This window comes from Paramormyrops kingsleyae, chromosome 19 (genome assembly GCF_048594095.1).
Source record: "Paramormyrops kingsleyae isolate MSU_618 chromosome 19, PKINGS_0.4, whole genome shotgun sequence".
Lineage (NCBI taxonomy): Eukaryota > Metazoa > Chordata > Actinopteri > Osteoglossiformes > Mormyridae > Paramormyrops > Paramormyrops kingsleyae.
Genome location: NC_132815.1, coordinates 12,376,503 through 12,518,850, shown reverse-complemented (window position 1 = coordinate 12,518,850; position 142,348 = coordinate 12,376,503). Strand labels below are relative to the sequence as shown.

At 41.9% G+C, this 142,348-nt stretch overlaps 9 protein-coding genes and 1 long non-coding RNA gene across 18 annotated transcripts; 5 read left to right on the top strand and 5 right to left on the bottom strand.

Moving 5' to 3' along the window:
- The first annotated feature begins 28,322 nt into the window (after window positions 1-28,322).
- Window positions 28,323-38,897, top strand: LOC111841343 (nuclear receptor-binding protein-like). Its single transcript, XM_023807030.2, has 18 exons — window positions 28,323-28,908; window positions 29,852-30,122; window positions 30,470-30,592; window positions 32,733-32,834; window positions 32,927-33,016; window positions 33,393-33,433; window positions 33,806-33,900; window positions 34,018-34,101; window positions 34,194-34,252; window positions 34,503-34,601; window positions 34,947-35,079; window positions 35,197-35,287; window positions 35,529-35,579; window positions 35,686-35,821; window positions 36,023-36,076; window positions 36,259-36,322; window positions 37,151-37,206; window positions 37,864-38,897. Exons 2-18 carry the CDS (start codon window positions 29,910-29,912, stop codon window positions 37,957-37,959), a joined length of 1,587 nt encoding a protein of 528 aa, XP_023662798.1. The 5' UTR covers window positions 28,323-28,908; window positions 29,852-29,909; the 3' UTR covers window positions 37,960-38,897.
- Window positions 38,898-40,005: 1,108 nt separating this feature from the next.
- Window positions 40,006-53,783, bottom strand: fbxo16 (F-box protein 16). Of its 3 annotated transcripts, XM_072703059.1 has the most exons (11): window positions 53,703-53,783; window positions 48,784-48,836; window positions 48,348-48,476; window positions 44,632-44,734; window positions 44,392-44,427; window positions 44,004-44,210; window positions 42,394-42,558; window positions 41,659-41,885; window positions 41,404-41,509; window positions 40,945-41,170; window positions 40,006-40,351 (listed from the first exon to the last, which is right to left on the bottom strand). In XM_072703059.1, the coding sequence occupies exons 4-11, from the start codon at window positions 44,725-44,727 to the stop codon at window positions 40,323-40,325; spliced, it is 1,092 nt and encodes a 363-aa protein (XP_072559160.1). In that variant the 5' UTR covers window positions 44,728-44,734; window positions 48,348-48,476; window positions 48,784-48,836; window positions 53,703-53,783; the 3' UTR covers window positions 40,006-40,322. The 3 variants fall into 3 exon arrangements, with proteins under 3 accessions (XP_072559160.1, XP_023662796.2, XP_072559159.1); XM_023807028.2 differs by lacking the exons at window positions 48,348-48,476; window positions 48,784-48,836; window positions 53,703-53,783 and adding an exon at window positions 45,097-45,208; XM_072703058.1 differs by lacking the exons at window positions 48,348-48,476; window positions 48,784-48,836; window positions 53,703-53,783 and adding an exon at window positions 44,936-45,028.
- A 3,461-nt stretch (window positions 53,784-57,244) lies between these two features.
- LOC111841354 (R-spondin-3-like) lies at window positions 57,245-63,323 on the top strand. Of its 2 annotated transcripts, XM_023807048.2 has the most exons (6): window positions 57,245-57,921; window positions 59,707-59,910; window positions 60,219-60,368; window positions 60,920-61,105; window positions 61,199-61,332; window positions 62,600-62,803. In XM_023807048.2, exons 1-6 carry the CDS (start codon window positions 57,828-57,830, stop codon window positions 62,663-62,665), a joined length of 834 nt encoding a protein of 277 aa, XP_023662816.2. In that variant the 5' UTR covers window positions 57,245-57,827; the 3' UTR covers window positions 62,666-62,803. The 2 variants fall into 2 exon arrangements, with proteins under 2 accessions (XP_023662816.2, XP_023662815.2); XM_023807047.2 differs by lacking the exon at window positions 61,199-61,332 and having other exon boundaries at window positions 57,246-57,921; window positions 62,600-63,323.
- Window positions 63,324-63,621: 298 nt separating this feature from the next.
- On the top strand, window positions 63,622-68,768 carry LOC111841353 (E3 ubiquitin-protein ligase rnf146-like). 2 transcript variants are annotated; one of them, XM_023807046.2, is made up of 2 exons: window positions 63,622-63,812; window positions 66,944-68,768. In XM_023807046.2, exon 2 carries the CDS (start codon window positions 66,945-66,947, stop codon window positions 67,989-67,991), a length of 1,047 nt encoding a protein of 348 aa, XP_023662814.1. In that variant the 5' UTR covers window positions 63,622-63,812; window position 66,944; the 3' UTR covers window positions 67,992-68,768. The 2 variants fall into 2 exon arrangements, with proteins under 2 accessions (XP_023662814.1, XP_023662813.2); XM_023807045.2 differs by lacking the exon at window positions 63,622-63,812 and adding an exon at window positions 63,832-64,001.
- Window positions 68,769-69,686: 918 nt separating this feature from the next.
- Window positions 69,687-75,594, bottom strand: LOC111841260 (uncharacterized). Its single transcript, XM_023806870.2, has 6 exons — window positions 74,576-75,594; window positions 73,258-73,484; window positions 72,150-72,695; window positions 71,991-72,070; window positions 70,803-71,664; window positions 69,687-70,382 (listed from the first exon to the last, which is right to left on the bottom strand). The coding sequence occupies exons 2-6, from the start codon at window positions 73,390-73,392 to the stop codon at window positions 70,191-70,193; spliced, it is 1,815 nt and encodes a 604-aa protein (XP_023662638.2). The 5' UTR covers window positions 73,393-73,484; window positions 74,576-75,594; the 3' UTR covers window positions 69,687-70,190.
- Window positions 75,595-77,177: 1,583 nt separating this feature from the next.
- LOC111841276 (uncharacterized) lies at window positions 77,178-77,992 on the bottom strand. Its single transcript, XR_002837634.2, has 2 exons — window positions 77,798-77,992; window positions 77,178-77,422 (listed from the first exon to the last, which is right to left on the bottom strand). It is a non-coding gene; the product is annotated as an uncharacterized lncRNA (long non-coding RNA).
- Window positions 77,993-81,892: 3,900 nt separating this feature from the next.
- LOC111841275 (uncharacterized) lies at window positions 81,893-84,342 on the top strand. Its single transcript, XM_023806893.2, has 2 exons — window positions 81,893-81,983; window positions 82,531-84,342. Exon 2 carries the CDS (start codon window positions 82,541-82,543, stop codon window positions 83,552-83,554), a length of 1,014 nt encoding a protein of 337 aa, XP_023662661.1. The 5' UTR covers window positions 81,893-81,983; window positions 82,531-82,540; the 3' UTR covers window positions 83,555-84,342.
- A 10,290-nt stretch (window positions 84,343-94,632) lies between these two features.
- Window positions 94,633-97,574, bottom strand: LOC111841303 (voltage-gated potassium channel regulatory subunit KCNF1-like). Of its 5 annotated transcripts, none has more exons than XM_072703007.1 (2): window positions 96,988-97,574; window positions 94,633-96,658 (listed from the first exon to the last, which is right to left on the bottom strand). In XM_072703007.1, exon 2 carries the CDS (start codon window positions 96,477-96,479, stop codon window positions 95,289-95,291), a length of 1,191 nt encoding a protein of 396 aa, XP_072559108.1. In that variant the 5' UTR covers window positions 96,480-96,658; window positions 96,988-97,574; the 3' UTR covers window positions 94,633-95,288. The 5 variants fall into 5 exon arrangements, with proteins under 5 accessions (XP_072559108.1, XP_072559110.1, XP_072559109.1 ...); XM_072703009.1 differs by having other exon boundaries at window positions 94,633-96,610; XM_072703008.1 differs by having other exon boundaries at window positions 96,992-97,574.
- A 3,681-nt stretch (window positions 97,575-101,255) lies between these two features.
- On the bottom strand, window positions 101,256-110,304 carry LOC111841304 (hippocalcin-like protein 1). The gene is made up of 4 exons (XM_023806950.2): window positions 110,062-110,304; window positions 108,178-108,680; window positions 106,426-106,531; window positions 101,256-104,281 (listed from the first exon to the last, which is right to left on the bottom strand). Exons 1-4 carry the CDS (start codon window positions 110,243-110,245, stop codon window positions 104,184-104,186), a joined length of 891 nt encoding a protein of 296 aa, XP_023662718.1. The 5' UTR covers window positions 110,246-110,304; the 3' UTR covers window positions 101,256-104,183.
- A 9,942-nt stretch (window positions 110,305-120,246) lies between these two features.
- On the top strand, window positions 120,247-139,597 carry LOC111841297 (apolipoprotein B-100-like). The gene is made up of 29 exons (XM_072702699.1): window positions 120,247-120,337; window positions 120,751-120,786; window positions 121,694-121,806; window positions 121,885-122,030; window positions 122,435-122,582; window positions 122,695-122,847; window positions 123,003-123,127; window positions 123,262-123,347; window positions 124,383-124,824; window positions 125,005-125,122; window positions 125,244-125,390; window positions 125,657-125,868; window positions 125,965-126,160; window positions 126,297-126,473; window positions 126,625-126,828; window positions 126,963-127,130; window positions 127,220-127,425; window positions 127,533-127,715; window positions 127,817-127,947; window positions 128,029-128,239; window positions 128,330-128,502; window positions 129,728-129,891; window positions 130,289-130,392; window positions 130,568-130,932; window positions 131,061-136,427; window positions 136,533-136,644; window positions 137,803-137,832; window positions 137,925-138,111; window positions 138,333-139,597. The coding sequence occupies exons 1-29, from the start codon at window positions 120,283-120,285 to the stop codon at window positions 139,314-139,316; spliced, it is 10,743 nt and encodes a 3,580-aa protein (XP_072558800.1). The 5' UTR covers window positions 120,247-120,282; the 3' UTR covers window positions 139,317-139,597.
- The last annotated feature ends 2,751 nt before the right edge of the window (window positions 139,598-142,348 follow it).

The following is a 142,348-nucleotide window of genomic DNA, read 5'->3' as shown; positions in this document are numbered from 1 at the left end:
GTAAACATGAGTGCCAGCTTCCTCTCCTTGAGACGCAGCCAGTTTCTTTGATCAATCATTCCCTAAATGTCCCATGCTTTGAGTTGCTCCCTCTTTATTTGTGGAAAATGCTGTATCATTTGTGTTTTGACCAACGGAAGTGCAGGCATGCCGTTATTGGTCAGCCATTGGACAATGCAATCAGTCTCCATCCCACAATAATGAGAGATATTAAGGCTTCCTTAACACCTAAGACGCCTAAGAGAACATTTCAAACTGGATTTAAGGAAGCACTTCTTTACACAGCGTGTAGTCAGAGTATGGAATAGTCTTCCTGATAACGTAGTGCAAGCTGAATCCTTGGGTTCCTTTAAATCAGAGCTAGATAAGATATTAACAACTCTGAGCTATTAGTTAAGTTCTCGCCAAGCGAGCTCGATGGGCCGAATGGCCCCCTCTCGTTTGTATAGTTCTTATGTTCTTATGTAATTGGGACATTATTGGCACATAACTTAGGAATTATGAAGTGTGATTTTGGTGGTTGTTCATTAAGTATAAATTGATATTTAAAGAGGTTTCTATACTGGGGGGCAAGTCTGTAGCCAAAGAGTAAAAAAGGTTGAACCCCTCCATGTTGCTCCCAACCAGGCATGTAGCCAGGTAGAAAAATAACAAGTTTGAATCCCCTTGAAATTTGGTGGCTACGGGCCTTTGGGGGTGGGGGTGTATATGTTCCATGCTACAGGGTATGATCGAGCTCCGCCCTTCCGCCTTCGTGGGTGGGGTTTCTATAGGCTTTCCTCCAACAGACCAAAAATCATGTGATTCGATGAACTGGTATCTCTAAATTGCTTATAGTGGGTATGTGTGTGTGTCCTGTGATGGCCAGCATGTCCCCTGTCTCATGCCATGTGTCCATGGGACAAGTCCAAGACTGTCCCTGTGCAAATAAACATAATGGAAAACGGATGGTTTGCATTTTGAACGCTATGGCTAATGTATTACAACTTCTGAATGACATTGACTTTCGAGTTTCATCGTCAACCCCGGTGAACATGCATTTTAATAGTCTGAAGTTTCAACTGCGCACATTTCGTTGCGGATGAATGCATGCACAGACTTTGGCGCATTCCTTACCCTTTGGCGCTTGAAGTCCCTGGCGGGATCATACCAGCTCTTTCAGCATCAACCCCCCCATCCCATGGGACAACAAAACAGAGGGGGGGAGGGATTGCTCGAGCAGTAGTGCACAGCTAACCGCCGAAGAGTGAGCGACATACCCTGCTTATTGCAGGTTATTGCACGGAATTTTAAAACACCCCATTGTTTTTCACTCCAGGGATTTTTTTCATAGTAAACCCTAATAAATATCACCGTCAACAGATATACAAAACGTTGGTGTCCTCTACACATAACCAATAAAACTTCAGTATCGTATACATCATCCGTACTGCAAGATGTTCTCTCTCTGTATAAATGTAACTTAATTTCTTTATTGAAATTCATAGCTAAAAATTATTATTCAAATTTCTTTGGAATGATAAGAAAAGCAATCACTTGAACGTAACAATATCGTTGATGAAATGGAAACTGGAATCGGCATGAGGAATCTTTGTAAGACAACACTGAATGAACTCACTTGCATGTACTGCAACACTGGAAGCTGGTAATGCACTAAGAGGCTCTCTGGCTGGGCATGAGGGTGGGCTGATTTGCCCCCTTTTACAGCCCCCCAACTTTGAATGGCAGTAATTCACCAGCATGTCTGCATGTCTGTTTAATGGCAGCTTTGCACAGTTCCACTCACACCCTGGGCCTGTGTCTCCCTGACTCCCCTCTTCAGTAAAACTTGTAGGATTTTGCTATAATGACAGACAGCGTCTGTTGCCAAAATAATAAACACACAAGATATCGCATCAGAAAAATGACAACTGTGGGGGGAGGGGGAATTCCGGACAATCCGGTTATTGAGGAATTCCGGTTAATCGTCCCCAGTGATGTCCTTTTAGTCCTGGTGTTTTTGGTTTGTCACTCTCCATCATTATTTTTTTTCCTTCTTGATGCACCCCATTCCCCCCCCCCCCACACTCACTGTCTAGAGTTTATGGGTTCGGGTTGCCTTGTTCATCCTTTCTCCCGTCCAGCAGGTCGTAAATTTCCCGACACAATGAGAGAAGTGTCATCTCACCAGTGGGAGGGTGGGAGAGGGTTATGGCTTTGTGAGCGACGTTGTCTGCATGCCCGTCGCAATCCTCACTTTATTTCTTTTTTTTCCCAGGAATAGCGATTGATCACGAATGCCGATTAACCACTCGCTTCCCATCGGATACCCAGGCCCCGGAACACGAGATATGAAGAGTGGGGGCCCTATGCAGCATTTATGTTGTTACGGCCCGTCACCGCCCCCCCCCCCCCCCTCCCCCCTGCAAGGCAAAAGCTGTGGAAGATCTCAGCTCCAATGCCCGTGGTGAGAGCTGACGATCCATCAAGGGGGTTGCTGTCTCCCTCCAGTCGGGTTCGGAGCCTCACAGTGACAAATCAATCGATGGTTGACAGTGCCGGCCCCGGAACTTGGGTGGCGGCGTACCAAAGAGGAGCAGAGGAGGCCCGGCGCTACAAACGGACTCTGACAGGCAGTAAGGCACCAGCTGGAGGGCTGGACGCATTACGCTCCGGGTCTGGCTGAATCCACACTCCGCTGAAACCGACTCAAAGCGCCGCATCCAGGAAACGACAGATTCTCTTAATTACTTTTATGTAACGGAAGCACCAAGAGCAACTGCAATTTATATTTTTTGTCGTCTCCTCGAACTATCAGGTAAGAAAGTTACTGTCGCACTCCAAAATGCTGACCCCTTCTAATTAGTTTTAACTGGAAGATTCACCGGATCATGCCAGGGTCGCTACGGCTTGCAGAATTCCCAAACTTTGGAGGACTTTGGAGGACAGGAGAACTTTGAACTGTGATCAAACCACAGCAGGAATTCTTGTGGGATGACCCCCCCCCCCCCCCCCCCCCCCCCAATATCATAGCTATGTGTATAAAAGTCTAGCATAAACACAAGCATGAGTGACATGAAAAAAACTAACAATCGGCACGTATAGCTAAGCTTTCAGCTAGCCTCTCCCTACACATCATACACCAAGATACCACGTGTGTGAGCGTGCATGGATTACAGGGCAACTAGCTACCATCATGATCCAGTTTAAAGGATCGTCACATTATTATAATGTTCCTATTGACATTTCGCTGAATCCTTTGTGCCATCAAAGAAATTGTTCAAAGATAGATAGATAGATAGATAGATAGATAGATAGATAGATAGATAGATAGATAGATAGATAGATTTGCTACACACATACAGTGTATATACATATTTTAAATGGCAATGTGAAAAGACCTCAGGCTGCAGCTACAATTGCCGCTCCACAAACGTAGTCAGAGCCTGGCTGATGTTTCATTGGCGGTAAGTGTTGATTTTCCCCACGTCCAGGATCCAGGGCTGTTAGCTGTGAATATTTCACGGTTCATTAAGTCGGAATGCCTTTTCCGCTACAGGTTTAAAGGTACAATTGCCACTGATTAATCAGATCTGAAAGGGTCTTCCTTTCCCAGCCTGCTGAGCCGTTATTTCCAATGAGCGAGCCTCCTTCTCTAAACTCTGAATTCAGTGATTTGTTGCTAATAATAAAAGTTAAAGCGCTCCCCCCCCCCCCCCCCCCCCCATCTGAAGGCCCCCGTTTATAGGACAGGCTGCCGTGAGCGGCGGCGCCACGTCCAAAACGGCTCTGTGTCTTTGGTCCACGTCCTACTGAAGGAGACAGCAATGTGGGAAGCGGAATAATTCCGCTTTTTTTTTCCATTTCTAAAGACAATCAACCTGCTCTGAATACATTTTGCCCTCATAAATGTTAAAGAGCCGATCAGCCTCCAGTTGCTGCGAATTAGGGAGCACGTCGGTAATGAGGGTATTAACGGGGCGCGGACGCGAGGCTGAGGCGACGCCTGCTGGAAATGCACCGTGGCAGGTTGTCAGGCGGATAACAGCACTGCCATGTGCGGTTAGCGGGCACTGCTGCGGCCACCCGTCTGGTAGCTGGGGTCCTAGTTAGCTGAGTGTGCTACGCTAGTTGTTGAAGGCACATGTGAACCAGCCACCATGGATAAGAAACTATGCCTGTACTGGCCATAGGAAGTAGCTTTGTGGTTTGTGGTCCATGAGGTTTATTGTTTATTGTGTATGATGCTTTTATTATGTAAATCTCCTTCATTTTTGTGACATCAGTCCATCATCCTTAGCCTCTTATCCAAGGAAGTGTTGTAGCAAGCCTGGAACAAGGGCCGTACAGTATGCGTGATCTGGTATTTGCCTCACTTATACTGTACATCGCTTTTTGACAAACACGTCGGCTGAATAATTTAATGTATGGCAGGAAACACAGGGCACAAGGCAGGGGAACACGTTGGATGGGACGCCAGGCCATCACAGGGAACACATTCGCCCATTAAGAGGAACTGAAATGAATCACGAGAATCATAATATGCAGGAAAAACCCACATAGACAACAGGAGAAAACGGAAACCCCAAGTGCACAGAGCTGGGGGCAGAGATGAAACTCGCAGGTGTAACTGCTTTATATGTTTGTATTAAAAGCAGATAAGCAGACCGTAAGGCATATTACCAACTGATGGACTGTTTTGTGGGTCTTCTGCCGGCTGTTTAGAATTGAGTAAACATTCTGGTATTGTAATAATTTCCCATTTTTTCTCGTTAGTCATCCAGGGGTGTTTTTAACGTTGCAATAATGGGCCCATTATCTCTTAATGAGACTGTATGTCAGTAACAGTGGGGGCTTCCCATCGCGTTTCCTCCCCACCGCCACTACGTCACACGTAAGGGATGGAGAACCTGAAGATGGTGGAGTGAGAGCTGAGGGAGGCTGAAGTTTGACACATCCTGTAAAGAGGGGGGGCACATGGACTAGTTGTTCGGCGAGTCGAACCGTGAGCCAATAAACAACAAAATCAGCTGGTCATTGCAGACTTATTTTTTGCAAGCCGTAATCCTACAGGGGGCTGAGCTAAGCTCACGCAGGGGTATAAGGGATCTATGACGGTGAATCAATTAACAAAATCTGGCATGTTAGGAATTGTAAGCTTGTAATACCTCCATGCTGACTGACCCACACTAGCTCCTCATTTGTTCCCAGATACTTTCCAAACGTATCTCACTGTGACTGCCCCGTATTGGACCCTCTGGGCCACCTAACATCCTTCTACCCATTCCATAATTTCAAAATCGCACTATATTTTTGCAAACTGAGCATCCATATCAGATAATGGCCGTCATGAATGTTAAAAGCCCTTCTGAGCGAAATTCTGGTCCATTGTGTGCAGGTTTCCAAGACCATAGCGCCAAAAGGTTGCGCTGCAGGGCAGAAATGCATTCTGGGAAAGCAGCTTACATAAATTCCATTGGGAAATTTAAATATACGCTTTTGTGTTCACATTATGATGAAACATTATTGCTAAATGGTTATGTAGTGGTGGACAAACCGACCCAACATTCGGAGCAATCTAAATAAGAAAGTGGAGTTTCACACAGAAGCCCACCCCCCCTTAATATTAAAGTGGTATTACAATGGGGAAGGTGAATTATTAGGAAGGCACAACAGATGGTAAGAACAGTATCCACACAGACCGTGGGGTGCAGTGAATAAGGGCAAATGGAGTGAGGTCACAAAACAGGTGCAGGAAGATACTGCTTAGCTCTGAGAGCCTGAACTGCACACTCTATCATCTGCACATTGGAGAGGAAGGTGAGCAGATGTGTAGGTATGAATGTGTGTGTGTGTGTGTGTGTGTAGTTATGAATGTGTGTGTGTGTGTGTGTGCGTGAATGAGCAGTCCCCATAAAGATATGTTTATCCGACGTGTGTGTGTGTGTGTGTGTGAATGAGCGGTCCCCATAAAGATATGTTTACCCGACATGTGCATGCGCGTGTGTGTGTGTGTGTGTGTCTGTACGTCTGTGCGTCATCCGGGAGTTGACGCGCTGTTCCTCTTCTAGCACGCAGTCAGGGTCCCTCTTCCTCACCAGCTGAAAACATTAGCCAGCATATCTCTCCTCAATCAGGCCCATTACCCGCTGTCAGCCGTGACGGGTTAATGCCAAGGACCCACGGCAGATGTTTATAGTCAGCAAATCTCAGATTCCTCACTCCACCCAAGGATGTGAGCCAGGTGGGATCTGACCCCACGCAGAATGACACGCTGGCGTGAAAATGGGCAGCAGGTGGCAGAGTGGAGGAACAAACTGGTGCTGTGGCCAGGAGGGTTAGGGGTTCTACTGCCCAGAATGCACTTGGTTAGGTTACTCGACACAGCTTAAGAAAAACTGGGTGCTTTCGCCAAACTTGATATCAGGTGTGAAAGTTCTGTGTGGTTTGATTTAACAATATCACAGTCCTCAGAAAGTGTGCTTTTATGCATATTAAATCATAATATCCCGCAAAAATCTCTGCCACAACCAGCTTGTTGGGAGCCATACCCCCCGTCCCCACCCACTGAGTAATAATAATTCAGCTTCTCGTCCTGAATACTTGGAAATACTTGTTAGGACGTGGGCAGTTTGTTACATGGATAGTGATGGTGTAATCCAGGGGTGCCCAACCTTTTTAACTCAAGATCTACTTTTCAAGTGACCAGTGTGCCGAGATCTACCAGTTCAAACAGGGAGCCATAGCTATTATTCTGTTACTCTATTATTACTCTAGCTATTGCCTTTCTACAATGTTAACATGCACACAGCAAATCCAAACAAATCCAGGTAATTCTCCAAATTGAAAAAGTGTAAATACATGTATTTCTCTACCTTAGTGGGACCGCTGGCACTGAGAAGATGCAGCTGGGTAAAAACTGACTGCTGTGCTGCTGACTGACTGTTCAGTTCTCGCACTTTTCGGCTGCGTATGGCTGTTTTAGCGGGGAACTTGGTCTCATAGCTTTTGTGCATCGTTTTGAAATGCCGCTCCAAATTCGGTAAAGTCACGCTCGCATTGCATACAAGACATAAGGACTTTGAATTTGAGTAAACAAAAAAATACTCCTCTTCCCACTCTGAATGAAAATGATACGTTTTTGATCTTTTGGCTTCTGACATGTTTGTGTGCTAAATGTTTACAAGAACACGATTAGTTGCAGACTGAAAAATGGGCACGCAAATGCACGGACGCTTGCGTCGCACTTCGCGATTGATTGAGAATTACTCCGCGATCGACTGTTTGGGCACCCCTGGTGTAAATCCATTGATCTTCAATCCATTGATCATCTTTCTCACAAGTATAGGTCAGGTTCTTTCAAAAACAACGCACCGTGCCATTAACCCTTCGTGAAGAAGTTCTAACAGCATTACATGCCATTTTATTCATTTGCATTGTGTTTATGGTCAGGGGTCCCGTAAAGGGGGGGTGGGGGGGCGTCGCTAAAAAATTTGGAACATTATCCGATTGATCTGGGTTGGGGGGCCAATATAATATGCTTTCATGGGGCCCTCAATCTTTAGCGGTATTACTGCTTATGGTACATAATTCTTAAATTTGTTCAGCATAAGCATCCGTTCAGTCACTTTTCAGTACATGGTTACAATCAGACTGGAGTCCATCCCAAGTGGCGCGGGACAGAAGGTAGGGAAGACCCTGCACCCAATGGCAGAGCATCACTGCGCTCAGTACCCAATGGCAGAGCACCACTGCGCTCAGCACCCAATGGCAGAGCATCACTGCGCTCAGCACCCAATGGCACAGCATCACTGCGCTCAGCACCCAATGGCAGAGCATCACTGCGCTCAGCACCCAATGGCAGAGCATCACTGCGCTCGCCACAAATATAACAAATAAAAAGATGAGTGGATATATATATTACTTGTTAGAGTGTTTTTTTTTTTAATATTTCTTCTTCACACTTTTATTAAAATAGCTCTTTTTATGGTGTCCCGTGGTGGCTTTTTAGTCAATGACTTGTTTCAGCTTAAGCGAAAATTATTTCTGTCTTACTAATGCATAAATTTGCTAGAACACGCCATGGGGAAAACCTATATTTTGTTAATGTATGGAGGTGTTTAAAGGAGCACATCCGAAGTCAGAATCACATGGATTATAATTCATATTTTTTTTCTACATATGTTATATATGTACTCCATATTTCTCACTGTACATTTTCCCTGCAAAACGTTCACCTGAAAAAAACGCAATGTTATACATCGATTGCATCACCGTTAGACCCACATGAATAAAATGCATAATTAAATGTGCCTATTAAACTGTCATAGTGAATCGCATTGGGTTTCTGTGTGGAAAACAGACCACAAGTCCCAGTTAAGTCTTCCCCTGCAAGACCAGATCGATGCCTGGCTCTAAAAATATTCATTATTTAGTAACAAATTAATAATTTTTGTGGTTTTCTTGTTCTTCCATGAGATAATGCAGTTAGCACAGTATTCATCTGGCTGTCCTTTACATTTTTGACCTCCTGACATATATATACTGTGGAGATCAGGTTGCTGGTGTTAATCACCTGATAATGAATTATCTTCAGACCGTCACCCTTCTGTATTCTGACCCTGCATGGGAAGCAACTATGGCTGATTAATTGCTCACGCTCCTGTGATTTTCTTGGACCTATTTTCCCTTTCTGAAATCCTATCCTCGGTTCTGAAACGGTGCCATCGGATCTCGATTACACGTATGAGTCAGGAATCCGAAACCTTACGTGCAGACCTGCCAGACGGAAATCTATTTTGACTGTTTTGACAAACATACTCAAATGGATAAGTGTCATCAAAGTATCCATTGGGCTGCCTGAGAAGCTATTTAAATTCTTTGCACCTGCAAGGGTAATAATACTGATGGCTACATTGTATCCCTGGTCAGCATTCACAGTTTTTAGGGAAACTCAAATTTGTTGTTATTTTGCTTTTTGCTTCTAACTGGTGAAACAATCTTTTTTATTATTAGGCCTGCTTACCAATAGCTGTCTGTCCTTTTGCAATATTGATATTTCTCCCTGGCAGTTTTGATTATTATTAATTCATTCATATTCATTCTGGGTATAAAACGAGGCCGCCATTCCTTAAACTTTTAGTCCAGGGGGGTAAGAACCAGGGTGGAGAAAATTAAGGGACCACAGCAGTATTTTCTGTTTCACTCATTTCTCAATTTGTGTGTGTCTGTGAATAGGGGTGGCATGGTGGTGCAGTGATTAGCACTGTTGCCTCACACCTCTGGGACCTGGGTTTGAGTCTCTGCCTGTGTTACATGTGTGTGGAGTTTGCATGTTCTCCCCATGTTGTTGTGTAGTTTCCTCCGGGTACTCCGGTTTCCCCCCACAGTCCAAAGACATGCTGAGGCTAATTGGGGTTGCTAAGTTGCCCATAGGTGTGCATGAATGGTGTGTGAGTGTGCCCTGTGATGGGCTGGCCCCCCATCCTGGGTTGTGCCCATATCTTTCAGGATAGGCTCTGGTCCTCCTGCAACCCAGAAGGATAAGCGGTTGGGAAAATGCATGGATGTCTGTGAATAATGTTTTTTTTTTTGCAAACTGCAGCCTGGCTCTTCCCTGTTTCTCATTGATGAAGGGCTTCTTCCTTGCTTTATGGGTCTTCAGACCTGCTTCTAGAAGCCTGATATGAACTGTCCTAGCAGTGCACTTCACACCTGCACTTACTGTTTCCCATCAAGGTCTTTTGATTTCATCTTACGATTCCTGAGAACGTGTCGGATAAATTGATGATCATCTCTGGCATTAGAAAGTCGCTTCCACCCGCTGCTTTCCAGTCGGCAACATTAAACCAGGATTTTAAAATGCTGATTTGTTTGAAAATTTAGAGTGGTCTCTTAGTTTTTTCCAGAGCTCTATATTTACACGTGAGCAAAACAAACACACAGATACAAAGCAAGGTTAACTTAATGAGAATATTCAGGCGCTAACTAGTCAGGCTAAAATACCGACTAAAGGCTAAACCCCCAAAATGCTGTAAACACTGCTCTCACCTGTCTCCTGCTGGCCCCTGTCCTTGACATCTAGATGGATGTTTGGGCTTTTTAATAATATTTCAGCTCTGGTCACAGACGGAATTGTGCCACTCTGGCCAGGCCAAGTGGAAATTGGAGGGTGGGTTTGAGAGGCACACTACATTTAAAATCCATTAATTCAGTTATATCTCTCTGGATAGTTGCTTTGTGCTCCATCCGCGGGCCAGCTGGCTTGTCAATACTTGGCCTGTAGTATTTCTGACTATTGATTTTGCTGTAGCCAACTGTTGAACCCCTAAAGGTGGACATTTTCTCACGGCGGACATCCGTTCCAGCTGAGGGGAAAAAAATAACCATTCGAGCTGCGGTTTAAGGACTAATTCACCCAGGAGAATTGTGCTTTAATAACATATGGCCAGCATCGGCAATATAATTGCACATGAACGGGAAAAGAGATGGAGAAGGAGGATTCCGTGTCAATGAGCAGTGAAGTTCGTGGCTGTTCCCTTTAATCGGACCAAAAGCGTGAGAAATACAGAGGTTAATTTACTGACGCGGAGAAGAGTTGGGTCAGCGCTGACAGCAGCGAAGATCTGAAGTACATTCAGTAATTTAAACCTCTCCATAAATGCAATTTAAACTGTTTTTTTTTTTTTACATATATATTAATTGTTGAAGCTTCTGTTAAAACATATCATGCAATCTTATAGAGCATTTCTTTGTAATCTTTTGCAATAGGTTGAACAGTGTAAGTATATTTTTATATCCCTCGTTGTACATTTTGCACAATTTTTAAGCAATCTATTGAATTTCTGCAGCAGTCAGCATGTGGATCCCTGTCTGGTCCGTGGGTCAGACCACCACGTGAGGGCTGTCATTTCCAATTTAAAGCAGAAGGTTGAACTTTCATGGTGGAAACGTCTTCTGGGGTTTAAAAACCACAGTGCGGCTGAACAAAGCGCAGCGCAGTGACAGTGGTGAGGTAACAGCCCGATGTCCCATATCTGCTGGTGGCCTTTTAGGGGCCTATGGAGAGGTGTTTGGTGCCCCCCCCCCCGCCCCGCCCCCCCTTGATTCTGAGGGCTGTTGTTTCCCAGGTCGGGCCGATGACTGACCTGCCCATCAGCAAGCCACCCACATTCAGCGTGCCCCTCATTACCACGCACATCCTGGGTTGCTTGATAAATCGACCCATCCCATTTTGGGGGGGGGGGGGGGGGGTGCTTCACCGGGGCTTGCCTCCCCCCCTCCTGAACGTTCCAGATGTTGCACCGCGGCCTTGCGGATCTTCAGCGATAGGGGACTTATAAATACCTCCTATCGATCGGACCCAGGGCCCCTGACAGTCATTCGCACGGCCGCCATCTGGCCCCCACGCCACCACCTTCCGCTATAACGGGACGCGACACCTCACTCATCGCATCTCCGCCCCATCTGTAGACGATTCGCTTTTCCCCCAGATCTTCGGCTCTGCTGGAGCACCGTAAATACAGGGTGACTTGAAGGGTGCAAAAAATTAGGGTTATTATACAAATTGTGCCATATGGTCCAGATATTTCCCCATTGAAATTTACTAGGCAGTGAAAACTGTTCCTGCCTTCCTAATGGTCTAAATAGCAGTTTAAACACAGCTCTAATGGTATCCTTCTGCCTCCTGCAACCGGTCTAACATGAAGGACACCGCTTGAAAAATACCCACGAAAACAAGGGAAACGCCATCAGTATGTTTCAATATGTTACGCTCCCATTATGAAAACAGTTAAGACACCATAAACATAATGGGAGATTGCTGGCCCATGTCTCACTCTAGGCGTCGAATGCAGGTTCGGACGGTAAGCATGCGGAGCGTTTCTTCTGGAGTAGCAAATCTAGCAAGTAAAGCAATCAGCACTAGCAGCCCGATCGCTGAAAGGGCAAACAGACCAGAAACGCTCACCTGAACTTTACCTGAAGCTGGCCTGTTTTTCCACTGCGGTCTCATACCACTGGTTTCTCCTCCTTTGGAGAACGCGGAGGAAAATGTTGAGTTTGTGTTAATCGGAAGGAAATCAGTGATGGCTTAAAGTCCAGCAGGTGAAGTAATTTACCTGCATGTGTCTGTAAACTGTATGAACTGTATTGTTTACCGTGGAGATACTATGGGTGGTGCAGCAGGTAGTACGGTTCCCGTGCGCCGCTAGAGATGGGGTTTGAATCCTGCTTCTTCTCCACATGGGTGAAGTTTGCACGTTCTCCCCTGTGATGCAGGTTTTTTACTACAGTCCAAAGCTGTGTCGGCTAATTGGCGTCTCTAAAAGTGCCTGTCTTGTGTGATAACTGAGACTAGCATCCAATGCGGGGTGTGCCCCATGCACTAATGTCTCACCCATTTGTATCAAAACACAAGATGCATGCATGTATAAGATGGACCAACCAATAAAAATGTAATTCCCCAAGATCACCGGGCATGATTCTTTTACTCAAATACCCGGCCTTGAAGCTTTGCTTTTATTAATGAAAGATCATTTGGCATTTGGACTGATTTTGTGCCCTTTGGATCAGCACTGTAACAAGGGTCTCCACATGCATCCACTGTCATCTTTTTAAGGAGACCAGATCTCATATTTCATGGATGGCACTTGTTCCTCATCTGCCCTTGAGAACGTGCTGAGGCTCTTTGCACAATGCTTACTATAACATTCCACTGGGTGGATTTCCAGTAGCCTATAGCTGTGCTCACGCCAAAGACATTTCAAAGGTGCCACAAAATGAGTATGTCAACACGTAAAGCTTTCACACCAGCCTCTCTCTACATATTTAATTGTCAGAAATCTCATAAATGCAAAGTTTGTCAAATTACTAAAGGGCCTGCTTTTGTTGCTCTGGAGATATTGAAGACAGTAATATTTAAAATCATTTAAGCCTAATACATCTATATGTATTGTTTACACAAACCTGTCTTTTTCTTGTGTAAGCTTTTAGCAAATGAATAAATACAGAATCTTAAAAATAAATATGACTAATCAACACAATTCGAGTTAGGGCTTATGTGACGTTTTAATTTTTGCCTTTCAAGCGACCTTTTGATAACACACCCGGCTGAATGCTATAAACATGAAGTGCTGTTTATTCGGAAATCTACTATGCAGTCGGCTGGTGAGGGTTCTGGCTGCAGCAACGGTTTGCTAGCATTGCCATCTAGAGGCAGGGCAGCAAAGCCTGAAACAGATTTCAGTAAACAGCTGTTTCTGTTGACAAAGTCCATATGTTTCCTCCCTCGTAGCCCAAATGTTTCCCACACGTCTCAGCAGAAAAAAAAAACTCTCCCAAAAGAGATAGAAATGGTAAATAATGGTGTTTTTGCATTCAGGCCCATGGTGTTGAATTTGGCTCTGGAGAAGGTGGGCATATTAGAAAAGAAAATACCAGATTTTTTTTTTTATTATTTAGTTTGATTTTCATAACATGAGAGGAATAAATATACAGTAAAACTTTTATCGGGCCTATTATGCTAATTCAATTGGCAGTAATCAGCCTTTGTGCATCATGTTGTACTCAAATCAACATCCTGTACCAAACTCTGCATCCTGCCTTGGGTGGTAGAAGCTCCATGTAGTTTGAGCCAGATTGAATCTGGAGAACTGACAAGTTATTTCAACTAATAATGGAAAAACACATTGTTAAATATGAAACGTGTGTTGCTTTTGGCAAGAAGGATGAAATAAGCATTTTTTAGCATAACCAGTTAAATTTTAGGTATTATTATTATTATTATTATTATTATTATTATCAGTGTCTGAGTATATTTTGTTTACTTGTACCTCTACTTTGCAAATAACTTGTGGTGTCAGTCTGGCTCTTTAATTATTTAAGGCTCTTAAAGAAAATGTGAGCTGAATTTGAAATGGGAGCTGAATTTGAAATGGGAGCTGTAGATTTGCAAATTGCAGTGTGGGTTTTGTCTGTTTGCACTTGTCCAGACAGCCAGCTCAGTGATGACCTCCGGTGACCCCCGGCAGTGGACAGAGTGTATTTCCTGCTTGTGCTGGAAAGACACACGGGCCATGCATGCTACAAAGCGAAAGTGTACATGTACCATACACACCTTCATGTGAAATGAGGTTAGCATTAGCTATCAAGCTAGCAGCTTTTGAAGTGTCAACTCTTCTTGGTTAAGATCATGGGTTGACTCTACATTACAGACTCCCCATAATTACAGTCTCTTGAGCTAGATTATGGTTTGACTCTGCATTACAGACTAGCCATAATTACAGTCTCTTGAGCTAGATTATGGTTTGACTCTGCATTACAGACTAGCCATAATTACAGTACAGTCTCTTGAGATAGATTATGGTTTGACTCTGCATTACAGACTCCCCGTAATTACAGTCTCTTAAAATAGATTATGGTTTGACTCTGATTTACAGACTTCCCATAATTACAGTCTCTTGAGCTAGATTATGGTTTGACTCTACATTACAGACAAGCCATAATTGCAGTCTCTTGAGCTAGATTATGGTTTGACTCTGCATTACAGACTCCCCATAATTACAGTCTCTTGAGCTAGATTATGGTTTGACTCTACATTACAGACAAGCCATAATTACAGTCTCTTGAGCTAGATTATGTTTTGACTCTGCATTACAGACTCCCCATAATTACAGTCTCTTTTGCTAGATTATGGTTTGACTCTGCATTACAGACTAGCCATAATTACAGTCTCTTTTGCTAGATTATGGTTTGACTCTACATTACAGACTAGCCATAATTACAGTCTCTTGAACTAGATCATGGTTTGACTCTGCATTACAGACTCCCCATAATTACAGTCTCTTTTGCTAGATTATGGTTTGACTCTGCATTACAGACTAGCCATAATTATAATCCATTTATCTGGATTATGGTTTGGGTCTGTAGTTACAGACTCTATGAAATACAGCCTGTTTAGTTCTATGATAATGTTTCCTATATCCACTGCATTCCCTCTGTGTTTTATCCTTATCTCTCTCCCTGTCTGTTCTTCTGTCTCCACCCATCTGCGGCACCTCCTCTTGGTGTCTGTCTGTCTGTCTGTCTGTCTGTCTGTCTGCTTTCCTTATCGTGACCTCTGGCCTTGTCTGTCTCCTTACTCCATTTGTCCCTCCACTGCCCCCCTCCATGGCATCTCCTCACACTCACCCATATCCCCAGAGGAGGAGAAGAGGCAGAATTACCCACCAATCTCCAATGTAACAAAGTTGATTAAAACCGCCTTTGTTACGCTAATTGCCCTGCTTGTACGTTGTCATGTGTATTCTGGGTGTACAGCACACTCACCTCCCCTAATGCTTAATTCATTTGCTTAATGCACAGTTTCCCTCACCAGCACCCCGGAGGCGTTCTACGCAGTCTGCATGCGTAGTGGGGCTGTGCGCTACACGCTTTTCTGCCACGGGGAAAATGTCAGCTGCACCTCCGGATAACAGGGAGCCAGATAACAAAGACAGAGATATCACTTCATGTTAGAAAAGACTGCTAATACAATCCATTTAGTGCCTTTGAAATGTATGTAAAACACAATAAGCTGCAAAACAATCCGCATCTGTGCTTTTTTAGTTATTACTTTTAATAACCATTGACAGCATAATTATTGTTATGACAAAGCAAGACGGATAGTTTAGCATGGAACTGGGAAGAAGCAAAACTTTGGACTGTCTGGGGGGTCCCTGAGGACTGGGTTGAGATACACTGCTCCAGGCGACCCCCCTCCCCCCCACATAACCAATCCCTGGAACCAATTCATGTGTGTCTCAAAAACCACCCCATTCCCACCTGCAGATGCCAGAACTTTCTCAGCACCTTTCCCTTAAAGGTCCATACCTCCCTGGCGCCCTCTGCTGGCAATTCTTCTTCTACAACCACAACCTATTTGAGAACCATAATGAGAATGAAGTTTACTGGCTATGTATGTTCTCACCAGGATTTTGTCTTGGCATGGTGCTTGCGGTGTCATAAATCAACCATCGAACAGAGTACAGGTAAGAAAACAGAGAACACAATCGACTCACAACCAACACAAAACAGTAAATAATGAAAAGCTGTTTTTGTCTCTTGAAGTCCTGGTTTTTACTGATGGGAATCTGAGCCCAGAAGAGAGAGTCTTAAAGAGGCAGTAGTCTGGGTGAGAGGGTTCAACAATGCTTGCTCATTTCTTGGCCCTGTAATTGTATAGGTCCTGGAAGGAAGACGTGTCACAGTTTTGCTCAACCTGAACTGGACCCATGCATCGTGCACGGAATTAGCAGAGTTAGTAGAAAAACAGCAACAGGTTTTGTTGTAGAACATTTCTTTATGTTTTCTGTGAGACTTAGCAGAGAACATTCCTTCCCGAAAGACTGTAACAGCACAATGTGTGCTGAGTCACGCAGGACGGTCACCCAACTGAGCCTTCAGCCAGTTCACACACCGCAGTTTTGATTAACCGATTGAACCCGATGCCGCCACTTAGCCGTATTGGTTAGCACCTTTCATGCTTTCTGTCTCTCCGCAGGACGTTTCCTGACCCTGTGTCATCAGTGTAATAATACACTGAACAATTAGTTTAGCGTCCATCACCCTAGATGCATGTAATATGACCTGAAGGATGAGAATTAATCCTTTGGCGACTACATACAGGCACGGGAGCAGGAACCGGGAGGGTGGGGGGACATGCACCCCCCAGTATTTCATTTGAAATCATTCATTCACTCCCCCAATAAACATACCTTTGTATTTCACTGACTAAGTTGTGGCCCTCTAATATCAAACTCTCTCCTACTCTGTTGCACACAAATACCCACTGAGAGCAAAGAAAATATCAGTAACCTTGGATTTTTGGGGACAGGAATGTTACTGAAGTGGGGTCTAATAGATAGGTAATTAAATGTTTAATTCATTTATTTTAATAAGGAATCCCACATGGCTAAACAATGGCACAAATGAAGACTATGTCTAACTGTATTGGAGTTTAACAGTTTAATCAAACCCAATTAATTAAGCTGTAGACCAGAAGCAAAGCCAGCTTAGTTACCCGCCTCCCAAGGTCTGGTTGGAAACTGTGTATCAAACAGAAGGAGTGTGTGGCTATCAGAAAGTGACGCATTTCAAATATGGGTCCCACTGTTTGCTCAGCACCAGTTACTGCTTAATTATTTATTCTGAAAGTAGTGGAATTCAAACCAGGACAATCCTTCCTGGGTCTAATATCATTGGATCTTCTCTAGTGTGTTATTCAGCAAAGCGCCTCCCTTTCTGATGGGATGGTTGCCCTGCTTCAGAGGTAAACCAATCCCTCTGATGACGTGGTTGCCATAGCTGCAAGAGCAGTGAAGCTGCAGGTATCCCATTCGGAGCAAGCTTCACCCGCTTCGCCCCGCAACGCTGAATTCCCTATCACTCACCTTAGGCATCTGACTCAACTGGGACTGCTAACCCCCCCCCCCACCCACCCAACCCCCCTCACCCAGAGGGAGGACCGCTGAGTCAGCCGTCACCGTTCTCCAGCCAGCGAGGTGCAGCAGATCCCCCTGAAACACCGGAGTCGTGTAAAATATTGATGGAGTGAGAGGAGCTGGTCCGCCGTCCCTCCGTGTCCCGAACCAGCAGCTTCAGGAGTGCCAGGAGTGCCAGCACTCCCAACACCGAGGACAACACGGCCACTGGCACCGGTGAGGAACAGCCACCGCCCTCCTTAATCTGTCCCCCTGCCTTTGGCCCGCGCTTCCTGCTTCCTCACCCTCGCTCTGGGCTCTGCCGTCCCTTCATGGCAGCTGGGCTCCAGAATTTTCTTTCTCAGTTGCACATTCGTAGGAATGAGCTTGATTTCTGGGTTTTGCTTTGGAAAATGGACAGATGTGCCCGGCGAGGTGTCGCAGGGAAGAGGCTGCTTAAGGAGATGCTAGGAGAGAAAAGCGGCCCGTGTGATTGAGATAAGCCTCAAATTACTCATTCGGCTGCTGGCATTGCAACTACCTTGCTGGGGAAAAGTGCGTGTCAATTTTATCAAACGACACTACAGCTTTCAGATGGATAAGTCATGGGCATTGTGCTTAATTTCAGTAAATATCAAATGCAATCAAAAATATTTTAATCGGCCATGAGACATGAGTCAAACCAGGCAAAGAATCTTATATTGCAATGACAACAAATCCATGATAGATAAAATACAACTGGGAAAATGGAAACTTCTCAACCTTGATCAGAATAAGTGGGTAGATCCTGGCTGGCTGGCTGGCTGGATGGACGGACGGATGGATGGATGGAAAAACAGTAACTGGAGAATAAAGAATCAGTTGCATCAGTATCAGTACTTAAGTATACATAATAGTGTACTTTATAGTTAACAGTTTTCTTCTATGCGTTTAATAATGAACTAGTCAAACAATACTGCACTTTCACAGTAAAGCATGCAGATTCCTATTTAGACTTGAACTAATTTCTGATATGGTGTGTTGCATTTTCATCCCTTTTGCAACCACTTATTCTAGTCGGGGTTAGGGGTATATTGCATATCCCATGCCTTTAAATATTTAAATTGCTGGAATGCATAGAAATATTTCCTTCACTCCTCATCCTCGTCTCGCTCTCACTCGGTAACGCGATCCTGTTGCTATTGGCTGCAGCCACGCTCCACAGAGACCTAGCAGTGACACAGACCAATGACCCAGGGCAGGAAGTCAAGAAGACCAGTGCATTGTTTTTGAGCCGGCTAATTGAACCAGGTTAAATTTTGGGCATAACATAGATGGGCTGGTGTGCAAATGGTCTTATTTACACTTTACTGCCAAGACATATAATAACAGAATGGCAAAAAAACACATCTGTCATTGCTTTTGCCAACCAATAGACAACCAGCCAACAACCAAAATAAGCAGTGCTGAGGAATTCCCAGTGATGTTGTATATTACTGAGATATTTGCTGTTTGACTTCATAAGAGCAGCATCTGTGTAGTTGGTAGTAATAATTATCATCCCATCCAATGTTATGACATGTTCTTCTTGAGACCAGGGGGTGATGATAGCTCAGCAGGCTAGGTTTCAAAAACGTTGGGACAGAGGCAACAGAAGACTGGAAAAGTTGTGTAACGCTGAAACAAATCACCTGGTTGAATATCTCACAGCTAATTAGGCTAATCGACATCAGGTCAGTGAGATAACTGGATATAAAAAGAGCATCTCAGACAGTCTGTGTGCAGTGAAGATGGGAAAGGTTCAATACTCAATGAAAGACTACGGGGGCAAATAGTGCAGCAGTTGAAGAACAACGTTCCTCAATGTAATATTGCAAAAAAATGGGAATTACATAATCTATGGTACATAACATCATTAAAAGATTCAAAGAATCTGGAGAAATTTCTGTATGGAAGGGGCAAGACCAAAAACCAATATTGGATAGCCCTGATTGTCGGGTCCTCGGGAAGCACTGCATTAAAAACAGATACGATTCTATAGTGGAAATCACTGCATGGGCTCAGGAACACTTCCAAAAACCACTGTCTGTGAACATAGTTCGTTGCTGCATCCACAAATGCAAGATGAAACTCTAACCAAATCTAAACATGATCCAGAAACACTGTCAACTTCTCTAGGCCTGAGCTCATTTAAGATGCACTGGGGCAAAATGGAAAACTGTCCTGTGGTCTGACAAATCAAAATTTCAAATTCTTTTTGGAAATCATGGACGCCGCGTCCTCCGGGCTGGAGCAGAGGGACCATCCAGCTGGTTATCAGTGGACAGCTCAAAAGCAGCATCCATGATGGTATGGTTTAGGGGCAACATATGCTGCTATCTAGGCAACCTTTTTTTTCAGAGAAGGCCTGAATATTTCAGCAAGGCAATGCCAAACCATATTCTGCGTGTATTACAGCAGTATGGCTCCATAGTAGAAGAGTCCAGGTGCTGGACTGGCCAGCCTGCAGTCCAGACTTGTCACCCACTGAAAACATTTTGTGTATCATGAAACGAATAATATGAGCCAGAACTGTTGAGCAGTGGAAGTCCTATATCAGGCAAGAATGGGACAAAAAACTCCAGCACCTGGTCTCATCAATTCCCAAACCTTTACAGTGTTGTTAACAGCAGAGGTGATGCAGCACAGTGGTAAACGTGCCCCTGTCCCAACATTTTCGAAACGTGTTGCTGGCAATTCAAATTGCACATATATTGTCATAAAACAGTAACATTTCTCAGTTTCAACATTTGATATGTTGTCCTTGTTGTATTTTGAATTAAATTTGGGTTTATCCAATTTGCAAATGATTGCATTCTGTTCTTATTTACATTTTATCCAGCGTTCCAACTTTTTGGAAATGGGGTTGTAAGTAATTGGTCGTTGAAGATGGATGGTGTCCTGATTTTTACAGTACAGCTTGCAGTGTTTAATATTTCAGTTGATGTTTTTCATCTGTATCTCTCTCTGACTCCTAGTACACCTGCAGAGGAGAGGCAGTGGCTGCATTTCCACGCTTCAGCTGACATTTTGGATCCGTTTTAAGAGCACGTGCCTCCCGAATGTGTAATGAGGCCACTTTCCCACTAGGGGGCAATAACCCCACCCGTTGTCTATGCAGATCCCACGGAGCCCACGCCTGGGGGAACAGCGGCCATGCAGGAGTCTGGGTCACGGTTCTACACTGAGCTGTGGTTTATCGTCCTGATGGCGGGCGTGGGTCTGATCCTGCTGGCCATCTTCCTGGGCCTGTTCCTGCACAAGGCTCTGAACAAGCTGCCTTTCACTCGAGAGCGCCCCCCACTGGTGCCACTGCCTCTGCAGAAGAGGAATGCTATAGGGGTCTACCCTCCCGGCAACTATTTGGTAAGAAAGTGATCTATATTGGCTTTTTATACATTACTAAATGCATAAAAAATAGTCAAGATATATATATATTGGCCGTTTATTTTATTATATTCTTATATTCTTTTATTGTTATTATATTCTAATAAATAATACAAAGAAGTACAAAATAGACTCTGACTGTACAGGTCTGATAAAGTCCCATAAGAGTCTTTCTGAGTTCTTAACGATCCAAAAGTCCAATTTCTGATTGTTCTAACCCACTTACCGGGGAGAATTAGTAGTAAAGTCAAGTTGAATGTAGTTATTATTAAATCATAAAGTGTCTTGGTGGGAGAACATTAGCAAGATTCAATTCCGTTCACAAAATCAAACCGACGGTATGGAGTCTCCCAAGAGTTTGAAGATGACAGAAAGCTGGGCGAGGGCAGAGATATGACTTAAATATTTTACTGTAAAGGAATTATAGCCCTTAGGATATAGGGAGGGGGGAAATCTAAGTGAACACAGGCAGCAAATTACACAGTGCATGACACACTGAATGTACTGTATGTATTTACATGTATATTTATTTATTCAGAAAACACCATTTCTAGAGAAACAAACATATGTCACCAAAAAATGTCACAAAGGCCTAGCTGTAGTCCATAAAAAGGCACTACTAATGTAGTTGTGCTGGTGTGTTCGAGCGTTGGTTCGTCGGTATTGGTCGGCGCTCATCACTTCCGGCAGCTCCGTGTGTACCCTACTTAACATTTTCAAACCAACGATTCAAGCAATTAGACAATGGATAGACACTGAACTAACCCAATGGTCTCCTAATATTAATGAGTTCATAACATTTTTTTAAATTATCCTCATTTCAGGATGTGAACCGTATACAGTGTTCTTTTTATTTCCAAAGGTCACCACAAGGTGGCAGTGACGGATTGTTTTAATGACAGTATAGATAGATTAGATAGATAGATAGATAGATAGATAGATAGATAGATAGATAGATAGATAGATAGATAGATAGATAGATAGATAGATACTGATTGACCTCTAGTATTATAAATCCTGTTTCATTTCTGTTCATCATACAAATGTATTTTGTCTGATTGTAGAATTTAATCTTGAATCGGAAAAGTCTCTCAGTCTAGCCTCTTTTACAAAGCCACTATAACCAGTGTTTGTGTTATTCCCTCAAGCCCTTAACTTCCATGATAGCCAAAATGAGGCAGTTTTAATTTTCCCTCTCAGTGGGAGTCTGAAAACCTTTCGGTGACTTTTTTTTCTGCTTGTTCAGTTCGACACGGTCCCAGACGCCACCAGCTCTTCAAGCAGCGTTACTCTGAAAGGCTTTACAATGCACCTGGAGGTATGTGTGCATGGGAAGCCATAATCACTTACTCTCAGCTCGTACCACACACTCTGCTTCAGTCTCATTTTCTGCTTTTCCTCGTTTTGCATGGAGTTTATGATTTTATATCACAATTTATCTTATCAAGTGTTAAATATTACCCACTAATTACCTTTAAAAAGTGATTTCTATGTATTGTATGTAAACTCAAACTTCCTATTAGGGACAGATTAGAAATGGATCTTACAGGCAATTAATGGTCTGTATAGATAAGCAATGTGGAAATGAGGAAGTAAACGTCAAACAGCATTTAGAGACATCTTGTCTATTCATTGAATTTTAGAATGCAATTTCAATTCTCAAAAACTCAAGAAGTTTGTTATAATGTTGCTCCACTCTCTTCTGATTCTTATTCTACTATGTTGGGGTGAGAGTACAATCACTTTTTCCATTATGATTGAGTTTTGTTGAGCTTCTTGTTCCACTGTCTTGGAATGAGAATTCCATCTTTTGCTCCAATATAATTGCATGTGTGTTCTAGTTATTGTTTCACTATATTAGGGGTGAGGGTTCCATGTCTTGTTCCATTGTGGTGAGTGTGTGTTCCTTTTTTGTTCCACTGTGTTGGGGTGATGGTTCCATCTCTTGTTCCATTGTGGTGAGTGTGTGTTCCTGTTTTGTTCCACTGTGTTGGGGTGATGGTTCCATCTCTTGTTCCATTGTGGTGAGTGTGTGTTCCATTCTTGCGGTCCCCTTGTTCCATCTTCCATTTTAGGGGGTGATAGACAGCAAAGTTGTGGATAGCAGCATCCCTGGTGACGAGGATCTCCCCGCACAGGGCATCTCTGTGCTCCACATATCCAGCCAGAGCCAGGTGGCTCATGGCCCTTCCCAGAATTCCCTGCACCGGAGCATCAGTCAGCTCCTTGACACTCATGACAAGAAGTCACTGATGGATGATGGGCTGTGGGACACAATGGTGCACGGCTATGACAGCGGCATGGTGAGACACTGTTATGTTAGAGGGTAACAAGCTGGCCTCTAACAGTTAAACTTCATGACTTGGTGCATAATAATGAATTAGGGTGAGTAGTTTTTCCAGGCCCAACACAGTGTGAGTCTCCATCCTTGCTCTATATAAGTAGACCTTGCATGTTCTCCCTGTACCATTGGGGAGTTTGCTCCAGGTTCTCATGTTTGTCCCACCCCAGTCCAATAATATGCTAAGGTGAACTGAAGTTGCCAAATTGCCCATAGGTGTGAATGTGCATGTGAATGGTGTGAGTGCCCCGCCTTGTGCCCATCCTGGGTTGTTCCCTGCCTTGTGCCCATAGCTTCTGGGATCGGATCCAGACCCCCGTGACCTTGCATAAAACAAGTGGGTATAGAAAATGAATGTACAGGTGGATCATTTTACCACAGCATAATGTTGATCATCTTTTCAATGGTGTTTCAGTTTATGGAAGACGAGGTGTTTGTGGAAACTATCAAAGGCTTCAGTACAGTGAGGAAGGAGCACACCATGTTTACAGACACAAACTTGTAGCAGAACTCCATGCGAATGTGAAATTAGACTCAAGTGGTCACTCCACCTCCCCAAAAGAACATCACATACTGGTGCTGTCAAGTCCAGCTTCAGAGGCTGGCACTGTGTACCCTTGGAAACGACTTTCCCGGCCTCTGATTCGCCAAGCACCTGGAGGTGTACAAAGAAACTCTCAAGGACGTATCATGGAACTGGGGGTGATTTACCAGATAACTGAGACAGCAAGAGACCTTTATTCATATGCAAAGTAGTGCCTTTTAGAGGGAACAATTGGACAATTGCTTGAGGTCCTTCATGATGGTTTGTTTATTGCAGAAAAGCCAATTTTTTTCAATATATCTGAATTTCATTTTTGTATCAAGTGGCAGTATTAACTGTATTTTAGGTAAGTTTAATCATCACAGGCTTTTTGTTATTTCTTGTTTTATTTTAATGACTTTTATTGATGACAGATTTGTACTGATCCACGCCACAGGGAGAATCGCTGATTTGGTATATAATTTGTGAAGAAGAAATAATAAGGTGGCATTTTTTTCTTGACAATTTTCTTCCTCATCCTTTTATGAAGAATTGCAGTTGGAGAGTGAGCAAAACATGTGAATTGACTTTCCTCTTTTCCTGTTACGAGGACTTCAAATATATCTACAAAACAGTCGGACAACTGGACTGCAGCGTCTAGCTTTGAGGAAATACTGTGACGAGGACATATCCTGCAAAAGCATGCTGTTAGTCATGCCGTAGGGATAGCTGTCTATGAGACGGCGCTTTGTGATTAACAGTACATGGATAGGTAATAAGTATATGCTCCCTAAAATAGTTCTGGAATAGTTCATATTCACGTACAATTTAAACGTGTGGCTTGGCCAAATGTATACATATCATTCATGTGTGTGTGAATTCTTATTTTCATGGACATTTTGCAATGTAACTTAAATGCAAATACAAATTCAAAAAGAATAAGAGCAAATGCGAAAGGAAACATCACTCTTTATGAGTTATTTGTTTGCAAACCAACAATTGTGTGAAGTTATAATCTTTCGTGTTTGAAATTCCAGCATTTTGGACTCCAAAATATCAGCCGGGTCATTTTCTAATCATATCGGTCTGGTTTCAGTGGGTCTCTTTCTAAACATTCCTGAAAGATATTTAGCAGAGTCTATTGGGTGTATCTCTATATAAATCTAAAGAATTGATGAACAACATGTATGTCATGCAGAAAACAGAGGCGATGGATTCAAATAATTGCCCATATATTAATATTTCCCATGCTTGTCAGTTTTACAGCTGTACCTAAAAACGGCATGTTGATTCACTGCAGTGTCCTAATGGCGTGGTACAGAAAGATGCATAAAATACCTTTGCACGTTTATGCGCAATTAATGTCCATTACTATTCCGTCTATAGTAGAATTCCGTCGATAGTAAAATTTGTTGTATTTAGTTATTATTTACAGGAATGGTTTTGTCTGTTCAATTCCCTACAGTCGTGTTAACATTTAAAGCCATCAAAGCTATGATGTAAGTAGGGCTCTGAGATTTTAAATATGTTTCAACACTAAAATATGTCATAACTGTAAAATCTGGCAAGCGTCGTCGTTTTTATTGAATGTTCACAGCAGGGTTGGCCCCTGCTGAAACACGTTTATCAGGCTGGTAAGAATTACGGAGGTGCTCTCTGCCAAAGGCCTCACATCACTTTTGTGATTTATGATCACGGGGGTTTTCCTTGCATTTTTCATACATTACGAGCATGTAAAACATAGTGCATTTATACACCCTGTTGCGTGTTGTGGCCTCACGCGACCTGCGTTGCAGCTAAAGATTGCCCTCGCTGCACACATTCTGTCTATCTGCAGCCAAAACGATCTCAGATAATCATGACATCTGGCTCTCCTGGGGCAGAAGAAGCATGACTGGAAATAATTTACATTGGTGGTGGATTCCCCTGCCTGTGCTCTCGTGCATTTTGGCTTTTTTTTCTGGGACAGAAAAAGGAAAGTGCCGCAATTCTGGTGTTCAGGTGCAAACTCTCAGCTGTCCTGCGTTATGGGAGTGCTAATATTAACATACCACCATATTCGCATTTCTCTAGGAAATACAGAGGAAAGTGAGGAAAATACACACATTGCCACTCAATCCTAAAAACACGCTTGCTAATCGAACCCCTCAGATTTAAGGGTACAAATTGCCTAGCAGTTTTGTTGAGTGCAATGGACACAAATACCAAAGAACACACCCAGAAAAATAAATACAAGTGGAGATAAAATCTCAATCTTGACATGCATTCTGCACACAGACCAAACGATTTTTCAAAACCAGATTCCTTGAATGAGCATTTATTGCTTCTGTAGCTGGTGTTTATGTCTCATTATATTTTCAAAATTTACTTTTGAATGGAGCAAAACTATTTATACTTGACAAAAGAGGTTAGTGATTACAGATTACGGTGGTCAGCTCTCATCCAGCTGTCTAATAAATCAATTAAATATTGATTCAAGTCCTCTTGTCTCCTGGTCATTCTAAATATTTTTAAATTATGATTGTAAGAAAAGGAAAATACAATACTTCAAATGTATGAATGGTTGTTTTCCATTTCCCTAACATTTTATTACAGTGGTTCCCAATCCAGTCCTCAGGGACCTACAGTCAGTCCATGTTTTTGCTCCCCCCGAGCTCCTTGTAGAGAGCAATAACATGGACTGTCTGTGGATCCCCGAGGACCAGATTGGGAAACACTATTCTATTGTATTAATCTTTACAGTGTGTAACACAGAGAGTGTATCAATGGTGGTTTCAGTAGCTACTAAAGTTACAGTTGGTAGTGACATCATTGCCCCTAAGGTACATTTTCCCCAGAAGTCAGTACAAATGATGAAATCTTTTGGAATACAGTCAGAAGGTCTGCTTGACTCCAACGTCTTCTGCAGTTAAAGCCGGAAAATAATACTAATGACAAAACTCATTATGTCTTTTTTTGAGCTAGTGGGTAAAACGAAGTAGGCACGTGATTCTGCATTGATCATTTTTAAGAACAGCTCTTCTTGATATGCCTCAAGGAGCATGACTCATAGGGCAGGAATCCAAGTCATAAGGCAGAACATACCCAGCATCCAGAGGGGTGTTCCACAAAGCAGGGTTTCTCAGTTAGCTGGGTTAACTTAAAGTTTACCTGGGACTTGACTTGGCATCGGGGCTAAAATACTCGAGGCTATAGCCTGAGTGATCGGACCTAATGGCGCCCATGGCCCTCTACCTACCGGCCTATGATCAAAAGGTTGTACGTTTGAGTCTGGCTTCAGCAGTATGCTCACGTCTGTGGGCCCTTGAGCAACACCCTTAACCCCCAGCTCCATGGACGTTGCTGCAGGAGGCTGCCCTTCACTGCCAAGCTTGCTCTCACCTACATACACTGTTGCTAACTCTCACGCATCTGGCGTGACACTAACATTTTCAGACTTTCAAGCTCACACAAGAAATCTTATGCCAAATCTATATTATTCCATTATAAACCTAAAATTACCTGCATCAAAACCGCTGAGGTAGTTTGCAAACCCCTACAGACTGTTTCCAAGGTATTAAAACTGTTGCATACATGTAAATTCGAGTGCATGTGTGTGCAGACTTGTCTCGAATTGAAAATCTCACATCAGTCAGCTGACCTACGTTGGCAACACTGTACCAGTGTGTCATGAGGAACAAGATGGGGTAAGTGAAAAGATCATTTCAAAGCAACAAAGTGTCATTATTATTAAACTTTTATTTGACAACCATTACTTCCATCTTAAGTTAACCCAGCCAACTGAAAAATCCTGCTTAATTACAACATTTACTCGTGGACAGAAACATACATTCTGACAGCTACACATAAATTTTTACATTTTAATTATCAGGTATTAGAAACTGACACTGGATCAGTATAATCATCATCACAGTTGTACGGAAGAGGATTAGGGCCACCATGAAAATATTATTTGAATTCTGACTTTAATCTCAGAATTCTGACTTTAATTTCAGAATTCTGACTTTTTTCTCAGAATTCTGACTTTAATCTCAGAATTCTGACTTTTTTCTCAGAATTCTGACTTTAATCTCAGAATTCTGACTTTAATCTCAGTAAAGTAAAGTAAGAATTCTGAGATTAAAGTCAGAATTCTGAGATTAAAGTCAGAATTCTGAGAAAAAAGTCAGAATTCTGACTTTAATCTCAGAATTCTGACTTTAATGTCAGAATTCTGACTTTTTTTTCTAAACTCAGAATTCTGAGATTAAAGTCAGAATTCTGAGAAAAAAAAGTCAGAATTCTGAGATTAAAGTCAGAATTCTGAGATTAAAGTCAGAATTCTGAGAAAAAAGTCAGAATTCTGAGATTAAAGTCAGAATTCTGAGATTAAAGTCAGAATTCTGAGATTAAAGTCAGAATTCAAATAATATTTTCATGGTGGCCCTAATCCTCTTCCGTACAGTTGTGTGTTTCACTGATAATGAATCAGTTTTTTGGAGCAGGAAGTGACCAGTGCAGCTGCTTCTGCCGGTTTGTAGTTTCTTTAAGTTTTTGGACCAATGAAATTGGTCTTACGCCAATCACAACTTCGGAGTGCAAGAAATCTGGAATTTGATTGGTCAAATTAAAAACTAGCGAAGTTACTGAATGGCGCTGCTGTGTTCATTTAGCGGTCGCCATTGTAAGGCTCTGTGTAAAACGTGTTCTGTCGGCATATAATCGGTTGTAAGAAGGGCTTTAGCGCGTTCGTCCGCGCTGAAATTCTGCTGTGATCACGTACAGGTTTAAACTAGTGATAAGTTTATTACAAGTGGTCCTCACGGACGACTAGAACGGCAGTCTTGCTTGCTAGCTAACGGTCAGCCTGAATTTAAATACGGAGCGTCGCCCGGACAACCGTGATGATTGACAGGGCTAGTTGGCGAGCGGAGAGTTTAATTTCGTAAACTTTTTTTTTAATCTGTGCGCGAGCACGGTCAGGTGACCTGGACATAGCCAACGAGGGAAAGGCAGCCTCCGTCAAACTTCCTGGAAGTGCGTTTTAACTCAATTTAGCTGCTTGCTTGCCTGGTTGGCCGTCAGCTCGTCCATCGGGCCATACGCTCGGTTTGACTGACAGTCACACTTCTCCGTGGGAAACCTGGATCCGGCCGGCGTCAGGACCGAAGAAGATACAAAAATAATAGACCCCGGACCTCGTTGAAGGTTTTCCCTGTAAGGTAATGATTTGCTCCGTGTGGCTTCAGTCGAGTCCTACGGCAGAAAAGACCACTTCAGCTGCGGACAAGGGCTGCCCAGCCCAGGCCCCCCACATCTATCGGTGTAATGCGATGGGGCTGGTTTATAATAGGATGAAGTAAAATCTGTAGGGAGTGTCGGAGTTGCTCCGCGCCGAGGTGTTGATAGCGGTACCCACCGTAAGTAACAAGTTGCTTATGGTGAGCTACGGTGCCGATGCTAATGCGTTAGCTAAGCTAGCCGAGTGAGTGTGATGACGGGGGGTAGACCGACTGCAGGTTGGCGGCGCCGAGTGGCCGGTCGCGCTAAACTGTGAACGCAACTCTGTACGGAAAACTGTGTCCATTGTAATAACTGAAGGTAACAAAGTTGTGTTCATAATATAGGTCACATCAAACGAGTTGGTAGACAGACTTGGCTGCGTAACTTAAAAGGAAAAGTTAAGTTTTGACGCTGGAGCTCTATGTCCAAGGCGTTTAACATTTTTCACCCATTTGTTCACATGTATGCTGGATCACTTCAGAAGGACTTTGCTTAAGGTTACTGCGACTGCGGCAAGATCCCTTCCGACTGCTAGAAAAAGGATTTATAATGGTACCCGACAGTGGGTCGACAAAGGGCAGGAAATTGTTGCAGTAATCTTGTATTACATTTTGTAGCAGTAGTCGTCCCAGCAAAGAGCTGTAAAAAGCTGTGGTTAAAAGTAAATGTATCCATTTTGGGGTGCGTTATTTAAGCTGAAAATAAGTGAAATGAAACATACAGATGAGATTGCTTAAGTTGTGTGTCTGGTTTATTTGTAAACTCATAATCCCCCCCCACCCCCCTTCACACGCACACATGCAGGCGCAGTGATATACATGTAGAATTCGGTTCGTTAAATGGATGCATGGTGCTTTCCTTTCCCATTTTTGCTGGCTCCAGGTCTCCAGTACGGACGGCTTTTCGTGTGACTCTGGGAGGATAGTCCAGACCGGGAGAGATGTCGCAGGGAGACGGGAAGCCGACTCCGGGCCTGGACGGCAAGCCTGACTCCACAGCATCCGCTCAGGGAGTCTCTGTGTCTCCTCCCGTCTCTGCCGTGGCTTCTGGGCCCCCTGCTGCTGCGACTGAGGATGAGGAAGAGGAGAGTGAAGACGAGTCTGAGATCCTGGAGGAGAGCCCATGCGGCCGCTGGCAGAAACGCAGAGAGGAGGTGCTATTTCATTGTTCTTCCTGGTTAATTTGATCTAGGTTATTTAGTAAGGGTCAGTAGAGCTGTGCTAAACTTCTTACTTAGTGCTGCAGCTGACTAGTATGAGGAACCAGTTAGTTGTTAGGGGTCTTGTGTTGCTAAGTGGGTTAAGTAGCGGTGCTTGTCATTGGAAGGTTGCTGGTTAGAATCCCAGAGTTCTCCCTAAATTTGCAATTGTGGCACATTGTTCATAGCCTCAGTTTTGTATTGGTTCCACAGAATTATGCTCAACAAGTAAGTGTCGTTTCCGCTGCTGGTAAAATGCAGTCTACACAGCTTTTGGTTCACTGAAGCGTGTCCACCTCCAGGTGCACCAGCGCAACGTGCCTGGGATCGACAATGCCTACCTGGCCATGGACACGGAGGAGGGCGTGGAGGTGGTGTGGAATGAGGTCATGTTCTCTGAGAGGAAGAACTTCAAACTGCAGGAGGTGGGGCATACAGCACGCACATGGGCCTGTCACTGCTCACTGTGGCGTTTAGAGGCAGTCTAGCACTCTCACAAAGCTCTCTGCCTTCTAAACTTGTACCGAGGGCATTCGGTTTGTTTACTTATTGTCAAGACAAGGCCTCTGCGGTCTGAATGGCATGCTCTAAAAATAAAACTGTCTTCTGCTTCATCTAAATTTGCTTGGAATGCTCGAACAAGGGACAGTCTTAGTTTGGTGTGGCGCTTAGTGCAGTCTTTCTCAAACCAATCCTCGGGGGCGACCCGACAGTCTACACTTTTGGTCTGTTCCAGTTCTCTGAGTTTTGGGGGAGAGCAAAAACGTGCACCGTTTCGGGGTCCCCAAGGACTGGTTTGAGGAAAAACTGCCTTAGAGGACATCAGGAGCCTTGTGTTGGTTTATCAAGGCAGACAGACGACTTTTGTCAGGTTTTGTATAATAAACAGTCTTTGGTCTGTACAGGTAGAATGGTGTAATTCAGGGAGGGGCAGGGGGTGGAACAGTGCCACAGTCTTAGGGATTCGTTTACACAGCAGGAAGAAGGAAGTCCAGTTTGAAGATAACAAAGAATTAAAAACAACAGTTTAGTCAGGAGTCTGCTTTGGCGTGGCTGTCGACTTGTGTAGAAGGTTCTGGGTTTTGTTAAGGACTCCATATCTCTGAGCTGTAAGTAGCAGAACCTGGGTGTCTCCACATAGTGTTTTTCCCTCACGGAAACGCTCCCCACAAAGTGCTAAGCATCTGATGCTTCTAAGCCCAGCCTCAACTCTACATGGTACCCCAGTTAACAACATTTACAAGCAGGTTGATGCTTTCCTGAAGGGATGCCTTTACCTTCTGTGAATTTTGTGAACAGAGCTTTAAACTGCCATGCTGCTTTAGGGAGCTATTTAAACCAGGGTCAGTTGCTTGAAGCAAGTTATAAACGGCATTGCTGTTGTATTTTTAATGTGGTGACATTAAGGTCCTAAGCATACTTTCTTTTTTTTCTTACGGCAATGAATGTGTGTAAACTCCCAAAATTTTAGCCGGTCTGGTTTGGTGGTGTGTGTGTGTGTGAGAGGAGGGGGGGTTGAAAATGCACCTTGCTTCGAGGTGTTTTTGCAGTATAGCACTCTGACCGGTTTCAGTAGGTTACCCTCTGGGTTCCAGTGTTGGACAATATAATTTCTGCGAGTCATAGTTAGTGTTTAACTCCTGTCACTCAAACTTCAAAGGTGTTTTTCCCCAGTAATTCCTGAGCTTTAGTTCAAACCTGATGATTCGAGCTTGTCTCAAAATGCCATTTCAAGCAAAAATGGAGCTACTCAAGAAGTTGTTCTGCCGTATGTGTAGTTGGCATGTCGCAGCACCATCTGCTCAGCACAAGTTAAGGCTAAGTCGGTCTTTGTCCCAAAAGGCAGTTAGCGACCTGCAAGGCTGTTCATGAGCACGTGCTGCGACGTTGCCAGCAGTGAACCTTACCCCGAGTCGTCTGTGGCACAGGCGTGCTTCCTGTGACCTGCATGAAGAGCTTACTTTCAGAATTTGCTGGTGAACTCGCTGTTGGCCTCATTTAATGGGGAAGCACCTTCTGGCAGATTAGTTTAGGAAACAAAATGGCTCATTCTTTTCATGGAGACTAAGACTTCTGTAATTAGTGCGAAGAGGGGGGGACGCCGATTATGCTTAAGCAGGAAGTGAAGGCTATTAGCACAAGCCTGGAGGATGATGCAGGTTTTACAAAATGCTGAGGCGTTTTAAAAAGCCCAGCGGATGCATGCTGTGTACAGTACCTGTAGTGATGCTGACTGCCTTCAAGTTTGCTTTTGCTGCATGCAATTTTAGCATAAATTATTAAATACCCAGTAACACAAGAACCATTCAGTCAGCCAACAAACTGTCATACAGCTAATGGAGACTTTCTGCAAATATGGTCATGTATGGCAAGTGCTATCAAGGTTTAGCATCAGTCAAGATTTTAATCTCTGAAATCTGAAATGTTGAATGCCTTTATCTTATGCTGATACTTTAAAAAGAGAAGATGTTTCATTGTTTACTTTTTGTGCACAATGCAATAAGATAATGTTTGGGGAAAAAGATGAACTAAATGCACATGGTAAGCTTCACTTTCTCTGAACAGGAAAAGGTTAAAGCGGTGTTTGACAACCTTATCCAGCTGGAGCATCTTAATATAGTGAAGTTTCATAAATACTGGGCAGACACAAAGGAGAACAGGGCTCGGGTAAGTAGTCAATGAGAGTAATTTTATTTTAAGCAGTTGGTCTTTTTTTTTTAAGAAAACAATATTTTATGTCTATACATTTCCCTGCTTAGGTGATTTTCATCACAGAATACATGTCTTCCGGAAGCTTGAAGCAGTTTCTCAAGAAGACTAAGAAAAACCACAAAACCATGAATGAAAAGGTATTCTGACTGTGGCTTAAGTGTCTTCCTGTAGTCTTGAATGACGGGGTGGTGTGTAATTCAGGGTTGGGGCTGTATGACCATATCTGAAAGGTCATGGCTTCATGTTCCTTGGCCGTCAACAATGTGTCACCATTGGGCTCTTGAGCAAGACCCTTTGTCCCAATTACTTCGGCAATTGGCTGACCCTGCTTGCTGATTGTCAGCTCTGTTGCTTTGGACAGAAGACCCTGACATATAAATACGCGTATTATCAATTAGGACATAGATCTCCACCCTTCTGCTTTACAGCATTTCTTTTGAGGCTTCACATTTTGTCTAGTAATGGCATCTTGCACAGAGCTTTCACTGCGTTTCTGCACTGTGCTCTTTTCAGGCCTGGAAGCGATGGTGCACTCAGATCCTGTCTGCTCTCAGGTCAGTCCTGCTCACTGCAGACACACTGGCGTCAGTGTCGTCCGTCTGAGGACCTTTTAATGTCAACAGAGTGAAGCGAGGGGAACATGACTTGCATGGTGGTTACTCCTCCCCCTCCTGCCCTGGCATTCTGTTTATTAAAGAGTATAAAGATCCAGGTGACCGCAGCTGGGGGTTAATTTTAGATTTACTCTGTACAATGTGTGCTATTGTCACATTCAGATATAGACCTTGTTTTGCCCTGCTTGATGTGGAATGGTTTGGCGTAAATAAATAGTTTCTGTTCATCATTAAAGCTGCCCTGGCGTGCCAAGAATATTAATGTTTATCAAGATGATGATGATGACCCAGACCTTTATCTTTTGGTCTTAGTTACCTCCACTCATGTGACCCACCGATCATACACGGTAACCTTACCTGTGACACCATCTTCATCCAACACAACGGGCTGATCAAGATCGGATCAGGTGAGTTTTCCTGCAAGCCGGACGTGGGATGAGAGTAGCAGATCGGAGTCCTCACTGCACGCCAACAGCGGCTCCTCTCTGCCACTGGCTTTTCATCTTCTGCGCACCCCTTTGCAGTGGCACCAGACACAATCAACAATCATGTGAAAACCTGCCGCGAAGAGCAGAAGAACTTGCACTTTTTTGCACCTGAATATGGAGGTACACTTAATTTTGAAAAAAATTCAAGATAAACTGAATGTCAAAATACATTGAAATTTGTCCTTCAGCTCAGATTATTTCCCCCTCTCTAGCTGTAGCTGATGTGACTACAGCAGTTGATATTTATTCCTTTGGAATGTGCGCGTTAGAGGTGAGAAGTGATACCATTTAACACTAATCTACGTTGGGTAATATCTGGTCAGTTGTAGTTTAATAGAAATAATGTAATCTGTGATCACAATGGAAAATTTCTCTAAGCTAACATTAAGTATCAATAGATCTGTTGTTCTTTATAAAGGGATTGGTGTTAAAAATGGAAAAACCCTGGTGGAGCTATCAAGCAGATGTGTGCTAGCAGGACAGATGGAGTTCTGAGTCTGACATTGGGTCTTGTTGTGCAGATGGCTGTGCTTGAGATCCAGAGCAATGGAGACTCATCTTATGTATCACAAGAAGCTATTAATAGTGCTATTCAGTCCCTGGAGGACCCTTTGCAACGGGTGAGCTTTGCTTTCTCTGCTAAAATCAAGGTGGTAAAGGGACAGCTAATCAGTGCTGGGCATTTCAGGTCCGGATGCTATAAATCCAGACCAAGATCTTGTTTCTACCAGCCAGATGAACACTCTGTGGCTCTTTGTGCTCAACTGGTTCGTAATGTACCTTGTCCGGTAATTTTGTGTGATTTTATTTCTGGCAGGGTGTTCAAAGAAGTGTTTGTTTACTTCTATTTTAAATGCCAGGTTCATTACTTTTTGAGGTACTTGTGGGTTTGACTTGTCAAGGTATGACTGTTTCGGTAGTGCTCTTGGGGGTGTGCGTGTGATGCCTTTGTGTTCGTGTTGCAGGAGTTTATTCAGAAGTGTTTAGAAGCAGACCCCCTGAAAAGGCCCACAGCCAAGGATCTGCTGTTCCACCAGGCCCTCTTTGAGGTGCCCCAGCTGAAGCTGCTGGCCGCCCATTGCATCGTCAGTCACCAACGTGAGTGAGCTGGTAGCCCAGATACCAATACAGTCATGCTGACTCAACCTATATTCCCACAATATCTGGCCACGTCTCCCATTAAATGTCTTCTGCCCTTTGCCGTCTCTGTTGTAGATATGATCCCTGAAAATGCTTTGGAGGAGATTACCAAGAACATGGACCCGAACCAGGTCATAGTTGAGTGCAAGGAGGGGGTGCAGCTGAAGTAAGCATCGCACTCATTTCTACAAATCGGGTTTCTAAATGTTTTTAGAGTACTTTGGATTGCTGTAATTTTTGTAATGGACTCTGTTGTTTTTAGAGAATCTTTAATTAGAGGCGTGTGTTTTGTCCCATGCTGGATATCCAAAGATTATCTACAGAGCTTAAACTTGCATAGCCTGGTTCTTATCAGTGCCCCATTGCTTTTGAATGTGCTTGTTTATGCATTGATCTGCTGTCCTCAGGCTTTCACAGTTTCCTGCTCTAGAGCTGGATAAGTTCTTAGAAGATGTGAGGTGAGTACTCAGTGTATTCGGCGTCCAGTAAGCTTTGTGGTATAGCCACTAGATGGCAGCAGACAATCGACTCCTGAATCGCCACATTCTCATCTATTTCCTACAGAAATGGGATCTACCCCCTGACGGCATTTGGGATGCCCTGCTCTCAGCAGCCTCAGCAGGAAGCCGTAAAGTCTCCCATCATACCCCCCTCGGTGAAGACCCCCACCCCAGAGCCTGCAGAGCTAGAGACCAGGAAGGTGAGAGCTAAGGGGATCAAGTCTAAACTGAACATGCGAATGGGGATAATTAACTGTCTGCCCTGTAGTCAGCATTTGGTCTTTGTCAGTGTTTCTAGAGCTCTCTGATAAATGGCAATTGACTTTAACATAGGGTTAGCAACATTTTGCGAGGTATCTAAACTTAAATTGGAATGTGTAACTGTACAAACTCTTTCATAGGTACTTCAAATGCAGTGCAATATTGAAACAGTAGAGGAAGGAGCCAAGCATCATGTAAGTTTCTACATGTAGTTCTATACCAGTTGATCCAGATCATGATCTGCTGTCAGATGGCTTCTGTTACACTAGATCTGAAGCTTATTTTTTTATTGTTCATTACTGACTCCTTCCTGCATGGAAAGTCTCCTTCATTTGGGAAATTCTGGTCTTGACTTTGCCCTGCTTGCCTTTTGCAGCTTACATTATTACTGAAACTGGAGGACAAGTTGAATAGACACCTCAGCTGTGATTTATTACCAAGTAGGTACATTTTTATATTTTCAAATTGTGAAAACCACTAAAGAAAAGGCCAAAGGTTTGTACACCAAAATCTTTTTATTTGAGGAACATAGGGGAATAGTTCCTTAAACATTACAAACCTGTCGCTTTGAAAGCACAAAAAACACTGAAGAGAATAGTTGAAAATATAAATGGACAAGTCTGAAATCCACATGCCGTGTTTCAGAAGGACTTTGTTAGCTATGTGCCAAAACATAAAATAGTTTGTGAATTTTTTGGCATGAAGAAAATGCGCACATGCATGCTCTGCCTGAAGGGTTGGCACCAGCCCATCCTGACCACGTCTTCTTAAATAGTTACGTAGGTTTATAACTTAACACCATAATCCTCGTGCACATGGTATGTTCAGGAAAAGCTGTTGCATACCTCTATGTAATTCAAGCCACAAATAACCGTAATGGTGCAAACTTCTATACCTCTAGAACAATTTCTAAACAAAAAATAAACAAGAACAAAAATAATTAACATTATAAAAATATAAAACTTTACATCCATTTAAAATAATTTTCCTATCAAAATAACATACAAATAAAATTATATAATGTTCCATAATGGCCTGCAGGCAAAATATGCCTCCTATGAAAAAATACATATTAGCCTACAAGACTGATCCGTAAATTTTACAGTTCAATATGGAATTGGCCAAATTATTGAAATGATCAGTTGGGGGGGGGGGGGGGGAAACATTATTTTTGCACACCTCTAATGCATGCGTATTGCCCTGCACATCTGTTTGTACTCTCTAAGCTTTGAGTTTGCTCGGGTAACAGTGTGATATCTCCCGTTTAGATGAGAACGTTCAGGAGCTGGCGGTGGAACTAGTTCAGCTGGGATTCATCAGTGAGGTAAGGACTCCTGGGTGACATTTGTGGTCCAAACAAGTCGGCACCACTGAGTTTAAAGTCAGGATGCCAGTGTTTGTTGCTGTCAATGTTGCTTTTCCTTTTGATGTATGTTCGTCACCTTGTTTGACAGGCATGATCATAAATAGCTTGGGTAGATTGTCATGTGATAGTTAACTTGGCTTTGATAATCCCAAATTGAGTATTTGAGTAGCACTTAAAATTTATATTTGTTTTTCAAATTTCTAAACACAATCCTTAAGGCTGCTTCAGAACTGTATTTTTTTCAATGCCCTACATCAGTGATTCTCAAGTCAGTCCTCGTGGATCTCCAGACGGTCCACGGTTCTGCTCCCTCCCAATTCCCTGGGAGCTGGTCTGTTTGGGGTCCCCGCGGACTGGTTTGAGAAACACTGTCCCACATTTCCTTGTGTCCTTTAAGATAAAACACATCCTGGAAACTTTGGAAAAAACTATCCATCCAGATGCTGTTACCTTGATTGTGATTGGACAGTATTACAGTTTCATGTTTAGCAGGGGAAGCTAATGCACAAACTGACCCAGTAACTGGTTGCCTGACGCTGTACTTCGAGATGATTGCCCTGCCTACAGGCATACTCCTGATATCATAGTAACTCTCATTTGTTCCACCAACTCTAGGGTGATCAGATGAAACTAGCCTCTGTTATGGAGGAAGCTTTCAACAAGTTCTACAACCGCAACGGTTGCCTGAACCCGGTCACTGTGTCGTCGTAGTGGAGCCACGCCGGATTGACCTGCCTGGCAACCGGACCCTCTGTATTCTGCCCCCGCGGCAGCAGTATCGGACCCCGTGTAGAGGATGATTGGACACTGTAGCATTGACCGCACTGGTGGATGGTGGGGGAGTGGCCGGTCCCAGCAGCTGCTGCAGTGTCAAGCATTCAGGATCACTTTCTACCCCCCCCCCACCCCCAGTGTAGATCACAGCTTTTGTTATAAGAAAGCCCAGCACTATTCTAAGTCAGTATTATCAGCCGTTTGCAAACGTTTTTGCCCTCCTGTGTGATGGTTCGCTGGCTGTAATTTGTGGAGTCGCCTGTGAGTCTCCAGGAGAGGAGAGGACCTCGCAGCCCTCAGACTGCAGTGTGTGAGCAGACCAGCTCCCAAGCTTACGTTCTTTCAGTTTACAGTGAGGTTTTCATCTTTGAGCATTGTGGAGTTTTTTTTTTTTTTTCTTTTCTTTGAATGGGTGAATAAATGAACAAAGGTTTACCAGGGTTCAGCTGTGTGCCTTATGATGCTGAGCCAAGATTGTGAAAGCAAGATGAGCACAGGCAGACTACAGAGGATCTTGGTGTTTTCCGGACTGTCTATTGCACATGGAATCCCCTGACGATGGAAGGGATAGCTCGGCAGGTGGGATAATTCTTGTGAATGTATGCTTCCAGTTGCTGAGTAACTAGCTTTGTATGTGGCAGTTTCTGGGGGGTGGGCCAAGGCCACTTGACTCCCCTCTCGCCTTGACATTTTGAAACAGTATACAGCAGAATGTGTGTCGGTTCTGTGATCTGTGTTATCAATTTGGCCATTGGTCTGCTTTTTGTCTATGTTCTTTATGGGACTGCATTTTAAACGGATTTATAGAACATTTGCAGTTTGGTATTGCATAAACACTTTGGTGCATTAAAAATAAACCTTACGATTTCGCCAAACCCTTATGTAGTTCTAATTTCTATAGATGGGGGATTTTTTTTTTTTTTACAGCTGTGTTCCCCTCTTTGTCGGTAAATCGCCACAGACCACAAGAACCAAAAGTGCTGAGACAGCTGGTAATATGGGATGTGGGTAAATGTAGGCCTGTAATACAAGCAGCATTTGTCAGTTCTGCTCCTGAAACTTCATCCAGATACCTACATGTCCTCTGTGCTCTTAAAGGGGAAGTTTCCCTTTTAATGGTTCTGTGCAGATTCATTAAAAACTGCCCTGAATGCCTTGGTTTGAAGGGAAGCCCTGTGCCGAGATGGAGCTTTAAGGTACCTCAACACTTCACCTTCCCATGTTGTTTACATTATGAACTGAACAGTGTATCAAAACCATTAGCACACATACTTTAACATTTTGACTTAGATTGGATTATGTTTGAGAATCCGTTTTAGTTTCTCACACCAAACAAACAGTTGATACCGCTTTGTATTCACTCTGGTTTCCTTTAGGTGAATTCTGCAGGAATAAGCCTGTGTTTTAGTAAAAAACACACAGGTGACCTGATTAGCTGGTAAGGTGTCTGTTTTGGGAAGTCTGCCACACAGCGAGTGTGCGGTCGCTTAGGAGCCGTATTCTGTGTTCTTAAACCAGACATCCTGTGGCTTCTGCCTGCCACCTACAGCCTGGAGGAAGCACTACATCTGAAACTGCTCTCGAACCCTCTCCGTACAGGTGTAACCACAGGCTAGTGGATTATATTATCAGTTTTCTAAAGCACAACAGTGTACACAACTTGCCTTTTTTTCTTTTCTTTTTCTTAAATGCTTTTATGTTTTTGAAGTACCCACAAAGCACTGACTTAACACAGCAATAAGTCATTCGGCAGTTCCAGTAAGTCCACCAAAACTCGGGAGATGCTGGCTCACCTGTCTCAGCAGGCCGTATTCAGATCGTGCCATAATGCTACTAGAATTAGGAGTGGTCTCTTTTGAGGGCTCTGCTTTTTAATTTGCTGTTTAACAGCTGGCAGCAAGTCTATTTCAAAGTGCTTGATGATGAAATAAGATCAAGGCAGGTTTTTTTTTATTTTTTATTATATAATAATTTAATGTCACTTTAAAAAACACTTGGGAATTGGCAGACGTGTATGATGGCCCTGTCAAAATTGCTATTGCTGTAAAGTGCCCTTCCACCAGACAGCTGCTAAAACCCTGAGCAATTCGCTAAACTATATTTACCTGCATTCCTGAAGCCTGACATTCTTTTTCTTTCCAGATCCATTTGATAGCAGTGCATCATCCTTTACCCCATACTGTTAATTTGCTACGTCTGGGACGCTGGATGTTTATGGGTTAAATGAGGCTTCAGGGTGTACTGCAGTATCCAGACCACATTCAGTCCTTGGCTGAACCCTGATTTGAGGCAGGAATCTTCTAGGGCTGGCCCTCGAACAACCGTACTGCTGTAAAGTAAACCAGATATTAATCTCCCTAATGCTCTTTATGTGACACATTCAGGCAGCGTGAATGGGTGCTTACATCAAGATGTCTGCTCTAGAGCCACATGGTGGCGATTACGGAAATTGGACACAAATACATTATCGCGTATGGTCTTTGAAATTGATTAACTGGATCCACAGAACTGAAGATGCATTTCACGGTCAGATGCATGTGGACACCCCAATTAATTAGAGGAATTGGCTAATTAAGCCATGCATATTTCTGAGACAGATCTGTAAGGGCACAGTCATTGGAAGTGGTAGGCCACACAAGCTCAGAAAGGGGACTGATCGCCCTACATCAATGGCTAACATGAAAGGCAGCACATCCCGCCATCGTTATCCTATCTAATGGAAAGCCTTACTAAAAGAATAGTGGCTATTATAGCAACAAAGGCCAAACCACATTAATATCCTTGGCTTTGAAATGAGATACTAGACAAGCTGGTATCCATAAACTTTTGGCTATATAATCACATGGACTTTTACCTCACATCTGGGGGATTAGGCTTAAATCAGACTAGCCAATCAGAAATCATTATGATCCCTGGCCTTACTTGGGGAGCTTCTCTGAGAACGCAGAGATGCCTTCAGCCCTCTTTCGCTCATCCTGGGTACTGGGTCCCTCACTGGAGTTGGGCGTATCCCAGCATTCCACTGGGGCTCCTGACTCAGCCTGTCTGCCGTTCCCTTGGTGACCGGGTACTCCGAGGATGCACTAGTGGCCCATTTCGGCCTGCTTTGTCTCTGCTGCCGGGAGTTCAGGTCCAAGGACAGGAACAGCTTCAGAGGAGGAAACCAGTGGAGTATTTCATGTTCATTTTTTCCAGATGTACAGTTTAATAGCAGGCAAGAAAGATTTAATTCCATAATTTGATTCTAACAATCTAGTTTAATTCTGCGTGTCTGTGTCGGCCATGCATAATGCCTTTGGTTCTGCATGGGCCTCTGATTTGTGCACTGTGTCCCTTCGAATTCAGAGGAGAGTCAGTCGGCTTGTGAGGAACCAAGCTTACTAGTGACTTAGCCTTGCGGAGCTTGTAGCTCGAGTCACAGAGTGGCTTCATCCTGCCGTTTTCGTGTCGTGTCGTGGCAGTGTCGATCTTCTTAGCTTTTGCTCGTCTGCAAGAGAAGCAATCAGAAGCATTTCTGGTTGCTGCATTTCTAGGATATGCCTCACATCCCTGTCAAACATGACCAGTGAAGAAGCTCTTCTGGTTTCTGATTTTCTAGGACACGCCCCACGTCTCTGTCATACGTCACCAACTCACGTGAGGTTGGCCTGCTCGATGGGGTCCAGGTTCTCCAGGTAGTTAAAGCGCAGCGTGTCCGTCGGGTGTCTGTCAGAGTCCCTCCATGGGGGCAGCCCCTTCCTCTCAGCTGGAGCACCCTTCCCCCCACGCCGGGCAGATCCGGCTGATCGAACCTGTCCCGTGTAAGCCGCCAGTGACTCCTCCCTCTGACAGCCAATCACCTTCACCTCCTGGTAACAAGGGGTCTGACGAAAGACAGGGCCTCATTATTATGAAGTCCACCTCCCATGAACACTAACACTTAATCCTTCATTACATTTTGACTATAGATCTTTAAAGAATGTAAATGTACTGCTTGTCCACCCATCATCTGATAACCCAAGAAGTGCAGGGGATAGCAGGATGGAAGGCCAGTCCACAGTCCATCACAACACACAAGGCAATGTACAGAGACCAATTCACCTAACTGCATGTCTTTGGACCGCCAGAGTAAAGAGGAGTGCCCTATACAAACACATGGAGAATAAGCAAATTCCACACAAACAGGACGGATGGGTGTATATCTCCCAACCCTGGAGGTGTGAGGCTACAGTGCTATCTACCGTAATACATGTAAATGATGTACATGTATAAACGTCACCTATCGAATATAACTTGCTTTGTTGGATTTTACAGCATAAGCTGCCAAACATCTAGAAATAAGTCAGCTCATTTACAGTCAGCTCATTCGGCCCAGGGGGAAGGGGGGGTCACCTTCGGCTTAGTGATGTGCAGCTCCTGTACAGTTTCGATGTAGTGCCTCTTCCATACACCTTGCTCAAAAGGTGTGGGGGCAAAACTGATGCACCAGCCCAAGCGAAGGCATTTGGGCATCCACAGCTGGTCCAGCTCCGTCAGGCTCTTCCAGTGCCAGCTCACCTGCTCAATTACAATGGTTCTTATCAGGTAAGTCATCTTCCACATTTACTGCACTGGAATTACAGGATGGATACTGTAAACACAGTTACCTGTGCTTATGTGTGTATTCATTTTATGTTTGTACCAGTTTATATACAAATGTGTAGACAAACTGCATGTGGCCCCTGCAGTTTCAATTCCAATCTTGGCTTTCAGATCATTTGATCTCCAATTTATATATTAAATTTTAGCATAAGTTCAGTCAATCATTTTGATATTTTCAGCATCAGAATACTTTTTATTATTAATAGTTTTACTAATACTTGCATTATATAATTTTCCTAGTGAGACTGTCTTTGCCTAGTTACAGATGTCTATAAATGATAATTTCTGTAAATACAGAGCATATCATAAAAGACAGGTATCTATGGGATTACCAAGTTAGTGGTTATATCTGAATGTGGACATTCGGGAGTCGTGTGTGTGCTTTTTGGCAGCAGGCTGAGAATGTAGACCAGCATGATGTAGTGATGATCAGGTGATCAGGAGCAGAGAAAGGGGAGGGGGGAGATGCTGACAAGCTGCAAATGGATCATACAGAGCAAGAGACAAATAGGTATCAGCTTTTCTGAAATGAGTAGTGATACGAAAGCTATCATATGAAGAAGACTACTGGGTCAAGTATAAAGGAGAATGGGGTGTCTGATATGAGGAGGGAACACAGAGACATTCATAAGGTGAATGAAACACACTGGGGATCAAGGCTATGAAAAATAAGAGGAACAAATGTATAAATGACATGCAGATCGTCAAAGAGAAGTTTGTTACACTGTTGCCTATAGTTGGATTTCACCAATATTTCCTGTGCGTATTTCCACATGAACAGTTGCATCTACGATTTTTCATTATGTAACGTCTTAAATTAACTACTGTCATTGACTAGGGGGTAACATCACAGTTGTCTATCTTAATGCTGTTACAGACTCACATGTCACAGAGAGATATGCTTATGTAAAATAAGTATCAACACTGCACAAAATGTGCTTCCTGCATTCACTGTGTCTCAATAGACTCTATTGTTTGATACGTTTATGCTCTGTACAAACAAGCTCGCTGCTTTGAGCAGAAACGTCTGCCAGTCGAACATATAACCATAGATCGTAGTGGCAGTTCTTTAGAGTAGTGTTTTCCAACCCGGTTCTTGGGGACCCCGAGATGTTTTTGCCACATTTTTGCTCCCTCCCAGCTCTATACTAAATTACACACTTAGTGGTCTGTTGCCGTCTCTACCATTTCAACGTGGATCACCTTTAACCTTCATGAGATATTGATGAACACTCTAGGGCAACACAATGCCCAGCTTCCTTTTATGTGATTTTTGGCCAAAACTGAACAGGCACTGATGTAACTACCAACTGAATAAGGATTTCTTCCTCAAATTTCTGGGACAAGGGTGGCCAACCAACCTGTGCACACCTGCAGAGGCTCCGCGGGTCCAGAAAGGAAAAGATGTAGAGGGACAGCACTCTGGGCAGCATGGCGGTAAAGTCCTGGGCGTCTCCTGGGACCCGGCTGCAAAGATCCCTACGCAGGAACTTAAGCTGAACCGCGGAGCATCTGGAGAAGAAATCCTGCAGCACCAGCTTCCGCTGGGAGTCTGTCCACTTGTCAAACTGAGGGACACAAACAAGGGGACTGAGAGAACCTGCTTCGACAGATCCTTTAACTTAGCGATATTACAGTTTGTTACTGTTCATTATGCAGTTGAACGCGGTCCATGCAAGTACGTCTTGCAGTACAATGGCAATTTTACTGTTTACAGTACATAATTGCGTGAAGGGAGTATGGCCTTACCCATTTTCCAAGCAAGGCTCTCCTCTCTTCAAATATCTAGGAGAAGAGGGAAAAAACTGAGATACATAGCCTTGGAATCTCGACACTGTACATAACATCATAATGAATCAAAAATAAGTACTTATTATTTGGAATTCTTAAATATGCTAAACAAAACCAAAAATCACCAGAGCTTTTATTAGCAAACCTGTTTAACTAAATACAAGTTAGCCTGTTTAAAAAACTTTTCTTAAAAAGTACATGATCATTAGACAGCTGGTGGTTCAGCGGAGTCCAAGTGCTCATCGTGGCTTGCATCTTTCCATTTCTGAGGACCTTGCTGGGCCCAAACGACATCCTTTATCTGCAGTACGGAAACAGTAAGATCGGAGGAAAACAAAAGCAACAAGACTGTAAGTAATCCTCTGCTATCGCATGACATTGATCACTCTCATCATAAAACAGCATCGTCGATCTCTCACGTAATCAACATGCGCACGTTATAGAGGTTATGTGGGATGAGCGTAAAATTTAGCGGCAGTAATTATGTCATTATTTCGCATACCCTTTATTCCTGCACTTCGGCGTTAAAAACAAAACGAAAAAAAGAAGCAAATGCGAGAAGCATGAAAATACAATCCGGTGCTCGGGATATTTAATCGATGCATCGGTTTACTGCCAGTTCAGTGTTTATTTTGTGCAGACCCAGCCATCTTTTGCGTTTACCGGTTTCCATGGCAGTACTGAATGAGTTTCGCCTCCCTGCGGCTGCTCCGCCCCCAGGCTCGTTCTCGCGCTTTGACAGCAGCAGAAAAGAGAGCCGCATGGCCGGTATCCCACTCTGCCTTTTCACTGTTTATCAACTGATGGTTTTCATCTTCAGATCATTAATGATTGGTAAGTCAATGCAGGATCACTCAGACTTGCTCTTTACAGTGCTGGATCCAGTTCACCTACCAGCATAAAAAATCTTTATTAAATACCGTGCACCTGATTTAAAGTGGTTGTTTTATACCATGTTTTATTATTTTCTCAAAATTGATCTTCTTCACTGTGATGGCTTCCAAGCTGACAAAGTTCTCCAGCAGGTCAGATCTAAGTATCACATCCACTGAGAGAGGAACGGGCTGGATATAACCATTCCATTATTGCTGAAGAGCAAGAGGTCTGGGGCAAGACAATGGAGAATATAAATGTATTATTTTTATCCGTGTACAACGTTATTTTAAAGATGGTGGTCAATTACAATATTTGGTAATAAACAAATAAAACGTACATATAGTGGCAAATTATGGTGTTCAGTAATAAATGTGTATAATGATTTGTTTAGAATTGATGAAACGACCAAACTACCCACAGCTTTTGAAGTATTATCTTAATTAACAACAGCTGGCTACGTCATTAAACCTTAATCTAATCACTTGTAAATAGCTATGGATGAACAGATATGGAATCAGCCAAGAGACATGAGGGAATATGGGAATCCTGCCACCTTGCCGTCCCCTTCCCAAATAACACTGAAGGAATCATTCTGCGGAATCATACATTATTCACTCTTTCTGTACATCCCTTTGAAACAAAGTATCCAGCAAATGAGAGTTCGATAAGGTGATAACATTCTCTAGCCACCGTTACTAATGAACACCTTTAATTACTGATTCCTACACGGAAAGCTGATATTTAAAGGGTATTTTAGGCCATCTGCCTTCCTACTCTTCTGGGGGTGGGTGGGGGGGGGTCAGTTAAATGCTAGTTAATTACATAGACGGATGTGATCTATCAACAAAATGTAAAAGCTCAAGTTCTTTTAATTGATGCCAAAATGCCCTACTTTACCAAGAAGATGAACTTTGCGTTTTGTATGAAAATTGGTCTTGTAATATTTAAAATGGTTTCCATGTGAAAGTGTAGTACACTATCTACAAGCACTAGAGAAGTGATTCTTAATCCTGTTCTTGCACCCACCCTTCTGCTGGAATGTTTTCATTCCAACCCCACCTTAATCAGTCTTATATGCTCTTTAATAGGCCAATAATGAATGTGGCAGGTTGAAGGCAGTGTGGGTTGGAATGAAAACATTTTGGTCGTGGGGAACCGGAACAGGACTGAGAACCACTGCACTGGACTTTTACAAAAAGAAAAAAAAACTTCCTGAATGTCTAGAGTCTAGACTTTCCTCCACCTGCAGGGACGGCGAAACTACGCGCCGATGAGAGTGAGTGTGTGTGTGTGTGTCTGTGTGTGTGTGTGTGTGTGTGAGAGTGGGTTTACCTATCCTTATGGGGACATAATGTCCCCATAACGTGATAAATATCCATTTTTTTTCCCTTATGGGGACCGATTTCCTGGTCCCCATAAGGGAAAACTCTATTTTATAAAAATCGGTGAATGCTATGGAAAAACTAAAAATGCAAAAACTCTTGTATTTTGTTAGGTTACTTATGGTTATGGTTAGGGCAGGGTGGGGGTTAAGGTTGTCATAGTTAGCGTTAGCATTTTTCCCATTGAAATGAATGAGCGGTCCCCATAAGGATATGTTTACCCTACATATATATATGTGTGTGTGTGTGTGTGCGTGTGTGCATGCATTCATGTGTGAGTCAGTCCTCTGCAAGCTGTTAAGAGGACAGTGAGGTTTTCATAAGACTATTGTATGCCAACAAACCCTGAGATCAAGTTGATCCCACGGAGGAATGTCCAATCGTCCTGTTTCTCTTTGAAGTGAGCATTGGAAGTCTAATTAACTGTTAGAAAATGTATATGTCAACATGATTGCAATTTAAATCTAAATATAAATGTATATTTGTGTTAATAACCACTCATCAGCACTTATCCTAAGATGACAGGGTCATATCCCAGGATGAATAAGGGACGTTACAGAACACACTCTTTATTGTAAAAGATTATGTTACCATGTTTTTAGACTTCAGAAGGATGTTTTGAACTTTTAGAAGTCCTGACAAAACAAATGGCATAAGTACACAAGAGCTACATGAACATATTAAAGCCAGATTAAATCTGGTAGTCTAATCCAATGAGGCTACCCACAGTGTCCTGTCCATGACAATTCACCATTAACTAAATATGATCTGAAACCTATTCCATTGCTTACTGGGATAAATGGCTGATGAAATCACAAATACAGACATTTGCAGCAAATCCTTCTACGGTTTTGACACAGAAATGACAAAACCATAAAATGTGTTATCACCATGAAATACATGATGGCTGATTTCCTTGACATAATAATCACTGTACAGTTCCATACAATTATCACTGAATGATCCACTAGCCCTCTGATACAATTAGCAAAGCCACCATTGTCATAAATCATGTAAACATAATCACAGAACCTTCTTGTGAGTTTTACAGAACAATCCATGGACTAATGAGTATTTTCAAACTGCATGATGCCTTCACACACCTATCAAATAACCTTCAGATAACCGTAACAGATAACAGGGAACTGTACAACTAACATACATTCCTATAAAAATCACATGATAAAGCATAAAACAACCAGTAATACAGTTTCAAAACCAGCAGTCTGGTTGGATGTCTTGTTTTTTGCTGGTCAATTGAAAGTTATCTGAATATGTTACACTTGTAACTTATTTAAATGTTTAAGTAAAATAGGTAATTTCCTACTTCTGATAGGGCAAGGGCAGATGTTTTGAAGATAAAGGAAAAGCAGAAACCATGATAACATTGTAGAGTGTAGGTGGTGACTCTTTAAAGTAAGGAGAGATGTCAGGTGCTAAGGACGCCCAACACATGATTATAACCTGAAGGTATCATCATCTAACCGGGAGGCATTTTGTGGGAGCTAATTTTTTGCATATTCTCATTTGGCAGTTTGACGGGATGGAAGGTGAGTTTGCATAGTGTGTCAGTGAGTCACTATGAATATCACAGACAGACAAAATATATGAACACAACTATGAATGTGATTACATGCCTTGTCAACACTTACTCACCTGGTTAGGAAGCGTTTAAATGATCCATAACCTTCAAGTGTCTTCCTGCCCAGTCCCTGTCTGGGCTAATCATTTAATGCTGATTCCTCCCATAGAAATTCCCAGCAAACTGCAACCAACGTGTAGTTTCTTCATAGGACAAAAGTGATTCTATTTTTTTAAACATAACGTTTCACCAGTCATCACCCACAATTTTAACCATTTGTACAGAAAATGAATAAAAATCAACTATAACCCTGGAATGCACTGGAAATAATTTGTAACAGATAACAGGCAAACATAAAAATATAACTTTATAAATGAGCTAAATAAATCTGGTTTAATTTATGATTTAATTTTAGATGTCCTTCCTGAATCTCTAAGTAACATAAAATAGGTGCACCAAGAAAAATATACTGCAAAAGGGACGTCATTTCCAGACTTGGCAACGTCTTACCTTGCGTTCCTTGCTACCAGTGATCCAGCGCATGTCGTGCTCCATCTGCTGGTCTAAAATAAAACAAGTAAGAATTAAACCAAATATGCCATTAAACATTGTTTTGGCTGTTTTGGGCACTCTGTTTTGGCATTTTGTTTGACTTTTTCCACAAAATGACTCAGTCTATTAATAATCTTTATTTTATTTTTTTTTGTTTTTAGGCTTTTAATGAAATGTTACTTTAATTGAAAACAAATTTTAATTAATTCTTATACGTGCATATATTAAACATGAAAGACTGCTTTCAAAGAGAAATTTAAATAGCAAATTTTGTTTGCATGTTTGACCGTAGTTAATTAAAAACAGGGTGAACATTTTCATTTTATTTTCTAATTGACATCATTACAGCGTTGCATTCACAGCTTTAAGAAAAAGAAATAAAATCAAACGACATTATAGACAAACCACATTTTAAATAACCTGCCATTATTCCTATTTGGCTCAACAAAGTTTCTATACTAGATTATATGCTTACATCCACCACGTAAGAACCAGGCCTGAACCCATGCATAAATTCCACATGTATGCAAAATCTGCAGCCTTACAAGTCACTAACTTCGAACAGTGAAACAAATTAAATGATCTCAAGGTCACAGATAAATTGCATCTTTGCAACTAATATTAACATTCTCATTTAAGCACACCTTCAGCCAACAAAGCATTATCTAATTATCTTATTACAATTTTTTTTTTAGTAAAAACCATAATAAAATGCACAAAACTTGGGGTTCTTATCTGAGGATTTTTTTGCCTGGAAATTAATTGCCTTGTTTTTAAACCCTATAAACCTCACACATGTCTGCAATCTCATAAATATGCAATTATGTTTTTATACAGCCACTGGCAAAGTCCAAATCAAATCCTCATAGGAAGAAAAAGGTGACGTCTTGCTTTAGGACTCTGTTTGTTTATTAATACAGGGACATCTGATTAAAATGTTTTTTTTTTTTTTCAAAGAAATTAAATTTCTTTTTAGGATATGGGTGCAGTGCTGGAAATGGATTTTTTGTAACAAAAATTACGAACAGGTGCCAGGTCATCATTTTCATAAATTTTTTTCTTTTTGCCCCTGTGTGTTAGATGGCATCTCACTGGTGCAGTACTGCAGTTTGTTGAACAGTTTGTGTCAGCTGCCAAACTTACTAACACAGTAGTGTCCTTTCTTACCTCTCTTGTATTAAATTTGCAGTCTGGTTGCTATCATTGAACCTGCTCCTTGTTCTTCCTGAATTATAAGTACACTCTACTGAAGTCATTCCTGTTTTGGGACAGCTCTGCATTTAAATACTGAATATGCTGTTTAGATTTATTTTTGTTTACGCAGAGAAGCTCACAATCGGACAGCATGAGAATGTTCCTTCACACCTTATAGCATAGGGAGCAGTGTTGTGCAATCTGAATTGATGCATCAACAATGATATCCCTTCTAGAGGTCACTAAGTTTCCATGGCTGGAACGTTGTGTGCAGTCAGCATGGTATGAGATATTAATGATACATTAATGTTGCAGATGATGGAGACATAGGGTTTACACAGTTTTGTGTCTTCGTGTTTCTGGTGCCAGTGTCAGTGAATGTCTATGTGATTCCTGATCCTGGAGAGGTGTGCAGAAAAGTGATTGTTTTGCTTTGGCAGTAATCAACACCCATCTTCTCAGTCCTGCTTCTCCTTCCGCTGTGTTTGAGATATGTCTGGTATTCCCTCGTGAGTGATCCAGGGCTTCTTTCACAAATGACTGCAATCCCAAAATCCAAGAGATGACAAGGCCTGACCTGTCCAATGTACACAAGACGCCCATTGTTCCCAAAACCCCTGACACGCCTGGGGTGATGCAGGGAACTCAAAGTGCAGATATCATAAAAGATACAAGGACCTTTGCCTTAGATTCAGAAAACTTCAATCAGAAACTACTACTGAAAGTGCTCCTGAGGGTTAGGGGGCAAGATATGAGGGGAAAGGATACTGTTTTCCTCATGAATCTTCTTGTGCTTTTAGACACGTAGAGTAATACTCAAGTCATGCATTCCGACAGGTGTTCTAGCTACAAACAAAACCTACTGAAGAACTTTTCTAAACGTTTCAATGGCAAAATGTAACCAACTCTCAGACCCAAAGTAACCTAGGAGGTTAATAATTCAAAATAGTTTACCAGTAACATACGTAATACTTTATACTGAAGATTAATTTGACTTTATTGATATTCAAATTAAAGTTTCACATGCCAATAATATACAACACGAGAGGGGTAGACTTCATACTTATGTACAAAATACTTTAGAAATTATTTAGTTTCTTTAAGTACTGGATCTGACCATTCATCCCAACATACACGCTGAGTGTTTGAAAAATATACAGCAAGTGTAGTTGTAAAGACACAGAAGCTCTTTCCACAATCACACCATAGAATATAATCCATCCTCGTCTAATGGATGTGGAATTTAAAGCAATGAGTTGCAGGTGATTTTATTCTACAGTATGTATTATGAAGAATTGAGTGGTTCAAGCAGGGGCTAAAAGACTAATGGAACTAGTCTGCAGTGTGATGACGATTCAACTTCTGGTGTTAAAAACTTTAGAGTATGGTCAGACAGAAAGACAGACATTAGATATCCCCAGCAAGAAATTCTGGGCATTTCATTCTAGACTTAATCCTAAAGATTAACCTAACCATAAACTAACTTGTAAAGTGTACTTTAAGTATTTAGGGGGAAATAAATCCATGAAGTGGACATTACTGAAATCATTTCCCAGAAGAAGCCTCAGTTAAGGCTGAACATTTTACCACCTGAGTCCTAACAGAAGACCCTCAAACATCATGTACAATCCCTATCCCCAACCCAAACACCAACCCTAATCCTATCCCCAACCCAAACACCAACCCTAATCCTATCCCCAACCCAAACACCAACCCTAACCCTATCCCCAACCCAAACACCAACCCTAACCCTACTAACTCTAGCCCTAAGCTTAATACCAACCCTAAAACTAACCACATCCCTAATGAGAGCCCAGACACCAACCCTAGCCCTAACCCAAATGCCAACCCAATACCTAACCAATGTCTTAACCATAATGCCAATCCATTTTAAATGCACACAGTACACAAATTATATTCAATAACAACTGTTCTTCGGCAGTCAACCAAATCTTTAAATCTACAGAGGTTGTTACTTCTGTAAGATGTTCTCAGTTAAATTATTTGACCTTTCCTGTCCCTTTTGTTTCTTACCATTTCAGTTTTTTGTTTGGCCAATAAAACAGCCTGCAGCTCCTTTTCATTGGGAACTTTGAAATCACAATGTTGTTTTGAAACATTTACCAATTCTAATACTGTGCAATTTTGAAAAATGTCAGGGATTCTTTAACCCACTTCTACAGACAATTAAAAAGAAGAAATTATTGTAAGGGACATTATCTTTACAAAAACAGAAATCACATATAATGGTTCAGTTTTTTTAGACAGATGTCAAGTAAAAGATTGACAAAGGTTGACTAATTTGGAAACTGAGCCCACTGCAAATTAATTTGAGAAAAAAAATTTGATTTGATTTAAAATTTAATTTTTTTTAATGTTAAATTTACATTGAAAGTGTTTCAGAAGACAAAGATGCATTATAGCACAGACTCTTATCTGGGTGCTTAAAATTACTTATGGAAGAAACAAGGCTTTTAAACGCCAATAAACGTCAATTGCTACCATAATTTAACCCGAAGGTTGTCTGTGATTGAAAAGACAGTAATAATGCCCACTGATGGGTAGCAGAGCCTCAGTTGTCCTTTCAATATATGGAATGATTGTAGTGTACATGAACTTTTCCTAAGAATACCAGCCGACTGACTATCGAGGTAGGCTATTGTAATCATTCATCAGGGCACCATGAACATGGTACAGTCTTGTGGGAATTTCTATCAATGTTACAAAGTTACAAACTGTTTACTTAAAAAAAAAAGGTAATCCAGGGAATCACAGGATGTTATGTAGGTCAAACCATAGACAAGGAGGGTAAAAGGGGGGGGGGGCTGTGAAGGAGGGAAGTTAGGATGATTCTGTTCAGGGCCCTAAAAAATTTGGAAAGTAATTGGATTGATCTGGATTGGGGCCAGTATTATATTGGCACCCCTAAATATAAAGGCTTATTACTCATAAAAATGTACTGATTCATGTTATTGGCAACACAAAACCACAGAAAGAAGTCAGTATGTCAAGGCCATGTCTTGTAGCGTAAGATTCAGCGGTCATACAAACATGTATGTATGTGAGCATGTGTGAGTCTGTGTGACTGAGTGAACGTGTTCCTTACCGTATCAGCTGCTTTGTCTGATAGCACAATTTATGCGACGTGACTTTTGACTGCTGGATTTATGAGAGAGAGGTTTCTCTTACATCAAAACAAAGCGAGTAAGGTGAGCGATCGCACTTTTGTAGGGTTATCGTGTTTCTAGATATATCTCAGTCTCTGCGTATGTAAACAAACGGGCAAAATAATTTCTTCTACCTGTTATCGGCCGTCTACTCTGCTGTGAGTAACATCTCCAAAGAAATATGCTTGATAGGACAAGAGATAAACGTAAGTGTGACGGACCTACTTACTTTACACATAATAAGAAAGCCAAACACTGTTATATGTAACACAAACACACACACATATTTATATAAGCCTCAATGCCAAAGTAAATGTGACATTCTCTTAAAATCAATTATTCAGTAGTAAAGAAAATTAGTTAATACCTCACTTACAGCAACATAATTGATTGTGTGGAAAATAAAAGTTTGCATTTGATTGATCGCAGACCAGCTAGATTGACTGACATGCTGGATGTTTCATGTGGTTCTTGTAACTACTGTGTCTTCAAATGTTATCAACTTTGAACGCTTACCTGAAATAGCACCATGATAAAGGGGATCTCTGGGAAACGCAGTCCATTAAAAAACAAGACGGAAGCTACCACTGAAACCTGTAAATAGCGGAATGCAAAGATTATTATCATTTGAATTACGCTGTGGTGCCGGAGGAAAGAGCAATTAGTCTCCTGTGGATACACAAAATACTTTGCCTTTTTCTGGTTCTTTTGGGTGAGTCTGACTTTACAGTAAATTCATCTTATTCAATCTGATCCCTCACATCACACCAGCAACTAATTGTGCCTGTGCAGTCATTCTGCTAGTCATGATCTGCCCGGGTGAGTCGTGGATCTGTGTCCAAAGATGCACTGCAGTAAGACAAGTTAGATGCAACAGCTACAGTATATGCTGCTTGATACACCAGCAAATTGATGAGTTAGATTAATCATTCGGACTAATTTATCCTCTCATAGATAAGGACGTGTGAGGAGCCAACCACCATTTCTCAGATTAAAACAAGTGGAAACCAAACCCGGACCATCACAGCAGCCAACCAAGGGGAACTTTCCGGCTCTGGCAAGCTCTCCTGCCAGAGAAGTATGACCCCTGGCTGGCATTTGGCGTTCATGACTGGGGCAGGAAGCTCTTCATCATTTAAGAGCTTCGACCACGGCTCTGACATGTGCCATTGAGAACCATCAGCAGTGACAATTTAAAGATGAGACTAAGGGCCGGGCTCTTTGCAACTTTGATGTTTATTTATCAGATGTTTTTATGCGGGAATGCACACCTATTGACAGTCCCCAGGTCATGAATGAGATCTGCTCCCTATGTCTGTCTTTACGTCCAATTTGCAGGTAAGTCGAAAAAATACTTATTATTGTACAGTAATAATAAAAGTAACTACATACAGTACTGTACTGTACCTCGAGCTGACGGACCACTGAAGCCACCCAATGTTTTCACAAGCATCACAAATTAGTATGTGCATTTCTTATCAAAACCCTTTGTGTTATGGCAGTCTGTTCATAAATGCAAGTTGTCCCTAAGTCAGGCATCCTTAACCCAAGGACTGCCTGTACAGTGACATTCTTAACTCAGGGACTGCCTGTACAGTGGCATCCTTAACCCACGGACTGCCTGTACAGTGGAATCCTTAACCCAGAGACTGCCTGTACAGTGGAATCCTTAACCCACGGACTGCCTGTACAGTGACATCCTTAACCACAGGACTGCATGTACAGTGACATCCTTAACTCAGGGACTGCCTGTACAGTGGCATCCTTAACCCAGAGACTGCCTGTACAGTGGCATCCTTAACCCAGAGACTGCCTGTACAGTGGAATCCTTAACCCACGGACTGCCTGTACAGTGACATCCTTAACCACAGGACTGCATGTACAGTGACATCCTATACACAGGGACTGCTTGTACAGTGACATCCTTAACTCAGGGAATGCCTGTACAGTGACATCCTTAACTCAGGGAATGCCTGTACAGTGACATTCTTAACTCAGGGACTGCCTGTACAGTGACATCCTAAACACAGGGACTGCTTGTACAGTGACATCCTTAACTCAGGGACTGCCTGTACAGTGACACCCTTAACCCAGGGACTGCCTGTACAGTGACATCCTTAACCAAAGGACTGCCTGTATGGTGACACCCTTAACTCAGGGACTGCATGTACAGTGACATCCTTAAGCAAAGGACTGCCTGTATGGTGACATCCTTAACTCAGGGATTACCTGTACGGTGACATCTTTAACCCAGGGACTGCCTGTATGGTGACATCCTTTACCAAAGGACTGCCTGTACGGTGATGTCCTTAACCAAAGGACTGCATGTACAGTGACATCCTAAACACAGGGACTGCTTGTACAGTGACATCGTTAACCCAGGGACTGCCTGTACAGTGACATCCTTAACCCACGGACTGCCTGTACAGTGACATTCTTAACCCAGGGACTGCCTGTACAGTGACATCCATGATCCCAGGACTGCCTGTACAGTGTTGTATGACCTCAAGGTCTTTCAAATTCCCTGAGATCCAAGTGGTCAAGGATGGCGTCCTGTGGGGTAGCAGTACTGTCTGTGGGCCATCAAGAATACGATACTGTATAGTCATATAACTGACAGGCCATTGATAAATGTTATGCAGTGGAATATGAGTACTATATATGAGTACTATTTTTGGACCACTGATACCATCTGCTGGCATGGTGGAATTGTTCAATTTTGTTGTTGAGTTACGATTCAAAATAATCTATAAAGTCAATATAACATTCCTTATACACTGAAGACACCATATTCCAACCTTCCATAAGTTCAGACCGCATGATCCTTGGGTCCTGTAACCGTAACCAAATACCAAGTCTTCAACTGCATTCTGCCATGCGAATAATTCTACGCAGGTAGCGGGAAGTTTAGCATTGCTTTACCATGCAACTGTACACAAGCAAAAGTAGATATAGGCCAGATGTTTTGCTGTAAAACTCTAGGTGTTCATGATTTTAAAAACAAAGGCTATAGCTAATGTAACTATTATCACTATTAAAGCAATAATGGAGTGATATTGTGTGCAGATAGACCCACAGAAGTTATCCGATACCAGGAAGTGTTCTAATTCAAGACACCAATTTAAAACCGAGGAAATAAACTGAATTTCCAGCTGGTGCCTCTGTGGTATTTAAACATGCAATCATTAGGAATGTCTGGCCATTTGTAAATAAGTGTTACCATACTTTTGTATATTTTAGGTCCTTGTTTTAAAACTTTGACATGTATTTTCTGTTTCACCGCCTGTTTGTGATTAAACTGTTCAGCAAGTTAAGATCTAGGACTCCTGCCTCCTTTTTTGGAGGTAACCCTCGCCTCAAACTGCAGGAACCCAAAAAAAATCACTGGCAAGCTTTAGTCCGTCTCTTACTCTGGTCTGCCCTTTGGATGCATTGCTTCCGTCTGTGATAAATGAGCTTTGATACCCTCACAAGGAAACAGATGCACATACTGCAATCCTAAAAGCACAAATACTGCCTTTGGGATGGCATGGCAGCAGCGCAGGTCAGACGTTGCTCTGGGGCTCTTAAGAGAGAGCCAGCTACTGTTGTTTTATGTTTTTGATTATGACTATAAAGTTATATACAAATACAATTCAACAGTCCCAAAGCTCAGTCACCAAAAATTTCAGCTAATGAATGAATTAAAATAAGGCTAAAAATAACAATAAAATACTGCTTGTTTGTTTGTTTTGTTTCGTTTTTTTTTTTTGTTTGTTTGTTTCTTTTTGTCTTTTGGATGGAATTTTGCTGGCATTTTTGTTTTTTAATACTGCTGGCCAAATCACCCCCATCCTCCTGGGGATCAATAAATATATCTCATCTTTAATCTCTGAGCATTATACTTTTCCCTTTTAAAACTTTACATTGTTAGCATTCATGCCATGTGGTAATTATTATTATTATTATTATTATTATTGACGAGTAATTATAGTTAAACCTGACAGAGAGCAGGCTGAAGTGTACGCTAGTGTGTATTGGTGTGTGAGTGGGGGGGGCGGACGGGTAGGTGGGCTGGAACGTGGAATACATTTTGTCGAGTTAACCACCAACTGAGACGCTTAACAGGATGCTGCCAGACGGTCATGACCCAAAAAATAAAAACAAACTATATATGCAGATTTAGCTTCAGACAAATTGTATTTACCAACAAAATTGTGACACCGAATTATTCCGTTAATACTAGGTAATGCCGTAATGACCTGCATATTTTTTTAAAAAGAGTGGATCGGTGAAGCTTTTTTATAACTATATAGATATGCTCTGGTTTTCAAGGCTTGTCTGAATACAGATCAAGGAATTTAAACAGGTTTGGACATTTTTATCCCGTTAAAAAAACTTTGAAGTCTGCGGTGGTGTCGTTTTTTATCTTTTATACGATTTTCCTGGATGACAAATGGAAAAGTCATGGGAGCTTGTGGAAATCTGCCAGAAATATTCGTACTGCAAAGGATGCTGTTGCTTCAGTAACCATAATACAAATTCGTTTTGTTAAACGGTGCAACAATAATTATAATTAAAAAAAAAACAAAAATAACTAACTTCATCCAACCTTTGTTGGAGGACATTGGTATTTACGGACAGCACAATTTCCGGATTACTATGCAATTACACTTGTTCCCGATTATTTTGATTTTGCACATAACGGAATATACCGATTTCCTGCAACGCGTCGTTGCACAGCTGCGGGACCATCGTAAGTATATTTGGGATAATGATGCTCATTGAGGGTATTGAGCTGTGAATGAAGAGCTTTCTGACCATATCTGATGTGCCTGTTTTTACAGCAGTTGTACTGTTATTTAATTCTTCCCTACAGATATAAATCGATTACTATAATGCATAACGCATAGGGAGTCTCGAAGTTTGACAATTTGGACGAGTAGATTCAATCTTAATTGTTTATAGGACTCGTGTTTCTTTGGTTTTGTTGTGTTGATATTTAATCGTCAACTGCGCTAATTATGAAGATAATTAGGTTAGGCAGATACTTCATATTAAAGGAATTGTGGCTTATTTTAAACACGTCGATTAAAAATAATGCAGTTTTACATTATGACAATACATTCCAAACTTCTCGTATGAATCAGGTAATGTTTCCAATATTTGAGAAAGGTCACGTTAGTTAATTACTGTATATTTGTTCGCTCCATCTCAACTAATAATACGTCTACTCTGGGCAGCTTCAGTGATCTTCAAATTATTGGCAAACATTAAAGACCGCAGTGCGCCTTACGTAATAAGGTACAAAAGATGTGCTATTTGAATAATATAAATTTGAAATATAGGACCGTGACTATTGACTAAAAGAGCAAGTAAATTGTTGTATGATTACTTTAAAAACCATTAGGCTACATCATTTGGATGCGTTCCCGTCTTGTCATAAGTGCACATAGGTTATGTACGGTTATTAATTTTATTTCTATAATAAAAAGGATATTCATATCATAGTAATGATTTCAGTTGATTGAATAACTTACATAGCTGATTTAAAACTCACCTATAATTATCAGAAACCATTAAGATAAATTTTAGATTTGTTTTACATGTACAGCTGCGGAAATAATTGAGACCACTGCACATTTTTTAGTTTCACTCATTTCTCAATTTATGGCTCTGCGTCTTTGAATAATACATATTTTTTGGCAAACTGCAGCCTGGTTCTTTGTTTCTCGTTGATGAAGAGCTTCTTCCTTGCTTTATGGGACTTCAGTCCCGCTCTAGGAGCCTGATCCTAACTGTCCTAGCAGTGCACTTCACATCTGCACTTAATGTTTCCAATTCACTTTATGTCATCCTTCGATTCATGTCGGATAAGTTAACGGTCATCTCTGGCATTAGAAAGTCACTTCCACCTTTTACCTGGCTGGTTTCTGGTCGTTCCCAGTTTTTCCTGCCTCACCTTATTCTTGTGTACTGCCATTTTAGAAATTTTGAACCTGGAAGCATCCTGCTGCCCAGCGTAGCCTTCTGCCAACAGAACCAGGATTAAACCAGTATTTAAAAATGCAGATTTGTTTAAAAATATAATGGTCTCCCTTTTTTCGAAAGCTGTATAATAATGAAAAACATTTCATAAAAATGCAAAAAAAAAAAACCAACTATTATACGAGAACTGAGTGCTCAAAATCTAAGCTTTTGGTGGGAACCTGTGAGAACAATATACTTCAGCGCTCATGTTCCGAAATGAGAAGGTCTCCATCACTGTGAATGACAGTGAAGCGGTTGCTCGTTTAGACCTGCACCTGTGAGTGCAGCAGATTCATGCTCAGTGTCACGCAGACACCACCAATGTGCAACTGTAGGGGATGCAGGACCAGATCAAACTAGAGATGCACAGAACTACAGGAAAAAAAAGCCTTTTTATGAACATACAAGCCAACAGAAATTAATCTGGCCCAACATAGGCACACAGGAAACGTGTAACATCAGATCCCTCTACTCCACTAACCCCCCCCCCCCCCCCCCCCCGCCCCCGCAGCAGGGACTCCTGAGGAATTCTGTGGGGAATTGGAGAGGGACCGCGGCTGCCTGACATGTTCACGCACCAATGGCTGCCTGACATGCAAGCCCCGGTACTTTTTCCTCCTGGTGCGCCATGACATGAGGCAGACGGGCCTGTGTCTGCTCTCTTGCCCCAACGGATACTATCACACCCGCTCTCGAGACGTCAACAAGTGCATGAGTAAGTCCTGCTGATTGGGTCAGAGAGATAACCAGAAAATATCAGACTGATAAATCGGACTGTAGAAGAGGTGGGTCTAAGCAACTAGAGGAGGTGGGACCAAGACATCTGATTGGTTGGTCCTGCCTCCTCTACAATATGACTGGTTATGTCTCTGAACCAATCGGTTTCTTTTTCTACATTTTTGCAAAACTCCCATGAGGTAGGAGAGGAAGTGATTGAAATCTGTAAGGCTGCATGAGTGTCTGGAGTGATGACGAGTGATCTCCATAAATGCAAGTAAGACGGTGCCCCTCCCTCTGTCCCAGAGTGCCACCTGGACTGCGACTGCAACTTCACAGGCACCTTCTGCACACGGTGCAGGGAAGGGCAATATCTGCACCGAGGGAAGTGCCACAGGGGCTGCCCAGAAGGGCTGGTGCCAGACAGCACGTTGTGGGAGTGCATCCCTGCTAAAGGTGTGCAACTGAGGAAACTCCCTCCCCCTTACAGTGATGTCACTGGGAACAGTAATGCAACTATTGCACACTAATGCGTCACTCTCATAAATCAATACTGCATAACTGTATGGAGGTCTGTGCTATTCTATTGCGTTAGTTTGTGAATAATAACATTTATTTACTTAAATGCACCTTAACAATCCAGCCTACACCACACTTGTTCTTCACCACTACTTCTGCTGTTCCAGCCTCGGACCTCCAGTCTAAAGTGCTTGGTTTTCATCGCTGTTCTGATAATATCACCCCACAGGGTGATATTATCCTACTAGAGGAAACATTGCAACATTTGTGCACAGTAGTTCTATGTTCATAAAGAGATCGTTAACAAAGCGTCCTCAACAAAACCCCACACCCTAAGCACTACGGCTTGCAAGTACCTTTTTCTTAAAAACCCAACAACTCCTCCTCTCACCCAGCTGGGTCACGTCCATCTCAACCCCAGTAAAGACAACAGGATCTTCTCCCTTCAATATAAACGGGCATTTTCCTGCCTTCTCTGTCTCCCTCAGTGTACTGTGAAGTGAATGAGTGGAGCACCTGGAGCGCATGTTCTCACAGAGGAAGTACGTGTGGATTCAGGGCAGGTGAACAGACGAGGGTTCGACGCATCCTTCAGCTACCATCCAACGGCGGAAATCCCTGTTCTGTCACCTATGAGACCAGAGAGTGTTTCATCAGGAGGAAGAAATGTCCAGGTAGCCAAATGCCTTCAGATAAATACACTAATTTCAGCAGCAAGCAGGATATGCTGTACCCCAAAGACAGTCTGTGTTTTTGCTCCCTCCCAGCACCCTACTGGGAGCAAAAATGTGGACAGTCATGCAGAGAGCCTGGATGGAGCAAAAACATGGAGCATCTGGGGGTTCTCAAGGACCGGGTTGGGAAACACTACTTAAGAGCACGCAGATGGGAACATAAAGAAGTACAACAATGAACTGCTCAAATTTGTCAGCATAATTCCACAAAGTCTGTGTTTGACTCATCATGAAAAGCTAAGGCGTCATCCATTTGCATGGGAATGTATCTGCTGGCTGTAGCTTAATGCCATTCTCACAGCATAATGGGCCTTGCAGCTGACATTCACCACTTATTAAATTAGTTAATTAGTTAGTTAGTGTAAGAGGAAGGACAGTAAACATGACTGCCCATCAGGAATAAGCCAGTGTAATTTAGGGGTCTAATTGGATTAGCACAGTGGTCATCCTGTTTTTTTATATTTTACATTTATTATTTTATCAGTTTCTCATTTTTTAAATTTCCTTTTATTAACTAAAAATGTGTTCCCACATTCTGTCAGCCCCAATCATCGCTAACCTGGAAGATACCGATAATAAGCAATTTAGCACCCCCTGGTGGTATCACAAGGCGTTACACTCATTGCCATGTCCTCCATTCCTTTAAAAAGTGAAGTGATCAGGCATCGCTGACTTACTCTAGCACACAGTGCACAACAACGAAACTTGTCCCCTGCAATTAACCCATATGTGACATCGTGATGTAGCAGGGGGCAGCTAATTCAGGGAGCAGTTCCTTGCTTGTCGGGGATTTGAACCAGTAATCTTTCAATTACAAGTGTGCTTCCCTAAAGAATAAGCCCCCATGGCCCACCACTGAATGTCTATCTTCTTATCTGGATCAGCGTCTTGGGGAGGGTTTTTTGTAAGGAGCCTGTCCACACTGTACACACTGGATAATCACATACATAAAGCAGTAGCCTAACTGTATGTTTTTGAACTGTAGGAAGGATCTTGGATCCCAGTATAAACAGGGGTTACGGCGCAACAGTGTTATGATTATTCTGCCAGCTACAATATTTGAACCTTTCCAGACATGAGAACAGATTCCTACCGCGCTGTGGAAGAGCACACAAGCTCTGCAGACAGGCACTACAAGCAGGAATCACGCCCCTAACCTTGCAGCTGTGAAGCTACAGTGCTACTCACCACACCACCTGCTCCCGCACATCCCCCAAAACTGATTATGTGGAAGAAGAACAACGCTAGCAGAACCAAAGGGAGTTACAAATTATTTAACACTGGTGTAAATCTCACTGCTGAGTCAGAGGAGTAAATCCATAGCCAGCGGACTTGTGATGTCCTCAGGCTCGGTGTTTTAGCTGGAATGTCATCCTGTCCCATTTCAGCTGTTTCTAACGCTGGTCACCATTCTGTTTGTGTTCTTCTGTACAGGGAGACTGCACAGAGAAAAACAGAGCGGCAGGAAGAGAAAGTGGGAAGGTGAAAATATGCGACTGAAAGGAGAGGGAGGCAACGGCAGAAAAAAGACACGGGGGACTCAGCAAACGCATACAGCACACAATATAGAGGCGGCAGGGGGGCAGAACGGGAGTCAGCACGGGAGTCAGCACGGGAGTCAGCACCTAATAACAGATGGCACACAATAACATCAACCACTGTGCCAAGCGCTGCAGACAGGCAGAGGTGGAACATTCAGGTCCAGAAAGTACAAATCCAGACCAAGGTTTTGTTTCAACCAACCAATTTAGCATAGAGAGTCGCAATCAATGAGTACTCAATTGGTTGGTTGAAAGAAAACCTTGGTCTGGATTTGTACCTTATGGACTTCAACTTCCCACCTCTGCAGATAGGAATACTGTTGTAAAGTTAATAATACAATGTATGTGCATGACAGACAATGTTAACCATTCAGGGAAAAACAATCACTGCAAGAATCCTAGCTCTCCAAGTCGGAATGAGGGATACAGCGTACACACATATTCAGAATGGGAATATTTATATACTTTTGCTGCATATGTAAAGTAACGCAACAAAATATAATTAATGCCGGTGTAGAATGACTCTACTTCTGTTGCTGCATTTGCATATCTTACATACTTATATTTGTATGTGAACATCTCCAATATACACATTCAATAAAAATCTGAGTTTTCCATTTCTTAGACGCTGTGAATTATTCTAAAATATTTTTTCGAAACAGTTTTAGAACATTATATTTACATTTTATATTGACATTTAACAGATTTTTTTCTATGTCCACTTTGCTGCTTAAAACAATACGGTTAATTTACCGTACCCAACCAAGCGACGGGAGTGAGTTTCTAAAGACTAAACCCAAATGTCACAGATGGGATCAAGACAACGCAGCAGGCTGCAAAAAGCTGTTTAAGATACTCTCCATTGGTATCCCCGGATATCTGGCATCGAATTTTGTAGTGCGTAGCGTCGTAAGTAAACGCGATTGCGTCATCGCGTTGCGTGTGACGTCCGAGTGTTTTTTTAGGGAACAAGAGAAAGTAGGGGTAGGAAAGGGATTCTGTTAAATCCGTAATCAGGCTGTAATAATCGTAAATATCGTTGCGTGACTAACTGGTTACAGATGACGGGAACTGCGGCTTGCTGAGGGGCGCAGGATTCGTGACAGGTGAGCTGGGGGTGTGCTTGGACGCAGTGAGCGGCGTAGGGTGGGCTGTGATGGCCGAAGCTGGTCATACACACAACAGGTTTTATTGTTACGGCTGGGCATGAAAGACGCGAGGCCGCCGAGGTGCTTCTGCCTCTGCCGACGGACCGATCCTATCCGCTGGCCTGGTTATGACTGGGCCGTTTTGAGGTCTGAGGCATGTTTTTATATCCCTTCTGGTTTCGGTTGCGGGTTAGTCATTTTTAATTTTTTTGTTTGTTCTTATTGGGCTTGTGACACCTCCTCCTCCATTTCAATGAGCTGGTGCTGCCAGGCTATCTTGGAGACAAAGACAAGCCGGGATCTGAGCACCATCGAGCTCCTGGAAGCGGGCCGGGCGGCATTGCGCGGTTCGGCCAGCGAGTACGGTCCTTTAGGGGTCATTTTTGGTCCGGCGCCTCGATGCACCTTCCGGCTGACCGCACGCGCACCCGGATGGCCGCGCTGTCCTCCGTTAAGTGCCACTTTAAATTGGGTCGCAGTTACAGTGTTTCTCACTTAAGGCCGCCGGATCGTTTTGATTTCATTATCAAAACACCAGCGATCAGTTTTTTTTCTTCAGTACTCCAGGGACCAGGAGCCCCACCCTCTTTAGTATTATTGTACCATTCAGAAGTGTGTGTGAAGGTTTTTTTTATTTGGTTATTTAAAATACCTGTCATAGACCGAAGGTCAAACCCGTTCAGCTGGTTTTAATTGGTTTTCGTCTTTTTAAAATCACGTTGTTTCTTCGCCGTAGTTTTATTTCGACTCTATTTCTTTTCCTGGCCGATTTGTAACTGCAGTTAATACTCGCTTTTGAATACAACGCGACTAAACAGAAATTTTCCCAAGTCGAATCCGATGCATTTCCATCACTGTCCTAACGTTTTGTCATGATGGTTTTGCTGGAATCTGTTAAGGATACTCAAGGGTTGCTATGGCTTGTGGGGTATATTACTAGATTAGATTACTTATAATAATTGGGTTATACACTACTCACAAAAATACTTTCGGGTGATATTTCAGAATGAACCTAAAATTCACTATAACCTTACTATACTATAACAGGTGAACTTAATGTGACCTTCCCTGAACTTTTGAATGCACATGTCCAACTGTTCAATGTTTCAGCTTGTACATAATTTTCTGTTCTCTAACAAGGACCTTAACAGCAAAATTCACAACAGGTGTTTGATCCATGAATCGACCAATACATTTCCTGGTTCCATAAGAACTGGTATTCAAACAGTCCTCCTCGTCAAGCTGTTCACATTTTGACATCATGAGACTAAGACGACGCCTAACAATTGAGCACCAGTACCTCGCCATCGCGAGGCTTCAAACAGGATGTTCTCAGACGTAAGTGGCCACTGAGCTTAGAGTGTCATCAGCAGGTTGCAACAGAGATACAGAGAGACTGTAAGGGTCACAGAAAGGCATAGAAGTGGACAAGCCCATACTACCTGAATAACATCATTAATCCAGTCATTGTGCCACTGCATGAACAACACAGGCCTAATTTCATCTTCATGGACGACAACGCTCCAGCTCATCCAGGTTGGCTCATTAGGTAACGGCTGCTGGAGATTGGGGTACCTCAAATGGAGTGGCCTGCACTTTCTCCAGACCTGAATCCCATAGAAACCCTATGGGATCAGCTGAGTCGCCGTACACAGGCTCATAACTCTGTACCCCAGAACCTCAATGACCTGAGGGCTGCCCTTCAAGAAGAGTGGGATACCGTGCCTCAGCAGACAATAAGTCGACTTGTGAACAGCATGAGACGCCGTTGTCAAGCTGTAATTGATGCTCAAGGGCACATGACACGTTATTGAGACATTGACATTTTTGTTGTGGTACATTCACCACTGCTGTTGGCATTTGTTTCCATAAATTGTTTGAGATGAGGAAATCACCATTGCATGATTTTACTTAAATCCCCTACTTTCATGATGTAAAAAGTTCACACTACAGCGATATTATATTTTCCTCAAATTTCACCCGAAAGCCAAATATTCCTAACTGTTTGTGAGTAGTGTATATTACTTTATATTTTCTCTGACTTGCGCATGCTGCTTTCATAAACGTTGGTGTTTCTACAGCCGAAATATAGATACTCAGAGAAATTGTAATAAGATCTTCACCCAGAAATATGTTTGCGGTTTTCTGTTGGTATTACTCCACAGATATTCCAAATTTAATACATGCATAAACAGGAATTTACCTGGATTACGACTGTGAGCAACCAACACGCCTACTCACCTTGCATAGCTTATTCTGAAACAAGAAGCAAAAGAACCTGCTTTATGTAATGTAAATTCTTTGATGAGATTTAAGATGGTATTCATGGGTGATCAGAGTAAAGAGAATGCCACCTCACTTTAAATTTGAAGAAATTAAGTCATATTTTACAGCTGTAGCTAGAACTGTGACTCATATTAGCTTGAATGACAGATAGCAGCGTGTCACCGGAGTTCTGACAATCAGCACAACATAAGGCAACTAAAGTTTCCAAAGAGGCCGTACAGTCTGTGCTCAAATCGCACGTGCATTGGTTTCTGAATTTGCTAAAATTAATGTGCTATGAGGGAATAGTATAAAAAAAAACATACTAAACATAGACAAACTACCAGTGCAAACTGCAAAGTGAAGTCACTGTCACAAGTCTAAACTTATTGACATGGATGGATATGTAACAGAATTAGTTACTTAACACCACAAAAAGCACAGTTTCAAAAACTACAGTAGACCAGTCAGCACCTTTGTGATCCGGTCTCAACAACTCATCACAAGTGTCGTGAGTTTCACTGTGCTGGAATTTGCTCGGAGCTGTTCTGAATGCAAAGGGTGGTCATGATCCTTGATATTAAAATATTGTTACATGTTTCCGTTACTTTTGTCCGTCACCTGTATCTGGGTCATGGTATGACGTTTGGATAAGAGACTCCAGATCTGCCAGCAATTTAAAGGTTTTTCTGAACGATTACAAGTTTTGTGCATGTTTAATGCCTCGCAAATACCTATCAAAAATAGAGCACCCCTAGGGTTTGGGCCTCTGCTAGATAACCCGAGTCTATCTGCTCTGAAGTGCATTGATGTGTCTTGTGCAGGATGGCTGGCTGTGGTGAGGTTGACCAGTCTGTCAACATGCTTCCTTCAAGCCGGAAAGGAGGTGGGGAGGCGTGCTCTGGCCCGGGCAGCTCGTCCCCCGCCCTTCCAGTCCCGGAGTGCGCCATCTGCCTGCAGACCTGTGTCCACCCGGTGCGGCTCCCCTGCCGGCACGTGTTCTGCTTCCTGTGCGTGAAGGGTGCCTCCTGGCAGAGCAAGAGGTGCGCCCTCTGCAGGCAGGAGGTCCCCGAGGATTTCCTGGAGCGGCCCACCTTACTGTCACCCGAGGAACTGAGGGCGGCGGGCCGTGGCCACGGGGACTACGCCTGGTACTACGAGGGCCGCAACGGCTGGTGGCAGTATGACGAACGCACCAGCCGCGAGCTGGAGGACGCCTACGCCAAGGGCAAGAAGAGCACAGAGATGCTGATCGCTGGCTTCCTGTATGTGGCGGACCTGGAGAACATGGTGCAGTACCGCCGTAACGAACATAGCCGGCGCCGCAGGATGAAGCGGGACATCGTGGACATCCCCAAGAAGGGGGTAGCGGGACTCCGCCTGGACACAGAGACAGGGGCAGCAACACCCGATCGGGACAGCTCGGCCGACGGCGCGGACGCTGCAGGATCGCAGGCAGGGTCTGTCCAGGCCCCCACTAGCCCCACATCCCCCTCCACTGACAGCAGCTCTGTCGAGAGCTCCCTCGCCCAGCTGCACATTTCCCTGCCGGCCAGGCAACATCAGCCCAGGGCTGAGGAGGAGGAGGATGAGGACGAAGAGGACGAAGGTGGGGAAGTTGCCCCAAACACCTCTGTGGACGAGTCTGAGTCAGGGAGCAGCGAAGAAGAGGAATATGAGTACTACGGACGGGAGGAAGCCGACCACGACAGAGCACCAAGTAGGCAGGGATTGCCACTGCAGGTTAATTTAAGAGAGAGCCAGGGGGATTTGTCGCCCCCTGGTGCTGAGTCGTCCAGCAGCAGCGGTGGGGCTGGGAGCAGCAGTAGGTCAAGGAGACCCGATGGTCAGTGTACTGTGACTGAAGTGTAACCTTTGACCTTCCTGGTCTCAAACCAACCCAACAACTGGAACAAGAAAGTTGCACTAAACAAGGTTAACCTCCACATTTCTAAAACTTGCTATTGTCTGAGTAACTAGGCACACCTGTGGTGGGAGGGAGGGAAGACCAAACTTACCAATAAAGAAACAAAACTAATAATAATTAAAAAAAAAAAAACTTAATGGAGACCAAGTGTTTTGCGGGAAAAGGTGTCTTTTCAGAGTAAATCTTATGTATCTATTGATAGGGCTGATATTTTTTAGTGGTTTATTTTGTCAGTGTTTAGGCTGTTATGGACTCATTAAAAATGTATATTATGCTATTTCCTTCTGTTGGTGGGTATCCAAAATAATGTCCTAAATGAGTGTGTCATAAGCTAAGCATGGTGTTTGGGTGTTGACTTCATATTCCATCTTAATATTCTATAATATTCATAACACGTGCATGTGTTATCTGAGAAAGGTACCTAAACCTTTTTGGCAGAAGACTCAATTTTTGGTTCTAAGATTTAGTAAATTTTTTTTGGGTCTGGTTTTGGAGTCATAACCTGGAATTGAAGATTTATGTACACTCATCTGACATGTTATTTTTTATTCAGTATTTTTACCTTTTACTACCAATGTTCACTGTCATGTGTTCGCTTCCAAATTGTCTTGCAGTCTTTTAGAAAGTATAGCTTTTCCTCTATTACTTGTTTTACTGTAATATTTTGTTACATGATTTGTAAGTTAACATTAATAAAGTATGTCAATTTCTCATCCAAAATACATGGAGTGTAATGTGGTGTCACAGAGAGCTGGAGTAGGAGCCTGACTGTGGAGCTTTCTCTGAATCCCAAATTTGTTCTGTTGAGTGAACTGGACACCTTTGTGCATGTTAATTTGGGTGTTTTTGTTGCCATCTAGTGGGTGGTTTGTGGTATTGCAAATCACGCGCAGATAATCAGATACAAGGAGAGGCACTTTGACGCAAAGGCACTGTAACTGATTCTGTAGAAAAATCACCTAATATATGCTAGGAGCTTTTGACAATCAGGCCTTATTTAAAAAATGTAAACAATTGGTTTCTGTACATCTTGCAGTCACCTGTCTGCCATCCAAAGGTCAACTATATAAAAATATGCTGAATACTCTTTCCTTTAGGGGGAGCCAGAGAGTCTTTCATTAGAGATATATAAACAAACACAAATGAATCGAGCACATAGGTCAGAAGTGACGCCAGGCTAAGATTTCTGGCAGCCACTTGCTATTTTAGTCGTGTTGCCTGCCAGGCCGGGTAACACGTGGCCAGAAACACTGCTAATGAGCCATTTGCCTTCAGATATCTTGGCTGTGAAGTGTGTGTTTACATGTTGAGTGCTGGTGTGTTGCTGGCGTTTGAGGGCAGAAAAGCAGTATTTTCGGCCACTGAAATGCCATTGACTGGATGTGTTTTGTTTACCTTCCCCTGTAAATTCTAGACACTATTACATGAAAACCCTATGAGGGTAGCTGGTTATATGCTGGAATTGCATTGTTAAAATCGTGTACATTAGGCATCTTAGCCATTGTAATGCTTAGTGATCTGATTTCCCTGTTTGCATTAGTAAGCAGGGATGCCTGAAAAACTGCCCATTGGGTGTAAGTGGACGATATTTTAAACATCTGGACAGCTCAGATTGGGGTGTACAGAAATATCACAAAATGCAATGTATGATTCTATTTATTTATTTATTTTAATAAGTGAAATGCTCATAAGATTTCAATTTATTAAAAATGGAACAAAACCAAACACTCATTTAAGTTTCAGAATAAGGCCAGCTCATAGCTACACATAAATATTTTTATTAAAAACGGAATTATCCTTTTATTTTTGTGTATCGTCACTGACCTATGTGTCATGTGATCCGATTGGACGCAAATGCCCAATGAAGTCCTGCATGGAACTCCGGCAGCTTATAATACAGCGATCGCTGAAGCAGTGGAAGAATCAAACGGGGGATGAATGTACTCAAGTCTGGCACAGAAATAGAGGAGGCCAGGGAAACCGCTGGAATTTCTATGAAGGCATATAGCATTTCCTTTACGCCGCGCGATCCGTTCTTAAAATACGCTGAGTGCGTATTTAGTCCATGGCTGAAGTGCTTCCCACCGCTGCAGAAATATCAGTCCTGCTTATTTACAGAGGGGACATGCAGTCTCTTCCGCGTGTCACATGATGATTGTCTCGGTTTGGCGCGAGAAAGAGCGAGAGGTCTGCTTCCTTCCGGGAGGGCTGGAGCCTAAGGTGGCGCCGGTCACGGTGCCACGGCCTGCCCAGCGGGACGGTAGGCGCTGGTTCATTGGACGGGCAGGACGGGAGAAGGGCCTGGAGACGGGTGCGGAGATGGACACGGTGGTCTCCTGGGGAACATATGGCAAAATTAAATCCTACAAACTACAGCAGGGTATAAGGAATGAAGGCATGCAATCAGTTTTAAATCACTAGTAAGGAAGTCAAACTGGGTAGCAAGAAAAATAGAAAAAAATAACATCTTCAGCGTCAAACTGTGAGGAAAAACTCCTGGAGTTTGTTTAAAAAGAATGTGGATCCTGCTTAGATCAGATCACTGGGAGACTAACTGTGACAGTTCTGCCACGATTCTGAAACCGTCCTGCATGGACAGATCTCAACTTGAATGAATCAGAGGCAAGAAAGAAAGTTAAGGTTGAAAAATCCTCACTGTGGGCATATTAGTTTGTGTAGGGGTCAGCCTGTTTGGGAGAGGGCCTGTAATATCTGCCAGTTGTGTGAGTGTTTGCCTGGATGTGGCATGAACTGACCTCCTTTGCAGCTTTTGAGCTCCAAGCGTTTCTACAAGAGCTGGACTGATTCTGAAGTTGCAGCATGTCTACCAGCTTGACGATGTCATCGATCTGGTTCACAGGAAGCACGGACGAGCCATTCTGGTAGAGACCACAGTCACTGGGCTGCCGGGACCCCACAGAATTCCCCCAGCTGTTCATGGCTTCCTCCATTATCTGCTGGGTGTGGGAAGGTCCCTGCTGTTCCAAACGCCCCCCCTCAAATATGGGGCCCTTGACGAAAATCCCAGTAAATTCTACCTTTTTCCCCGCCACAGTCCTGTTTCTCTGAGGGCTTTGGATTTTAGTGCTTGCCATGGTGGTGGTGCCCTTGCCATTCATCTGGTCTCCTTTATGGCCAGTCAGCTGTAATTGCCCCCTGGAGCATTTTGAACTGATAACGTTAGAACGTCTTTGAAATCCAGTATCTGAACTGCTTTTCTGGGCCGACATTTTTAACTTGCCAGGAGAGCAGCAGGCTCCGTCTTTGGCTCCGACAGACATGACGGTGGTGACGTGCCCAGAGTCCAACAGGGTCTTCCCTTCATTTTCTTTTAGCATCTCTCCAAATTTCCTGAGCACAGAGGGGCTGACGCATTTCTGTCCTAAGAATGAACATGGACCAACACACTTCCTGTCAGGGCTGGACTGTGGAACAGGAAGTTGAGTTTCTGAGCTGTCTGGGTGCCAGAAATTGGCAGAAGGGTGAGTGGTCTTCATCTTGTCAGGGAAGCTTGACATATCGTACCACTGGCCACCTGGTAAAGACATTTTATTCCTCCTGTTATTTTCTTCTTCCGGTCCTACTTTGCCCATTGTTGACAAAGTTTCTTTCTTGAGGCTGAAGAAGAAACAAACTAGTCAATAAAATTAACACATTAGGTCAAACAATAAAGTTTAAAGATCTCTGTTATCATTCAAAGGGTAAAATATCAGGAGGTTTGAAAATTAATCCTGTCAGAACTTTAAGTGCCAGCTTATGCCACGATCATCCATGTTTTGTAAGACCAAGAAAGTTGTAACTATTCTGAAGATGAACAAAAAGAAAGATTTAAACCCAGCTTTGACAAATTTATTTAGTTTAACTATGGCAGATTCTACCAAGAAAAAAAAATTAACTGAAAATAACCTAAGGTGTCCCAACATTAGGTATCTCTGTTTCATTACCTTGTATCTTCAGAAATGTTTCTTATCTCATTCTGGTAGCTGTAGACCTGTTCATTAACTCTGGCAATCTCATCCAGCGCCTTAGGTGAAACAAATATGAGACTGAGTGCTGGTAAGACAGAGATACGGAGACACAAAAATGTTGAGAGAGAGACTTACTGTGTTGAATGATGTGTTTTTCTTATTCTCGTACTTGCAGTCGGGTTGGATGCTCTGGAGGTTGTAGGATGACATGCTGGGATATGCAGGATGTTCAGATGTTTGTCCCAGACAGCAGTGAAGCATTTCTTCCAGTTCCCTCATAGCACGCTCCTGCCCGTCGTCACCATTGTGTTTTCTTGGGAAACTGCAACCATTGCTGTTGCAAATTATAGGACTACCAAAATCATAGTTACTACAATCGACATGATTGTCCCAGCCGTTGCTATGGTCACTAAACAGGACACTGTTGGCACTATTGGTGTAGCCAGCTGGCTTATCTCTCTGGCTGTCGTTAAGAGGATAGGGAGGGTGACAGGTGCCGTTACTACAGTGAAGGAGGGAGTCATGGTTTCCATGGTTATGTTGATAAACAGTGAGGCCATCGCCATGGTGATTAAAGGTGGAGACTGTGGAATGCAGGCTGCCATTAAGGATGATGGGGTCTGACTTGTGTCCCGGTCCAGTCTCTGTCTCCTTGCGGCGGGCTTTGACCTCATTATATAGCTGAAATATTAACACACAAAAACATATGAGACACACACACATACAAACCCATATACAACAAAACAGAGGTCTTAGTAAACACACTAACAGTATTTTTTTTTTGTGTTATATGAGATTTTAACCCTTAAGAACAGGGCTGCCCACCCCTGCTCCTGGAAACCTACCCACCCCCCCCTGAAGAGCTTAGGTGCAGCCCTTCAGTGAGCCCTGTGGGGTGGTAGGGCTCCAGAAGTAGGAAAAAGCTGCCCTGCTTTAGAAACTTGGCATTAATATTTTTTTCTTTAAAGTTTTAGAGGAAGGTGTGCTGTATTTATCGATTCCCAAATATATTTGCATATTTGTTTGGTGATTATTGTACTTCTTAGCATCAGATTTATTATACGTTATAAATAAGGTGGACTTTTGCACGAGTTACTGGAATGGTTTCCAGGTGATTTCTGATTATTTCCTAAGTGTTTTTCGTATGATGATAAGAAGTGAGAAGTAGATGCTTAGGAATCCTTTAATCCTCTGCTGATTTTAGCATACCACATTTGAAGGTGGCCACTTGAGATCAGCTTACCTCCTCGATGTTCCTCTGCATGTCCTTCAGCTCTCTCTCCCACTCCTTGCACTCAGCATCGAAGCTGTCCAGCCCCTCCGCCGTCTCCTGCACCCAGCACGGCCCGCGGGGCTCCACACAGCAATGCAGGTCCATGGCAACTGCGTTTGTCAGAAGGATACCTTGTGCTTTCCCAACAGCTAGAGGGCGCCTCTCGACGGTCACTGCTCCAAATGAGCTTTCTCTTCCTTTTAGTTATATAACAGAGAGGGAAAAAAGCGGCTACATTGACTCTTCCCAGAAGAAGTGGTTGGGAGATGGATATTATTTATTTATGACAATATATGAAATGATCACATTATTCTGAGTTTCGGTCGTATTGGTAGGAAGGCATACACTGTGCTGAAGGCCTAGAATGTACATTTTACCAAGCAAAGTACTCAATATAATCAAATAAGGGGCAGTTTTATAGATACAGTTATGCTGTTACATTCTCATTTATTGGGGAAATAAAACTTCTATAGCTGTGTGATAAGAAATCAATTATTTCATTTACTATTCCGGCGACTGTCTAACTTTTTTTAGCTACATAACTTCCGCCGATTGATTGTATTATTAGGCGTCGTTATTTCCACAATTGATGCCATTCTCTAAATTCGACTAGAAGTATTTCGATTTTCCTACGGTAAAATATGTCACATATGACCTCAACAGAATTAACATCCCAGAAGGAAAGCTAAGAGTCGGGATGTGTAAGTGGTGCCAGAATAGATGCAGTGATGTAAGAACTTGGGATATTTTCAGCCTGTCACTAAGCGTCGTGTCTTTCCTGACGATGCCAACAGTATCGTGGATGGATTGTAAACAGGCTGCACTGGGATCGACGCCATCACACATATTTAACACAGCAGTCCGCAGCCAAAATATATTAGATGGTTACTAACAATTCATAACAGCGTTACTAACTCACATTGACAGTGCACTAATAAAACGAGACAGCACTTCTTTTGTATAGACTATGACCCTATATTGATATTTATGTAAGCCTATTATAAAAACTGTTATAACATTTATACTTTCGATTTATTCAATAAAGGCATTTGAACAAGCATTGCAAGTTTCAAATATATCTGTGTTTTGTGCAAAAGAGTCGAAACACTTAACCGAAATGAATGCTACTCGAGTTCTTTGTGTTTGTTATTAGTGTTCTTTATTTTGTCCTTAAAGGCAACCTCTTTCATATGTTAATTAATTAACTAGTTAATAATCAAAGCATTTCATACTAATGATGACCGGACGATAAAAACACAGATTACAAGTAGTCTGCCTTAACACTCACCGTCTCCTGACGACGCTTTCGGACTTCTGACAGCCGGTGCAGGTCCTCACTTTCCTGACTCGGATCTGGGTCGAAAAGCGCTTCGATCAGCCTCTAACCCGGGAAAAATTCTAGAAGATTTCCGAAGGGTGAGCTGCTCCAGCCCACGCCTTCTTATATGTGGTGACCCTGGGGCATGAAGATCCACCCCAAGGAGTCGGGATCTGGTGTTATTTCGTCAGTTGTTTCATCAACAGGCGTCACAGCTGGAAATATATTTACGCCACCAGAAAAAGATTCATACATTGTAGCGGCGATTAGTATAAAGGAGCCGGTGTTGCTGCTCCGTTTTAAGGGTGCAGACGGGGTCCCATGACCCGCTGTTGTCAAAAGCATGTGGCCCTGGCGTCAGTAGTTGTTTATGGTATGTGTCCGGGCCGATCGCCGAAAATACCCCGGCGCCCGTGATGTTTCATCGGTCAACCACACGTTACAATTTATTCCTTTTTAACATGTGTCGTTACTAGTGAGGATTGCCCTGCAGCCCTTCCTAAACCACATATAGCGCTTTCGCCTGTTGCATTAGCAACTGGGGGACTTTGCAGAGAATGGAATTCACTTTATAAAACAGCCTAAAACAGCTGTCTGTCATCCTTTTTGCATGAAAATTACATGATTTACGTTATTCATTTAATCGGTGAATTTAAACTGGTTGACTGTATTAATCACATCAAGTAAACTTACACTAAGAGACTACAAATTCATTTCGTTCTGAACTATTAAGCACAATTTCTTGATGTATAGGTGTACTTCCTTTGACGCTAGCTAGCTTACATTTTAAAATAACTGAACTGATTGTTTGGCCAGTTGTACATTTACGCTACTTAAAATCACACAAGAAAGTAATGCATAATCTGTACCACATTACCTACTGACGTTATTTACTCTCATTTCTCTGTGAAACAACATCCATTACAATTGGTAAAGTACAGGAAGCGGGTGAACTTTTTCAGGAATGAAACAGCTTGCAGTGCAGTTAGTTGCCAGACTATTTCTCTGCGACGTCAACCGCAAGTGATACCGAAGTAAACCCTTTCGGTTCGCTTTGGATACCGTATTGTATAGTGTATTATACCATGTACGTTTCGTATTTATGCTATTCTTTGGCGAGCTTTTCAGTGCACTCAAATTCCTCTTACCTCTGTGGGTCATTCAGTTCCTTTCATAAAGCTACACTCTCTGCTCACCTCTAACAGGGACCGTGTGTCTCAGTAGCTACGCTCTGGTCATTTTTGCAATGAAACTAAGTCTAAAGCAATAGAATATATAGGCTACATGACAGTGCAAAGTGGCTCAGTGGGTAAAACTGCTGATGTCACATCTACAGAGTCAGATGGATGGATGATGATGCAGTGTTTTGTAATAAGATATTGCCGCTGAAGCTCATTTTAAACCCATGTTGGCTCCTTGCTAGCATTTAAACATTGCTAATGACTAATCCGATCCTGATGGCTATCTCTAATAAGTAGATGTGTTATGAGAATATTCCCTTTTTGATGTGGGCCCCATATACAGTATATCTTTCAGAAGTGACCACAGTCAAAGTTAATATGTACAAAAACTATCTATGGATACAAATGGGGAAACAATGGAAATTCAGAGCTTTAGAAACACGGAACTTTCTGATGACTCCCAATTTATTGGTACTCTTCATTTCTAGCATCATATGGTGGTTTGATTTTAGGAAACAACTTCATCTTGTTGAGCCTATATTTTATGCGGTGCATGGAACTGAAATATTATTTTAAAAGAACACCACCCAATGGTCAGAGCGAGAACAGCACGTAGACTGAGATTTCCACACAAAAACGCAGAGACGAGACTGCGACCTAATACTCATAATATAACATAATAATATAATTAAATTATGTCAGGTATACTTTTCGCCACTTTTAAAGGGAAAGCCCAGCAGAGAGAAAACAAGCAAATATCTTAAAAAATGGTATTTGCATAATAGATCATTAATAAACAATGGATTTGTAAATCATGTTTGATGTCATGAATTCTTTCATCATAACATTTTCAGCTTATATAAATCAAGACTTTCCTCATATCTGAAAAAACTAACACTAAAACCAAACAAAAACTGAAGTAAACTAGAAATGTTCATAATATAAAAACAAAACAAACTATTTGTACACTTAAAAGAAACAAACAGAAAAATTAACTGAAAAACTAAAACTAATGAAAATTTCAAAACTATAACAACTGCTGCAGGTATGTGCTTTAGTACGTTTTCTTTTCTCTTATTATGGAATGTTATAGGACTCGATAATATAAATATGTGAACTTACCGTTATATAGTTGAAACGATAAGTGAGAAACGGACAACCTGTTAGAAACATTGCATGCTAGCCTGTATCAGCCTATCACATCACAGAAAGCAATGGGAATCTAACCAATCAAATGGTACCCATTTGAGAATGGATAACCTATGGCCAAGAAACGCACAGCATGTATGGTTGAGCTGGCAGAGCAGACTAAATGCTCCGGGTTTCATGATACATGTCAGTCATGGAAGAGATGAGGCCTTCCTCAGAGGACACAAGTGTCGCTGTATAAAGTGACAGTTCACGACATTTTATTTAAAAAGGAGATTGTGGGAAAGGGGCGGGGGACACACATCCCTGGGAAACTGTAAGGTGTTTGCTGCAGGAGGGTAGTACTCGCTGTGGGATATCAGTCACGATTCAGGACAGGCAAGATGGGAGTTTTGATGACTGTACTCCAGATGCACATTGACAAGCAGGAGAGGGGAACCATTAGCTGCAGTCTGGCATATTTTAATCGTAGTCAGTTGGATGTACACTAGGAGGAAAGTAGGTAGGTAGATGAGTATGGTGCTATAACAAACAAGTCAAATAAATTACTGCAGTGCTTACATTGACTATTGCGACTAAGCACACTGACCTAATGCGATATGGTATATTATGCATTAACATCAGTAAATTCGGCTACGCGTAACATAACACGGTACATTAGCAATAATCCATATGAAAAGGAATAACGGGATAGAAACACAAATGTCTTTCCGGGGTATACAACGATACACTCGTCAGCAATAACTACAACACAGTTACAGTACGCAACCTAAGTCGCGCTAACATATCAGTGCAGTCAAGGTAAACTAAATTAGTACAGCGTCACATATCAGTTACATAAATAATACAGCTTAATACTTACATTCGTCAGTGACGCATACATAAAACCAGCGACTACATATTACTGACGAGAACAATCAAACCCCGGCTTGCCGACGCACCACCTCTTCTTTCAAGGCTTTCCCGCGCGCTCTCGTTTCGCGTGCACCCACAATCCTTTGCACGCACTGGTGTTCCCTTAAAGCTGCAGGAGCCTTTTTAACGGGGACATTACGGCTGTACGGCTGTAGGAATGCATTAGTCGTGGTGGGGTAATTTGGCTATTTAAGACGAGCCTGATCCATTGCCAATTGCCATCCAGTAGAAAACACACAATGCAAATGTACTGCAATATCGCCCAGCTCTGACGCATGATTGCGTTTCCATGGTAACAGCTTGTTTACTTTTAAATCTGGTGAGATTTTTTAGCACAGTGGCGCAGTTTTTAAAACGGAATGCTGTGACAATAACTGCAGAAATTAGGGTTAATTTTAAAACACACAGGGACAGGAACCCCTCAGAAACGGCCCCCCTCTTTCAAGTATGAGACATGGAGGAGTCTGCACTTGGTACCACCAGTAGGTCTGCACTTGGCTGCTCTCAAAAAGCATTCTGCTTGTCCAAAGACACAAGATGCGTCCAGCCAAAGCGCTTGGCTGAGGTATGAGCAGGACTGCCAACCCCCCACAGAGGAGGCAGAGCAGGTGATGCAGAGCCCACAGTCGTCCTACCTCAAGTCGGCGTCTCCAGAAGCTGCAGCTAGAACATCTGAGCTCAACAGATCCTCCTATTAGAATAATAAAGTTTATATTGTGGATAGCAAAGGTGATGTCATGGTGGTCTTTCAGAAGATTAGTGTCTGTCCGTGTTGTCATAAATTTGATCTTGGAGATCGTTCAGTGTTCTCTCCCTGAGCTTATTTGATAAAAATACATGAATCCTAAGCTTACCACAACTTTATTTTATTTATGGTTTTAAAAAGAATTTTAAAAATGGAAACCTAATAATTCACAGTCAGGAATAAGTATGAGTGCAAAATAATACATCATCAAGAATAATGATAACAACAATTATTATAAATAATAATAGTAATATATAATAATAATATAGTAGCATGTTCTCCCCGTGCATGCGTGGGTTTCCTCCGGGTGCTCCGGTTTCCTCCCACAGTCCAAAGACATGCAGATTAGGTCTGTGCCTGTGATAGGACCTGTCTGGCCCTATAGCTCTACATGATTGCCGTGCTCAGAGTGATATTTACAGCTGCAGATATGTGGTATAGAACGTTTTCTTCTCTTATTATGGAATGATATAGAGCTGGACGATATAAATATGTGCGCTTACTGACATATAAAATTGAATCGATAAGTAAGTGTGAAACTTTGATGAAATGTTAGCAAGAAACCTTGCTTGCTAGCCCATATCAGCCTATCACATCATCGAAAGGAACGCAGGTCCAACCAATGAAATGCTACCCATTTAAGAATGGATAACCTATTGCCAAGAAACGCACAGCATGTTTGGTTGAGCTCGTGGAGCAGGATACATACTAGGGGTTTTATAATACATGTCAAAATACTGAAATATGTATATATGCTTTCCTATCTGAAAAATGTACTTGATTTAAACTAAACTGCGCACATGATTTAATACATCATGCCCAGTAAAAAAAAAATGCTGCACATGAACATTAAGAAATACAGATAAGCTCATAACTGGGGCCAGAGTCTGCAATTTGTCATGTAAGTGGAATGTACTGCACTAAAAAAAACACATTTAAGAACATAAGAACATAAGAACTATACAAACGAGAGGAGGCCATTCGGCCCATCGAGCTCGCTTGGGGAGAACTTAACTAATAGCTCAGAGTTGTTAAAATCTTATCTAGCTCTGATTTAAAGGAACCCAAGGATTCAGCTTGCACTACGTTATCAGGAAGACTATTCCATACTCTGACTACACGCTGTGTAAAGAAGTGCTTCCTTAAATCCAGTTTGAAATGTTCTCCCGCTAATTTCCACCTATGGCCACGAGTTCTTGTATTTGAACTAATGCTGAAGTAACTATTCGGTTGAACAGCATCCAAACCTGTTAGAATCTTATAGACCTGGATCATGTCCCCCCTCAGTCTCCTTTGCTTGAGGCTGAACAGATTTAGCTCAAATAACCTTTCCTCGTATGACATTCCTCTAAGACCAGGAATCATTCTTGTGGCCCTACGCTGCACCTTTTCTAAGGCCGCTATGTCCTTTTTAAGATATGGTGACCAAACCTGTACACAATATTCTAGGTGAGGTCTCACCAAGGAATTGTATAATCTTAGCATTACCTCCCTTGACTTAAACTCCACACACCTGGAGATGTACCCCAACATCCTATTGGCCTTTTTTATTGCTTCCCCACACTGGCGAGAATGAGACATGGAAGCATCAACATACACACCAAGGTCTTTCTCATAATCAGCTACCTTTATTTCAGTAGGTCCCATAAAATACCTGTACTTTATATTTCTGCTCCCTACATGGAGTACCTTACATTTGTCTATGTTAAATTTCATCTGCCAGGTGTCAGCCCAGTCACTAATTAAATTAAGATCCCGCTGTAGCTGCTGAGCCGCTAGTTCAGTATCTGCTACACCACCCACCTTGGTGTCATCTGCAAATTTCACCAGTTTACTGTATATATTGGTGTCTATATCATTTATGTAAATTAGGAACAAAAGTGGTCCTAAAATTGAACCCTGCGGTACCCCACTATGAACGCAGGCCCACTGTGACATCGAGCCTCTTATAACTACTCGCTGCTTCCTATCCGTTAACCAGTTATCAATCCAAGTCGCTACAGTTCCTAAAATACCTGTCGCTTTGAGTTTAAGTGAGAGCCTCTTGTGGGGAACAACATCAAAAGCCTTTTGGAAATCTAAATAGATGACATCATAGGCCTTCTTATCATCAACTTCCTGAGTAGCTTCCTCAAAAAACTCCAACAGATTTGTTAAACAGGATCTACCTCTCCTAAATCCATGCTGGCTATCCCTCAAAATGTTATTTGAGTCCAGGTAATCTACCATTTTCTCTTTGATTATAGCCTCCATAACTTTACCAGTTATACAAGTTAGACTGATTGGCCTATAGTTTGACAAATTACTTCTATCCCCTTTTTTGAAAATGGGCGTTATGTTGGCATGCTTCCAATCAGAAGGTACCACACCTTCAGATAAGGATTTTTGAAACAGTAATGTTAAGGGTCGGCAAATAATATCCCTCATCTCTTTTAACACTATAGGTAAGATGCCATCAGGGCCCTGTGATTTATTTATTTTGAGCTTAGCTAGGCTTTGCAAAACATCATTTATTGACTTTTACATTTTCAGGTGATCTACCCAGTAGTTCTAGAAATTCTACAGGTTGGTGAGTGTGCAAGGCGTACAGACTGGATGGGCGGAGCAGGTGACTGGCGTTTCCGACAGCCCCCCTTCTAGCTAATAATGTTTTTAATTTTAAAAAAAGTATATTTATGTGAATCCCCAGTTGTATTCATAACACTCAGAGATTTGTCACAAGTGGTGTCCTGTATTGCTTAATTGTTCTTTGCTTTATGCCTCATTGTTTTACGCCATTCACCGTCTGACCAATAGATGTCCTCAGTGTTCACTTGAAGCTTCAACTATGAACTGTTGACACAGTTGGCTGGAAATCTTCAATTCTTCAAAGAAGCTTCGTCTGATCATCACTCATAAATCCCTTCTTCCTTTTCCAGCAAGGCGCTAAACACAGCAAAAAAAAATTTGCAGGTAATTTTGACATGCAGGTTATAATGTTATGCGTTTGTACTGTACATTTTTTTACCCCAGAACTAAGAATAATATTTTTTTTTTACTTGCATTGCATCTGATTGGTCTTCTTGGTTGTACTTCTGATAGATGGCTTTCGGTAAATTTGCATATTTTCTGCTGTTATCTGGACAGCTGATTTCCCAGCTAGATGGTTGGTTTGTTAGCGATGGCTAATCTGGAGCAGCACAGTGTGTCTCGCCCCTCTCAGAGCTTTGCACTCATGTGATATTTGCACTTTGACAAGCGGCGACAGTACAAACAAACTGAACCTCTGACTCGTTTCCAGTCAGAAGTGTTGAAATACTGCAGGTTAAAAAGTTGCCCAAACTGTTCTCATATAAGACAGACTGTGAATCCACTCTGTCCTAATAGCTACCTGGCTGCAGGACAGAAGGTAAGGCTTTTCCTCATGTACTTCATGGGTTTCGGTCATGAAACACAGCTGTTGTACCCAAGGATAGCTTACATATTTCTGCAATTATGTGAATATCATCACATGATTGTCCACTAATACTACTAATCAAAGCAGCTTTCAGTATGACCTGTAAGTACCTATTTTATAGCAGGGTGATTTATCAAGGCATCTTGGCCGGTGGTGAAACAGCACAGCCTCACGTAAGAGCAGACGACCTCTGGTCACAAGTGTATTTTAGCCAAGCAAGACAGCTCATAGCACTGAACCTTTAATATTAAAACAGGATACTAGGTTGCACCATCTCCATTACCTGTAAGTTCCTAGTTTCAACTGAGTGGATCAGCTTGTTTTGGAAGGATTAGTTCAGAAACCTTAACAGGTTTAATTTGGCTGCATGTATGTTTTCTATCTAAAGGCTGTCGGTCACTGATCTGTGTAGACAGATTGCACTTTGTTATTCTGTGACATTAGATGAACAGAAAGCACAAGCGACTGAGCACCATTGTGCCGCTTATGAATCCCACAGTGCTACCGAGATGGACTCCTGGATCCTCCTCCCATTGATGGTTCTAAGCAGCTACTGTTGCTATGGCAGCCTCTGCTGCCCTCACGTGTGCATATGCCACTTTTCCAGCAATGCTACTGAGGTGGTCTGCAGCAACATCGCTTTCACGGTCTTTCCCTACGACCGTCTTCCCAGCAACACCACCTCTCTGTTTATTGAGTTCACCAACCTGAGCTCTATATTTGCCCACCAGTTGGAGGCTGTACCCCTCTTGCAGGAACTGCACCTGTCTGGGAATCAGCTCAGTAGTCTTCCAGAAGACCTGTTGAAGGGTCTGGTCCACCTGCACACGCTGGACCTCACGGGAAACCGGCTAGAACGTCTGCCAGCTGCAGTGTTCAACCACGCGCCACTGGTGAACCTGGTGCTCAGAGATAACATGCTCCTCACAGCTGATGCTGAGTGGCTCCCTGCCTCCAGCAATATCACCTGGCTGGACCTGGGAGGGAACCGCCTGAGCTCCATGCCCACCAAGCTGCTGCAGGACCTAACAAAGCTGGAGAGGCTAGACCTGAGCAACAATCGCTTGGAGAAGCTGCCTGCCGGGATCCTAGATTCCCTTCCCAACCTGCAGAGGCTCCACCTGGAGGGGAACAGGTTGAGCTCCGTGGACCAATCCGCTTTCCAGCACTCCTCCAACCTAACACATCTGTTCCTGCAGGAAAACCAGCTGTATAAGTTGCCCGCCGCCCTATTCCAGGGTTTGCACCATCTGGAAGTTCTGAGCCTCAACGACAACAAGCTCTGTTCTCTGCAGTCTGGCCTTTTGGACAAGCTGCCCGCTCTGGGGTCTGGTGCCGGCCAGGGGGTGGACCTCTCTCAAAACCCCTGGGAATGCAAGGTAGATGTGGTTTACCTCTGGAAGTGGCTGCGAGACCACCAGAAAGTAGTGTTTTTCCCAGAGAACATACAGTGTGACAGTCCTGAATCCCTCAAGGGAAGGCCTATCTTGTCCCTTACTGAAGAAGAGTTAAAGACAGAATAGGATGCCAGGTAATGCACACCAAGGGGATGTGATTCTCTTTGCAGACTTCCCAAATCTGAAAATAGCTGCATGGCACTCTCTTTGCTTGAAATTATGTGGTTATTTAAGCTTAAAGATAATGGAATCGAATAACAGTAGATTTGTGCTTTTTTAAATAGATAGCTGTCAGTTTCAGCCACTTGAGTTTTGGTTTCATTAATGTTTTTCTTTGAACAATGAATCCAGAAGGCATTACAATACATTTACTCCTCGCAAACAAATTTAAGGCTCATCTTGTCACTCTTACATTTGGCGATTTCTGTTAAATTCTATTTAATTTCTAAGACACATCTACGTCAACACCAGAAGTGAAAAACTCTCCCCTCCCACACGTCTATGACACTGTGAGTCCAATAGGTAGCGTTTCTCTCCTGCTTGGCCCTTGGGTTCTCCAAACACTTCACCAGGCTCAGTGTCTTTCTAAAGCCCTGTTTTTCAGAAGCTGAAAAGCCCAAACGCACCCCTTTGACTGTATAGCACGTTGTGGTCAATCACGATTCTGAGCCATGCTTCCTTCCCCTTTACATAAACACACAATTCGTATTAATATTTGAAAAAGAAAAACATGTTTTATTCATCTCCAATGCCACCAGAGGGGGCCAGACTCAGAGCGACTGATCGTTCGTTGGCAATGTATTCAAGTCTGATTATTCAAGTTGAGTGATATATTATATATGACAGCAAACTGCTTAATACTCATTGTATACAGCTTGTAATAGGCACTTACATAATAAAGGTTTGAAATTGCATCAGGTTGTGTTTTGAAATTCATGGTAAAAAAAAATAAACATCTTAAATTTCTTCTCTACCCATATTACTGCATTTACATCTGCAGCAACTTTACCTCTAACCACCTACCTTGAAGAGATTAAAACCTGAATGAAACTCAACTTTCTGCAGTTGAACAGCTCAAAAACAGATGTTTTTTTTCTGGTCAACACCCCCATGTCCAGCGTTCTGCTATAAATCACGACACATTTTCTGGCCACGACCTTCCCATATTCTTTTGAGCAGTGTTTCCAAATATGGTCCTTGTGGAGCCACATTTTTGCACGGGAGCTGGGAGGGAGCAAAAATGTGGACGTTCTGGCTGGAAGCCTGGAGGGAGCAAAGACATGGAGCGACTGTGGGTCCCCGAAGACCCACCCTCAGCTTTGCAGACCCTAAAAACTCAGCCTGGCTGAATTATTGTAACATTCTTCCCTTCAGAATCTCCAATACATCCAAAACAGTGTAGCCAGCATCCTGACGAGAGTCAGTTTACTCCAGTATTGTAATCACTTCATTGGCTACCTGTTTCCTTTGGGATAGCATATACCCCAAAGAATTTCTCATTAACCAAACTTGCAACTGAAATTGCTGAACCCATAAACCCTCCATGTTCCCAGGACTAATCTCATCTCCATGGGGGACAGAGCGCTTTGCTCTGCTGCCTCCCCCCCCCCCCCCCCCTGTGGAACACCTTCCCAGATCACTTACAGTCTCCTCAGTCTCTGCTCCTTTTTAAATCTGGTCTAGAAGCCTACCTTTTAAGTTCTTCCGTTTTTTTGTGTGTTTTATGTGTCTTTTCTGTCTTTTTTATATATTATCGTATTTTATATTTATCTCAGCACTTCGACATTTTGTTCTAATGAAAAGCATTTTACAGATTAAATGGGAAACATGTTCGTGCACGCGCGTGTCTCCGCACCCGCTTGCCGGGATCGCGCGCAAGAGTTCTGCGGCGCCTTTGTCGCGTGTCCTTCGGGGGGACAGCCAACTGTCTCACCCTCAGCAGCCTATGATTTACGCCGTCCGCCAGGAGGAAGGAGGAGGTTATGGTTACTTATGTTAATTAAAAAAAATTCCACAGTGCTCCTGAAGGGGAAAAGAAAAGTCGAGTCTTGAAATAAAACTGCAGTCTAATTCCCTCTGTGATTCTAGTTCTGTAACAGATATGTAACGTGGAGCTGTTGCCGAGGTACCTCTTTGAGTCTTCAAATGAAAGAGCTTCTGAATTTCCGTTATAACAATATTCACCAGTGTTTACCTGTTTGTCTCATGCATCCTCAAAAACAGGCATTTACACAGTCAGACACTTTACCTGAGCATTTCCGATTAACAGCTGTGCCCCTCCAGCAACTTTCCCTCCAGCACTATGTCCTTGACTATTATTTGACCTTCTGCTCCTGTATGCACTGATGGCTCAATCCGAAAATTATTAAAGTTGAGAATTAATGTATTTCCAAATGATATTTTGAATTTTGTTTGAAGAACGTTTGCTTAATTTTCCCACATGTATTTTACTCCTATATTTCTCATTTTCTTAGAAATACTGGATTTTATCGATTGCGCAAACTGTACATTGATCGTTTTAAATGTTTTTCCAGAAAAACCTAGAAAGCCTTGAGAGTGAGAAAGAGAATCCTGGACATCAGTTTGTCACATCCAGCCTGCCCGCCTATCTGATCCCCTTGTTTCCCCTCAGGTGGGGCTCCAAATTAGCCAAGTCTGGGACTCGTTAGTCTTACCTCTTGTCCCTGCGCTCCTGATAATCACTCACAGCTGCCTTGTGTTAGATCCCTTGTTATTCAGGTATGTTAGCGTCTCCCACGCTTGTGGTCCCTGTTCTGCCATTGCCACTTGTCGGCATGTTGTATCCTGTCAATAAATGCCCCCTTTGTGGGCTTTGCTCAATCACAGCCTGCATTTGGGTTGTCCCTTGTCCACAGTCGTGACACAATTCAGCTGTAACTCTCAGGGTCAGCTTCTGTTGCCTCTTTGGCTTTCCCCTGTTCACTGTTGGCTATATGGCTCAACTTATTGAGTAGATGGTTGTCTGTAAACCCCTCTGTCTTGTGATTGAATCCCTCTGCTTTTGGATTTTGTTCCCTGGTATTTCATTTGAGTTTTCTAGTTCCTGTGTCTTGTGATTTGTACTTGGTTTTGGTTTCATGCTTTGTGCCCGTGCTTGTGTTTTTTTACCGGTCTTATTCCCCTAGTGTAGATTCTGTTTCCTTGTTTCTGTCAGTGTCTTAGTTTTCCCCTCCCAGTCCCTGAGTTAATTAGTTCCACCTGTTGCCTGCCCTTTTGTGTTTTCCTGATTGCTCATTGTCCTGCACCCTCCCTGATTGGTTAATTGTCTGTCACTCCTGCTTGTCATTACCCTGTTCAGTTTCTGTATTTAAGTTCCTGCCTGAGTTTAGTTCCCCAGTGGTTCATTGTTGTATGTTAGTTGTGTTTAGTTCTTTGCTTGTTTGCTAACCTTCTCCTGGTCCCTAATTCTTGTCTGCTTTAGTTATCCTTTTAGTTTTTGAGTTTTAGTTTTTTTTTTTTTCGTAGCATTTTTTTATTTCAATAAACCTTCTCTGTCCTGTGAAGCCGCCAGTGGGTCCTCCACCTTCCTATCCTCCTATACCATGTCACGCTCTCGCACCAAATCCACCCGGATCCCTGACAGTAACAGCCCATCTGCTCAATAGTGCGATATTCCTGAACCATGACCTTGTGAGGTCAACTATGTTCTTAAGTGAACAAAAAAGCATATAGGTTTAAACAGCTGGAGCAAAGCCTGTATTGTTAGAGAATAGGCTGCCTATGGCTGATTTAGGAGCATTTAAAATGTGGGTCAGCAAGTTCGCTTATTCAGAGCAGTGGTTTGAATTGAAGTGATGGATTGATGATATCTGCACGTTTTTCTCCAGGTGTGTCCTTTGTCACCTGCAGCAGGCACAGGAGGAAATCCCTGCTGCTCCACTAATCTCCCAGTAACCCTGCTGGTGGTGTTGTGCTATAACAAGGTTTAGAAAGGACTCTCCACCATCACTTTCACAGGGAGTGCTATAGACTGTGGAAGAAATTTCTCAGATTTTTTCTTTTTCTCCCCCTTTTTTTTTTTTTTTTTAAAAAAAAAACAATTTTCTTAAAGCAGTCATCATAATGCCTTATAGATACTTTCCAAATGCATTATGAAGGTATTATAGACATGTCTATAGCCATTTATAAAATGGCATCCATTATGGCCTTGTTTACTATGCATTATAAATGCTCTATGTAGCTCTCATCTATAATGCGGTAACACTTTGCATGACGGGGCACAAATACTTAGTACTGAGTTACTACTGAAGTACAAATCATGAACAAAAATAGTTGCTACTTGAGATGAAAGTATCACAATTCGTTAATGAACAAACATGAAATCAGTATTTTACGTGTTATTCATTATTTGCTCCTAAAGTAGTTCCTTGAGTAGTTCACAATGGTTTGCACAATTAGCAGATTTAGTAACAAATATAGCAACTTGCCTAAGATAAAAGATGCATCATGATTCATTAATGATGAACTTAGTTTGTAATTAACACTTAATTTGTGGATAATTAATACATAATAGCATAATACTACATTATTTGTGTCCCCTCAAGTGAAGTGTTACCATAATGCACTATAGATATTTTGATAGTGCATTATAATGGTCAGTATGGGCCATTATAATGCATTATGAAGGTATGTATAATGCATTATACATGGGTGCTTTAAGTAAAGTGTTACCACGCAGACCTTTCTGTGGGTACCCTTGGGGGAGGGGGGTTCTCTTTTGGGGTCATCCTTGCTCTGGTTTGGCTTTTCTGCTTTTCATGAAACGGAGTTCAATACTCAGCAGAAGCCGACGAGGGAATTTTCACTCAGTGAAACAAAAGTGCCTCAGCTTCTCCCATGAGGCGTCATCTCATCAAATGGATTAAATGACTCCAGCTAAATAAAGAAATATTAATTCAGCAGTTCACTGCACAACCAAATACATACCAAGGGGAGAAATGTGCTCCGGCTCTCCCTGCTGATGCAGACCTTTACATCAGGCCAGTTCTGCACAGCTCTTCCGCATCTCTAAATGTGCCACTTTCCTCGCTTAATTTGCATTTACTTTATCGCTACAGGAGTGTTTTTTTTTTTGTTTTTTTTTAAAAGACCCTACAGTTATTTGTTTTTATGAGCAAATAGAATCCGGGGGACAAAAACAGAGGTTAATACGCCGGTCCTGTAGTAAAAAATGCATGTGTCACCATGGTGCTCACTCACCCCATCCAATCTTCATGGTTTCCCCTCCCACACTTTATAAAAAGCAAGAGCCTTAGTACCCTAGAACCTTAGTGCATTTTACACCCTTAACTGCAGGGTTAAAGCCCCGCACTGCACCGATTCTTACTTAATGCTTGTTGAATTCACGTAATACAGAACAGACAGACATTTAAGCCATTTTAACTGTATACAGGCATGACTGACAAGCTTCCCATCATCTCTCACCAAGAAAAGACTGGGTGTCAGTTTCTTCATCCATAATCTAGCAGGTTAAATAACCAGCTGCAATTATAATTTAAATATGTTCCTATATCACAAAGAACCTTAATTTATATACTTCCCTTAATAAACCTGTATGAGCCATCTGAAGCCTTTTATGGCATGTGCAGGCAGAATCCACGGAATGTACCGTATACCCACTGAATGAATGCTTCAAATGTTGAGAGTATCACACAACTGGGTAGCAATTGAAAATAAATGGAGACAGATTTTTTTTAAAAATGCATTTTTAAATCCATTTTTTCCTGAAATCGTTCATGCCAATATATAATAATATCTCTGGCAATGTTGCAATTACTAACAATATTTTTATTTTAATAATTTCCTGCGTGTAGCTTTAGCTTCAGACAAACGATTATGAATTACTGTTTGGTATTAATTAGTCTCTAAAATGACAGTTATATTCTGAATAAAGAATAGAGCAAAACAGGACAGAATATCTGCCTGAAAGAATTCATATCTCCTTAATTGTTTACTAGTATAATAAAATAATCCCCTACTAGTCATCTTATCTGCAACTTTATGATCAAAATATTATTTTCACCAAATTTACTATAGTAAAATTATGTTTGGAAGCGGAAATGTTCACAGTACTTTGATAGTGTCTTTATCATCATGTGTGCAAGCTTGCTGATACATTTCTTACATCAAAGTGTTAATGCTGTGTAGCTACGTGGTTATATTTTGTTTTATGCGTATTTCCCCTGTGCTCTTGCTGGAAGATTTATTATCATGAGATTCAGGCAGCAGTTCAGGGGTGTATGAGTGTATTATGTCATGGGTGACTTCTGACATTTACGTCACTCCACCACTTTGGAGATTTCAGCAAGAAATGTCAAAATTGCCTTGTGGTCTTTCAGAAAATGGACGTGCCATTTCACTTAAAATATAATAAACAATCAAATGGGCAAGATCGATAAAATAAAAAAATAGCCACATCTGGTTCAGTTTCGCCATAGGTTTCAATGATAAATCCCATATTTATCTACAAAGTTAATCCCTCAAGCAATGTTTATGATTTGATGAAGGATCATAGGTCATATTGTCCTGAAAATTCTATTGTAAGAACAGAATTGCAATCTTCATTCAGGCCATGAATAACAGATGCATAGATATAGTTACATATTTGCTTTCAGCTGGTCTAGTCAACCAGAAAAATTCCATCAGTCACATGTAGAACAGGGAGTGGCATGGTTAGCACTGTCACCTTGGACCTGAGTTTGAGACTCTGCTATGATTCCATGTGTGTGGAGTTCTGTTCTCCCTGTGTCATTGTGGGGTTTCCCCCCCACAGTCCAAAAACATGCTGAAGCTAATTGGAGTTAACAAGTTCCCCATAGGTATGCATGTGTGTGTGGCTGGTGTGTGAGTGTGCCCTGTGATGGGTTGGCATCCCATCCTGGGTTGTTCCTTGGCTCTAGAATAGTCTCCAGACCCCCCACAACCCTTGACAGGCTAAGGGGTTTCAGAAAATGACCAGCATTTGATATGTGTTTCTTAATGAAGCTCAGCCATTCTGTGTGTCTGTGGGCATTCAGTGCCTTTTAATTTAACAGCTCAATAAAACCACAATTAATATCAGAGTCAAGATATCCTCTTTGGTGTCCTCTTTTCATTTCATCGACCATTGTCTTTCGATTTATATGCAGATCATGTGCACTGACCTGCTGTCATTTTTGTCACGATTAATATACAACAAATGTGCCTTGTAAATTTTGAGAAGCACATAGGAGAGAGTTTTATTATCACATGTACAGAGTACAGTGCACAAAGCACAATGAAATTCTTACTTGAAATAACTTTCCTTTTAAAACAACAATTGAACCTTCAGAATAGCCAAGCTGATTTGTTCCAAAAGGGACAACAGGTGAGCTCAAAAGCCAATCACAAGGCTCGCCTTAGAGCTCCTCTCTGCCACGTCACCAATCATTCCACTGTTGACAGCTTATATTAATCACAGAGCAATCTGTAAACAAAGATACAGTATGTTCGCCATGACAAGTCCTTTGAGCAAAAGATACCATCACCATGTCCCTTCATATCCCACTCCTCATCCCAGTCTCCTGGATCTATATTTCCTGACAGGATTAATGATGGTTTTTATATAAAGCTTTCAGCTGCCGCTCTCGGGCATCTCGATCTTGCCAGCCATGCCAGCCATGTGTCTGCTGCCCCACCCTCCGAGCTCCCCCCAGGCACCACAGTCAGCTGTGCACTTTATGTTATTTCATTTTTGTTGTCATTGTATTTTTTTTGTTATTGTTCATTTTGTTGTTTATTATGCTTATTTGCCCTGTGCTCTCAGGATAGGCATTATGGGGGGGGGGCGTTGTACCCCCCCAGTGTCAGTCACTAAGCACATCGTCTTTTATTTTATATTTTAATTTAATTTGAAAAACGGGGACATGGCTACTGCTTACCTAATGCTCTCCTCCTCCCAAATCGACAACTTTTTGTGTGTGTGTGTGTGTGTGTGTGTGTGTGTGTGCAGTCTGCCATCTGACCCATTGCATGCTGGGATACCTGCAATATTCCTCCTTAGCTTCTTCTGCTGGACACCCAGCCGGGGTACCGGAAGCAATACATAAGTCTAATGATATCAGTACAAAGCCCCTCCCTCACCAAAACCCCAACTATGGCTAATCATGACAGCCCAAGGCAACCGATCAGACTATCGGCAGTCTCCTGCAAGAGATCGGACTATCGGCGGTCCCCTGCAACAGTTCAGACTATCGACGGTCCCCTGCAGCAGATCAGACTATCGGATGTCCCCTGCAACAGTTCGGACTATCAACGGTCCCCTGCAGCAGATCGGACTATCGGAGGTCCCCTGCAACAGTTTGGACTATCAACGGTCCCCTGCAACAGATCGGACTATCGGCGGTCCCCTGCAACAGTTCAGACTATCGACGGTCCCCTGCAGCAGATCGGACTATCGGAGGTCCCCTGCAACAGTTTGGACTATCAACGGTCCCCTGCAGCAGATCGGACTATCGGAGGTCCCCTGCAACAGATCGGACTATCGCCGGTCCCCTGCAGCAGATCGGTCTATTGGCGGTTCCCTGCAGCAGATCATACTATCGGAGGTCCCCTGCAACAGATCGGACTATCGGCGGTCCCCTGCAGCAGATCGGACTATCGGCGGTCCCCTGCAGCAAATCGGACTATCGGCGGTCCCCTGTGGCTCAGGCAGACAAAAGTCGTCTTCAGTTTCTCATTCCACTAGAAGTCTGGCGGACTGAATATGGTGTGAATGAGAACTGCACACCCACACACTCACCCTAATCCCTTCCTTGTGCAAGCCCACCACTCCCCCACAAAAGTCCTGTTATGGTAATAGGCACGGGCGAAGGATCTGGCTGGGAGAGCCTATCCAAAGCATGTACACAGGCCATAATGGAGTGATGACTGTTGTGATTGCAGGATGCAGCAGTGTGTCTCCCCCAGCAGCTTCCATTGCATGTGAGCAGCCCCCCACTGCTCCTGGAAAAGGTGGCACAAAAATCACCTGCTCCCTCAACCCCGTCCGGTAGGCTAAGACCGTTGGAGCATCCCTTTCTGTGGCCAAAGGACCAAGAATAGAAAAAGAAATATTCACTTGCCCATTGCTTCATTGCAACATCAGTGGGATATTCTGAATAATATGATGTATCAAAAAACATCAAATCCAGTGTTTCAAGAGTAATGGAGGGTGCATCTCTTAAAACACAAACTTGGAAGTCTTTCAAATATTCATTTCTCTCAACGTCACTAACGGAACAGTCCCAAAGTGTCTCTCCACACTCGGTGGTCTTGGCCAATTTCGTTAATTAGGCTGCCCTAGATTTATCATCTCTGCTACAGCTAGCTGATGAGAAGTGCTGCTGGTGTGATATACACCGTCAACAGGCTACTCAGTCACGACTTTCGAGAAACAGGCCCCTTCTACCGCAATACATAAATACAGGAATCAGAATGATAAAGCCACTCAGGGAAAAAAAACAATGAATGTGTGGGATAAGAATATTTCCTCCTCTAATGGATAAAATAACAGTGATATTTATGTTATGTTACTGACGATGAACATGCTAAGAGATCTTTTTGGAAATGTCACCGTTTTATCATTTTTGTAAAAAGCATACCTCCTAAGGAGATAGATGGGCCTGATAATGCAGAAATTACCGAGAAGTCGTGCTCTTTCTGAGCTTTCAAGGCACAGTGACCCTCCTGCCCCCAGTAATCGAGGATTTATTCAATGAGTCATTCTGTGAACTCAGTACCTGAAATAGAAGCTGTTCTGGATGAAATTCACAACCTGATTTCACACTTACCTTGGCCAGCTCTCCTTGTACATTCAATTCACATTGAAGTTATGGTATGCATACGCATACGCACATGTGTGTGTTTCATAATTATTACATTTTGGAGACCAGATTTCCTCACGGTGTAATCAAAACCTGTAATCTATTACGTCATTGGGACATTTTTTTTTGGTCCCCATAAGGATAACCTCAATTTCATAATCATCTGTGGTTGCAATCAAAAAAGTAAAAATGCCAAAAGTCTTGTATTTTGTTTGGTTACTTATGGTTAAGGTTAGGGCTGGGTAGGGGTTAAGGTAGTCATGTTGGGATTAGAGTTTTCCCCATAGAAATGAATGGATAGTCCCCACAAAGATATGAATATGTCAATATATGATATAGCTCTGTGTGTGTGTGTGTGTGTGTGTGTGTGTGTGTGTGTGTGTGTGTGTGTGTGTGTGTGTGTGTGTGTGAAATGTAATCACATGCATTTGTCTGATCTGGTGATTGCCAGGCTGGTAGGTGATGAAATAAGCTACAATAGCAAAAAATATTAATATTATCTGAGGGACATTTTAGCACCAAGTGAAGGGTCTTGTTGATCAGGTGTTGCAAAAGGACCGGTGGCAGCTGAGGATACTGGATTGATTGTTTTAAATGTCTTCCTCTTCTTTATAAGTCTGGATCCTAGAAAATGCACTGTAGTACTTACTGAGCACTATAATTTGTTCTGCCTTTTTGGCAAAACTGAAATCCATAACTCTACAGCAGTATAACAAATTTCCTTTGATACTCAGTTAACTTTTTAGAGTAAGTGGAGCCAATTACAGTATGAGGGCTTCTGCACCACTGTCTACAAACACCATTTTAAAATGTCCTGGCTGTGTTGCAAGCATAGTCAAGGACAGTCCTGTTGCGGATGATTTTGTTCCTGATCCAAAGTCAGGTAATGTGTGCTTCCGTATCATTCTGAAATCCTTCTAGACCAATTTAGATATGAAGTTCCCTTACACTAATCCACATTGCTTGATCTCCTAACTCACATGATTGTTTACTAAAGTGTGCTAGGTGCAGGCATTTAAAAATATTTATTACATTCACTTTGGAGATCATTTATAATAATCACTGCAAATGAATCATTATTCTATTAAATACTTTGGTTAGTCATATCCTATAATGTCCCCATGTATGAAAGAACCTAACATCCAAGAGATGTGACCAATGATGTCGGGTGATGAACAGACTTTATTGTCTGACATTAATCTGTCACTGTCTTCACACTGACCGTGGAAATGCGTTTGGAAAATATATGTCAAAAAAGTAGCAAAACAGCAGTTACTGTATTGGCTCTGTAACGTAAATGTGCACCATAAATTAACTGAATGGTAAGAGAAATATACAAAAATAAATTCTCAAAGATTCATGCTAGTTCTTCTGTTTATTTTATTTTATTTGATAATGCAGGTTTATTTGACTCTTAGTTATAAGTATGTACGAGTATGGTTTTGATTTATTTATGCTTTTGACAATTATTAGTAAATTCAAAGACACTCAAGAAAACTTTCAATTTTTTAAGAAAAAACCTTAGGAAAAAAGCAATAATTTGTGAAGAAATATTCAATTTGACCTAAAGTGGTGATTAAAATTTATGTTAAAAAAAACAACCTGTGATGTTATTACAAGGCCAAAATGTTTTTGTTTTTTTTTCCAAAACAGCCCTACCTCCAATCCATGGATGTATTAATATGAGGGGAGAACATCTGGCTACATGTTATATATTAACACTATACAGTATTGTCTCTGATGTACTGATTCACCTGTTCAGGGTTAGCAAGTTACCAGCCACAAATGTTCTCCTGAACTACAGCATTTGCAATTGTACACAGATTGGCACCTGCAAGATAAATTCCCTAATAGACTTCAAAGTTAGTTTAATTCAGAAATAGGAGCGTGTTCTCCAAAACAAGATTTGCTATAACTGTTCTCTAAAGCTTATAAGGCTTAGATATATACAAATACATGGACTTAACCATACCTGTAAGAGAACAGCAGCATATGAATAGATCAATGGAGTTGTTAAGCTACTTTGAGTTGCCCATGCAGCTCAAGGGATGCACCTTCTGGGCCGAGTCTTCTAGGAGTGGTAAGTAAGTGTCACACATGCTATTGTCCGACACTCCCGTCACAGTACTGGGCTTCAGCGCTTTCTGTAATGCCTTGGGCAGGGCACCTTCACCTTCCTGCAGCACCATCAGCTCCAGCTCGTGCTTGGTGGCAGTCTCCAGGATCTTCTGCTTGTTGTAAAACGTGACGAAGTTGTTGATTATCGGGTGGATCGGCAGCGCTATGGCGATCAGCCCGCAGAGGAAGCTGACAGCGGCACTGCAACGCCCTAAAGTGGTCTTGGGGTAGATGTCTCCATAGCCTACTGTTGTCATGGTAATGATAGCCCACCAGAAGGATTGTGGGATACTGTGGAACATAGTCTCCGGGTGACTCTGTTCCATGGTGTACCCCAGCGCAGAAAACACAAAGATACCCACACCCAGATACATGAGTAACAGTCCTAACTCAGAAAAGCTGCTCTTCAATGCGTAGGTGAGAGTCTTGAGGCCAGAAGAATGGCGTGCTAACTTGAAAATGCGTACGATACGCATGATGCGCAGGGCCTGCACTGCCTGCTGCACATTACCCAGCCTCATAACAGCCGTGCCGAGACTCATCAAGACCAACGCTACGTAGAACGGCACGATGGCGAGAAGATCCACCATGTTCATGAAGGACAGGATGAATGACGCCTTCTTCGGGGAGGAGACCAGACGCACCAAGTACTCTACGGTGAACCAACAGATGCAAGCGGTTTCGATAGCGTCCAACGTTGGATGCTCCACATGGTTCCCTTCGTCGTCCTCCACCTGCAGGTCTGAGATGGTTCCCAGGCACATTACCACCGTGGAGAGGAGGGTAAAGAGGAAAGACACAATAGCAACAGCACGTGCCAACTTGGAGGAATCTGGCTTCTCCATCAGCTTCCAAAGGGACTTTCTGTACCTCTGCCAGTGGCTGATAGAGGAGTCACCCTCCATATCGTCCAGAATCACCTTCACTCTTGCCCTGATTTCTGCTTGCTCCTGTTCCACCTCGCTCAGATGACTCTTACAGCATTCATCTAGGTAATCCGGGTCGACTTTCCAGAATTCCATCTCCTTTATAAAGCAAATGGGGCAGATGCCTCGTTTTATATGAATTTCACCATAAAAGTACAGCTCCATGATGCATTTGAAAGAGTCTGGATCTCTGTCAAAATAAAACTCGCCATTGCTGGGGTCGTAGTCGTCGCAGAGGGCGAACAAATCCTCCAGACTACGCGAGGAGTACTTTCCCAACTCCGCCAGCCGGGTATCTGGAAACAGGTTCAGGACGGTCCCAGAAAGTACCCGTTTCACTCCGCCTATGTTCACAACAATTTCGTTATCCTCGATCGCTTCTGAGCCGCTACAGCTACTATAGCGGGTCTTAGGGGTTGCCCACATTTTAATTAACTAATATGTTGAATGCAATTAATATTAAATATAAGAGGAGAAAAAAAACCGGTAAGGTACTTCCCTGTTTCAGTTTATATTCTGGTAAAATAATCCAAAGGTCAATAAGAACATCATAGATATATTTAAATTATATGTATAATTTGAAAAGCATCTATTCAACCGAAGAAATAACGAAGGGAAATAAAACGTTTTTTGCATGGATAGAAAAGAAACCAAATTTAAACCGAGAACCTACTCACGACATGTCGTCGCACTGTGTGGGCATCTTGGTTGCGGGTGACAGTCAGGCGGCTCTTACTGCGTCCCGTCCGCCCCTCCTAAGTTTATATACTGTAGGCACGGATACGCTGGTCAAGCCTCGCCGCTTACGTGTCACATCCATCAATCTGCTGGCAGTGAAGGAGAGACTTTTTCCAAAGTTTCATGAGTTGGGCAATTAGCCGGTTCTGCTGAACAGTGAAGTAAAAGATCGGTTTTTAAAGTTTTTTCCCCACGTTAAACACAGCCAGTGAAGCGAGTTTTGAGACGCAAGATAATTGAGTCGGCGAGTGACTGCGGTACTTATATTGGTAGGCTATATAAAACCCCTATAGAACAGCTACTATTTCGTGTGGCATTGCTTTATGTATCACCCAAGATCCATCGTTTTTTCAATCTTGAATTTAGCTAATTATAAAATTATTAGAGTATAACTTTTATGTTGACTGACATGATGAAAACCTTAGCTTTCACAAAATGTATTGATATCCCAGAATAGTTTCGTATAGTTAGGGTGACCAGATAATCCATTTCAGGGAGGACACTTTAATTGAGCTACTTCGGGTTTTACAAACTACTTTCAAATTAAAAGGATTCTCTGTTTGGCTAAATAGTTCAGCTCATCTTGTGCTTTGACTGGTTTGTTTCTTTGATTGAAAGACTCATCCAGCTGGTTCACATTGACATTAGTGGCACATGCATGATTATAGGAGACTGACCAATCAGCACACAGCAAGAACTCAGTGCTCAAGTGAAATCCAGGTCTGTTTAATTGAAATGGTAATTTACAGTTCCTGTCCTAGCTGAGAGTGTCTTCCCTGACATGGATTATCTGGTCACCCTACGTATAGTTATCTAGAAGTTGTGTTTTATGTTATTTGAAATGCGCAGTTCACAAGATGTGTCGGGGTAATGGAACGACGTCTCCCTCTTGTGGTTGACGTGCGACAGCGCAATGGATAAAAATATAAGGAGCCCATCATTCAGATTACGTCAGGCACTTATCACCTGAGGTAAATGGTCCACTGAAAGAGGTCAAAAGATATATGCGGAATATGACCATGATCAGAGCTACTAAAATGTCTCAGTATTGACCCAGTTCCAATAGTGTGGGACCTGGGTGTAAGTTCATTACCTTTTTAATTATGCCTTCAGATCACATAGAAGTGAAAATATGTCAATTCAAAATTAGAATTTAATCTTCATCTTAGGCAATAAAAATAACATTGTGTTTTTGGGGAGTGAGGGTCAGAATACACAGGCTTCTTTACATGTTATGGTAGTATAATGGTAGTTTGTTTTAATATATCTTAATAACAATTATGAAAGTGATAACTCAAAAAGTATTTGACAGATCTTATTAGCACTTCAGAAGAACATTATACAGAACACGATCTATAACTTTCATTTTCAGACAAATTTGCACCAAAATTGAAGCAGCAGCACTAGGTGGCAGCAAAGGGAGGAATGGGCATCTGAAGATAACACCTACTGCTTGCAACGCCTCGGCTACCTGTGGTATGTTTATGGTCTGCCCGCCCGTCTGCCTGCGAGGCCTCGGCTACCTGTGGTATGTTTAGTGCTGTAGTTCTCGAGACCGTCTCAAGACTGGTCTCGAAACCAATTTTTTGTGGTCTTGGTCTTGTCATGGTCTCTACTCTATTTTGGTCTTGGTCTTGTCTTGGTCTCGACTCTATTTGGTCTCGGTCTTGTCTTGGTCTCGGACATAGCGGTCTCGATGGGGTGGGGAAAAAAAGAGAAAACAGCACATCCTCACAGAACAGTATAATTATTTATTATGCACCTCAATTCAAATGCAACTAGTCAGATCCATCTATTTTAAAAATGTTACATTTTATACATTTTCTCAACGAACACTGCCAGTGTTTCACAGTCCACACACATCATACACATCGCATCATAGCGAAATCGGCAAAGAAATGTCCGCGAAGTCTATAGTATAGTTATAATTCAAATAAATTAGGTATTTTACATTCATTAGACAGCACAGTCTTGGAGGTGCAAGTCAATCTGGAGGCTCATTCTCTTCAATTCAAAGCAAGGGATCATTACATAGCTGTATTCATAGCTTACCCGAGGCCTCTGTCCCTGGTATAAGAGACTTAATATGAACATCTTTCTGGTACATCCCATCTCTTTCCCTTGATGAGGTCTGATAAAATGGTTATAGGAGAGGATTGCTGAGAATTTTATTTTCCATCAGGCCTCGTAACTATGACAAATCTGGGAGATTTTAAATGAGAGACATATGGACATCTGGACAATATAATTGAAAAGATAACATGAATTTGATTTAATGAGTAATGACACTTTACAGCAATGCCTTTTTTCTCTACAGTTGATCTGAGTAGTGTGATGTCGATTCTAGCCGTAGTCTGTTTTCGGTCTTGATCTTAGTCTTGGTCTCAACCAGTCTTGGTCTTGGTCTCGCCTTAGTGTGTCTTGGTCTTGGTCTTGGTCTTGGTCTTGGTACCCTTGATCTGGGTAATGTGATGTCGATTCTAGCCCTAGTCTGTTTTCGGTCTTGGTCTTGGTTTCGACCAGTCTTGGTCTTGGTCTCGCCTTAGTGTGTCTTGGTCTTGGTCTTGGACTTGGTCTTGATCTTGGTACCCTCAAGTCTCGGCAGTGTCTTGGTCTTGATACCCTCCAGTCTCGGCAATGTCTTGGTCTCGGTTTAGGCGGTCTTGACTACAACACTAGGTATGTTTATGGTCTGCCTGCCCTTCTGCCTGTGACGTCTCTCCTGTATGCCCTGCTGCTGTACCACTGTTCGTCCTGCCGTCAGAAGCAGCACCAGCACCTACCTGCTATTACCTGCCTGCCCCCTGCAGTGAGACTCAAATTTTAAAATTTCAAAAATGTCAACTTGCTCATTTGACTTCCTCTGCCAGCCCCTGGAAGATGAGCTCCCCCTTTCAGTCTGGTTCCTCCCTAGATTTCTTTTTTCTAGGGAGTTTTACCTTGGTACTATCTCCTCTGGCTTGCTCACTCGGGGCTTTGGGCAGGGATAATGTAAGCACTTTTACACAATGTAATGTTGTGAAAATGCACTATACAAATAAAACTGAATTGAACTGAACTGAACTTGATCTTGTGAACACTGTAACTATAAAATTATTTACTTTTTCAAATTTCCCAGGAACATTGCATAGATGATCTGGGACCTAATTCAATTTTAGACAAATTGCACCAAAAATTAAGCAGTGTACATAGGGGGGCTAGAGATTGTAGAGGTTGAAGGGTCTGGGGGCATCCAGGGAATACATTATTGTTCCTACAACAGCATCTATTCTAGTTTTTCCTCTCCTGTCCCTGCTTCTGGGATGGCAAGGGGGTTACCCATGTTTTCTATTCCGTTCAGTAGTTTTTTCAGACGTGTTTCTAGACTTTATAATGTGATACACCACTTAAGGTCCTGCACTTGCTACATAACAACACCCATAACGACTGGAGGGTTAGAGTTAGGGTTAGGAAGCCAGAAGCCGATGAATGTGCAATAGTGGTGCTGCATCAGTACATGGTTATGAGGCTATAATATAAATAATATATGCTTAGTCGCTTATGTGTCATATTTCCATTATTATTGTGTTTCTGTCTCCCTGGTTGCCTGGCGTGGATGACATCAGCTGGCAGCCTGAAGTGAGGCCCGTGGAAAAAGTGTAAAAAAAATAAAAATAAGTGTAGCACCATTGGTTGGATCCAATATTTAAAAAAAAAAACTAACTTCAGCTTCACTTCCCTTCTCTGCCTGCTTGAGAAAGAACAAGTTTGTCACTGGATAAAAAAAGGCTGTGTTTCCAGCACTACAGAACCAACAAAAACTTTATTTTAACAATCCGATCGGCATCTATTGGTCTGTAGGCTGCCAAATTAATACCTGCCTACAAGATATTTACTATATACTCACTGTCAGTGTTAATTCTTTGCAATGCTGTATGCATGTATGCATCCACTTTCAAAAGCCATAAATGATATTTGGCAAGGAGCCAAACCTTTAACAATATATAGTGCATTTGCATTTTAAGCAATGGATTCTTAACAGGATGGACAAATGGGGAACTGAAAACCGTAGGATCGAAATTACTGACACACACTCACACCACGACAGGCAAACAGGCTGTAATGAATGAACAATCTGATTTGAATTCTGGCCAATATATCTAGTCACGCTTGCTAATGGACACAGAACATTTCTGATATTGGACAATAAAGCAAATCCACGAATTGTTTGTCTTTTATTTTATTGGACAATGTTGCACTCAGACTTTTAAGGTGACAAATGAACAGAGGCTGCTTTGTTTCCCAAAAATCCAGATAAACTATGTTATTTATTAAGACAGAGTAGCCATCTCAGATACAGGGAGACTGTCTTCTGGATAGTATTTTTATGCATAGTTTTTTATTTTTCTTCTATTTAGGTTACAATCTTCGCTCTTAATTTACAGTCACACGTCGCTTAGCAATGGGGATACATTCTGAGAAATGCGTCATTAGGCTATTTCAGTACTTTCAGAAACATAGATGGTATAGCCCTACTAAACACTGATGCTATATGCTATAGTCTAAATAATGATAAAAAGTACATTATAGTAAATGCATAAACCCGTAACATAGTCATTTATTATTCATCCATCCATCCATCTTCTGTAAACGCTTATCCTATTCGGGGTCACAGGGGTCCAGAGCCTATCCCAAGGGCTATTGGTGCAAGGCAGGGAACAATGCGATACAATGTTACGTTGGCCATGACATCACTAGGCGATAGGAATTTGTCAGCTCTGATGTACTTTTATGGGGTCACCATTGTATTTATTGTGATGCGGTGCCTGACCATGTAACCATTATTCACCTGTACTCTCTATTTGCTAGTCTCAGGAGCGATTTTCATTCCACTGCAGGTTGTGCAAGTCTAACTGCGCATGTGACAAATAAAATGTTGAACCTCGAATGAAGTGTCTCTTCAATCACCAATACCACCCTTTGCAGCGCTGAGTGTCATTTATAAACTGTTTTTTTTTAAAAAAGGATGAGAAAAAGATTCCCAACGGGTATAACATTCACCAGATTGTCGGGGGGGGGGGGTGCGATTTCCTCCCATAGATCTCATGGTTTCAAGCTCTGTTTATTAACTTCCAAATGAAGACAGAACATGGCTGTTGATTGGCATTAAGCTGACTGAGGAAACCCAGAATTCAGACATCTATTACCTGGAGGTAGTAAAGGAACTTCAGAGGAGGATCAAAGCAGGTTATATTTACAGTGTTTATCCCTGTTAGTAAGCAGACATGGAAAGGAAAGATCGATTATGTTTTGTGCAGCAGTATCTGGAGCCATTTTGTCCTACTCATGGTGACTGTTTATTTGTACTTTGTGCAAAACAAAGCTCTAAAAATGCATTCTGAAAATCTTGGATTACTGTACCATTAAATAAGAGACGTAATTATATGTTACACAGTTGCCTGACAGCTGGCAGATGTGTTGGCAGCGTTCATGGAAAGGAAAGGGACCTGACCGTGCTGTTAGATATTTGAGGTTTTGTGTTTCATGGTGGTATGATGTCTGCGCCTTGAATGTGAGCCACACCCTCACTTTTACACGGGAGCGTGGAGTTGAGTTTCCCAGCACAAGAAACACTATCTATGCGTCATGTTATTCCAGTGCAGCGCGATATTTAACCGAAGCTTCTGTAAATGTAAAATATATTTTAAATGAATGTCACTATTCAAAGCCGCTGCTTGAGGTTGCCAGTTGCCAGTTTCCCAGCATCTACGATGTATTTGCACTGCACTCTGTGGTCGTTATTTTAGCCACAATAATGAGCAGGAAACAGCCAGGTGCGTTAGTTTCATTTTTAATTGTAACCATGTGCCAGCAGTATAAACTCATCCAGCTTCGTAACACTGAGCTGATACAAATGCATTTTTATTCAGCGTCACATAAATAACGCAGCCGACCCTTTCGGGCTACAGATCTGCTCATTCAGGCTTGAAAAGTGCACTTTCTGTTTGTCCCTCCAAAACCGCAAGTTCAGCCTCCTCCTTTTATAACCATCAGGAGAGCGACGAAGTTAGACGCAGGCTGAGGGTCCAGACGTTTGCAAAAACATCTGCTTTCACGTTGTGACTGTGCAGGCCAGGTGCTGAGGATCACCGCACCCACCTAAAATGGGCAGAGCGGGCCGGCTGGGATCAAGCAGTGACTGAGCTAGATAATAATGTCAACTGAGAGAATGAAGAAATAGACATGCCTTCATTGTGTCACCATAGCAACAGCAAGGGATCAGTATCACTATTTGTCAATGAATTTAATTACTTCTATATCTTAAACTTAACAGTCAGAGTTGCGGTTGATGGATAATTCCACGACCACCAATTTCACGTGTTTCTCAGCAAACAGAGAGGATGTTCATTTTAATGGGGAATATAAGACTTAAACAGGCTAAAACTTATAGGAATATAATGTTATCTGTACAGCATTTAAAAAGTCAAACGTTGTAACAAATGTTTGACTTTGACAATACATTTTTAAGTAGTTTATGAAAGCATTAAAAAAGAATAATATGTACGTAAAAATCTCTTGAGATTATGGCACCATTTTGAATTTTCATGAAAAGCGTATTTTAGTTAGAAGGATAGTAGTTCAAATCACAGGGACACAGGAAATTGTAACCTCTGCTGTATGTTGCTTTGGATAAAAGCATCAGATAATTGAGTAAATAATAATAATCGATACTTTATTGATTCCTGTGGGGAAATTGTCTTTACACCTCCCTTAACTTTTTTTTTTTTAAATAGAGTAAGTTTCCTGCAAAGGGCAGCTACCCATAGTGGCACCCAGGAAGCTGGGGGTTAAGGGCCTTGCTCATGGATCTGCATACTGTATATGCTGAGGCTAGGTTTGAACTGGTAACCTTCTAACTACAGCCAAACCAGCTTAACCCACTGAGCCACACACTGCACAACAGGCTGGATTAGGGTTAAACTCCACCACAATGGTCATTTCTGATACTAAAGAAAACCTGAGAGAATGACTGGGAACACAAGCAGTGTGTCAGTGGAAATTCCTATAAATCAGACAGTAAGGGAGGGGGCTTGGATGGGGAAAGGAGGCAGATCTGTGTCTCTGCCTGCTTGTCTGCTTCCTCCTCTGCCTTTAGACCTGCCTTCCGCTGCTGACATCGTTTTGTAACAGGGAGACTATGCCGGGATCACTCTTAGCGCCTCTGATGAATTCATCCAGGGACAATCGTCCTGTAATGGAGATCAACGGATCAACATCAATTAATGCTAAAAGATAAGGAGGGATGTAGGAAGATATGGCATATCTACATCATACAGAAAAGTCAGCAGACTGACAGCTAAAACTGGCATATAAATGCTAAATTATTATGGCATACAATATAGGGCATTGAATTTTTATGACAACATGAATTTAAAGTAGTTTAACACATGTGACAGACCTGGAGATTAGAGGTGGTTGGAACACTGGAGACTGTGCACCACGATACGGATTAGCATCGTGCCGTTAACACCGGCAGAAGTCAACAGCCTAATTATACAACAGCCTATTTACGCAAAATAAAGCATCTTGTGATATTCAAAGCTTCTGGTGTAATCTGAATTGTCTTATAAGGTATACATAACCGGTTTATCTGCATTGATTTTTCTACTACACGTGCTCTAATGCCGTGCCCTGATAGCAAATTGACAAATTCAAAAACAGATTCAAAAATTCAAATAGATTTTGTGTAATTATCCACATTAAACAAAATAACATAGTTACACGCACACACGTCAGGTAAACATATGTTTATAGGGACCGCTCATTCACACACACACACATATACATAGACACACACACACACATGCAAGGTGTGTGGAGGAAAGTACAGCTGCCCAGTTCACACATCAATGAACGTCAAGCTCCTTTAACCTCTAAGCAAAACATACATCCGCTAATGTGCCATTAGTGTTAATAACAGCAGCAAATCTAACACTCAACCAAAAAGCCGTAATGTTCCTAATAGAGCGGCTGCTCTGTCCTGAAATCGTAAAGCTGAAAAGTTTTCAAAGCAAATGTGTTTTATAAAAAGTTGGATAAATGGATGCAGTTTACTGGTGATTTCATGTTCGTCAAAGTTTACGTCTTTTAACAACTGTATAAAGTAATGTAATTTTTTATATTCAAATCAACTCAGGTGAAAAAAATTTAAAACGTACATTCCCAGGGTTGCCAATTCTCATGCTCACGCAGGAAATCTTACGGCAAATCTATATTATTCCATTATACACCTAAAATTAGCAACATCAAACGCGTTGGGGTAGTTTGCAAACCCTACCGACCATTTACAAGGTAATAAAACTGTAATAAAATGAACGTGAAAAAACATTACTTGTCACTTTTTATATCTTTTCGAAATAAGACTGCCCATACCCAACTGTAATAGCGATTAAAGTGTACTTAATAAAAAATGTATTGTGTTGATTTCCATAAAGGGACAAAACCTGGAAAAGAGTAATACCATGATATAATACTGTTACCGTACAAAAAAGTGAAAAATGCCATGATGATAATTTTAGGTGACATTGCCCACCCCCACTGGAGAGCATGCCTCTGTGAAGGTGAGAACGTCCCATCGGCAGTGCATCAGAGGGGAGAGTCAGGTGATCATGAATGCAAGGCTAATTTAATCCACCTGCTCCTGGTTCCCTATGTGCGTGATGTGGGTGTGTTTCCTCACTGATAACCTATTACAGGGGGCCTGTATCATAAAGCCAGTTTTCTTTTTTAGCTGGATAAGTTATCTTGCTAACCCAAAACTGCAGCTTCGTGATACAGGTCCTAGCTGTTCCCAAAACACAAATAAATATTTTGGTTATTTTTTCCCTGCTCAAATGTCAGTGTTTGTTCTCCAGTCTTTTTGACTTTTTAGCGCTCTGAGAGACCCATCCCTGTCTTGATCCAGTCTGTTCTGATGACCTCAGGGTCACATTCCCTGTATCTTGTGACCTGTACTAGGAAGCGGGGTTACTGGCTTATCGGGGTGACTTGTCGGATTTAAGGTACCACAGTTTAAATGGACCTCATATTCGTTCACTTACATTTTGCCCAGACTACCTTAAATCCGACAAGTTACCCCGATAAGCCAGTAACCGCGCTTCGCAGTACAGGCCCCTGTTCCCGCTCTCCAGCTGCCATGTTAGTTGTGCCTAGTCGATTTGGTAACACGCCCTTTTGCATTCACACATCTATCAGCAATTGACGCTTCCTCTATTGAGGATCCAAACGGTGTAAACATAAAGCTTTCATCGGTAGTACAAGCACATTAATAATGCACGGTTTATAAAAACGCTACACTGAAAGTGTCAATGTTAATTTCCAGAGCAGCATTTACCGTCCTTATTTGTGTCCATCGCCATAAAAATCTTGTTGGTCCGCTTCTCTGGCGTTGATTCATCGTCGGGCATCTTTATCACAGAGGACACCATCTTGTAAATGGCCTTAGGGGAAGGCAGAGAAGAGAAAGATCAATTATACTGTGAATGAGAGGAGTCACAACATCTCGTAAACAATTCATATTTCACTAAGGATGGGGAAGAAAGACTTTGTTTGGCCCTCTTACAAATGCTTTAAACTCCCCCAGAGATGTCAGACTATAGTGTTAGCCGCCAAGCTACCGTGTCACACCTAGACAAAAACGACACACAGGCAGTCCCCGGATTAAGAACGTCCAATTTACGAACAACTCGTGCAAACGAACAGACTGCTATAAAGCCTATATCATTAAATTACGTTATCGGGTCAAATACAATGTTTCGTAATAACGAACGCGCTCACTACTTTATGACGCTTCTTATAACATCGCGCAGCTTCAGCGGTTCGTGGGTTCGAGGTACAGTACAGTACCGTATGTATTTGGTATTATTATTACTGTATAATTATTATCATATATTGTATTATTATTTTTCTAACTTCACGCCTCACCAAAACAGCAAGTTCATCTGCACCACAGTTAGGTTTACATTTTGTCGATTAGCAAACTCATTTACTTAATAAATTGAATAAATGTAACCTCTTTAGACATCGGGGTTGGAGGAATTAAGGTGAAAGTATTTGTTTTCCACTGCAACTACAACCAGACTGGTCTAACTGCTAATCAAGTAATTAAGTCATGTCAATGTCCTTAATCACTATGCAACGCGTTGTCAACGTGTTATCGCAGCCACTGCATCTTGACATAACTGCCAGTCCACCTCTAGAACTTCTGCATCATAGCAACCCAACCCCTGCACCTACATCTGCAAACATTTACTTTCAACTTTCATAAATGTACACGGCCTCCGTATGCAAACGCAGCTTCACACCTTCTGTGGAGAAACAGGATGGCTATTTTAAAGGGAACGAGGAGCGGAACAGGACGGAACAATCAGTCACGCTGTTTATTCTAGTAAACCCAGATCACAAGACCTCAGGCTGTATCAGTGTTGACACTGAGCAATCTTTCAATGGAGAACAAATAGAGCGATGGCTGCTTATCTCCAGCTGTAAAGATGTTATCACGGCTGAGTGTCTGAGTGTGGTTTCGGTTCATTTTTGGGGGGCGAGTGGCGGTTGCCATTAAGACACAACCACAAAAGACTAACATGTTCTGCGTCTTTGTTTGTGCAAACACACGGCAAGTGGAGATTAAACGTGCTCGACCTGATCATGGATCCTGGGAAGATGGAACAACCAGACAGCAAGTGCAGGAGAATTAAACTGCAATTAGCTTCATCATAAAGTGACAGGTTTTACATTAGAGCAGGGTTTCCCAATCCGGTCCTCGGTGACCCACAGCCGGTCCGCGGTTTTGCTTCCTCCCAGCTCCCAGTAGCAAAAATGTGGACTGTCTGGCAGGGAGGTAGGAGGGAGCAAAACATGGACCGGCTGTGGGTCCCAGAGGACCGGATTAGGAAACAATGCATCTGAGATTAGCTTTAAGGTCCAGAAACTTACCTGAAAAAAACACTTTGAGAATCGAATGTCACACCAACTCCACATATTCGCACTGGGAGCAGTTCGGAGCTCTTATTTAATTAATCCCACTTTTAAGCCATCCACCCATAGCTGCATTATAGATCCTGTGGAAGAGGCAGCAGAAACTCACCTGCACGATCTCCAGCATCTCTGCCCGGCTGATGTATCCATTCCCATCCAGGTCGTACATAGAAAAGGCCCATTTCAGCTTCTGCTCCAGTTCACCGCGGGACGTGACGCTCAAGGCAATGATGAACTCCCGGAAGTCTATGGTGGCATCACGATTGGTGTCGAATGTACGGAAGACGTGCTCGGCAAACTTGGACGCATCTCCGTATGGGAAGAAGTTGGCGTAGATCTTTTTGAACTCTTCCATATTCAGGTGGCCCGTCGGACAGTCCTTCAGAAAGCCCTTGTACCACTCTTGAAGCTCGCGGTCTGTGAACTTGGTATTCTCACGCAGGTCGCTGAGAACCTCTGGACGTAGCTTGCTGTTCTGCTTACCCATGATGTATCCCTGTACCTTATACTTACTTGTCCTCTTTCCTGTCACTCGTTTGACCTCTTCTTTAGGTTGGCTACTATGTATTCTCTTTCCTTTTCTTCTTATGACCTCTTTGCAGATTCCAAGCACTAGATAAAATAATTATTATTGTTATTATTCTTCTCTCCATCCTTCCTTCATTCATCTACAGCTTGTGTTATGCAGGACAGCCTACCCCGGAAACAATGGGCACAGAGCACGGAATATCCCAGGATGGGGCACCAGCCCATAGCAATATTATTATTATTATTATTATTGTTGTTGTTGTTAACTGTAATACATTAAATGGTATGTTTATTTGATTGGAAAACAAAAAGCAAACTGCAACATCACCAGAACAAAATCATATTCCTCTTTTTTTAGTACACAAAACAGCTTTTGCTGTGTCACATTTTCCCTCCTTGTTAGTTAATTCCAAGTAAGGACTTTAAATAAACCATACGCAGGAACACAAGTCTTTTCAGTTTTTCCCCCCCATACAAAACACACTTTTCACACATGAGACATCCACACCATTCTATGTGGGAACAGCTGAACCACTTTTAGAAACATTTATCAGTATCTGCAGTTGTGAAAAGTGGCGAGAACAGTAGATAATTTTTCTTCAATAAACAAATGACTCTACAACAAAGTAGATTTATCTTAAGTTTTCGAGACTTGCTTTTGTTCCACATTTCTGTCCATTAAACTATTTTGTTACTAACATTAATTTTCGGAGCAAACATACATTTAAGAAAGTGAAATGGACACAGACTAAGGATAAATGCAGAACGCTGCGACCGGGCAACGTGGATGTGCCTGAATTGGGTTGGTGTAACTTTGAACCCTCGGCGACGAAACGGTTGGTGTCTAATCTATTACAGAATACCCATCCTTCCTTGTTATACAATAAATGCTTGTTTACAGGAGGGAAAAATGCAAAAATGATGTTTTTTTCATTCAGTTATATTATAATGTAAAGTAACTTAACGCATTAATGGACATGAGTTTGTGGACATTTTCTTTAATTTTTAAACCTATGTCTATCACGTTCATCGAACTGATGTCGATTATATTTCGTTTTCCTAAAATAAATGACAAAATACTTAAATCAATCAAGAAAACGAGACAGCATCGGGAAGGCTTGTGAACAGTGGTTTTGCAATTCATAGCATATCTAATACCTCTGCTGCTTTTCATTCTATGCTTAAAAAAGTCAAACCCGTGTTACGCCTGTATGTGTGATATTTTCCGTCTGACCCCACGGCCACTACAAAGTCTGAGGAAAGTCGCTTCGGCGTTACGAGAAGTCCGAAAGGATTTTAAGTATTTACAGCGAAAAATCAGTGTTTCGTTTAGACACGATATGGGAAACGGAATATAACATAATACGCGTACAGAAAACCATATAATAACGGAAAAAATAACAAAATCGTTCAATGAATAAAGAGGAGTACATCCCACGCATGCTACTACTGCAAAGTAACTTACATAACACGTTTCGTCCTCGGTGCTCCGACGTGTCGTTTCGCCGATCAGTCAGAATTACTCCTTTTCCTGTCTTTCCCTGACCTTTCTGATTTATAATTTCTATTTCCGAGCTAATCCTTGTGCTTTTCAGGCTTAGATGTACCCAGCTCTCGTGCAGTCCTAGTGAAAGACGACTCCCGTTCATAAATGCGGCCAGATGCACGCAGCCAGGAAGCAGCCTAAGTAACGGAAAGGCAAAAGAGAAACAAAGCAGGCATATATTGCAGCTCTATCTGCGTACAGTATGAATGCACCTCTAAACACGTAGGCGTATGCACTGAATCCATTCAACAGTAATGCAATGCTTTTTTAAAAAAAAAAAAAAAAAAATAGGGATCCAGGATATATTCTTATTTAATGTCTAACATACACTAGTGGCCAAAAATTATGGAAACACTTCCGATTTTCAGAGACTGCAGAACTTTTTTAAACTCCAGTTACTTAATTAGTTGTCCAATGCGTGATATTTGTAAACATTCTTTGATTGTTTATAAATATTACCGCCAATATTTCTGTAGTAATTTAATAAAGTAATGCCAAAAAATGCTAGGTATTTCCACATTTTTTTGCCACTAGTGTATATATAACACATAAATCCACAAAGTCCTCCTATGACTTTTAGCCTTACCAACTTGTGATAAACGTATTGTAACTGTTATCTTGGCCTCTGAGAGAGGCACGTTATGTATATGTGCGAAATGATACTGTTAAATATATTACAAAACATTATATCACAATACAAGGCTAATTGGTAGGCCTGATATATCGTTAAATAAGTACTTTTGTTAACACAAACAGCCTACTCTTTAATACAGTGAGCCATGTTACTGCAACTGAATATATACAGCACACTGTAGTCAACAGCAAAAATGCACATACACGTTAATGATAGAAGCAAGAGGAAAATGTCCAAATCTGCTAAAGTCATTAGTCCAAGGGCGTAACTTTGGATCGAACATTGAGGGGTTGAGGGCCCAACAATATGATTTTTTTTCTTTTTTTGGGGGGGGGGGGGCGGGGGGTTATTGGCCGGTTCTGATTTTTGGGGGCGTTACAGCCCCCACCCCACCTAATTTACGCCCACGAATCAGGCAGTGCAAAACTCACACCTCAGTACAATAACTGTGTGCAAAGCAGCATCTCTGCATCTACAACTTGCCAAAACTAGAAGCATTTCTGAAGCCAAAAGTGGGCCAGTTCTACCTAGGTGTGTGTTATAGCTACAGTACTGTAGGTGTTCATTAAAAAGTGACCACTGACTGTACATATTACCCATAAATGATTCATGCTTTAATAGTTAAATGAAGCAGAATTTGCCTATTTTTGAAGAGAATTGCATTGTTCACTCTCAGAGATCTAGGATAACTACATCTAGCTGCACATGCTGGCAGAGGTGGCAATTTCAGGTCCAGAAAGTACAAATCCAGACCATGATTTACTTTCAACCAGCCAGTTGAGTACTCTGTGACTGTGACTCTTTATGCTCAACTGGTTGGTTGAAAGTAAATCATGGTCTGGATTTTTACTTTTACTGAAATTGCCACCTCTGCATGCTGGTTAGGTTTACCTCCTAAACAAAGTGGCACAGGGCACAAGGCCAGGTAAGATCCTGGCAGGATGCCAGTCCATCACAGGGCACAGACAAGTCAAGAGATTTATTTGTCACATACATACAACATGCAGTGAAATGTATCTCTGTGTCACCCTTATGTGGCTGTGTAAAAATAGAAAGAAATAAAAATAGTAAAAAAGAGAAATTACAATATATAATATATAAATACTAAGTCACACACACACACATACACACTCATGTTTGGATTCGAATGTTTGTGGGGACCGTCATTCATTTCTATACTAATGACCCCTCCCCAGCCATAACCTTAACCATAAGTAACCAAATAAAGTGAATTTGACATTTTTAGTTTTTTGATTGCACTGACAGATTTTTATAAAACTGAAGAAATAGTCCCCACAATGTCAAAATATCAGATTTTTATCAGATTGTGGGGACATTTCGATCACATAATGTAACATACAGTAGACATGACCCACACAGATACACAGGGCTGGGGTGGGACTCAAAATCTCATGTAAGTAAATCGCCATTTGCAGCTTTATCAGTCCAGCCAAAGCACCGTGCCGTTTCTGACAGGGATGGTACATCAACACAAATATACCAGCTCTGTGCCGTTTCTGACAGGGATGGTACATCAACACAAATATACCAGCTCTGTTTATTCTTAGCTTTTGCCCACTGGTGTCACACACACAGTATCTTTTAAAGTCTCTCGTTTGGGCTGACTATGCTCAGTAGAGTAATCACAGTAAGAGAAATTCCTATACCCCCATGCAAAAATTCTCTTTTGCTAAAGTTGCCTAATTTCTTGGTGATGTCTGTAGGTTGTGTCTGTCAGTTGAAGGTCTCTGGCAGATTGATATCACTATTGGCCCTTGAACAAGACCTTTATCCTTTAGCTGCTCTAGGGACACTGTGTTACTCTGTATACTTCAGGTATGACGTAATAGTGAATAGTGCTACCCACCAACCACTACTCTCCACCGTGCTGTTTACCAAAAATGATTGCATTTGGCCCAACATGAAGTTTTACTTTTACCAAAAGATACAATTTTTAAACATCTTTTTGGGTCGCTTTTAGTTAAATTTCTTTAGATAAAAGAAACAATTATCAAACATTAATAAGTCACACCAGCATTTTGTAGAACCTCTTTAAGTACCTATAAGTCTCAATGCCAATGCAAACCTGGAGGACCCGGGCGGGCCAGTGTTACGCAGATTGACAGCTGGCCCATCCAATGAAAAGAGTTTCTTGTGTATCGTGAAAAGCCTGTTTTTTTCCAGCATGAGGTGTCTTTCTGTGTGCTGCCCTTATCACCACCCATGCTTAAAATAAAACTAGTCACATCCTCAGCTGGATATGATTAGCAATTTAGCTTACAAATCGGTTGCCCGCCACTCTAATTATGGCAAAGCACATATCTGAATAGAGAATAATACACTACCTCACTCACCTCACTGCTGACACTGTAAAATGGTCTCATACAGTTTTACACTTTTTAAACCTGTTGCACTGTATTTTATACTATTACACCCTTAAACTGGTTTTTGTACTGTGCTTTTTAAATGGGTTTATACTTTGTATCTTATTTATGTATCCTATTTGTTCTGCTGTTCACTGTATTTCATGCTGCTACTGTGTTTACACTGTATTTCAGTTTTTTATTTGCTGCTATTATTCCTAAGCTAATTATCTGCATCCTACCTGCTCACTGCACTATTTGTTACATGTGCTTGGTTGTTGCACTACAGTGTTGCAATAGTTTGTCTGATTGTCTTGCCTGACTTTGCACTGTCATGTCACAGCTGCACGTTATGTCTGTCCCACGTGGCTAAATCCCACAACATTTGCCCCTAGAGAAGCACAGTTTCAGCCCTCTGTGTACTGGCTGGGCTGACAATAAACATTCTTGGTTTGAGTCTTGATTAACTTAAAAAAAAAACAGCAAATAGAGGTAAACAGAGAAGAAAATGGCAGGCCTACGCACGACATCGGATGACCACTAGGTGTCCTCACCCTCCACCTGCTCTAGCCCTTATCCTGTTTTCTGTGAGATGTGTTTGGTAGGCCCCCGCCAGACCTGTCTGCTCCATAGACACCGGCTACTCAGCCCACATTTATAGAGTTTCCTAAAACCACCAAGAAAGGCAAGTGCAGATGATTCTGGTCAAAGTGGAGCACCAAGTTTACATTCTTGGAGTATGATATTTCTAGATGTGTCATCATTTTATTGATACAATGTTTGAGCGAGTCTTTGTAACTGAGGGGTACAGAGGCTGGAAAACAGAGCTGCCAACTCTCATGCATCTGGCGTGACTCTCACACTTCCAGACTATCACACTCACACAAGAAATCTTATGGAAAATCTATATTATTCCACTATAAACCTAAAATTAGCTACATCAAAAGCACTGGGGTAGTTTGCAAACCACACAGATTATCTACAATATAATTAAACGGTTACATACATGTAAATGTGTGTGCTAATAAAATAATAATAGGTCTAATAGACGTAGTAAAGGAGGTAATAACTATTCTCAGCGAAATCTGAGAGTAGAATATAGTGGCGCATCGTATTTCACAAAAATCCACCCATTTTTACATTTCTGGCCACGTCACTGAACAGTACCAAATATTTTCCTCAATATATAATTGCAATTTATGCAAAAAGCTCCCGAAATTCATACCATAAAACACCGGGGACCTAAGCCCTTTGCTAAGTAAGTATAGATATAGCGATTTTGACATTGACGACGTTTTCTGAGATTTCGGCTGTGCGGTACTGCTGAAGGACTGCATCTGTAATTAACAAGAACATCCACTAGGGGGCATATAAGGCCAGCCAACTCTTCTGCAAATCGTTTATAAATTTGTCAATATAAACCAAATATTTTGTAGGCGTTCTAGTTTGGGTTTAAAACATAAAAAACACGGGGACTGTTAAAGACTTATTTGACTAAGTTCAAAACTGGACGTTCTCAATATTAAAATATCTCTTTATTTAGACAGCAGTTTTACAATCCATGGTTAATTTGCAAATACGTATGTAACAGAATAATAGCTACTATCAGGTAACAATTATTTCTCAGAGAACTTTTTTGACAGCGGATCACACATAACTCACTTAAATGTACACCATGTTTCTAATGAGTATTTTTGTTTATTCACTGTCGACAGATTAATATTTACTTAAGCACAGCTCCCATGTTCCCAAAAATCCATGAGAGAATCCAGAATGGTCAACAGGTCTCAGTGATTCTCACTGGCCTGGAGCCATACATGCTACGTTTATAACATAGGTGCTATCAGCTAATCCTCTGCTAGCTGATATCAAACATTAACGGAAAAGCAAGTGGTGGCAATAATGAGATTGCTGATTTTTTTTCTTTGTTTTGTCATTGACATACAGATGAAGCAGAGGTGTGTATTGGGAAAACGCTGTAAGGACTGTTTTTCATTTAAGCTGTGGTGTCAGACCGTCCCAAGGAAGGGAGGAAGACATAATTTACACTATGGTGCTGAAGGACGAGAGAGAAAGTGCAGCCCCCTTCGCTCACTTCCTGGACAGGCTTCAGCAGTGGCTTGTGTGTTCAGCTCCAGTCGTGTAATAGGAAAGATAAACAGCTGAAAATAGTACAAAGTTTGTAGCTATTGATCCGTGAGATGGACACTTGATTGGTGGCCCTGTGGTCTGTTTTCCAGCCCCCACAGCTTTTGTCCAATCACAACGCAGCATGCTAGTGGCTTTTGTTGAGGATTTGCTGGCCATCTAGTGGGAAGACCAGGATGGTTTGCATACATTTACTCACTTCAAGTGATACATTTCACTCCATTTATAAAGGTTACAAAAAGAATGAGTTGTATTCACACAAATATATTGCCTGTTATATATTGTGAATATGGAAGAGATACATGACACTTGGCCAATGAAGTTGATTCATTGTCAGGGACATTTTATCTAATGCAAAGCAGTGATAAGCACATTTGTTGAAACAAATGTGTTGCTAATCTTTTACGTATATAGGTGGACTGGCACCATTTAAAATGTTTTGCTGCAGATTTATTCGGGAAAAATAGTCAGTCAGAGACTCACAAGTCAGAGAGTGACAAGGGAAGCCATCCACCTTTAAACGTTAAACTGCGTTGCTTTTTTTCCTGAGCAGAGCAATCTCATTACACAATAATTGCAGAAGATGATCAGCCCACACCTGGCACGGGTAACGTTACACCTACATGTCTGCAGCGTGAAGAGCTTGATGAATTAAACAGATGGACACCCTCTGCTGCAGGCCTCTGGGTCTGTGGATGACTGTCTCACCATGACATATTTTTGTATTACGGTACAACATTAACCAGGTGCCTGGGCGGAGGAACTGATTCATTTTGACTTATCGAATTTCCTCTATGTTGCATCACGTTACCCGCTACTGGTAGGTCGGGCCGGGGTGCTAGCTGATGAAGTTGGGACTCCACACTCACAGAGTCGAAGCCACCGAGGAAATGCCATTATTGGCGGTGCCCTTCGGACTCAGATGATGTTGTACAGACAGGCCAGAAGTGAAGTTATTTGTAAGTGTGCAGAGATTGTACATGGTCCAATTTAAGTGTCTGGGTCCTGATGTGTGCACTACTGCTGTTACTGCATCCAAACTTGTATGTGTTGCTTTAGTGTGTGTGTGTGTGAATGTGTGGGTTTTTTTTTTTTACATTCTTCTGTATAGTGTGGCTCTGCAGGTTAGAACTCTGTGCCCATAATTAGAAAGACACTGGTTCATATCTCATGGCTGGTAGAGTGATGTCACCATTGGACCCTTCAACAAGGCTCACAAATGGAGAAAGAGAACTGAGATTTCTGCGGGTCAACTTGGGGTTACAGGAGGTTGAGAAGAGGTCGGAAGTGGAAATCTGAAGGACAGGAGATGCTGATCAGAGACATGAAAAGGAGGAGACAGTATGTTGAACATGGGAAGTGACCTGAATGATGCCAAGTCGAGAGTGTTGCCTGCTTTGTGAGTCTGAGGAGATTCTCTAAGAGAGAAGTGTCAGGAGGCCGCTGGTGTGTATCCCATCTCTCAGACGGTTGGAGTCACCAAGCAGAATGAGTGGGGAGATACCATCTGGAAAGGAGCTCAGAAGAAAATCCACCTCATCAATGAAGGTTCCTAGTGGACCTGGAGGCTGGTAAAGAACAAGGATGTGGAGTTTAGCTGGATACGTGATTCAAAAGAGGAGATGTTGGGGTGGGGGGACTGTAGCGGGTGCAAAACGCCATTTACGAGACAGAAGTAATCCTGCACCCCCTCCTCTGCCTGAGGTGCGAGGAGAGCAGGAAGAGGCAAAGGCAGAGGAGAGGGCAGCCGGAGTAGCTGTGTCCTCGGGTGTGATCCAGGTTTCAGTGACGGCCAAGAAGGGGAATGTCTGGAGAGATGCCAGACCAGAGATGAAATCAGCCTTCTTGATGCAGGATTGGCAGTTCCATAAACCACCATGCACGATTGTAGGAGGCTGTGGAGACTCAGGCTGAGAGAGGTTACTATAGGTTTCTGCCTCTCTGGTGAGCGGGTACGTCTTCCGAGTCTGGGAGATATGTGAACAGGTATAGGTGTAAGGTGTATTTTAAAACAAGTAGCGAGATAAAGAAAAAGAGAAAGAAGTTGATGCAGTCGTGCATAGAAAGTGTTTTAATTAGTGGGTGAGCAGAAGCCACTCCCAGAGATTAACACCATTTACCTTGGGCCTCCTTGCACCAGGTGATAATGGTCTAGCAGATTGTAGTGAAACTAACACAACAAAACAATGGCAGTTTAAAGTGCAAGCTAAAATGTAAGCAAAGTTGCAGAGTGCACAGTCTTATGAAGGTGCACTGAATGCTCTATGAATGCATTATGAAGGTGCACTGGATGCTCTATGAATGCATTATGAAGGTGCACTGAATGTTCTATGAATGCATTATGAAGGTGCACTGAATGCTCTATGAATGCATTATGAAGGTGCACTGAATGCTCTATGAATGCATTATGAAGATGCACTGAATGTTCTATGAATGTATTATGAAGGTGCACTGAATGTTCTATGAATGCATTATGAAGGTGCACTGAATGTTCTATGAATGCATTATGAAGGTGCACTGAATGCTCTATGAATGCATTATGAAGGTGCACTGGATGTTCTAAGAATGCATAATGAATACATAATGAAGGTGTAGTTAATGTAAAGCGTTACCCATATTCCTTGTAACATCTTTGCTTTTCTTTTTCGCCAGTTAGGTAATGGACTTTCAGGTCTCATTTACCCATTTTTGTTATCATGCACAGATAACACAGTGGACTTTACAATCCTCCTGGGGAGCTCAGGTGTCAAGGGGCTATTGCTACACTGAAAGTGCGGTTCATTGTAAGGAACCCATAGTAGAGTTAATTTGGTTCATTTGGAAAGGGCATCGCTGAGAGTCAGACATCGTACCATCTTTTAGTGTTCATAATATGGGGGAGAGGCTTCTTAGATGTCCGTTTGTTGTCGTGACATTTTTTTTTTGCATGCTTTGACATCAGCTGCATGCTGGGTGTTTCCCAGTCTGGGTCTCGGGGACCCACAGTCGGTCCATGGTTTTGCTCCCTCCGTGCTACATGTAAGACAGTCCACATTTCGCGAAAAACAAAAACATGGACTGTAGGTGGGTCCCCAAGGACCGGACCGGGAAACACTGTAGTAGATCATTATTGCTGATTTAGCTTGAAACAGAGCAGCCAGGCTAACACTTTCTTTAAGAGTCAATCACTTGGAGATCAGTGACCGCCTGCAGTGGCCGCCCGCAGTGGCCGCCTGCAGTGACCGCCCGCATTGGCCGCCCATTGATCGCTGCTGTACTCTGAACCGGGCCTCTCTCAGGTGCAGCCGACAGTCTCGCGCTTAGCTTCTGTTCTTTTGTTTCTATTTGGACAAACACAGACAGCACAAAGTTACATTTCTATGCTGAGCAAACCATTTTGAATTCTGGTTTCACAATATACGGTGTAATGATAAAACAATCAAATATTTAAATAACTGAAACACAAGAGAATTTCAGCTAGTTACTGAAGCTGCTAAGTCACAGGTAACTGTTAACAAAATAATAATAAAAGCACATTTATAGTGACTTTTTTATCAGTTTTACCTGAATTTACTTACTTTGATCATCTTCATCCATGACCTAATGTTTAGTTATGTATACACATTCAGGGAATCATGCATCTCTGTAAATGGTCAAAATAAACAGAACATGCAAAGAGCATGGCCAATCAAAAAAGGAACTGCACTGAAATTTTAAGAAGCCATTGATTCTAGAACCTGTTGACTGACTGGCTTTTTTGTGCAAGCTTAAGTGAGGTTAACCTCAAGGTCTCCTATCTGTAAGGTAACTTGGCAGTAGGTAGACCAAGAGACAAAATGAGGCGGAAATGTCCACATCAGAAGGACCACATGATTATTTTGTGGTCAAAATTTTATTCAATTCCTAAAATTATTAACCATTGAATTAGTTCAATCATAAATTATAATGGTACATCCATTTTATATACCTGCTTGTCCTATTCGGGGTCCTGTCCCAGCGGCTATGGGCACAAATCAGGGAATGACCCAGGATGGGGCACCAATTTCAGTCACATTTACGGGCAGTTCGGGAACTCTAATTCACCTGTGGGGGGAAACCAGAGAACCTGGTGGAGAAAACAAATAACAACACGAGGAGAACATGCAGACTCCACATAACGGGAGACACGGCAACGACTCGAACCCCAATCACAGACGTGTGAGGCACCAGTGCTGATCACTGCACCATCCTACTATAATGGTCGTTAATGATAATTATTACTACGTTAGCGTACCTGGCAGCCATCTTTAGCGTGAGAAAGGTTTACAGTCCCACTGAATTTTAGATTTTGGCCTAATTTAGGTGCCCATGCACTGAAAATGCAAAATGCCCCTTGTGTTTAAAAATAAATACAATGAAAACAAATGGGGTCAGGGTGATACTGGAGCCTGTCCCAGGAATCACAGGGCATGAGGCCAGGGGACACTGGATGGGATGCCAGTCCAACGCAGTGCAGTCCGCCCATAATAACGTACGCCCACACACCGAAGACAATGCACCTCACTGCACGTTATCTGAGTGTAGGAGGTAAGCCATGCAAAGATGGAGAGAAAACTCAAAGTATTAGTAAATATACATCTTTGAATCATCAATATTATTTCATTTTTGCAGATTTTTACTTTTTTTTAATATTTTAAAATATATGTCATTTTATTTTGCCATTCAAAGAATGATGTACAGATTCACCTACAGATTATTGGAAATAATACATTTTAAATGAAGAAAGAAAGCTCGCAGAGTAAAACTTGCACAAATATCCTTGCAATAAAGGTGATTCGGTCTGCAGCGCTGGTTGAGGTTATGTTGTTTTTAGGAAAGTGACTCAAATTTCCTGAACTTTGGAGTTCAGTTAAGCAACTCCCAGACTCGGCGGACCCATAGGTCTGGGTATAAAAGACAGGCTCCAGTGCCGAGCGATCAGTCTCGATTGAATGAGAGCTCGCCTACGGGGGTGAAAAGAGTCTCACAGATTCCGGTATGGGAGGCACAGAGCTGTCGCTTCTTCTGCTCCTTAGTGCCTCTGCCTTGTCCCGTAAGTAGCTGTCAGTACCACCTCTGGTCCACCTCTGGTCCCCTTGCTCTAAGCTGATAACATTTTTAAATAATAATTAACTTATAAAGGCATTATAAAGTCATTTTTGTTACTAAAATAATTTAGAGTAGATATCACAATTAAAAAATAATTGTACATCTCTCCAAGTATACTGTGGATCTACTTCTACACTTATCAAGTGAAGTTGCACAAGTTTTGGATATTACAAACATAAATTTGTTTCCTGGTTTATGGATGTTGCAATATTTAGTGAATGACTTTTTTGTCATATGTTACTAGTTGTTTGTGTCGACGGCGCTCAGTAGCAATACTACTTAACCTATTCTAACTTTCTAACAGTTTAAAGTAATTAGGGTGAGCTAATTTCTTTATTTAATCGATCCATTCTTTAGAATCTCAAGACCTCAGCAGTTCCGGATCGTGTCTGTGTAAGTCCCAGCTTATGCTTTTAAATTATTTTTATGCTCTGTAGCTTCAGCTGTTTAAAAATGGTCACTGGTTGATTAAATTTGTTTGAAGGTGTTAGATTTTGATGTATGTAAGCAAGGGCATAACTTTGGGTTGAGCACTGGGAGGTTGAGGTCTCCACCCATTTAAGAGGGTCCGGGGGGTTGTATTGGCTGGTTATGATTATGGGGGGATGGTTCCAACCCCTCCACCCCCCCTAATTTACACCCATGTATGTAAGGAATAAAATGTCAAGGTGTGCACCAATTATGCAAAAATAATCAGTGACAACTCAGTGCAATGCTAACAGAGTTGGAGTTGATTGTTTTTTTTGTATAACCACATAACCCTGAAGTGGTTTATCCATGACTGACAAATAAAAAATAATAGAATTAACTACTCACAATAAATTTGTGTTCAGAACAAAATTATTCCAATTAGCTTTTGATAATGTTCAAGTATGCTCTTAAAATATAGTCCCTATAAGGACAGAATGTCTGATCAGACTGTTTCTAGGAAGCAGCAGGTCCATGACGTCACCATACAAACTGTCAATAGACAGGCGCTTGTCTTCTGAAAACCAAGGAAAATTATGCTGTATGAATGACCACTTATTTATGAGTAAAAATTCACACAGGTTTTTATATTGACATGTTTAATAATACATTAAACCACATGAATATAGGACTGTATTTAGGCTGTCGGGGCTTAATAATCAACACCAAAGTGGTATCTCTGGACCAATAAGAAAATAGTATTTACCACAGGCGTGGTATAAATTTGGATATTTCATTTATGACATTGAATGATGGTGAAATTTGTAAAGAACATTAAAATATGTTAGCAAAGAGTTCTGTTTTTAATATTATTTTTTTGTTATTATTTTAGTGGCCAACACGTTTAAGACATTCAAAAAATATGAATACGAGTATACAGCAGAAACCGAGAACGGAGTGACGGGAACCACAGGCCTCACGAATGGACCCAAACTCAGCTGTAAGGTAAACATGACGGCCGTCCATTTCGCAACTTGCTGTAAGCCTCAAACGCACGACTGACTTGTTGTTGACTTTCCGAAGGTGGTGGTTGAAGTTCCCCAGACCTGCAGATTCATCCTGAGCACCTCCCAGTGCCAGCTGTCTGAAACATTTGCCGACGACCCGGACGGTGTCCCTGTCACGCGGCCGGCTGCTGGCACTGGGTCTTTCCAGGCAGCCATGGAGAAGTACGAGAAGGACCTGTGATCCCACACTCTTCAGGGCTGGGACCTCCTTTCAGACTCTGGGTGTTCCTCAATACCAAGAACGCAAAGATCATACTTGTAGTCCTGGCGAGAGTCCGATCTGGTTAACTTGCATTCCAAGAATGAACTTGGGGTGCAATGAATCATGGGACTGATGTTGTTTGGCGAGGATGCAACCGATGTATCCTTGATATTTGGGGCGGGGCAAGAACAACATCTGGGGATTTTTACTGTCCTCTGTACTTCTGTTCATGAGTATTGGAACTGGTCTTCGGCAATGGAAGATGATGTAAAACGGGTACAGGAGAACACAAGCACAGTCAAGTATGCATGTTGAGAGACACCCTCTGTCTTCAGTTAATGGAAGCATATCCCATTTTGTCCAGGAATTCCCTGAAGTTCATGGTGCAGGATGATGGTGAGGTGAAGTTGTTCCCTGAAACAGATGAAACCCCCACCATCCTAAATGTGAAGAGAGGAATCATCTCTGCTTTGCTGGTGCCTGTGATGGAGGAGGAGGGCAGCAAATACATGGTGGGATTTCATTCATAGTAACATAGCCATCCCATATTACTGATACTCAGCAATGGTTAGCAATAAAGTGCATATCAACTGCAGATCTGTAACGTTTTATGATCCTTTTCAGGAAACCCTACATGGACTGTGCAAAACTGATGTCATTGTCAGCTCCAGGGGGAATATTGCCAACAATGTCACCTTCATTAGAGACCTGTCTAAATGTGACCACTTCAACCCAATGAAAGACTTCACAAGCCCCCTGGCGCTCATGTCTGGCCTGGTGAGACATCTTAAGAAAGATTAATGAGGGCATTTTAAGCCTTGGTTATGAAAAAAAATAAATCTTAACAGAACATTGTAAATTTGAATGACTTCTGATGAAGTGGACTTGTTTCCACTTGTTTAGGGCATGTTGATCTCTCTCTCCTTCTGCAGGACTTCCCGCTCTCCCAGCTGATCCGCAGCACTCAAACCTGCCGCTACCAATTTGATGACAAGACGCAACACATGACTACAGGGACTTGCTGGGAGAAGCACATATTCCTACCTTTCTCCAACCAGTAGGTCTTCAACATCATACCCAGAGTCACTCAGTGCTTTGTTTTAATGGTGTGCATTGGTTTTGGTTATTTCCAATGCTCATTTCTCAGACAACCTCTCTTGCTGCTTTTTCCTGCTTTTTGTTCTGACACAGGCAAATATATGGAATTTCTGCACTAGTGACACAGACCTTGAGACTGGTTGACTCAAGCAAGAGCAACAACCGAGCCTATGATCACAGTAAGTACCACGCCAGTGTGGTCTTCAATAGTTCAGGCTTGTCACATTGCTAAGTTTGGACGGTGAGACTTACTTCTGTCAGGCTGGAGAACAGATCCATGTCACATGGAGATGTTAGGATTGAAGAGGGGTTTTTGGAGGGTTACTGACTTTTACAATAAAGGGGGTGAACCAAGAAACAAGATGGCAGTTTTCGGTAGAAGAACACAGTGACACAACATGGAAGCAGCAGAAGCATGACCAGGAAGCATGACCAGGAAGTATGACCAGGAAGCATGACCAGGAAGTATGACTGAAAACAAAAGGCGTATTAATCATTAGTAAATATCCTTAGTAAAATGATGGCAGGTAAATGGACAATGGATCTCACAGCACCCTGGGATATACACTGAAATCTAAATTAATACTTATGCTCACTTAATTACTAAAGGTACAACTTTCAAATACAGCTCTGAAAAAAATTAAGAAACCACAGCAATATTTTTAGTTTCGTTCATTTCTCAATTTATAGGTATGCACCTGTGTAAAATTTACATGATTTTGCAAACTCCAGCCTGGCTCTTCCCTGCTTCTCATTGATGAAGGGCTTCTTCCTTCCTTATAGGTCTTCAATCCTGCTTCTAGGAGCCTGTTATGAACTGTCCTAGCAGTGCATTTCACACCTGCACTTAATGTTTCCCATTCCTTTTGAAAGTCACTAGAGGTCATCCTCCGATTTATGAGGCACAGCCAGATAAGTTGACGGTCATCTCTGCCATTAGGAAGTCGCTTCCGCCCTTTACCTGGCCGGGTTTCGGTTATTGCCAGTACCTCCTGCTTCACCTCATTCTTGTGTGCTGTTGTCTAAGAAATTTAGTACCTGGAAGCAGCCTGCTGCTCAGTGTAACCTTCTGCCAGCAGAACCAGGATTAAGACCGGATTCAAAAGTACAGATTTTTAAATAGTATAGAGTGAGCTCTTAATTTTTTCCAGACCTGTATGATTTATGATAATTGTAATTAACTAAGGTCTCAAGGTTTCTATATATTTGTGCAGATGAGGCAAACATGAAGGATTTGCACATGGAAGCTACTGCAGACAAGGCTCCTACACAGACAAAGGACACCATGTTGGCTAGCATGAGGGAGCTCAATGCTCTATCCCAGACCGATGATGGGGAAAGGCGAGCCGGCCTCTTCCACAAATTAGTCAGCGAGATCCGCCAGCTCCGGAACGAAACCCTCAGCCATGCTGTTACAGAGATGCTTGAGGTGTCCAGCCTCTTGACCTGGCAAGCGCTGGCTCAGTGTGGAACCCCAGAGTGCACCAGCGCCATCCTGCAGATTCTCAGGACCTTCGACAGAAGTTCCTTGGAGATTGATGCCGTGGTTTATTCCATGGGTTTCCTTCCCAACGTCAACATCCAGGACATGCTTACCATGGCACAGTACAAGCAGAGCAAGGCCATCATGTACAGTCTGAGCAACAGCGTCAGGAAGTAAGCAAACAACATTAATGAATTGCTCATATTGGTCTTCAGATTTATGTTTTTAAATAATACTTGATTACATTTCTATGCCTTTTTAAAATTATTAATTTCCTTTTATTTATTAATAGTCTTTACTCCCAGAAGAGCTTTATAATTCTCATAAGTTTTCACACCATGTTCACCGAACAGATTCTACCAAAGTGAACCCAAAGTCACACCTGAGATTACTGCTGTGTCTGAATTCATGGCCTCCCAGCTGGGCAGTGATTGCTCAGGTGACAAGGACCAAATTTTTCTGACTCTTAGGGTGTGTAGATTTTACTCCTTGTATCCATCGCCATTTTCTTTCTCTCTACTCATCTCTTCTATGATAACCAAAGGACTCTTCACATTAAAAGCCTGAACATCTGCTGGTTTGGATTTTGTAGGTCTTGGGGAACATGGGAGAAGCTATGGAAGCAGCCAGTCCTGGCCTGAAAAAAGTGCTCCTGAATTGTATAAGTCAACCCTCTGCAGCCCTTTCTGTCCAACAAGCTGCCATCCAGGCCTTCAGACAAATGACAGCTGACGAGGAGGTAACCAGAATCTGTTGCCTTCATGGCCATTTCAATAAATCATGCTTTTATTGAACATTCTTTGGATTTGTATAGATAGAACATTTAAACATTCCAAACACCATACTCTATCCAAGACGATACTCTGTCCAAAACCACACAAAACATTTGAATCTCCTGAAGTGCCCTAAAACGTTATCTGATGGTAAACAGCTACACCTCATTACCAAAGACTGTAGGAAAGTGTATGTTCATGACATAAAGGACATTGTGTGTCTTCCTGCTAGGTTCGGCGCATTTTCCTGAGGGTGGTATTGGATGGTGCAAGCCCCGTGCAGAAACGACTGGCTGCCTATCTGATTCTTATGAAGAATCCGGAAGTTGCCGATGTAGCCACCATTATTAAGGCTTTGCCCAAAGAGCAGGATCCACAGGCCAAGAGCTTTATAGCCTCCTACTTGTCCAACATCTTGATTTCACAAGACCCTGCATCTGAAGAGTAAGTATATAAAACTACAATATATGTGTTTAACAAAACCAGAATCACAGATTTTCATTCCACTTGTGACCATTACCTCCTCTGTTATCCATATAGCATTAAACAGATGATTAAAGATGCCTTACAGGGCAATGACTTGCCCACTGCCCAAGACTTCAGAAAATTCTCACAGAACTACAAAATGGGTTTCATGCAAGGAAACATAATCTTTGATTCCACTGGTTACATGCCCAAGGAGGTCATGCTGGAGACAACCTTAAAGGCTTTTGGATATCACCTTGACGTGTTTGAGGTGAAAAAGACACACAAATAGCTTTAACATATTGGTCTAAACCAGTCAGGACATGTATTTAGACAATGTACAGGTGTATCTAATAATCTAATCAAATCTTATAATATACACTTACAATCTTATTGTACAATTTAAGGTTGGAATGGAGGGAAAAGGATTTGAACCGACCATTGATGCTTTGTTTGGACAAAATGGGTTCTTTCCTGACATTATCCTGAAGACCATGTACTGGGCTGAAAACAAAATGCCAGAAAAGGTCAATGAAGTTTTGAAAAGCTGGATGCCACTCCAGAACGAGAAAGCAAAGGGACAGGTATGCCACAAATGGAGCTGTACTTAAGGCCATAGTCAATTAAACATCATGGCTGGAAGCTGACCCTGTACTAGATAGGCTGTTGGAAGATGGATGGATGGATGGATACAGAAGGCTGCATATATTCTTTTTTCCAATTTGATTTCTGTAGGTTCCCCAGAACATTGTTGGTGAAATTGAGCGTAACTTTGACAAGCTGCTGCACGAATTGAGGACTCTGCAGTCCCCCGAAGCCATGGCGTACCTTAGGATCATGGGAACAGAACTGGGATATATAAAGACCAGTGAGATAAAAGACATCACCCAATCTGTAAACATGATCATGGACAAAATCCTTAGGATGTTCCCCAAAAATGTACTTGCAAGTTTTTTTCTTTTAATTGTAAAATGTCAGAACTTTTTGTAACTTCTGAAACTCATTTCATTGATGCGCACAAATAGTAGTGAAAATGAAACAGTCAACCATAATTCTCTCTGTTTTCCTCTTAGGTTTTGAAGTCTTTCATGTCCAGCACTGACAATGAGATTTTTGCTCATTACATCTTCATGGACAACAAGTTTTCTTTGCCGACTGCTGCTGGATTCCCACTTAAGTTCTCCCTTTCGGCTACATTTGCACCTGGAGCTAAAGGAGGTCTACGTATGGCACCCAGGCTGGTAAATATCCCAGGCACCATTTGATTTTAATGATGATAGTTCATAAAATAAATATCAAGGTAATGATTGAGGTTCTTCTCTGCCAACAGCATGAATTGTCATTTAGGCCATCTGTAGGAGTGGAATTCATTACTCAGATGGGTGTCCACATTCCTGAGTATATTCTCTCAAGCATTGATATGCACACCACTGTGTATCATGAGAGTAAATTGAACACACGACTTTCTGTGACCAACAACCAAATCAAGCTGGCCTTCCCTGTCCCTCAGGACACAACCAAGCTCTTCAGTATCAGGTATGGACTTTATTCCATGTATGGAATTTATTTCCATACGCTAACACTGTGTGCTGGTTTGTGTCAACTGAATAAATGAATTAAGTCATGTCTTTTATTAACTGCAGCAACAAGCTGTTGTCAGTGACTTCAACTGGGACTTTGACAATATCTCCATCAGCTGCTGCTAGAACTGAATCTACAGAGTGCCAGCCGTTATTCTCTGGTCTAAATTACTGCACCACACTTCAGTATGCTAACACTGGTTCATCTAGTGATGTTCCCTACTTCCCTCTCACTGGAGAATCTAAGTAAGAGCTCTTTTTGGAATGCTGGGGTTTCAGATGCATATGAGTGTTGATTCAGAACTTCTAAAAATCTGGATTAAAATTGAGGTGCGCGTTTTTTACAGGTTTGCGCTGGAGGTTCATCCCACTGGTGAAATCACTGAATATACTGCCACCATTACCTATGAAACTGTAAAGGAGGGAAAAGAGGGACGGCAGAAGGTGGACACTCTGAAGATGACTCTAAAGGCAGAGGGTATGAGAGTTATCTAATAGACAGTGGTTATTAAGACACTAAGACAATGAACAATGCTAAAGTCAACTTATCTCATCCCAGGCACTCAGCCATCTGAGGCCACAGCTACTCTGAAATACAACAGAAATAAGAACGTCCTATCTACTGACATCCAGATCCCTGACTATGATGTAGAGGCTGGAATTAGGTTAAGTTTCACTGACAGCGATGCCAGAAAGAAGGGGGTTCACAGCATCACCATTGACATCGTCAACAAGAATGTGCCTCAGCTGTCTCTGATTGGCCGCACAAAGTAGGTCCACCGTCATCCACCCTTTTTCAAGTATTCAGTTTGCACATGTCTTCAACGTGTCTTGATGACTTTTGGTTTTCATGTCTGCAGACTTGAGGGAATGAAAGATGGTCAGGTGCAGCTCCAGTTCATCTTCCCTGCTCTGAAGACTGAGGCTGCGCTCACTGCCACCATGACAAATGCTGAGGAAATCATCCTGGACATTAACAGCTCCATTAAAGTCTCAGGGACTTCCTCTTTACAGCAAGTCATCTTCAAATACGGTACACTTTTGTATTATTCACATCAATTTAAGGATGTGGTTCTGCTTTTATCTGTATTGGCAGTCATGTGGAACATACTGTATATATTTCAAATTAGTTGGACCATGTTTTACAAGGAGGGCAGCACTGCGGCGTGGTGTTTAGCATTGCTATCTCATATATCAGGGGCGGGGGTTCAAGTCTCTGCCCTGGCTCCATGTGTATGGAGTTTGCAGGTTGGCTCCATGTAATTATGGGATGTCTAACAGGTACTCTGCCTCCCCCCATCCCCCACCCAGTCCAAAAACATGTTATGGTGAACTGGAGCTGCCAAATTGTCCATAGGTGTGAAGGAAGAGTGTGAGTGCCCTGCAATGGGTCGGCACCCTGTCCTGGGTTATTTCCTGCCTTGTGCCCATAGCTTGTGGTACAGGCTCTGGAGCCCCATGACCCTGCATAGGAGAAGTCAGTATAGAAGATGGATGGATGATGGAATTCTACAAAACAAACTTCTAAGTCACTGTGCTCATGTTCTTTCCCTGTTGCTTGATGCATTTCTTTGATATACTAAATTGTTAAAGGCCTTGGAAAATATGTATATACAGTAACAGTCAAAGTCTGGACACACCTGCTTTTAATGCATTTGTCTCTATTTTAACTATGTCATTCACCTTATAATAAAGGGCTGCACAGCAATGAAATAATGCATATCAAATATTGCAACCACAAACAGAAGTGTTCAATATCTCAAAAATTTGCTCAGGTTTCCATCTCTTCAAAATAGCCCCCTTTTGCTTCGACGACAGCATTGCAGACTCTTGGCATTCATTCAACCAGCTTCCAAATACAGCCACCTGGAAGGCTTCTCCAACAGTCCAGAAGTAGTGTCCACAAGTTCTGGACACATGTTGGCTACCTTGATCTTACTTCCATCCAAGTCATTCAAAACCAGCTCTACAGGGTTTAAGTCTGGTGATTGTGGGGATCAGGTCATCTGTGGCAGCGCTCCATTTATTTGTTAAATATGTACTACTTAAGCTCAAGGGTCATTATCTTGTTGGAAAATAAATGATTTTCAGTTGGTGTGTCCAGTCCTCACCGGTACTGTATATATGTTTCCAGATTTTTTTTTTAGTTCAAACTAAGCAAGTGTGTGTAAGACAGTTAATGTCGATTTTTCAGATCTGCAAAAGCCAATTTTCGTATGATGTGTTGGAATGACGCAACCATTTTGTTTCATTGGTAGATGGTAGCATAGCCGAGGTTGAACTTGTGTCCGATATGGACTCTAAAGTGCAAGATTTCTTCCCCGACACTGAAGTATATCAGAAGTTCATCAATCACATTTTGGACCAGAAAGTGGCTAAAACTGACATGAAACTACGTCATATAGTATCAAAATCCTATGAGGTAAAAAGGGAGTGTGTGTGTGTGTGTGTGTGTGTGTGTGTGTGTGTTATGTACATATTACATTGTGGGCACCAAATGTCCCTGTTATTTTGACACTGTGGCAACATCCTTTTCGGTCCCCAAAAGAGGAAACTCAATTTTATTAAGTGTGACTGCAATCAAAAAACTAAAAATGTGAAAAGTCTTGTATTTTGTGTGGTTACTTATGGTTAAGGTTAGGGCTGGGTAGGGGTTTAGGTTGCCATTATTGCGATTAGGATTTTGCCCCTAGAAATGAATGGAAGTTCCCCAGAAAGATCTGAATAGAAACGTGTGCATAGATGTGCATGTGTGTATGTATGTTTTATGTAGACTAAATTAAATCAATAATGTACAGTGACCAAAATTCCTTTTACAGGCTGGCCAGATCTGGCTAAGAAAGGTAGCATCTAATGTTCCCCACATGGGGCTCCTGCCGGAATTTACCTTGCCTTCTATGCCTGAGAAATTATTCCTGAAATCGTAAGTATTTAACCTGCATGAAATTATTTACGCATTCAAGGTACTGAGATGAAGATTGTGTAATGTGTAATTGTGTAATCTTTTTGTAATATCTCATAATCATTTCATATAACCATAAACCACTAAATTAATGATTGTTAATTGCTATTCATGAAATATATGTTTCTTTTCACAGAAAGAGCAAATTTAGTTGGAAGTTCCGAGACCAGTTTATTGTCGGCATCGCCTTGCCTTTTGGTGGAATATCTTCCAAGCATCTGAACATGCCTGAAAAAATTACTGTCCCTCACCTGTCCATCCCTCAAATCGGCCTGGAGGTCCCAGCCACAGAAGTCAGAATCCCCGCCTTCCACATCCCTGAGGTTTTTAAACTCACTCTGCCCCTAAACGATATCATTGATTTCTCTACCGTGGTGAACAGCAACTTCTATAACTGGGAGGGCTCTCTCTCTGTTGGCAAAGATACAGAAAAAAGTTATATCGCTAAGTTCAAAGCGACGGCTGATTGCCCTCTTGAACTTCTATCCTATTCAGCTGGAGGTATGTGCCTTAAATATTCCACAAATTACCCATCGTTTAAATGTCACAACGAGACTGCAAAAAAATTTGCAATATAAGATTATGAATTTTATCTTTTAATTGTCATTTCCATTTACATCTTTACTTAGGTGGTGCAGATTTTAGCTACGGTTCAACCCTGGCAAAAGCAACTATGGACTTTTCTCTGACCCATAATCTTATCAACATCAATTATAACACTTCATGTAGTGTAACTATTTTTCACATAGTTGGCCTACAACAAACTTCTACATTCAAAGCTTCAAGCCCACTGGGTCTGGAGACTTCAGTACACCACACTTATGAGGTTATAAATTACTACGGTAAGATAACTGAGAAGAGCAACACGTCAGGGCGCATAATGGTTGGCTCTTTCCATGGTAACATCTTCTATGTATATTCTGGAGAGATGGATACCTCAATAAAACAGGGAAGAGCAGAGTCTACGCTGACCATGTCCTCAGATGTCCTCCAAGCTGAAAACAGGATTGTCTTCCTCTATAATAATGACAAGCTGGCCGTGACGTCCACCACAAACACGCCGAATGATGGTGTGGTGCACACATTAGAGTTTAGCCTCAGCGATACCCATTTATCACTAAAATCCAATGCTGTCACCAAAGTCCTGAGCGTAACAGTCAGTAACCAAGTGGAACTTGCTCTCTCGCACGAGGCCGTTAGCATCACAGTGGAATCTCGTGCATATGGCACACGCCTGCATGCTTTCTCTCTGATTTCTGGTTCCCTCGGTGAAAATGGCCTGGAAGTGCAAACAGATAACTCAGTTCATTTTCACAGAAGTCTTCACACCAATAACGGCTCCCTAATAATCAGCTTGAGCAGGCTGGCCTTCCATAGTAACACACACCTTCAGAATAACCTCCTGACCTTCGAAAACATCATCAAAGGTGGAATTGACAGCTCTGGAACAAGTATATCTGTATTGTCCAAGGGTTCAGTAGAGGGTATGAAGACAGAAAGCACTAATACGCTGTCTCTAACTTTCACAACCCTAGCGCTGCAGTCCAAGACTGAAAATTTTGTAGGCAAAAGCAGTTTCTACAAGCACAACATTGACGTTGACCTGAAGCCATTCACTGGAGTTGTGATAATGAGCAATGATCTTAAACTTCTGGATGTAAACTTCATTCACAATGGGCAGTTTAAGCTGGAACCTTACAAGATGGATGTGTTTGGTAACCTAAAGGGAATCATTGGAGAAGAGAACATTATGCATAAGTATGAAGTCAGCTTTTCCGACTTGAAACTGAGTGCGAAGAGCATAACTAATGGAAACGTACTGGGTGCTCATATAAACTATGTTTCTGACATGGAGGCAACACGACTGTCTGCAAGGCTGAACAGTGAAGTGAGCTTCAAATCAGAATCTCTCCATGTCACAGGCACTGTCCGAACCCTTGTTCAGCCATTCATTGTCAGTGCAGATGTCATGCTAAATTCGAATGGTAATCTTGACTGGTATGGAAAACACACAAGTCAGCTTTACAGCAAGTTGGCCTTCAAAGCAGAGCCTTTAGCACTTGCATGTTCTCATGACCTTAGAGCTTCCACTACCCATCAACTGGATGATACCCCTTCAATTAAGACCCAGCTGGACCACAAAATCGACACATCGCTGCATCCTCAGGAGCAAAGAGGCACGTGGAAAGTAAAATATAAGCTAAACAACCATGCATACGATAAAGAAATGAGTGCTTATAACAGCCATGAAAGAATGGGAATAGAGATGTCAGGAAAAATTACCAGTCCTTTCTTGAATGAGGCCGATACAGAGAATCAAGAACTCAGTATTTCTGCTTACCTCAAGTATGACAAGACAGGTGACAGCCATGTTGTTGAAATACCTTTCATCATAAGTCTGTCTGGAATTTTTGAGCACTTAAAAATGAACATTGTGAGTGTTTTAGAGTTCTTTAAACAGTACATCAAAAATGAAGAATTTAGGACCAAAATACAAAATATGTTTAAGTCTGTTACTTATTATATACAGGAGTATGATATGGACAGTATGATCTTTATTACTGAAGATAAATTGATGGAGTATTTTTTCACAACAGAAAGTTTTGCAACTTTCCTGGAGAATCTAAGAACCAGCACAAAAAGAATTCAGAGTTACGTACAGGTCTGGGTTCAAAGCTTTGCAGCACTTTTGACGGACACGTTTGAAAATGGAACCTTGGGCGACTCCATAAACAACCTCTTGCAAAAACTTAGAAATGAAATGAGGGCAATCCATGCTCAATATAAGATCAGTTCCATCATTGTCAGAATCATTAATGCTTTTCAAGAAATCATACGTTCACAATATCTGGACGGTAACTCTACCGGGTTGCAGGATCTTGATGCCAAATATGAAATCAGAGCTAATCTTCTGAAGAAGCTTGGTGAACTGGAACAGAAAGTGAAGATGTTTGACATCATGCAGCTCATTCAGGAATTTAACATTGGAGAATATGCAGAACATTTAGTTTCTCAAATTCCCATAGAAATCATAAAAGAGGTTAACAATATCAACCAAGTGATCATCAGTTTTATGGAAGAATATGATGTAAAAGAAACAATTAATGAGGCATCTATTGTGCTGCGTGAAATGTTTTTCAGGTATGAAGTTGACAAGAAGGTAGCCCTGTTGGTTAAAGTGATGGAACTCATCATGTTAGAAGTCAACAAAGCAATTAATACTCTAAAACACGTTGACCTCCTAACCCTTTGTGACCAAGCCATTCATGGTCTGGATAATGCAATTAACAATGTGATGGAAACTGATTTCAGAGAAATGACAGGCCAACTGAATGACCACATTGATTATCATGTAGACCTGATCCGTGGTGAAGTTAAATTCCCAACCTTTGGCAAGCTCTATAGCCAGATTAGATTCAACTCCCCATATTATAACCTCGTAACGAATGCTGAGCTCCTTAATTCCACCACTAGCTCAGAAACACCACAATTTACAGCTTTACTCAATTCTAAAGCTTCATCGGCTTTTGAGGTCCTAGATTACACACTGAATGCCACTGCACTTCTTGCAATGCCTAAAATGAATCATCTCATCATAGATGAGAACTGCAAGATCAATCACGTTGCCTTTTCAGTTGACCACCAGAGTTCTGTTACAGTCTATGGCATATCTGCTCAGGCTTCAGGTCAGACTACTGCCAGAACAAGCACAGAACCCTACACTGCTGAATTTGTCAACAGTGTCTCCCTTGCTTTGGGGAGTGAAATATCGATGACTGTTGATAACACCTATACTCACAAGTTGAACATGCCGGATGTTGCAGTATCCAGCCGAGCCAGTGGAACTCAGAGAGTATATGCCAATCTAGAGTCTGGGACTTTCAACGTGAAGATTAACAATAAGGCCAATGGGAAGTGGACCATCCAGGAATACTCAGATGAAGGTTCTCATCAGAGCGACATAACGTTTACTACAGATATTACAACTGCTAAATTTAACGTAGAAGCTAGCACAAACATCCAGGATCTGAAAGCAAAACAAAAATTAAATGTTGACTCTGTCATGCTAGAAACCTTTAACATTAATGGACATGCTGAGATGGAATCGCCCTTCATTAAAAATAGCATGGTCGAACTTCATGGAAATGTCAATATGGAGGAGGTAAGTGTAAAACTGAATGTTTCCCATAGCACAGAGCTCCTTGGGACTGTCACTGGAACAATATCCAATTCAGTCTTTTTTTTTGCTCACCCAGAAGAGCTTGTTTTTGATTTCCTGAACAAACAAAACACAAAGATCAGTCTCCCCATACAATTAACTGCAAAGATTGACCTTCAGAATGATTATTCTGTCATTCTTAAGAATGAAGTGCAGCAGGCTAGCTGGGTTAGCTTAGCTCGCTTCAACCAGTACAAGTACTCCCATAACTTTACTATGAACAATAACAACAAGGATGCTGGCATTTATGCTAAAATAAATGGTGACGCTAACCTTGACTTTTTGGATGTCCCAATCACCATACCAGCAGTAGATGTGCTGTTGTACAGAACCACATCTTTTGAAAAAGTTTCTTTGTGGAGACACACTGGCCTGATGAATATATTGACTACACCTCAACAGTCACTTAACATGGATTACAGGCTTTTATATCATAAGACACAGGATTCTGTGAATGCCTTTGGAAACCTAACCTCAGACCTTTCCTTTAAGTCGGCGATAATTACTCTAAATGTCAATACCGCCCTGTACAAGCAAAACGACATTGTGGCACGAATTGTGGCTTCTTCAACCTCTGTGTTCGATGCCCTGAAAGGCAAAGTTCTTGGCAACATTAACCTGACCACAAAGAAAACGGTGAAACTAGCCACTGTTTTGTCGGCTGAGAGTAAGAATTTTGAAGCCACCCACAGCAGCGCAGTCAGCCGTACCAAGAAAGGCGTGGATATCTCCATGTCTACTATTGCAAAGATTAACTGCCCTATCATAAACCTTGACTTCGACCAGGAACTTACCGGAAACATTAAAACTACTCCTAAAGCAATTTCAAAAATGAAGTTAAAGTACATCTTTAATCTACCCATAATCAACGCCATTGGCCAGGGAGATATTGGCCATAATTTCAATTTGGAAGGAACATTGAGGGACATCTCTCTGGAGACAATGGCTAAAGGAAAAACTGTTGGAATCATTAACTCAAATATTAAATTCACCAATGTGATAAACCATGATGCGAATACGTTCATGAATGCCGATGGGTTACGCTCCTCCACAAAGACTAATGTCATCTTCCAAGTCAGCCATGAAGACCGTAAAACATGGGACATGGACATGAAACAGGACGTAGCACTGGATGTATCTCTGAATCGCGTGTATGCTGTACTAACATACACCAATGATAATGAGGCCAACCTGCTATTCTTAAATACCAAAGGCAAGCACATAGCTAAGGCAACTCTTGATCTTTCTCCAGTGATGTCACTGATAGGAAAGGTGCATATTGATATGTCACAGCCAACCAGCTTTAGTGAGGGACATCTCTTTCAAGATATAGTTCTTGAAGTCACTCCTTGGAAGCAGAATTTCAGTTGGGAAGGCAGCGAGAAACTCTCATCGCTGTCTCATGCCCATAAACTACTTCTTTCCAATAACATGGCAGAAGAGAAAATGGAAGTGAGGAGTTCCTGGGATGGTCATATTGCTTTCCTAAAGTCAATAAATCTACCCGTCTACCAGAAGAATCTATGGGAAGTGCTGAAATTTGACCAGGTCACTAGTGTAGAAAAGCTGCAGTTCCTAAAATTCTCCTCTGATGTGGTACACACCAAGAACCAGGGCGGACTTGGCTTTAATGAAATGTCTGCCACTGCAACACTTTCCTGCCCCATTTATACCATGACATGGACTGCAAGACTAGAAAACCAAGCTCCTAAATTCATCACTTCACTTAAGTCTTCCTGCACTTCAACTCTGGTCTTCCTCGAGTTTGATCTGGATGGTAAGTTTAGAATAATCTTTGGCAGGTTCTCCATAATGTGAATTTCATGCATTTGTACAAGACCTTGAAACAATTCAGTTATATTTAATCCTTTGTCTGTTGTAGCCATTGCTACTGCTAGCTTTGAGGACGATACCGTGGGACTGAGTGGCAGAAGTAACTTCAGACATGATGACCTAAATATTGACTGGAAGCACGTGTGCACCCATCCTCTAAGGTAACTCAGCAATACAATGGTACCTCAGTTCTCAAACTCATTAGAACTCGTATTTCTTAAAAGCCGAACCAACCAGCTCGAAAAAAAAAATTACCTAGAACTCGATCTGAATCTCAGAAGTGAAATGAGTCACACGGCACGTCTCTCAGCGGAAACATAGGGTAAGGCTTCAGTCTAAGCTTCGCATTCGCTGTGATAGCATGGTGCATGTTTACACTAGCTGAATACATATATTTAGACAGTAAAAATACATTTAGACAATGATTGACAGTAACAGTAAATATTATTATATAATAAAATACATTTTAAAATAAAGATTTCTTATTAATTATTTTAATATTAATAATAAGCCATTAATACATTTAATTATAATAATATTGTCGTGCCCACAAGGGCGTAACTTTGGCTGGAACATTGAGGGGGTCGAGGTCTCCACCCATTACAGGGGAAACATGATTATTGGGGGGGTTATATTGGCTGCATGGATCTGATTATTGGGGGGGTCATAACCCCCCTGGAAATTACGCCCATGCGTGCCCAGAGGGCATGACAATATCATTATAGAACGGAGACAAAGGCGCAGACGTCGGGGAATACCGGGTTTAATTACAGGTAAGGCAGGCAAAACGCAGACGGACAATACAATGACCGGACTGGGGAAACAAACTGAAATGCGGACTAAATACAGAGAACGAATGACAACAACCGGAAACAGCTGATCACACGGGGATTCCACGCGGGGTTACACACGGAAGGAGCAGACGATTGGGGCAGGACACATTGTTTTTTTTTAACTTTACACATTGTTTAGACGCATTTATTTTCTTACTTTACAAATTACTGTGTTGATAAATGTGCTTAGATGTGTCTAGTACATTATATGCTCTTCTTGTTTTATCCAGTTCATTTTGTGTTTAAATGCTAAAAAAAACATATTTAGGTGTATTTTTTGGGGGGCAGGGAACCAATTCATTGGTTTTCCATTATTTCTTATCGGGAAAATTCGATCACAACTCAAACTTTTTAGGATTCGATCCGGAGTTTTGAACTGATTAAATTCGAGTTCTGAGGTACCACTGTATTTCAATATTGAAATCTGAACTATAAAGTGCATTTTACTGTTGATTTTATGTCATGGCTTTCATATCTTTTTCCAAGGATGAAACGCCATGTGCCTCCTGATGCGAGGCAAGTGTAAAAATTATACTGTCTATATTAGCTATTTATTGTTAATGCTGAGTGTGCCAGAAAAATTAACATATTGCTGACTCCTTTTTCAGCACGTCCCACCACACCCTAACTGTCGATGTCACCAGCCCCACATTCACCAACTTAAAAATCCAGTATGCATCCCAAGACAATAGCATAAATGCAGGCGTTTCTAGTTCGACTTGTGGATTACTTGGTTTTAGGCTGGAGAAAAAGACCCCTTTGCAGATTTCTGGCGTCCTATTTAGTCAATACCCGGTAAGGATGTGTTTTAGCTTGTCAAATGACTCTTTGTTGCTTACAAAACAAAAAATGAAGGCTATATTTTAATAAATATGCCATAATTTCCCCTTATTAAAACCTCAGACGCATGTGATTGTAATTATTTATGTGTTTCATTGATCTCATTGCACCATGGTTTGCTTCACTTCACTTTGCTAATCATATAAAATCATGTTTTGTTTTCTTATATTCCACAGAATGCACCTGAGATTGATACTGACATCCTGAGTATCAGGGTGTCCCTAAAAAATCCAGAGAGGCTGAATCTTCAGACATCTTGGAACATGAGGCCCGTCGATGACATGACCTCGGGGCTGGTAGACAAGGTGCCTGTTATTACTGCCTCATTTGCTAATTTAGTAAATAAGTATCACAAAAGCCTTTTTGGGATGGACATCGAGAGCACCGCACAGGAGCTGCAGCGGACTGTCTACGGTAGCATAGAGGAGGCTTATCGCAGGGTTACTAATGAAATGCCCCAATCCCCAAACATAGCTAGTTTGTCTGTCATATTCAGAAGCGTAGTCAGGTGGTGTAACAAAAACATGCAGGCTGTTTTTAACTCAGCAGACTTGGCCCTTAGTGAAACCTACATCCAGCTGCCTGGGCTTAATGAAACACTCGCTGTTCCACAGCTCTGGGAAAGGACTGTTGAATCGATCTTCCATGTCCTGAAAATGTATGTACACTTTCTGGGTGCCATTACCGGCCACTTTAGTGACATCAAGGTGCTAACGCCCTTCAAAGAAAATGCCCTCACATGGAAAGAATACCTAGAAACCTTTGAGGAAGACATCGCACACATGGAGGCCATCATGATAAACCTTGATATGACCACATTTGGAGATTTCTTTCATTTCATACTTCAGTTGGTAGAATATATTTTTGGCGACCTGATAACTGAATATTTGGATCCTTTTTGGGCTATTTTCAGTAAATTCTACTCCAAAACATTAATCTCGGTCAAAACAAAGATGGAGGACGTCCAAGCCGAGATAAACATGGAACAGTTAAATAAGGTTCTTCAGGGCATGATCGATGCTATTACCGTGCATCTGGGTGCATTTGGCAGTGAGGTTATCAATGCTTTACAACACCTGGCTTCTGAGGACATGCAGACATACATGCAAATAAGTAACAACCATATGGAAATCAATATTCCTCTTCAATTCATTCACTGAAATGGAAATGGTGAAACAGTGATTCTGTTAAACACTACCATCTGGATGGGAAGAGTTGCTCACCATAATCAATATCACTCATATACAAACACTTATGTCATAGGTACTTTGACAGTTAAACACACGCTTATGTGGACATATACCTTGCTGTTTCACTTGACTGGTAGGCCCGCTGAATTTATCATGTTTTTAGAAATATAATTTCCTTTTTGACTGCTTCTTGCCATAATGCTTTTCCCATATGAAATGTAATGGATGGAGACATTTAATAAAGAGGATGTGACGACCAAAGTATAAATTGTCTCATTTCGCCTTTAACAAAATACAACCTTGTATTGCATTAAACATTTAGAATCCACTGGAGTTAAAGAAATTAGGTGTGTTTATAAAAAGGCAGTTTTTTTAAAAAAAGAAAACATTGTAAAGTTAAGTCTGCCCCTAAATATACCTGACAATAGGCCAATGATGTATCCCAACATGTAGATGAAAGCCATCCATCCATTTTCCCGAAACCGCCTATTCAGGGTCATGTTGGGGCCCGGAGCCACAGGCGCAAAGCAGGGAACAACCCAAGATGGGACAAGATGAAATCACTATGCTTTTTGTCTGAGGATGAAACACATTTAAACAAAATTCTACAAAGGTTTACAGTTTAAGAAGCAAGAATTACTGTTATTAAAATATCCCCCCTGAAAGCCAAAGAATTCATTAGGTACTTTTACTTTGTCCTTTGTCATTTGAAAGTCAATATCCAGAGAGGAAGCATATTAATCAAGACTATATATATATATAGTGTTAGTTTTCAATGCTTCAGAAAATCATCGGGGAAAATAATTATATTTTCCTTGCAGAATGCATGCATGGGCGTAAATCCCGGGGGGGACGGAGGGGACATGTCCCCCCCTATCCGAGGGTTGTCCCCTCCCCCAAAAAAAATATTAACAAAAAAAATCGCACTATCTATTGTGAAAAATATATGTATGTATACCTAAGATAATTCTGTAAGTAGAAAAAAAACAAACGCAAAAAATGCATTTAGAAACAGTTGAGTTCCCCCTCCCCTTCCTCACAGTGGTTTGGCCAACTGCCTGCTTTCCCAGTTCATCTCACCTACTCTACACACACGAATCAGGTGTGTGGCTGCGGCTCAATTAATATTGAACTCCAGTAAGTAGGGTATTTTATTCACTTTAAATAAAGCGATTCTCTTTAATGTACTTGATGCAGACTCATTCATAAATTAGTTGCGGCAAAAATGCTGATTACCGATGCAATTTTCCATGAATCTGCTATATTAGCGATTAAAATATTACTTATCTAGTTAACGTTAGCTTGTTTACAATAGCTTGTTGCACAGTGCACTGCAACTAACACGCCAAAGCCGTTTCCCATGCATTGTTTTATTTGTGACGACTTGGCATAATGTTAACTTAACATTAACGGCCACAATTAGCATATTGTTTAGCTGTGCATTTACTAAATGAGCACTGTGCTACGTCCGAACTCACCCCACTGTATTTTTTTGTATAATCAATTTCTATTATGCATTTAAACAGTCATGTTTAAATTTTATTGTATGTTGATGGCTCGACTGTAAACAACATAACAAACAATGCAATAAATAGTTTTGAAGAAAAATCTGCTTTGTCATTGAACCTGAGAAAACCTTTGAAAATAACCATAATGACACAGTCTCCATGCTACAATAATAATGATAGAAGCAAAGTTTTTCATTGTGGGGACATATCTTTATAAGTACAATTTGACTGTATTATTTGTGTCCCCTTCAAAAATTGCTCATGAGAAATTTTATATTTATTGTCTCCCCCCCCCCTACTGTTAAATGAAATTTACGCTCATATTTACAAGGTGATAAAATCGTTACATGCTAGTAAATGTATGTGCAGACTTGTCTCGAATTTAAAATCTCACGCAAGCAAGCTGACCAAAGTTTGCAGCCCTGGCCGTACCCTGTGTTACTGAAAATAAATGAATTGACAGAATTTGCTTTCTGTTGCTCTGGGGGGTAGCAAAATCTCAGAACCACATACATGGCCCTCCTTTACAGCACGTTTACCTAAACCGAAGTTTTAGAAAATGAGCTGGAAATTCTTAGGCGTTTTTGAATGTTACCACTAGATGGTACTATCATAAAACGTGACGTGATATTAACTTTATTCACAAGTAGATGGTGAAGAAATTGGTTTCATATTGCTACCCATAGTCAGAAAAAAAATATTAAAATGATAGAACGTATCTACAGAATTGCAATTCATTAAATCTCCAACACGTTTTACTTCACCTTATGGTATCTGACCGACTTGAAAGAGTCAGGTAACCTGATTTATCTGTATTTATTGATTTCGCCTGGTGTTTTTGGATTGGTCCCCCTTTCCCTAGTAACGGTGAAACTCCATTTTAAAACATCAACCCTAAAGTTTGTAATATCGGTGTGTCTCCGATATGTTTCATGTTTATTTTCGTTTTCATCAATCCAGCTGTTGTATCCGTATGTTTGCGGTCATACGTTAACTCTAATTATTGCAGTATTTTTGCAGTACACGCATAAATCACAGTACTGTACAATGTCTGCAAGATTTATTATTTCAGAAATCCCCCCATAAACAGTGAAATGGCCAGTTCCCTTTCAGGAAGCGTCCGTGTGTCCTACATGGAAAATCAGATACATCGTCTGCCCTGCGGGGCGGCGCCCACTTGTAGCGACACCATGATGAAACTGCGATCTAAAATTAGCCCTGTTACATATACTACCTAATGTACGATTAACTGTCTTTGGCTTTGAAACGTGTAGTACGGCAAGGGAGTAGGTTTGGGTATGGAAAGTAGTGACATGTCCTTATCAATATTGTGGAAGTACGAAGTATTTTTACTGATCTCCAGACTTATTCACTTCAGAGTATATAGGATTGTATACAGGCAAAACGATTCGATGTAGATAGGTTTATGTCTAAAGTAATTGTACGTTAAACATGAATTGCAAATCCGAAATCATATTTGTATATCTGTAACTT

Bases quoted from the DNA above. Each gene is read 5' to 3' on its own strand.
- LOC111841304 (XM_023806950.2), bottom strand. From the start codon at position 110,245: ATGAACGGGAGTCGTCTTTCACTAGGACTGCACGAGAGCTGGGTACAT. The intron at 108,681-110,061 runs GTAAGTTACTTT...TATTTTATCTAG, and splicing joins CCGAGGACGAAACGTGTTAT to TGCTTGGAATCTGCAAAGAG. The intron at 104,282-106,425 runs GTAAATGCTGCT...TCTCCATTACAG, and splicing joins GATGGACACAAATAAGGACG to GACGATTGTCCCTGGATGAA.
- fbxo16 (XM_072703059.1), bottom strand. From the start codon at position 44,727: ATGTCGTTTGGGCCCAGCAAGGTCCTCAGAAATGGAAAGATGCAAGCC. The intron at 44,428-44,631 runs GTACTTTTTAAG...CTCTTCTCCTAG, and splicing joins ACCAGCTGTCTAATGATCAT to ATATTTGAAGAGAGGAGAGC. The intron at 42,559-44,003 runs GTTGGTTGGCCA...GTAATTGAGCAG, and splicing joins GCCTCTGCAGGTGTGCACAG to GTGAGCTGGCACTGGAAGAG.
- LOC111841354 (XM_023807047.2), top strand. From the start codon at position 57,828: ATGCAATTACACTTGTTCCCGATTATTTTGATTTTGCACATAACGGAA. The intron at 60,369-60,919 runs GTGTGCAACTGA...TGTCTCCCTCAG, and splicing joins GGAGTGCATCCCTGCTAAAG to TGTACTGTGAAGTGAATGAG. The intron at 61,106-62,599 runs GTAGCCAAATGC...TCTTCTGTACAG, and splicing joins CAGGAGGAAGAAATGTCCAG to GGAGACTGCACAGAGAAAAA.
- LOC111841297 (XM_072702699.1), top strand. From the start codon at position 120,283: ATGGGAGGCACAGAGCTGTCGCTTCTTCTGCTCCTTAGTGCCTCTGCC. The intron at 122,031-122,434 runs GTACGAGAAGGA...CATTTTGTCCAG, and splicing joins TTCCAGGCAGCCATGGAGAA to GAATTCCCTGAAGTTCATGG. The intron at 127,426-127,532 runs GTATGGACTTTA...TATTAACTGCAG, and splicing joins ACCAAGCTCTTCAGTATCAG to CAACAAGCTGTTGTCAGTGA.
- LOC111841260 (XM_023806870.2), bottom strand. From the start codon at position 73,392: ATGGACCTGCATTGCTGTGTGGAGCCCCGCGGGCCGTGCTGGGTGCAG. The intron at 71,665-71,990 runs GTAATGAAACAG...TTTCTTCTTCAG, and splicing joins AACATTTCTGAAGATACAAG to CCTCAAGAAAGAAACTTTGT. The intron at 70,383-70,802 runs GTCAGTTCATGC...TATGTTCCCCAG, and splicing joins GCTCAAAAGCTGCAAAGGAG to GAGACCACCGTGTCCATCTC.
- LOC111841275 (XM_023806893.2), top strand. From the start codon at position 82,541: ATGGACTCCTGGATCCTCCTCCCATTGATGGTTCTAAGCAGCTACTGT.
- LOC111841343 (XM_023807030.2), top strand. From the start codon at position 29,910: ATGTCGCAGGGAGACGGGAAGCCGACTCCGGGCCTGGACGGCAAGCCT. The intron at 33,434-33,805 runs GTCAGTCCTGCT...TTTTGGTCTTAG, and splicing joins CAGATCCTGTCTGCTCTCAG to TTACCTCCACTCATGTGACC. The intron at 34,253-34,502 runs GTGAGAAGTGAT...CTTGTTGTGCAG, and splicing joins TTGGAATGTGCGCGTTAGAG to ATGGCTGTGCTTGAGATCCA.
- LOC111841303 (XM_023806949.2), bottom strand. From the start codon at position 96,740: ATGTGGGCAACCCCTAAGACCCGCTATAGTAGCTGTAGCGGCTCAGAA.
- LOC111841353 (XM_023807045.2), top strand. From the start codon at position 63,913: ATGAAAGACGCGAGGCCGCCGAGGTGCTTCTGCCTCTGCCGACGGACC. The intron at 64,002-66,943 runs GTCTGAGGCATG...TGTCTTGTGCAG, and splicing joins TATGACTGGGCCGTTTTGAG to GATGGCTGGCTGTGGTGAGG.